Source organism: Rattus norvegicus, chromosome 8, assembly GCF_021556685.1.
Source record: "Rattus norvegicus strain SHRSP/BbbUtx chromosome 8, alternate assembly SHRSP_T2T, whole genome shotgun sequence".
Classification (NCBI taxonomy): Eukaryota; Metazoa; Chordata; class Mammalia; order Rodentia; family Muridae; genus Rattus; species Rattus norvegicus.
Window position 1 is genome coordinate 29160632 of NC_141541.1, and position 144179 is coordinate 29304810.

At 43.2% G+C, this 144179-nt stretch overlaps 1 protein-coding gene across 6 annotated transcripts; it reads right to left on the reverse strand.

Annotated features, from left to right (window-relative positions):
- Positions 1 to 27083: 27083 nt before the first annotated feature.
- Positions 27084 to 115542, reverse strand: Dpy19l1 (dpy-19 like C-mannosyltransferase 1). 6 transcript variants are annotated; one of them, NM_001429803.1, is made up of 23 exons: positions 115087 to 115542; positions 96182 to 96206; positions 95500 to 95587; positions 92826 to 92963; positions 89804 to 89924; positions 89063 to 89156; positions 73216 to 73273; positions 69845 to 69936; positions 66813 to 66912; positions 64163 to 64240; positions 56456 to 56542; positions 54950 to 55009; positions 54436 to 54516; positions 48397 to 48498; positions 46353 to 46424; positions 43901 to 43950; positions 40108 to 40132; positions 38662 to 38781; positions 37017 to 37191; positions 36273 to 36372; positions 35145 to 35270; positions 29476 to 29662; positions 27084 to 28236 (listed from the first exon to the last, which is right to left on the reverse strand). In NM_001429803.1, exons 1-22 carry the CDS (start codon positions 115376 to 115378, stop codon positions 29506 to 29508), a joined length of 2241 nt encoding a protein of 746 aa, NP_001416732.1. In that variant the 5' UTR covers positions 115379 to 115542; the 3' UTR covers positions 27084 to 28236; positions 29476 to 29505. The 6 variants fall into 6 exon arrangements, with proteins under 6 accessions (NP_001416732.1, NP_001178720.1, XP_087417906.1 ...); NM_001191791.2 differs by having other exon boundaries at positions 27084 to 29662; XM_087561780.1 differs by lacking the exon at positions 96182 to 96206 and having other exon boundaries at positions 95500 to 95621; positions 115087 to 115454.
- Between the last annotated feature and the right edge of the window lie 28637 nt (positions 115543 to 144179).

Sequence of the window (144179 nt, forward strand, 5' to 3'; positions counted from 1 at the left end):
TGTCTCCTTCCCTGCGAACAAGTTCTGGAATGTCTCCTGCTGCCCTGGTGTTCAGACTGAGGCACCCTCTTCCTTTGCCCATACTTTCTCACTGGACCTCAAGCCACTCCCTGCCCGTGCCCTCATGTACAATCCACTCTGCAGTTACCCTCTGGTTGGCAGTTTTAGCGGCTCTAGAATCAACTCAAGGAAATGCTTCTGTTAGGACCTGTGAGAATATTTCCAGGGTGGACTGACATAGAAGTCTTTCCCAGAGAGGGCAACACCTTCTGGCAGCCCCTCAGATAAAAAGAGACCCTTAGGCATTGGTTCTCATTACTCCTTGGGCAGGGGCGTTCTAATGAACCTTTCACAAGGGGTTGCCTAAGACCATTGGAAAACATGGATATTTATATTACAATTCACAACAGTAGCAAATTTGAAGTTATGAAGTAGTAGCAAAAAATAGTATGTTGGGGGTCACGACAGCACGAGGAACTGTATTAAAGGGTGGCAGCATCAGGAAGGTTGCAAACCACTGAACTGGGGGAAGCGAGACTGCTTTTGCCTGCTCACCTTTGCTCTCTGCAGCTGGGTGCATCTGCTCTACTACTGTCACCCTTCCCTCCGCACCTGACTTCTTCAACATCCCTACAAGGGATAAAGACCAGCAGAAGTGATGTCGCTGGCTTCAGCAGCAGATTCGGAATGCTGATGTATCCACTCTTACAGACTGGTCATCTACTGGGTTCTCAGTGTCCCTCGAGTGTACAGACAGCACGATTGAGCTATCCAGCCTGCACAGTGTAAACCAATCTAACTATCCTCCTTTGTGATATACATTCATTCTACAGGGTCTGATCTTCTAGACCATTGCTTCACAACCTTCCTAATACAACATTCATTTAATGCAGTTCCTCATGCTTTGGTGACCCACAAACATGAAATTATTTGTTACTACTTTATAACCATAATTTTGCTACTATTATGAATTGGAATGCAAATATCTCTGTTTTCTGATGCTCTTTGGTGACCCAGGTGAAAGAGTCATTTGACCATCCTCAAAAGGGTTCACAGGTTGTGAACCTCTGCTCTAGAGAATCTTAATACCTTCCATATACCACCGCAGTGAAACTGAGTCATCCTTTATCTAGGGCCACTGAAAGGCTCCCTTTAGGAATCACAAATGGCCACGGAGCAGTGAGAAGTCAGCTATGCCTGGTGTGTTGGGGTGGGGAGTGTGCGTCAGTGACTGAGAACATTAAGTCAAAGCCATGTTGTAAAGAGGATTTGAATGCCGCGATAATGATTAGGACAACAGTATCCAGACCATGGAGAGCTACAGAAGATTGGAAGCAAGGGAAAAAATCTTTATTTGGTCTGAATTTTGTGAATTATCACTGTTCTGTTTCCTTCATAGCATTCTTCAGAGTTTATGGTTGTGAACATTGTCCCCATACTTTCCACTGAATTTTAATCAGTCAGACGAGAAGGATCATTCTTGCTTTATACGTCTTTGTTATCCCGTATTTGGCACATGGTAGATTTAATAAAAGGTCCTTGGGTAATTACATATTGTGATTACATGAACAACAATGGTGAGAGTGGGTAAACGTAAACAACGCCCAATCAACCATTAGTGCCATATCATCTGTACCTCATCCCGTCTCTCTGTATGACAGATCCTTCGGAAATAAAAGTAATACAAAGTTAAGGCGCACTGCAGTGAAACGCCTTATCCCTGGCTGACGGCAGCAGCACCTAGACCTTTCAGGCACACTGTCTAATATGGCCTGATACAGGGCAGCATCTAGCAAATGATGAGAGCAGTGGGACCTTCCATCACGCACCCACACCACAACTAATTGACACACAGTTTACAATATTACTGAGTGCATAACTACCATGGTGGGGCATCAAACTCTGTAAGCATAAAAGATAAATGAAATGACCCACCTCTATTCAGGTATGCCTCCTTTAATTAAAATCGATCAGGTTCTAGCATATACACAGTACAGCTTGGAGTTCTTGTGGGACTCTTAACAGGAGCAAGGGCAACCTGTGACTCTCTTGCTTGCTCTTGGGACCATCTTTTGACTTCGGCATTGCCTTGCCCAGCCTTAATATGAGGGGATGTACCATATCTTATTGCGGTTTGATATGCTACATTTGGTTGATATCCCTGGGAGGCCTGCCTTTTCCTGGAGGGAAATGGAGGAGGAGTAGATCTGGTGGGAAGGGACTGAGGGGAGAGGAGGGAGGAGAAACTGCAGTTGGGATGTAACATATGAGAGATGAACGAGTTAAAAAAAGATCTATCAGATTTTTTTAACGGTTTGGGGCAAACAACAAAATATTAGTGGGACCTAATATGAGTACTGGAAGATTTTTCAATTATCCAGCCTTTCAATTCAAAGACCAGAAAACCAATAAAATACAAGAATGATTTTAAAAATGTTATCAGTTTAGTATGTGCCATATGAAACCCCACAGTTAATGCATTTAAACCCTGTCAATACCATTCTAGTCCCAAGAATCACGAATGTCTAAAAGAAGTAGACATCTTGCAAGAGCATCTCTTGTACAGGTACTTTCCATGACCTTGTGTCTCGCCCTGTCCCCGTGGCATAGGATTTTAGAATCACTGTCAGGCACAGGAACAGGCATGGTCTCAGGGAAATACAGAAAAGACGAAGATTTTAGTCCAAATAAGTTAAACACCCGGAATGACTTACATATTTTATTTTTATGGAAAGAGTGATTAAGCCAGAAGTATTGACATTGCTCACGCGACACCCACCAGGTTACTGCTGATGGACAGAGGATGGTTCTCTTTATCTTAGGCTTAAGTCGCAAGACGACAAAGTCTCAGCTAAACATGAGTGACAAATTTACCTTCCTTGGGCTTCTCAAAAGAGCATTAAACCAATAAATTATTCCTTTTTTGCTGAAAGTTGTAATTTATTTTATGTCCCTTGCTTCAGAAGGAATTTATAATAAATAGCCAACCCATAATTAATGTCCCCTGTCCACTTAAAGCATGAGGCCTTTTCAGTATCCCAGAGTCACTCGTTTCAGGAAGTTTTTATTTTTTTAAAATTTTTTATTAGATATATTTCTTTACTTACATTTCAAATATTATTCCCCTTCCCGGTTTCCTGTCCATAAGCCCCCATTCCTTCCCCTCCCCCTCCTCCATATGAGTGTTCCCCCTGTACATCCCCCTTACTGCCTGCCCCCATATTCCCCTGCACTGGGGGTCCAACCTTGGCAGGACCAAGGGCTTCCCCTTCCACTGGTGCCCCAACAAGGCCATTCTCTGCTACATATGCTGTTGGAGCCCTGGGTCAGTCCATGTATAGTCTTTCAGTAGTGGTTTGGTCCCTGGAAGCTCTGGTTGGTTGGCATTGTTGTTTTTATGGGGTTTCAAGCTCCTTCACCTCTTTCAATCCTTCCTCTAATTCCCCCCAAGAGGGTCCTGTTCTCAGTTCAGTGGTTTGCTGCTAGCATTGCCCTCTGTATTGGACATGCTCTGGTTGTGTCTCTCAGGAGAGATCTACATCCGGTCCCTTTCAGCATGCACTTCTTAGCTTCATCAATCTTATCTAGTTTTGGTGGCTGTATATATATGGGCCACATGTGGGGCAGGCTCTGAATGGCCATTCCTTGAGTTGCTGCTCTAAACTTTGCTTCCTCAGGAAGTTTTTAAATGGCAACACAAAAATAACGTTTTGTTTCCTTACACTTGACCTACATTTTCTCCAACAACCTCAGTTTCAAGACTTCTGTTTCCACCTGAGACATTCTAGTGGAATTGGGTGTATCTTCCCAAAGAAATCTGTGAGAAGAGTGGTCAAAATATATAACTAAGATCTTCAAGCTATACCTAACCATTAGTAAGAAAGCCCAGCATCCCTGGGCTACCTAATTAATGAGGGGAGCCCTTATGTTGCCCCAGATTATCACCTTTGGAGAGTTTATAGGCTACAGCATGAACAGAAATCCTAGACAGAGCCCGATAAGCTCTTTGAAGTGAGGAAATACAGCTGAGAACTGGGAAATAGATTTGGGCTTGCAAGACAGAACACCTAAAGGGGGAGAGTACCACAGTCATTCGAAAAGTCTTTGTCTCAGATATTCAACAGAACACAATTAGGTACACACCCAGAGAAAGTAAGAGGGCACCTGGTGAACTTGGAGAGCAGTGTCCAAGGAGATGTGGCTGATGCCTGTGTCTACTAACCAGATTGCACATACAGAGTACTCGGGAGTGCCACCTTGGACCTAGCTAAAAAGAAATCTGAAAAGCAAGACTGAAGGATGAAAAATGTTCCAAAGCAGTTTAACTGCATCCCAGATCCAAGTTTAAAGATACTTATGGGAATAAAAAGAAATAATCGGGATCCAACAAGATAAAATTCACAATGTCTGGCACCAAATCAAAGGTTATTAGATAAGCAAAAAGCAGGGGAATGTGTTTCATAATCAAGAGAATAATCAATGAACGGAAATGGGCACAGACCATAACAAACAGAAGACTGGAAAGTCTTCATTACAGCTACATGCCAATATGTTTAAATAAAAAGAAAATGCAAATACTTCCCATATTCCTTGCAGGGTTCCTCTTTTCCTTGTGCACACACTTCTTAGTCTGGAAAAAGACCCTCCTGGAGCAACTTCTCTTCCTTCTGTGTGTTTGCTGATGACAGTCCATCAACTGTTGTCTATTTCAGTGTCTTATTTTGTCTCTATTTTGGGACATGTCTTTAATGGGCATAGAATCTAGGCTTTTTGTTTGTTTGTTTGTTTCTTTCTTTCTTTCTTTCTTTCTTTCTTTCTTTCAGCATTTCCATGATTTTGCTAACAGTGATACCAGTTTCACTTTTTCTAAGGAGAAATCTGTAATTCTCATTTTGGCCCTTCTGTCTGTAAAGACTCAGTGTTCTTCATTGTTATTTAAATTATTATTGACTTTACACAACTCAGTTGTAATGTGTTATGGTATAATTTGCTGTGTTTTCCTTGTGCTTTGAATGTTGTTCTGCCTCTGAATGTCTTAGACCAGACATTAAATCTTCAGATGTGCTTTCTCTCCTTGTTGTTTCTGCGAAATGCCAGCCACAGGCATTAGCATCCCGAGGCTAGCTGATAACTCTTGTTATTTGGGAGGGGGGCAGGAGAGAGATGTTCTTTTAGCTTCTGTTTTTCATTTTGAAAGAGAAACAGTATTGTTTTTTACTAAGCATTTTCATTGTTACATTTCATTGTGCATGCCACCTAATGCATTTTATTCTATATTAAGAGCTACAGTTTTCATTCTCTAAGGTGACATTTGACTGGTCTCTGTGTGTGTGTGTGTGTGTGTGTGTGTGTGTGTGTGTGTGTGTGTGTGTCTACACAAGACTGTGTGAGTGCGCATTCCTGTGTGAGCACAGATAGAGGTAAGAGCATCAGGTAACTTCCTCTGTCTCCCTTCAACTGGTTCATTTGCGATGGCATCGGTTACTAAACCTGAAGATCACTGGTCCCACTAGACTAGCTAGCCATAAAGCTCTCAGAACCTACCTGCCTTAACACCCTCAATCCTGAGGTTATAGCTAAGGGTTGTTAGGTATGGCTTTTTATGTGAATACTGGAGATTTGAACTCAGGTCCCATGCTTGCGAATGGCGTTCTTACACGCTGAGCAATTTCCTCAGGTCTGCTTTGAAGGCTTTAAAAAGGATCTGCCCTATCTCTACCTATCTTATGAACATATTGGAGTGTAGCTGTAATGAAAACTTTCCAGTCTTCTGTTTGTTATGGTCTGTGCCCATTTCCGTTCATTGATTATTCAAATTTCTTTCCTCATCTGTTGTCCACAACGTCTCAGTTCCTCAGTCAAGCCCTTCATATAAATAACGAGCAACCGCATTGCCCGCTGTGGCTCTTGTCTCCTTCTGACTTCACATCTCCATACCTTATTTGTATATTTGGGACCCAGGCTGATTTTCACGCCTCCCATAGCTTCTCCCTCCCTTCTTGAAGAGAGGTCACATGTTCAGGAGGAATACCAGATAGAAATAAGTCTAGAATGATAAACCCGATCCATTACTTTCGGCCCTGGTGGCAACTTTCATATTATCATTGTTCTAGAAGGTCATGCTGAATATTGGCATACTAAATTTTCTGAGAAGGTCATTATCTAAAATATTTGTCCCAGCCCTTCGTCGACTCTTGGGAATACGGTCTGCATACCATTCACCTCATTCAGTGTCTTCACTTTGTGAGAAGACTGCGTCCAAAGAAGTAATTTGCCCAAGAGTAAATGGGGAGTCACGTGTCTGAGAAGACACCGATAGCTTCTGAAATAGGAAATCCAGCTTTCTTTGCACACATTCCTCTCAAAAAATCTTGGAGTTCTTGAATTTTCTTTATAATTCCCTATCTCTTTGTGATTATCAGCTTTCTGCTGCTATAACAAATATTTGAGATTAAGCAAGTTAGAAAGAGGCACATAGTTTCAGAGCCTGGAGTCCTCATCTGTCCTGTTGTTTAGGACCGTTGATCCTTCGTAGGGCAAGTAGACAACAGCAAAGCCGCTGGGAAGTGGTAGCGGACCGGGTCTAAGGTTCCAATATCCCCTTCAAAGACAATTGGTCCTTCCTCTTAAAGGTTCTACTGTCTTCCAGTAAACACTGGGCTGTGAACCAAAGACCTTAATGCTTGGCCTTTTGGGGACAGTCCAAATCCAAACTACATCACCCTTCAAATCAGCCTCCCAGTCTATCCCTTATCTCTTCTCTCTGGTGTTGGATGTTCGGTTTGCATGGTGGGAATCCTCCAGAAGACCACTCCACGGCTCTCAGCCATGCAAGCCCTGCGCATGCGGACAGGACTCAGAGCGTCAGGTGCGCCGATGCAGCAGAGAGAGCAGGCTTATGCTGAAAACACCATCTGAAGAGATGATGCTTCTCAGAGGTGGCGAGCCTGCTTGGAGCTGGCAGCCATTTTCCTGTCATCACTCAGTCATTTCCCTGCACAGCTCAAAAGGGAGTCTGGCTCTGCTGGGAGTGACATACGCTTCGCTGTGCTGAGCCTCCAGCCCACTCCCCCTGCCAGACCCACTCTGAGAAAAGGCTGAGAGAAAGGGACAGGTGTGGAACTCACACTGTTTTGACAGAGGAGTCATTCACTTACTTTTTCCTCTTCCCCACCCTAAGTTTCCATATGTTTGAGTGAGTCGCTACCATTCTGAGTGAAAAGCCAGGAGAAAAAATTAGCAAGAACTGATTCTAGGTGAGCTGGCAAAGCACTTGGGAGGAAATGCTAAAAAGAAAAACCTCCGGGGAGTTTGCTATGAAAATGATTAGGAATGAGACCTGAACGATGCAGCCCTAATTTGCTCCTTTGTGCTGGGCATCATAAGGAAAGAGAAAGTAGAAAGGCAATTATTTGCTTTAAATGCCTGCTGTGTAAGCTTAGTGGTCAGAGAATTTATCTCATAGAGCTTGGAAGCATCCAGTGAGCAAAACAACCTGGAGAACACATTTAACTGTGAGCGCGACTCCCCCTAGGAAGAGAGAACCCAGATGAGAAGATCAAATCAACGGGAAATAAAGTGTTCCACTCAATGAACAGGGTTTTAGGCTTTGCCCCAAAGCAGCTCTGTTGTGATTTTGTGGACCAGAGGAGGGATGAGACAGAGACCCTAAGGCAGTAGAATAGAGAAGGAGGCTGAAGAAAAGAGATTTCCATGTTGGAAGAGGCAACGGAGTGGCATTTGGATGTCACAGCCCTTCTCTCATCCGGACCCCAGCAGAAGTCCATAGCTTGCTGCTCTTTTACTTGTCGTACAGGCAAATAGGCTGCCTCAGTTCCTGGAGAGGAAGAAGTCACAGAAGAGATGCTGTCGTCGCTAGATTTCTAGAGCCCCTTTTTAATGTTAAGTAAAAGACTAAGCATTGACAGGTAGAGAAATGTCACCCAACCAATGCCCCATTAAGATGTACCCCATACACAGTGCTCTAGAATCATCATTCCTACATGCTAGACACAGAGAAGTTTAGAAATCTTACCACAATGCTGAGTTCCACTCAGGCTTTCCTGGAGAATGGCCAAGGCACAATGCAGTCCCTGCCCTGAGCTCCTCCAAGCTAGTGCCATGGTCTTAATTAGATTGGTTTTGATGAAACTCCTACATTCCCAACACAGCTGCAGCCATCATTACTGGTCTGAAGTGTGCCATTTATTCTATGATGACTGCCCAATCCCTGGCTTGCAGCAGATACTTAACATGGTGATTCTAAATAGGATCCTAGAAATGAAATTCTACAGGTTATGACGTGGAGAATATACCACAACTAGCTCAAAAGTCAGTTACTGTGTTTGCAGTCATTCAGCCAGGACAGGGTGAATTATGATGCATAAAGTGAACGCCAACTTATTTGAGCTTGGTAAGAGGTGGTCAGAAAAGCTAGCCAGTATTGGACGATGGACACACCCAAGAGCTTAGAGAGTACACAGCAGGCATCCAGCTAACTGGGAGGCAGACAGTAAGGACTGGTTCTTTTGTACCTGAGAGGTGAGTGAGAGATAGCTGAGGGATGTCCAGTAGTGGACACAATTAAAGCAGGAAACATGGGAAGAAAAGATAACTTCTTTTTTTAGGATAAGATGGGAAACAGCCCTTCTCTTGGAACTTGAATCTAAGAAACTGCCTACCCTCGATCCATGGAATTTAATCAACCCAAGAGACCCAGTACCTACCATATGAGCAGCCAGACTCTTGGCGCCACACTGTACCAGGTGGCTGTCACTACCACCCTGCAGCTATTTCAACTTTGCTTGAAAACAACTAAAGTTCAAAGTGTAATTTCCTATCAGGCACATTTCAACTGCTCTATAATTGTGTGTGGCAAGGAACTGCCTTACTGTGCAGCGAAGATGTGGGAATGCCCTCTCTGGTAAGGGATGTTGATGGACTGTGCTGCCACCAGCTCCTCTGTCTTCCTAGGGAGACCTGGACTCTGATCTGGAAGACCTCCTCTCTAACCCTGTCTGCCCTGGCTTTCAGTATCTGTAGGCAACCCATCTTGAAACTTCACTGTGGATCCCACTCGTCTGAGTGTTCGGATCTGCTTTCTTGATCACCTCTGGATCCTTGCAGATGGTTTTGGATGTCTATTCACTGTTCTAAGCATTTCTGCTGGCCCATGTTCCTTAGCTCTTCAGTTTGGCCTCCTGCTAGCCAGGCTTCATGGTGGTTCTTTCACTGAAACCTGGGCTTTTCTTCGACAGGAGTCAGACACTCCTCCAGAGAGCTTAAGACAGTCTCTAGCATATGTGAGGTGGTCCTAGGGACTTTGGGTAGTCACAGGGACCCACCAAGGTACATCAAGAGGGAATGACACAGGTTTAACCACTTTAGGGTCCCTGGGCCTATGTTCTTTTCTGTGTGAGATGATCTTGAGGAATCCTCCTGGTTTCTCCAGCTAACTTTTTTCCATAGGCTGGTCCAACCAATGCTGCCCTTGGTGAAGGCATGTAATGTCTTCAGGCTTGTCCATTAATCCTTCCACCTTTGTTACTTCTTGCCTTCATAATCCTCTTAAGGCTCACAGTACCCTCAGCAACACTTTCTGTTGTCCGTTACTCTAACAAACACTGAGACAATCACATTAAAGGAAGAGATTTGGCGGTTTCCGTGCATGGTTCCATTGCTTATGAGCTTATGACAGATCAATGTGTCAGGATGAGAGCAGATTGCTGAGTAACACTGCTCACTCATGGGGAAACGAAACAACAGAAACAGGGATAGGGTTCCACAATACTCTATCAGAGAACACGCCAATTACCTAAAGCCAGACCCACTCCTAAGCTTCTCTCTACCTTCTAGGCTCGTCTCCGCCATCACAGAGCATGGGTTCTCGGGAATGCATTCCACATCTAAATCATACCATCTAGTGTTTGGTACTCTGGAGAAGGCCTGGTTCACCAGAACTGGCTTTACCTGGAAGTTATCCCTGAGGAAACCATGACCCGTTGTGCAGAAAGCTCAGACACCAGAAAGAAAACTGTTCTTGTCCCCAGGGCGCAGCTGTCTGTCTTCTTGAGCTTTGTGACGCCTTTTTGCTGCTTCTGAACAGAGCTGCTCAGAGCCCCTGGCACTGATTGCTGGCAGCATCGTTTGCTGGCTTTCCTCAGCTAGCTTCTTTGAGGCCGCTTTCCACTCAAATACCAATAATAATGGAATTTTGGAATGCCTATACTGTGAGTACTGAGTGCTGTGTGAGATGCCTTCACATTCTTTTTTACAACAACTCTGCAAGGCAGGGAGTATTGGTTCTGTGCTTTCTGAGGGAAATTAGATCCCCAGTCAACTGCAGACTTCAGAGAGCAAATACTCAAGCTAGAACAAGAAGCCATGTGCACCTGGCTCCTGACTGAGGGAGAGCTTGCCATAGGGAAATTGGCTTTCTTTTTCAGAACTCTAGAAATCAGTCTGAATCAAAGATTCTCTCTTTATTTTTATTTTATTTTTAAATTTTATTTTATTTTCCAGAAACTCGGGACTTCTCTGTGTAGCTGTGGTTGTCCTGTAACTCACTCTATGGACCAAACTGGCTACTAACTCATGGAAATCTACCTGCCTCTGCCTCTGCCTCTGCCTCTGCCTCTGCCTCTGCCTCTGCCTCTGCCTCTGCCTCTGCCTCTGCCTCTGCCTCTGCCTCTGCCTCTGCCTCTGCCTCTGCCTCTGCCTCTGCCTCTGCCTCTGCCTCTGCCTCTGCCTCTGCCTCTGCCTCTGCCTCTGCCTCTGCCTCTGCCTCTGCCTCTGCCTCTGCCTCTGCCTCCCAAGTGCTGGGATTAAATGCATACATTACCACCACGTGGCCAAAAGTTCTCTTTCTAATGGTTGGTTTATAGATATCACAACAGGGACGTCATATTACTTTGCAACAACTTCCAATGACCCTGTGTAGACATTACCAAGCTCTAGTCCCTCAATCTTCAGTTTTGAGCCAAGAACAGGATTCTAAATGGGAGAAGAGCAGTCACATTACATAGTATTCTTAATACTTCTCAATTCTTTCTTGCTTAGGGTAATATCCTTATGCTAATTAAGTTTTTAACATAAGCAAGAACCATCTGGAAAGAGGGACCATCACTTGAGAAATAGACTTTATCACATTTGTCTGTTGGCAAGTGTCTGGGGCATTTTCTTGGTTAATGATTGATGTGATGCAGGCCACTGTGGGTGGTGCCATCCCCTAGCAGGTTGTTCTCAGTTGCATAAGAAAGCAAACTGGGCAGGCCATGGAGAGCAAGCCAGTAAGCAGCATTCCTCCCTAGCCTCTGCTTCAGTTCCTGCTTCTAGGTGCTTGCCCTGGTAGAGTTCCTGCCCTAACTTCATGATGAATGATAAGATGAAATAAATCCTTTCCTCCCCAAGTTGTTTCTGGTCAGGGTTTTAATCACAGCAATAGAGAAGCAAACTAGGGAAATTCTCAAGTAAGAATAAGATGGTAATGGGGCTCTCTTAGGGTTTTACTGCTGTGAAGAGACACCATGACAATGCTACTCTTATAAAAAAAATTTAATTGGTGCTGGCTTACAGGTTCAAAGGTTTAATCCATTATCATCATGTCAGAAAGCATAGGAGCAGGCAAGCAGACATTGTGCTGGAGAAGCCAAGAGTCCTATATCTCGATCCACAACAAACAGAAACAGAGAGTGAGCAAATGGACCTGGCAAGCCTCTGAAAACTCAAAGCCACTACCAGTGACACATTTTCTCCAACAAGGCCACACTTACACCAACAAGGCCAATCCTCCTTGATTGAGAGAGAGAGAGAGAGATTTATTCATAAGTTCTATAACACTAGAGAACTCCAACTAATAACAAGGGGTTGGAAATATTCCTCAACAGTTAGCCATTCTTGAGAATGGGATGGGGAAGATAAAGAAAAAGGAAGTGCTTACACCTCTGAATGCTAAAGGCTTCTGGCTTAGGAAATGAGTTCAGCTTGATTTCTCTGTTTACCACAAGGATGTTTTAATAATAGGGAAAGCTTTGTGGACCTGGGACAAGTGAACCAACACTGTCGTCTTCACATCTGCAAAGTAAGTGTCCATTCCTCTAACTGGAAATAAATTCAGTGTGAACATGAAACTAAATGCAGGGCTGCCGAGAAGATATTGACACTATTATGCCCTATCATTCACAAGTAAACTCAGAGAAACCTGGAACTTCTGTCTGGCACCAGTGCGGGGTCTTCCATAGGGAACAGATAGCTGTTCTGTATGGAGATGACAATGTTGTAGAATTTGAGGTTCCTTGTCTCCAGTCTTTGTGAGGTGGAAGAAAAGAAAGGAGACAGCATCTATGTCACCCAAACAAACCTTAGTACACAATAATTTAACCTTCCTAGCCACCTGCTGCTCTGTCATTTTTTTTTTACAGTTTCCCTAGGAGACAAGGAGATTTAGGGACTCAAATTGAGTTGTGCCAACTTACACACCAAGCAATAGAACCTGTGCTTTCAGTAGTGCCAATGAAGTCTCCAGTCAACGTTTGTTCCCTATGTCATGGTGAATGGAGTGTTTTGTCTAGGACCTAGTGACCATATTTCTCATTTTTAACTTCACCACTAACTTCTTGTGTAGGTGGGGGTAAATAATTTCATTTCCTCTTCTAGAAAAGGGTGCGTTGGTTTCAATCTTATCTGAAACTATGGCCTTGCCTTGATATCTCCATAGCCACTGACACTCTTATAAAAAAGACATCGATGTTCTTCATTTACTGTTCCACTTTCCACTGAACTGAACTGAGGGGCCACTAAGGCACTGAGGGAAATGTCATTTGTGCTCTGTATTTGCTGAAGATCGACTCCCTTTCTGACACACCTATTTTGGATAGTTCTTGTCATCTGGATTACCGTCTGAGAGCCTCTAGCCTTCCTCAGCATTGACTATGTAATCATAAAATATGGATGAGCAGAATTCCATCCACTTTTTAATCTTACAGTGGTTTAGTTTGGGACTTTTCAACTTTACAAAGGTGCAAATGGTATATATGCTTTTTGGTAGAAATTACTTTAAATGTTGATTTCTCTTATTTATTTTCTTTTCAGAAGTCGGAGACTAAACTAGAGCCTCATATGGGCCAGAAGGTTTGAATATGCTTGTCCTGGGGAGTGGCACTATTAGGAGGTCTGACCTTGTTGGAGTGGGTGTGGTCTTTTTGGAGGAACTGTGTCACTGTGGGCATGAACTTTAAGACCCTCATCCTAGCTGCCTGGAAGCCAGTCTTCTCCTCATGGCCTTCAAATGAAGATGTAGAACTCTCAGCTCCTCCTGCACCATGCCTGTCTGAATGTTACCATGTTTCCACCTTGATGATAATGGAATGAACCTCTGAACCTGTAGGTTAGCCCCAATGAAATGTTTTCCTTATAAGAATTGTCTTGGTCATGGTGTCTGTTCACAGCAGTAAAATACTAAGACAGAGCTCTATCAAATAAAAATCTTGCATTTTTCCAAGCTCATCTTCTCCAAAGCTCATACAAATACAGAATTCTCTCGAAAGCTACTGGACAGACACAGCAAACCAATGGCTCCAAGTCAGTCATATATCATGAGAGACTCAAATGACACCTGCCACTCGAATGTGTTGCCATCACTTTCAACAGATTAGGTGAATTTAACACATTTTCAAGTTAAGGTATTTTTTTCAAAGCAATGATAGATTTTCCAGTACACAATGCCATTATATGTCTGGGAGCATCTATCTACCAGAAAAAATTACCTCCAGATACTGGTTCAATTTTAAAGAATATAACCCTTAACCCTGAAAACCCTTCATTCCCCTTTCCAGAGCATCTTCCGAGAGATGAATGCCAATCTAACCTCATATACATCATTCGATTGTATTTTGTCACCTTTTACCTTATTTCTATCCCTTTAAACACTAGGGTTGGGGGTGTGGATCAGCTGTAGAAAGTATTCTTAAGATGTTTGTCATGTGTAAGGTCCTGGACATAGTCCCCACTACCACACACATGAATTAACTTTTCATGTTATTGAAATGTTTATAAGTGGATTCATGACATATATATTCTGTCCATTGAACCATTGCCATATAACTATATTTCTTGAGAATTACTGATGCTTCTGAGAGTTCTTTTACAACTGTGTATGGCATTGCTGTGTGCTTACACCTGGTGTCCCTGTCCCTTCCAGTCTTTGCTCCTCCAGGGCATGGAAGAACTTTTCTAGTTTTCTGTTTCTGTAAACTATTATACAGAAAATATCTTACAAGAGTCCCATGGTTTAGAAGTTTTTTCTGGAATCAACAATATTTTTTCTTGAATTGTGTATGTATGTATGTATGTATGTATGTATGTCTGTCTGTCTGTATGTATGTATGTATGTATAGCAATTAGATAAGAAAGGAAGAAGGTATTACTAGGCTACAGAATGAAAATTCTCAAAAATATTGAGTAGTCAATTACTTCAAAGTGGTTTCTTTTTCCAGCAGGAGGAAGTTAGAATTCGTGTGCACTATTCTTGCTTCTCAGACTAACATTTTAACCAACTTTACAGGTTAAAATGATAATATTAGAGAAAACAGATTTTCCCTCTCTCAGCAGGAATCAATTACAAGCCGCTCTGTGGCTGGGGCTGAAGTTCGTGTCCACTTCTGCTTCCCTGTGCAGGGATGTTGTTTGCTTTTAGCCTGTATAAATCTTCTGCATGCCGACATCGTCTGGGAGGTAACATGTGTAGCAATCCTGTTGCTCATGGAAGACACTGCTGGAATCATGGAATCATCACTTTAGTATTAGAAAAGTCTATATCCTCTTTCACATAGAATCCTGAGCTTTGAGGGAAAAAAAATTGATAGATAATGACATGCCATGTAGGGGTGTGTGTGTGTGTGTGTGTGTGTGTGTGTGTGTGTGTGTGTGTGTGTGTGTGTGTGTGTATGTATGTATGTATGTATGTATGTATGTATTTATGTATGTATATCAACTAGATAACAGAATGAGAAGGTGGTTCTCTCTGCACATTGTCCAGTTGTGGATCTCTGTGATAATTACCATCTATTGTAAGAGGAAGCTTCTATGATGAGAGTTCAATGATGATCTGCACTGTGGGCAGAGCAGTATATTATTAGGAATAGTTTTATTGCTATTATCTTTTAGCAGAATAATCGTAGCAAGTTTCCCCCCTGTTCCCATAACCTATCTATTCTCAGGTTCTTGGCCACTTTACCATTGTTAGACATGAGTTCTAGTTCATGGGATGGGTTTTAAATCTAATCAAAATGTAACCGGTTCCTGTTACAATTATTGTTCTGTTGGTGTGAGGAGACACCATTACCAAGGCAAATTTTAAGAGAAAATAATTTAACCAGGGGTTCACCTACAGTTTGAGAGGGTAAGCCCGTAACCATGATGACGGGGAGCAAATCGCCAGGCAGGCACAGCACTGGTGCAGTACCTGAGAGCTTACATTCTGATGAGACACAACAGGCAAAAGAGAGGGGGGTGGGTGGGGCTGATACTGGCTTTTGAAATCTCAAGGCCTGTCCCAGTGAATCATCTCTGCTTACAAGGTCACACCCACTCTAATAAGGCTACAGCTTTGAAGCCTCCTTAACAGTTCCATTCCCTGGTGACTAAGATTCAAATATATAAAAGCCTGCGGGAGCCATTCTCACCCAAACCAACAAGATGTAATCCACTCCTGGCACTGGATGCTTTACTCAGTGTTGTAAGATGTCTAGTTGGGGCATAGACTCTTTTTTTTTTTATCTTTATTAACTTGAGTATTTCTTATTGACATTCGGATTGCTATTCCCCTTCCCGGTTTCCCGGCCAACATCCCCCTAACCCCTCCCCCTCCCCATGCTTCCCCCATTACCAACCTCCCCCCCAACAATCACGTTCACTGGGTGTTCAGTCTTAGCAGGACCCAGGGCTTCCCCTTCCACTGGTGCTCTTACTAGGATATTCATTGCTACCTATGAGGTCAGAGTCCAGGGTCAGTCCATGTATAGTCTTTAGGTAGTGGCTTAGTCCCTGGAAGCTCTGGTTGGTTGGCATTGTTGTACATATGGGGTCTCGAGCCCCTTCAAACTCTTCCAATCCTTTCTCTGATTCCTTCAATGGGGGGTCCTGTTCTCAGTTCAGTGGTTTGCTGCTGGCATTCGCCTCTGTATTTGCTGTATTCTGGCTGTGTCTCTCAGGAGAGATCTATATCCGGTTCCTGTCGGCCTGCACTTTTTTGCTTCATCCATCTTGTCTAGTTTGGTGGCTGTATATGTATGGGCCACATGTGGGGCAGGCTCTGAATGGGTGTTCCTCCTGTCTCTGTTTTAATCTTTGCCTCTCTATTCCCTGCCAAGGGTATTCTTGTTCCCCTTTTAAAGAAGGAGTGAAGCATTCACATTTTGATCATCCGTCTTGAGTTTCATTTGTTCTAGGCATCTAGGGTAATTCAAGCATTTGGGCTAATAGCCACTTATCAATGAGTGCATACCATGTGTGTTTTTCTGTGATTGATTGGGTTACCTCACTCAGGATGATATTTTCCAGTTCCATCCATTTGCCTATGAATTTCATAAAGTCATTGTTTTTGATAGCTGAGTAATATTCCATTGTGTAGATGTACCACAATTTCTGTATCCATTCCTCTGTTGAAGGGCATCTGGGTTCTTTCCAGCTTCTGGCTATTATAAATAAGGCTGCGATGAACATAGTGGAGCACGTGTCTTTTTTATATGTTGGGGCATCTATTGGGTATATACCCAAGAGAGGTATAGCTGGATCCTCAGGCAGTTCAATGTCCAATATTCTGAGGAACCTCCAGACTGATTTCCAGAATGGTTGTACCAGTCTGCAATCCCACCAACAATGGAGGAGTGTTCCTCTTTCTCCACTTCCTCGCCAGCATCTGCTGTCACCTGAGTTTTTGATCTTAGCCATTCTCACTGGTGTGAGGTGAAATCTCAGGGTTGTTTTGATTTGCATTTCCCTTATGACTAAAGATGCTGAACATTTCTTTAGGTGTTTCTCAGCCATTCAACATTCCTCAGCTGTGAATTCTTTGTTTAGCTCTGAACCCCATTTTTAATAGGGTTATTTGTCTCCCTGCGGTCTAACTTCTTGAGTTCTTTGTATATTTTGGATATAAGCCCTCTATCTGTTGTAGGATTGGTAAAGATCTTTTCCCAAGTTGTTAATTATCGTTTTGTCCTAACAACAGTGTCCTTGGGGCATAGACTCTTAATTATATTGTGACCTCATTTAAACTGTACACACACACGCACACACACACACACACACACATACACACACCTCCTACAGTGGCAGCTTTTCTTTTCATTTTTTCTTTCTTTCCTTTTTTTTTTTTTTTAGTATGAAATAGTTTATTCAGGACACGGCAAGGGGAGTTAAGAGGGTAGTAGGGCAGAGAAAGAGAGAGAGATAGAGACAGAGGCAGAGACAGAGAGACAATGACAGAGAGAGAGAGAGAGGGAGAGAGAGAGAGAGAGAGAGAGAGAGAGAGAGAGAGAGAGAGTAGAGGCAGGCAGTGAGCACGTGGAGAAAGGGGAGAGGGGAATGGGGAGAGCAAGGATAAAGGGGAAGAGAGTAAGAGCAAGAGAGAGCAAGAGGGTGGACAGCTTTTCAAGTGGTTATATCAACCACACTCCAGGTCAGGCCCCATGCTCAGGTGTAGTTGGCCAACACAAAACACAATTCCTTGCTTTTTGCTTGCATTTTTGTTTCCTTCAGTACTTTGTTACTGATTTGCGTTCTCTTTTCTCTTTGGTTTTTGCTGTTGTCGCTCCTGTTCTCGCCTTCATTTTTGAGAGAGATAGAAAAAGAATTACAAACTAGATGGCTGAGGAGGCAAAGGAATCTGGGATGAGTCGAGGGAGGGTTGGAGGGACGATTATTACAAATGTATTATATGAAAATAGTCTTAAAAATTAGCAAGAATATAGCTCTGCTTTGCACAGCATCGATCCTGGATTGTTTGGATGTTGTTATGTCTATGGGTTACATGACTTTGCTTTCTAGGAAAGACCCACAGACTTTAGTTTTCTGATAGGTCCTCTGTGCCACGCCCTTTAGTTTTCTGATAGGTCCTCCATGCTTCCGTAATTCTTCCTGATTCTTGATTCTCGTTCCTCCTCTGGTCTACAGTGGTGAATCTCTCCTGTGCATCTTCTGCTCTTTGGAGTCACAGTGAGATACTGATCCCTTCTTTAGTCTGGTGGGGGATGTGAGAATTCCTTGCTTGAGAAAAACCTTCCTTGAGCAGGGACATCGTATCCTATTTGGTCTTCTAACGCTTAAACTGTTGTCTGTGTGTTTTGCAATTAACCCATCTGGAATCGTACTTCCGTGTATGAGAAACGAGGACTTAATTCTATGGATTCACACAGCTTCTTTTGTTAAATACACCATTTGGTCCCAAGCTGTTTCCTGCTGTTAGCCAGCTGTTCGAACTCCTGTGCAGACATGTTCTTCCTCTGCTGATACAGTAGCCTTGCTGTCTGGTGAGAAAGTGCCCTTCTTTCAGGTTCATCACACTTACCCTTGTTCTATTTCACCCCAAAACATTTGCCATTTGTCAAGTCCCATAAGAGAGTCTTATATAGATTTGATTCAATGTATAGGCAGCTTTGAAAAAGGCTGAAACTATTACAAGTTGATTTCTGGCTCCTTGTTTACACCTTTATTCTTGAATGTCATAGTTCCAGTTTTCTTTCACTGCACTGACTCTTCTCTACTTTTATTTTTTGATATATTTATTTTATGTGTATGAGTGTTTTGTCTTCATAAATGTATATCTATGTGCCATCTGTGTACAGGGCCCACAAACACTTTGGGAACCCTGGAACTGAAATTATAGACTGTTGTGAACCACCATATGGCTGCTACGAATCAAACCCTTGGTCCTCTGGAAGAGTAACCAGTTCTCCTAGTCTCTGAGACATCTCTCCAGCCCTGTATAAGCTATTAATGCTCTGGTTACCTAAAAGATTAAGTTTCAGGACCAATGAGATCGCTCAGTTGGTAATTATTTGCCAACAAACCTGATAACCCAAGTTTGATCACCAGGACTCACTTTGTAGGGGGAAACAAACTCCCTAAAAATTGTCTTCTGACCTCCACATACACAACATGGCATATGCATACACACCTTACACACATGCCACCAAAGAAACAGAAATTTTTGAAAACTGTTTTTCTATTTTCTGTCTCTGGAGACGAATTGTAACAACATATCTTGGGGTTTTCATTGCTGTGATGAAATATCATGACCAAGCAACTTGGGTAGAAAATGGTATATTACCGTCCCAGTCACAGTACATCACTGAGGGAACTCAAATAGGCAGGAGCCTGGAGACAAAAACTAATACAGAGGTCATGGATGAGTGCTGGTTACTGGCTTGCTTCTGCTAGCTTGCTCAGTCTGTGTTCTTAAAGCATCCAGGGACACCTTAATAGGGGGTAGTGCCGCCCACAGTGACCTGGGCCCTACCACATCAATCATCAACTAAGAAAATGTAGCACAAGGTTGCCTACAGGAGGAGTTTCTTAATTGAGAGTCCCCTTTCCCAAATAACTCTGCTTGTGGCCAGTTGACATAAAAGTAGCCAGAGACATCACTGTTTTGAAGGTTTCAGCAGAAAAGGCACATGAGACTGGATAATATCGTTGGAGGAAGACTATTTTCCTCCTGAAGAAAAATGTATTCGGTTCCTTTGCTATGACTGACTTACTTGTATTTTCTTTTTCTTCTTGGTTCAGTTTAGAAAACTTGTATTTTTCAAAGAATGCAGCCTTTTTGCTGAAATCCACTGTGCAAGTTGCTTTGGATTTCCCGCTATCCATCAGTTCTCTGCAAATTCTGTCATTTTAGCTTTGTAACTTCCTACCTTTGTCATGATCACAGTTTCCCTAAACAGCCTTGGGGTTGTAGATCTCTTCTATTTGGTTTCTATTTCATCCATTTGTGCTCTTTTCAGCCTTTCCTGGAGGGATTATTTTGCGATTATTTATCTATATTCCTGACAGACATTTGAATTCATCAGTCTTTTTTATTTATTTATTTATTTTTTTGGCTTTGTGCAATGGTCTTAGAAGAAGAGAAAGATAACTGGATTTTTAGAGCCACTTTATACACCTGGAGTTGGTTGTGAGATGATAGCTTTTTTCCCCCCTGTTCCTTCAATTTTTGTCATAGATTCTTTTTTTGGATTACTTAAAATTTTGTTTCTTTATTTTCTATTGACTTCCAATTTAATGGCTTTCAGTCCTCAATTTTGCTTTTGAGAATTAATGTTCGGCCCTTTGTATGACCAGCCCCTTCATTCAACAATGATTGAGCATCTGTGTGGCCAGGGGCTCTAAGTGCTTGAGTTACATTTATGAACACACTAGGCTCGGGAGCCGTGTTTCCCCCATGCATGTTCTGTTGTCAATCCTTGGGAAATATCTCACAGGTAATGTAACAGAGTGCACAGTCTTTAATTGTTGGGTGCCCCTTCTTCTATGTATGAGTACCATGCCAAGAGTGCTTAGTACTCACTTATATTTCTTAACTCATCTTCAATCATATCATATCATATCATATCATATCATATCATATCATATCATACCATATCATACCATACCATACCATATCAACTTCTAAAGAGTTGTGTTAAACATCCCTTGCTGTGATTCTGGATTTATCTTTCTAATTATCATCTAGAAGGCAAATATTTGAAAAACAAGAAACTATGCTCAAATTAAGAAATCTGCTTTGTGACACTTTGTAGCTAGATGGAGAATCCAGGGTGAATTGTTGAATGGTTACTGACTCTTTGCCTAACAGTCTCAAGTAATAACTAACATACTGATCTTGTCTCATCCTGTGAGGAGTGCCCTTCACCTCCTTGTAACCACATCTCCAGGTTTCCTGCTCTTGAGTCAGACGCACATTGCAGCACAGGCTAGCCCATACCTGAGATGTACAGCCCAACTGGGTTCATGGACCTAGGGATGACACACTTGCTTTGGCTACCTTGCTTTCCAGGGTGCCTAGTCAGGCTATACTACCGGGTTACTTCTGTCTGGGAGTTCATCACAAACGTTTTTCTCCTGTGATATTAACTCATCTAAAGATTTTCTGTTTCTCATTACCCTCAACAGTCTACATAAAACTCCATTTCTTTGAGTTTAAAAATGAATTTTATGTCCCCTAGAATTTACCATATTATAAGTAGAAAGTATAGTTTATTCAAAATATTATTAACCTTTGTGACTAGCAGGGTCACTGCTAGAAGGCATGGGAACTCACCATAGGTAGAGAACATTTCTTCTATGAGGATGCAATAGAGTATAGGGAGAATCACTTTAATAAATGTACAGAGCTCATCAGTGATGAGGCAAGGGGGAAGGGACACTTCACTTGGCCAAATGAAAGGCAGTCAGGGAAGGCTTCACAGAGAAAGTGACACTGATCAAGAAAAGTATATTCATACACACACACGCACACACGCACACGCGCGCGCATGCAAAGAGAAGTTGATTTTTCATACATATTAAATGGTTAAAGTAACTTTTAAAACATTTCTTTGAATTTTTAACTTGAATACTAGCTAGGACTTATAAATGAGTGAAATTTAAACTGTTGCTCCTTTCATAGGCTCTGCCATATGCAAAAGGATAGAATTGTACATTGATGCATTTAAACAAGCACAATTGAATTCCATGATGAGTAGAAATACAGCAAGAATTAACAATCATGTTGTCCATACATGTAGATGCTTGTATGCACATGTTTTTGGATACATGCAGAAGTCAGGGGTCAAGCATCAAGGTCAAGTGTCTTTGTAAATTGTTCTTCATCTTACTTTTGGAACTATAATGTTTGAGAACTTCTTATTTGTCTAGACTGAGTAGCAGACCCCAGGGATCCTCCTGTCTCCTTCCTATGGTCTCGGTTTTGTTATCTGGGTGCTGTAGATCCAATTATAGTCCTTACGATTGTTCACCACGTAATGAACTCACTGAGCCAAATGCCCAAACCCATCAATTGCTGTTAATGAAATGGCGTACTGGAGACCTCAGAAAGGGTAGAAACCCAGCAATGAAGCATGGAAAGCGAGTTCTAAACTGATAGCCCATGCTAGGCATGGTGGCCTAGGATGGCTGTTCTTAGTTGTCAGCTTGAATACATCTGGAATTAACTGCAACCCGAAATTGGAGGGCACACCTCTGAAGGATTTGAATGGGAAGGTCTCCTTCCTTCCTTCCTTCCTTCCTTCCTTCCTTCCTTCCTTCCTTCCTTCCTTTTACATTGGAATCAAATCCTTTACTCCTCCCAGTCCCTCCCTCTCATCTCTCTTCCTCCCTTCCCCTTGCCCTCCCTTTCTCCTCAGGAAATGGGAAGCCTCCCATGGATATGAAGCCACTTTAGTATATTGAGTTGTAGTAAGACTAGGCACATCTTCTCCTATTGCAGTTAGTCAAGGCAGCCCAGCTAGGGGAAAGGGATACAAAGGCAGACAATGGAGCCAGATACAGTCCCTGTTGTGGAATCCTACATGAAGATTGAGCTACACAGTGTTACATGTGTGTCAAAGGCCTACGTCTGTCCCATACACGCTCTCTGGCAGTTCAGTCTCTGTGGCCCCTATGGGTCCAGTTTAATCAATTCTATAGGTTTTCTTGTAGTGTCCTTGACCTGGTCCCTTCAATTCTTCCTCCCATTCTTCCCTTAGCTGACTAATGTTTGACTGTGGTTCTCCGCATTTGTTTCCACCAGTTGGCCACAAAGGACGTCATCATTAGAGCACTGCCTGAGGACTCAGAGAATGCTCCCATGCATGGTACCACATCTTTTCAAAGTGCTTCTTATTTCCATGTCTTATTAAAAATAACTTGATAAGGATTAAAGCTATTGGAGTAATTAGTGTAACAACTAAATGAGCTTAATTTTACTAAATTAAACTCTCCCCAGTATTGCATTTGCATACCATGAAATATACCTAAATGCCTTAAAAACTGATAAAATGACATTATATTGTATTTAAAACAGCATGCCTATCCAAACAGAATATCAGGTGCCATGGCTATTTATTTGAAAGTCATTTAACAAACATTGCCCGTTGGAAGCATGGAAGTCCTTGTGCCCACAGATCTCTGGAAAAACCAGGAATGCTAAGCACACAGGATGGGTTGTCTTTCCAATGGGAAAGATGAAAAATTTATTCTTCTCTCCAGAAACCTGAAAATTGAAGATGATATATGTTGAGCCAGGCCATGTCAGGCTCCTACAACCAGGAGCAGAAGTGGGCAGTAATCTAAATGACTGTTAGAGCCAGAGGCTTCCCTAAATTTCCACATCGAGAATCAGAGGTGGCTCATAGCCCAGATGACCAAGTCCAGGCTTGAGCCTCAGGCCCTTAAGCTAGTACAGGTAGTGTATCTTAAGAGCCCATCTTCTTGGAAGAAATGAAACTACCCTGAGTTGAGTTTTAATGTAATTATGCTTCCTTGTGCAACAGAGATTGTATTACACCAGGAAACCCCCCCCCCCAATTATACTGTGCTTAAATACACTGGAGATGAAATGCCTTCTTTTAGACTCCTTGAAGTCTGATCCAGGTTGATAGTCTGTACCAGGTTTTCATTCTGATTTCTTTGTGTGGTTTGCTTCCCTGTATGTCAACTGCAGGGACACTTTCAATTGAGCATATTAGTTTGTGGTTAAAGATAATTGAGTTTAAAAATTTGCTTTGAAAATCAAGCCAGTGTCAGTATCACTATCTAAAGTTCTTCACAATAAAGAGAGGAAGGGAAGGAGGGAGGGAGGGAAACAGTCCTCAGCTGCCGTATTTGGAACTCATGGGAGGAAATCTCTGAGACCTTCCACCTTGGTTTGTGACAATACACTTGTCCAGATGCAGCACTGTGAAGTAAAACACAAGCAAGCTGAAAGGTAGCTTCGTGCTTTTTGTGCTGAGAATAGTCTTAGGAACATCGAAGTAGGCACAGGAATACAGAAGGCAGGAGGAGGACGAGGAGGTGGCTGACGACCTGGGACTGAGTTACAGTGCCCTTCTAATATAGGGAGAAGACTGAAGATTTCTGAGGAAAACAAATAACTAGTAAAGTGAGAAAATAAATCTTTAAAATCCCTACGTGTCATTGAATTCACTATGTTTTCTCATAGGCAAAGTAAGATTACAAAGGCTAGCACCACGGCACGAGACTGTGCAGTCCTCCTCCATCTCTGAAGTGAACACAGCTTCAGAGTATCGAAACGAGGCACAGCTCATAGCAATGTTCTGCTGCAAACTTATCTCAGAGTATCGAAACGAGGCACAGCTCATAGCAATGTTCTGCTGCAAACTTATCTCGTTGTTTTAATTAAATCCAAGTCCCCGTGTGACAGAGGGACAGAGGAAGTTAGCTCTGGACCTAAGGGACCATGTAAGACATCTTGGTATAAGCTGACAGGAATGGAGTGCCCCTATAGGTCAGCGGTCCAGTGAGTGCATTCCCATCCATTGGTGAAGACATTGTCAAGCATGGCGCCCTGGAATCCACACAACCTCGCTGGTAAGAAATGTAGATACTAGGTCAAACAAACTATGTATAAACAAACCTACTTTATTAGCTAATTTCAAAACTAAAAATAAAAATGTTTGAGCTGCTCTCGGAAGGCAAAAACAATTTGGATTATACCCTGTGTGATGGCTGCCGTCACTGGAATCACTGGGATGGTTCTGAGCCTGTGAGAAGACCCATCTTCACTGTGGGTTGGACCCTTCCTGGGGCAGGGGATCACCATGGGCCAGATAGAGTGCAGAAAGGAAGCTAGTGTACCTTGATTCCTTTCTGCTTCTCATCCGTGGGTGCAATGGGACCAGCTAGTTCAGGCTTCCACTGCTGTGACTGTCCTATAATGTGGATCTTTGAGCTAGGAAAAAAATCCTTTTTCTCTTAAGTTGCCCTTGTCAGGCATCACTATAATAACAGCAGAGATGATTGGGGTTGCTGTTACTTTAGTTAAAAAGCATGTTTTCAATCAGTGATGGTCCAAGTGCTGAGAGAAACTCAGTGGCAGAACTGTGCTCTCAACAGGACACCACTCACACCCCTCAAAGGCTTGGGAACCACCATAGAGGGTCCAGGGAGAATCCAAGAGCTGGAGAAAGGGATAGAGTATTATGGAATATTTTCTTCTCTGTGGTCTTGAACTCTCATCAGCTGTGAAAAACTAGCCCATCAACACTGCCTTGGGAAGGGGAGACAATCACAAGGCCCATTTTTCTCACAAGATTATTCAGTTAATGGTTTCTGGCAGGAAGGAAACAATTCTTCAGTGGTCTAGCCATGGTGAAGTTGCCCACGCTCCTGTATGTAATTGTAACAAAACTGAGTCACAAAGACAAAGAAAGGGCAATTCATTGGGAAAGAAAAGGGGGGTTGGAAGAGTTTTGCAGGGCAAATATAATCAAAATATGCAGTATACATGTATGAAAACACTCAAAATGAAAACCCCAATAGCAGAAGTGAGCCATCTCTCCACAGGTCACTGGCCAAAAGGTCTCTGATGTACCAAAAGTCAATACAGGTCGTTGTCCCTGATACTGGCTGCATAGTTTAGCTACATGGTAAGACCCTATTACTGAACATAGTACATCCTTTGGTTGAAAGGCATGCAGAAATCAAGTTGCTACTGAGTTTGAAGCTTCCTCCTGCTGGTGAGATTCTATGGTGCTGGAAGGGGTTCTGCAAGCTGCTAGCAGGGTACTGTCCATGTTCCTGTGTATGATCATGGACACTGCTAACTACAGAACTGACCCGCAGGGCAAGATGCAGCCAGTGGTTCAACAGTGTCGGGACTGGTAAGGATAACTGCTTTGCAATGAGACTGGCAACCTGCTTCATGTGCCTGGTGCTGCAGAGCTAGTCAAAAGCCACAGCTGGGTAGGACTTACGCCCTCACGGGCAAGCCCTTGCTGAAAGAACATGATGTAGCTGTCAATCTGCTTCTGAATATCACTATACCCATAGACCAGTGCTGTTGTCAGCAAAGCTTCCTTTTCTACTGGGCTTACTAAGACTGTAAGAGACAGAAGGAAGGGCACAATGAGGAACACAATCTCCAGGACCTAGCAAGGTTGCACACGCACACACACGCACACACACACACACACACACACACGACTTAACTGAAGAGGATTCTTTGGGAACAGCAAGGGGATCAGTGAGAGTGGGAGGAGACAAGAGAAGGCAATGAATGGGCGAAAGTGACCCAAATATGTTCATGCATGAAAATGTCACAATGAAGCCCACCAGATATAATCACACTAATACAAATCTAAACCTGGGGTCCCCATCTTAGATCAGCCAAGTGAGAAGCTTAGCAAATTTGCAGATTTTCTGGGTACTTCTGATGGCCACTAGCTTGTGAATTAGGACATCAGAGCATTGGTCTCCAAAGATGTCAGAAATCAAAGTGCAGCTTTGTTAGAAAGTCAGTTCTAGGCTGGGTGGTGATGACACATGCCTTTAATCCTGTCAGACTGAGGCAGTCAAATCTCGGAGTTCCAGGCTAGACTGGTCTACAGACAGTGCCAAAGCTATACACAGAAAAACTGCGTTGTAAAACAAACAAATCTAGCAACAATAAAAACAGGACAAAAAAAGGAAGTACGTTAGTTCTATATGGGTGAACACAGCTAAGCTGCCTTCTCTTCAAGTGGCATAAGCAATAATACACAAATATATGAACTATAATTTGGGGGAACTTTTATAACATTGTCTTTTGTGTAATGCATGGGAAAAGCTGCCAGCAACTCTGTAACGATACCAGTCCATATGTCTCTTGAGGGAAAGGACAAAGGAGTGTGGCTTTGACCATAAACACCGTAACGTTTGGGCTGCTTCTGGCCCCCACCATCAGCAACAGGCCCCAGGTTGCCCCTCCCCGTCATCGAGGACTGCAGGTGAAGCAACTGGCTCACGTCAGCGGACTTCGAGGAGAACGTGTGCAGCCACAGTGGGTGCAGAGGACGGGAGCAGGCGGAGAATGCATGTGGCACATCTTTCATGGATTTTTTTTTTATTTAACATATATAGTACATGTAAACAAGGGGCATAAAATTCATAAAAATACAATACTTCTGTGCAGGACTGCTTTTTTCAGACACATCCTCCCGTTTTCTCCTCGTGCTGCTGGCACACACTCTGCCAGGCATTTTAGAGGTTTATGTTTTAATGGACGGATTTCCCAGCTCACTTTTTTAATGTCACAATAATAACTATTCGATTGCCTCCCGTCTTCCCTTCCTTCCTCACACTGAAGCAAAAACTATGCAGAACACTGAGCTTTAATACTGCACTGTCAGCTACATAAAACCTATCACTGCTCCAGGCTGCCAAAGTGTTTACGCCGCAGAGCACTGGCTGCCACCACGTGCTGGAGGCCAGGCACACAGGGGACCCCACGGCCTCAGCTCCAAGCTGCCTTCCTGGCACACAAGCAGAGCTTGCTGGTGGAGTTACATAAGACACACTTACAAAAGGTTTCTGCAGAGAAACTAATTTAGACTACTTTTAATGTTTCCCAGTGTGTGAACTGGCTCTAATAGTATTTTAATATTTTGTTTCTCTGTACAGAATTTCCCATCATCACACGTGAACTTATTGTGAAGGGAATTGTTAGAGGGTAAGGACAGAAAATAACTTTTAAAAGGTGATTAAAAAAAATCCTAACTGCTGTATCCACACAGCAGCCATGTTGGGCTGCAGAATGGCTGTGCAGGAGACAGGGAGAGTGTCCTTCCCACCCACGCCTGTCCCTGTTTCCATTCTTCTGCATTAGCACGTCATCGCTCAAGCACTCCTAAACCATGACCTCCAGCCGCTCCCGTTTTCTGAGTTGGAAAAGCTTATGAAATAAAACTAAACGTCAGATGAGGAAGCTTGGCCAGTCTGCAACAGTGGGAACGGCCGTCCCCGGGCAGCTTCAGGGAGGGGACCCTGGCTGGTGAGGCCGGCTCCTCACTGAGGCCTCGCTCCTCAGTTGCAAGTGCTGTCTGTCTTTGCAGGTGACCAATGCCCCCAGACAAGCTTGTCCTTGGGCTCTGGGAAGAAGGCAGAAAGAGAAGGGCTCTTCCGAGGCTGCCAGGAGTAGGCACCGGAAGCCATCCCTGAGGGTTCAGGTCTCAAGGACAATCCACACTGAGGTTAATCTGCCTGCGGTTGATAAAGAGAAGACTGTATAATTAAATGTGTAGTCAGCCATGGTCACAGTTTGTTTAGAATTTAAAACCTCAAAACCATTTCTTACAACAATGAAGATTATGGTTTTGAAGTATCTCATTTCACACAAATTAACTTTTAAGAAACAAAATTCGTATAAGAAATTTGAAGCATATTTGCGAATTAAAAAACAAAAAAACTCAAAAAACCCAAAAAACAAGGACACGCTGGAGAAGATCGAGCATAAGCACTCCTCACACTGAGATTTTTTTTTTTTTTGAGGCAAAATTATAAGGCTTAAAGCTTTGTCTTATTAAAGACAGGCAATTTTGAAAGCAAAATAAAAAACTGTTCATTTACATTTTGACAGAAGTTACTTGGATTTTATTTTATCTTAATACTGAAAGTAAAATTAGCATAAACTACAGTCCACCATAAGCTATCTCTCTCTATATATATATCAAGCTATAGATGCATCATATTTGGGGTTGTCCAAAATAGTTTTTCCTAAAAGTGTGATTAATCATAAAAATTTTTAAATGAATTAAAGGTATTAAAATATAATATTTGATTAATACTAAAAATGAGAAAAATACTCAATTACTAATTTTTTAACCAAGAATAAGCACTTGCTAGTCAACCTAAAGAGAAGATCACATTTATGTGGAAAAGAAACCAGTCTGTCTGCGGAGAAACACCACCACGTGGCTGGAACCTACAGGAGCTGGCCCTCGCCACCATACCCAGGAGTCTGGGTAACAACAGGCAGGACACCCAGTTCACAAGAGCAACACAGAACAAAAAGAGCACCCGGAAGTGAGGTGAACAGGGCCAGCTATGCCTGGACTGAGAGCTGAGGCATCTGACAAGACCAGGAGTCACAGACTCACTGACGTGGTCAGCGACCAGGAGGTAAACAGGAAGCAGGGTGGTAACGGCCCTAACCAGTCCAGAAGTGACTACAGTTTCATCAAGATCCATGATGTATTTCTACACAGATGGCTTTGTTCACCGTAACACAAATATTTAAACCAAGTACAAGCATATACTCATTTGCATAGCAAATTTTAACAGGTGCATTGAAACAGTAACTAATCGATCTGGTGTAAGTCATTTTTACAATCAGACTGGCAAATTGATCAAATCAAATGTTTGCCATTTGAAAACAGTTACTTTGAGAGACTTTTAAAAGGTTTGCAATCTGAGTTAGTGGCAAAGCAGTAAAGCCATTACTGATGTGGTCTCTGGCAGGTGCCCGTGCAGTCACTGTCTGATAACTTCTAGGACTTTGTAAACACTGTTCTGGAACACTGTGGTAAAGTGAGGCTTGGAATCCTTCACCAAGATGTTACACAGGGGTGTTTTCCCAGCGTTGTCCGGATCCTCCACATCCCAGATTTCAGGCATGCTGCACCCAGGCCTAGAGAAGTGAACACACGTTAAAGTCAATACACACTATCAACTGCAGACAGCTTTATTCAAGTGCAGTGTCTACGCTTCTTGTGTCATCCCACCTTTCCTACTCCCATCAATTGACAAAGTTCCTAACTCACACAACAGTTACCTTTACTTTTGTAATGTGCATAGCTCCTCCTTAGGACAGTGGAGCATAGCGGGAGTATCAGGGAGTAGACATTGGAGCATAGCGGGAGTGTCAGGGAGTAGACAGTGGAGCATAGCGGGAGTGTCAGGGAGTAGACAGTGGAGCATAGCGGGAGTGTCAGGGAGTAGACAGTGGAGCATAGCGGGAGTGTCAGGGAGTAGACAGTGGAGCATAGCGGGAGTGTCAGGAGTAGAAGAAGGGCACGGGATAGGTTTCTCAGGGTCTGGATGAGGTAGCGGAGGCTCTGCTCTGCTCTGCTCTCATCGAGAATTGTGCTGTGAGGGGCTCCACTGTGTAAGGGGAAGACGCCCACAGCACCGCTGGCCCCTCAGAATGTGTACACTGAGGACAATCAGATATTTACAGCACCAGGCTCAGAGTGCAAAAGTATTAGTTTTAACAATTATGAAATTTGCTTAGTTCATGGGGAAGGTACTCATTACACTCTAAAATGAGTCTTACTGTGGTTGTACGGGAGGAACATAGCAGAGAAACTGCCAACATGGCTGCTCCATTGGATGGTTATGATTGTTATTGTAGGTAAAGAAGAAAAAGTATCCAGAGTCCAGAGCAGAGAGAAAGAGAAGCAGACTGGAAATGGCCAGGGCTGTCTGCCAGAGAAGTGAGAAGAGCAGGAGGCAGGAGAGTGACAGAGCTGGGACTGAGGTGGAAGGGCCAGTGCTAGTGACTTGGGAGTGTATAAGGAATCCTTGTGGGAAGGTATGGAGAGGGCCCGAGGCCCAGCATGGACTAGAACATGTAACCACATGTGCACGCCAATGGAGCCACGTGTCCCTTCTAACAGGGCAAGGACAATGACTCCTTATGACACTTGTGGCCGATGGGAACCAGTTTCACAAATTCCTGAGGAATGCTGGCTTTTATCTAACTACCAGAAATCTTCCAATAGTCCAGGTTGAGCATTTCTGGATATATGAGATACCTGAAACCTGACAGAGGTACGCTTACTTCTTAGCTAAATGAATAATTAAACTGCAAATACGGTGTATTTCTGTTTGTTTGTTTTTCTCCAAAATCAGGGTCTCATTGTATGCCCTAGGATAGCCTGAAACACGCAATCTTCCTGCCTCAGGGTTTCAGGGTTTTGGGTTCTAGGTGTGTTCCACAATACCCAGCCAAAAATATATTTGTATAAACAATAATATAAGTAGCCTGGCATGGTGGCACATATCTTTAATCCTTGCACTATGGAGGCAGACCTCTGTGAGTTCAAGGTCAGTCTGGTCTACATACTGAGCTCCAGGACAACCAGAACTACATAGAAGGACCCTGTCTCAATAACTCATCCAAATAATTTTAACATTTTAAACTAAGATCACATTTATGGAGAGAGTTGGTGTATTTCCAGGTGGCTATTCTGCTTTTACTTGTTTTGGAAGAAAATTCTGTACTACTGGCACAGGCTGAAGTAGAAACATCTTAAGTTCAAGACTAGCCTGAGCAAGTTACTGAGATATCTCAACACACACACACACACACACACACACACACACACACACACACACACACACACACACACACACATACACGCACAGAGAGGAAAAAGGTCTGGGCCAATGTGCCTGAATACCATAGATGAGGCCCTCACAGTCAATCTCCACTCAGCATAAAAGAAAGGAAAGGAACAGCTAAAATTACAGAGAATGAACCATGGCTATGTTTCTCTCTCTCTCTCTCTTTCTCTCTCTCTCTCTCTCTCTCTCTCTCTCTCTCTCTCTCTCTCTCTCCCCCTCTCCCTTCTCCCTCTCTCTCCCCCTCCCTCCCTCTCTCCCTCCGTCCCTCCCTTCTCTCTCTCCCCACAAGAAGAAAACACTTATGAGAAGTCCGAGTACCATTTAATCTTATCTTTGTGACTATTCACCACTCAGCAGGTTCATGCCTAGCCTTGAATATCACTTCTCAGAGGCTCTGCTAATAAACATAAGCATCTATCTATGCTGCTAGAGCTTTGATCCATGTTTCCTCTCACACAAAATATAAACAGGGACATTTCTGGGTTGCTTACACAAAACTGGGGACATTGTGGGACTTGTGACAGTACGATTTAGTTACTCTTTGGTCTTAGTACATGAAGCCCTGCTTGCTCCTCTTTGCAGCCGTTGGTTCTGATCTGTGATTACTGAAGACTCTGGTGGATTACACTTCGGTCGTTTCCCACTTTGCTGCCATAGTGCAATACTCTTGGTGCCTGCCTCCCTTTTGAAAGTTAAATGTTCACTGTGTCCAAGGCACAGATTTTCACGTTGCCTCCATCAGACTACTGTCCAGAGAGCTTGCCAGTGATGTCCCCACAGAGGGTTCCAGTGCACTTTCTGAAGAGCCTCATTAACACTGGATGCTACCAAGCTGAAGAACTAGAATAAGGCTGGGCTTCTGGTTTCCACTCTTAACCTTCTCACACACATAAGGCTGAACCGTTATCATACTTGGGGTTGTAGAAAACATGACAGCTAAAAATTCAGTACCTACTCTGGGTTTTCTAGAGCTCAACATGCTAAGGCAAAATGAAGGGGCAAAGAGCTGCCTTAGGGTCCCCGCCTGCCACTGTTACTGGAGTTCTGAAAGTCTCCCCTGACACTGAACCCCATCTTTCAATAGCATTTGTGACACTGGTCACAGTGGTGTGTGTTCATAATCCTAGATCCCCAGAAGGCTGAATCAGAGTATCAGTTAAGGCCAGTTCAGGGTCAGGCTAACAACAGAGCAACACACAGCACTCATTATTAGAAGAAGATGGGTTGGGGAAACGTCAGCAAGAATGTGAATGATTACTTTATTCAAACCCTGATTTGAATTAAAAGAAACTTTATTTGAAACTATAAAGAGGAAAAAGAAAGGAAGGAAAAAAGAAAGACAATATAAAAGGTTATAAAATTTCATCTACAATTACGAAATTAAAAATAGGTGTATTTTAGTTTTGACCACATGGTGATGTACCTGAGGAATGATTAGGGCAGATTATTAGGAGATCATGCATGAATGCATGCTTGGCTGAGCATGCACAGGCAAGCATGTGCAGGCACACACACATGCACACTCTCTCAGCACTAGACGTTCCTTCCTTTCTCTCCTGCTCTCTCTTTGCTTGCCCTGTTCTGACATACTTTTACTTTCCAGTATTTGCAGCAAGATGGAGGTTGTCTCTAGCCAACCTAACTGATGCAGACAGAATAAGAAAAACTCAGTTCTTCTGGTACCTGTAAAAATAGGATAAAAACCTGCCCCCTTCTCTCCGTCCATTCTCCTTTGGCTTCTGTTATAGCTTGTGGGACAGGGAAAGGCACCCTGGTTCCCGGTTGAGGAGGCTTGAACCCCAGAGACCCTGAAGGGACAGTAGGTGTCCCTGACTCCTGGGAAACCAGGCTGGTCCCTAGCCCACAGCCCTCCATAGATTTATGACCATAAGTTGCATAGAGGCACAGCCCAAGCCCCTCCACAGGTAGAGGACATGACCACAGATCCTGAAGGCTCAAGATTAGATCTCCATTATAAAGAGGTACCTAAAGGCTTGGAGGCTTAGCTAATGAGCTTTCCTTCCCAGACACTCCGCCCTGCAAAAAGTATTTAATCTCAGGCCCTCTCCTGTTCCAGTGGCCTCATGCTTCTTAAAAGGGGAAGCCCAAGGAGATAAAGACCCCACTTTCACAGAAGGCTGTCAGAATGCTGAGCTGTTGCAAATGTTCCCCCAGCACTGCCTTTGTGCATGGCCTCATAACACTTAGCACTTGGATTCTGTGTGCTGTACAGACTAGAGGCAATTGGTGAGTATATGAATATTATTATATCCACATCACTACACACATTTAAATTTTTCCTCTATGTGAGGGAATGTCTTGAGTGCATATGTGTATGTACATTACATAAGTGCCTAGTGCCAGTGGAGGCCAGGAGAGTGCAGTAGGTCCTGTGGAACTACAGTTACAGAGTTGGGAGCCAGCTCAAGGGTGCTGGGAAAGGAAGCCAAGTTCTCTGCAGGAGCACCCAGTACACTTAATGCTAAGCCACCTCCTTGACAGTGGGTGTAAGCATTTAAGACATGTTCTATACTATAACAGCACTGACGGTTTCTATAAATGATTAAACTCAAGTTACCTGGAACCTACTCATAGGAAGGGCTTTCAATAATCAGTAACTATCTTAGGTCTTGTAGACAAAGCTATGTAGATACTGTATCATAGAACTGTTTCCATTCACGAAATTTATGTGATCAATTTCTCTTCATGCCCTGTAGTACCACTGTAGTAAACAGCATACAAGGATAGAGCAGTCCCCTGAAGGCTTCAGTTGGACTAAACAGTAGTAAGAGTTCTGATATAAAATATACAACGCCCTCAACTCTTGGTGACATCATCAGGTCCTGTGCTCCCCATGTAGGGAAGCCTTGGTCCCGCCACTGCAGGACATTGTCATCTACTGTCTCACTTGTATTCAGCATTGCTGTGCTCCATTTTGATTGGTCTGTTTTTGAGCCAGAGTCTTGCTATACAGTCCAGGCTGTTCTCAAACTCCACCTGTAACTCAAATTAGTAATCTTCCCCTCAGCATGCTGAGTGCTGGGATTCCAGGTGTGTGCCCAGCCTCTGGTAAGGCCTTAGGTCATGTCCACTTCAGAAGTTATATTTCATTTTGAGATCTTCCTGTCATTGTAGCTACTCTCTGATCAATGAACTTCTTCATAGAAACAAACTTCTCAAATATAAACTTAGGAGGATGTAGGTAAAGCAAGAAAGGAGAGTTTCACTTGAGGTGTTATTACCAGACAACCACATCCAGCCCCAGGACATGTGTCAGCTGTGTATATTCAATCTGGACAATGAAGTCCCTGAGTTGTTGCTGGACCACCGGAGCACAGCCAGACTACATCATTACTTGGTTTCAGAGTCTGAGGTCTTTTGAAAGACAGTGTACTCAATTCTAACTAATGTGTTTGAAAGAAATCAAACACAAATAAGAACAATTTGGAAGATTATCAATCATTCTGAATATAGTCACTTTAAGGATATATATATATATATATTTTAAGGTAATAGTAAATACACACACATACACATCACTATTAAAAAGGATGTTTCTATGATGAATAAAAAGGTCTAATTCAAATTATATACGGGATGTTCATTCATACTTTTGAAAATATTTTATTTTATATCTTATATCATATCATATCTATCATATCATATCATATCATATCATATCATATATACAGAGCACTTACCATGGGTCTAAGCTAACTGCTGACTCTTAAGATTATAAACTATGAGCTGTATGAAGTACTTACTTGGATCTTCTTATGCACCATGACTCTTCCAGAATGTAATAATTCACTTTTAATTTTATCAATTCCTTCTTCACGTCCTCAGGTGCTTTTCGGCTATACATTGAATATACTATTTTTGTTCTGGCTCTTGAAGAAAAAATAAGTAGGCAAAAATGTTCACGATTAAAAGGGGCACAGGCAAGCATGAGATGAGACTAAGCACAGTCCAGGGAAGACAGAGTGGAAAGGCCTTGGAGGAGCTGGAAGGCGCCTACGGAGACCACAACAACAAGGCAGACACTGCCCAAGCTTCTGGGCCCACATTTCCAAACTGAATGTTGCCTTTGCTCCCTTGCTTTTGCTTGCAGCTGTCCTGCAACCCTGTGTGCAGACAGCGATGAGAGCAAACACACTAGCACGGTTGGAAGAGGCAACCGTTCAACCCATACAACTCTCCACTGAGTTCTAGATTTAAGAAAAACTTACGGTATAAAACTGCTTTGGAAAATTGCACTGAAATTGACTTTTTAATGAAAAAGCTTCTTATTTATAAAATGTGCACCCCATTGTTATGCAAAACAAGATACTAACAGAATCATCTGATCATTTGGAAAAGGGCTAGCTTTCCCTCCTCTGGAAGGTATTTCTATAAGAAATCTATCATCTCCTCCAAGACAAGAGAAGGCATAGTTTACTGGAAAAACAGTAAGTCTTACATGACCAGACAAAAGATCTAAGTTCATTATAGCAAACGATATCATAAAAGCAGAGCGGAAATCCCACTGAATGAATCTCTTCCAACTGACTCCTCAGATTTCAGGGAAAATGTCCAGCAAGGGGGAGGCTTAGACTGGTCAATGTTGGACAATCGTGGGAGATAGCGCTATGGAGACTGGGATACCTTGGAAAACTGACAGGATTTCTTTCTGTTTGCCCAATAGAAAGCCATAACCAAAGACAGCAGCATGACTGAACCATGGAGCCTCAACAGCTTGGCTTCTAGCCCAGCTGCTCCTTCCCCATGAATGACTCTGAAATAACCCTGTTGTCCCTATCTTCTCAGAAACGCTCCTTCCTCTTCTGCTGGGCTCCTCACTTGCTGTCTGTCTGTGTGAGACTGTCCTTCCCATTATGCACCTGTGCACTAACCTTAGACCTGCATCTTCATAATGTGGGTGGTTCACCACGGGTCGGAGAGCGGAGAGCTTCACACTTGCCATGGTGGGCATAGCGCCTGCAAACACTGCATCTGGAAGCAATTACATGATCTCAGGAACATGCTGGACAAGCATCTGTAGGGGTTGCCATCAGGACAGCCCAGTCATTTCACAAGTAACAGAGCTGGCTGAAGCCCAGGGAGGCTCACAAGTTAAAGGTTCAGGGGCAGTAGCAGAATGAATCAGGTGGCTGGCTGAGAGACAGTCTGCAGCCAGGTTTGGGGAACAGGGTGGTCAGCGCTGAGGAATGAGTATCACCTTCCTGTCTTTCCTTTTCTAATATCTTGGAGAGTAGTCTCCTGATGACTAAAAGTTTCACAGCACCAACCACTTCCTACTGGGACAGCAAGTTTCCATGGGAACACATGAATTAAAGGGCCATCACTTACAGGTAAAAGGGAATGGAGGGCTAATACTGAAATTCCACCAAGGAAGGAAACATAACGAAATGTTAAATGTAGAACTCACAAATCTGGAAAACGTTTATAAATTTAAATTTATATGAACATAGCAAAATAAATCACTAAGATGTGTATAGCATTCCCTGCCCTACACCATGTAGCCAATAGTGTTGACTCCTCTAAAAGACTTCAGGTTGGATTCTGTGGCAATGTATGCCATGGTGGAAAGAGAATGAAGTTAGATTAAAAACAGGAGGACTTTCTTGTTGTCTTACCTGGTTTTGTGCTGTGTCTGATCCATTCTATGAGCTCTTCTTGTGGTAAGTTGCTGAACTCCCCTACAATGTTCCACTGGGTCTGTAGGTTTGCAGAACCTTGAATAGACATTGCTGCTAATACAGCAAAGACAACAGCACCAGGATGCACTTTGCCAAAGAGCCATCCAAACAGCTGAAATCCAAGAAACAACCCTGGTGACTGTCAGGACAAAGCCCTGTGTACCAGCAAGACAACTCCTGAGGAAGAACCCAGCCTCTGCTGTGGTGCCACATGTGGACTGTCTGAAGTAGAACTTCATTACTATTACTGTGGGAGGTGCCAGAGGCTACAGGACAACTGTGGGGTCAGTTCTCTCTTCCACCTCATCGAACTGTAGGAATTGGACTCGAGGTCACTGAGGGTCCTTAACCCACTGAGCCATCTTGCTGGCCCAGTGAATAATACTTCAGCAGTGATATTCAGTATCAAAACTATCGTAGCTAAGAGACACGGCTTCAGAAGTACTGCAAGAAGAGCCAGGCCACCTGCCTGATTTACAAGGCCCAACCTAGAATAAAACCGAGAACCCATTTATAAAACTCGTTGGTTCAGAATAGGTTAGGGACCCAGCTCAGTTACAGCACTTGCCTGTGGGCCTGGGTTTGATCTCCAGGACCACAGCAGGAGCAAACTTAACCCAATGCAGAGTCCTTCTGAGTTTGCAACACAGTACAGACACTGTTACCTGCCCTATTAGTGGGGTGGGAGTCAAGACAGAGGACTTCCACCAGCTCTGTTTGCTGTCCCAGCCCAGCCTGGAGGAGGAGAATGAGAGAGCTGGGTAGGTCCTCTCTAACAGCTTGTGCATGGTGACAGCAGCTACACACGAACAGTCCACACGGCACAGAACCGCCCCTCTGTGCTTTCCCTCAGGCATCCCTGCCTCACTTCTGGGGAACACACACACACACACACACACACACACACTCCTAGAATTAAGAGTAAACACTTGTTACAGTTGATAGAGGCGATGCTGTTCCTTTGCTGACCACCTGATGAATCAGTCACACTACAGAGAAGCAAAACTTTCTGAATATAATTACATGATGAGAGTGACTCGTCAAGGATGACTAAAGAATAAATCAGGGAAGCAGGTACAAATGCACATACAAGGAAAATCATCTCGAAGCGTGGCTGGGTGGTGGTGGCATATACCTTTAAACCCAGCACTCAAGAGGCAGAGGCAAGCAAAAATCTCTGAGTTCAAGGCCAGCCTGGTCTGCAAAGCAAGTTCCAGGACAGCCAGGGATATAGAAGAACTTTTTCTTGAAAAACTAAAATCTACCTAATAAAATAATAATAATAATAATAAGGCAAATATGTGATATACAGATAAGAAATTCCTCTGCAGTTGAGCTGTCCTCTCTGTCAGCACATGCGCTGACCGCTGACAAACCCTGTCTGCAGTGGCATCTGCTGTTTGCCAGGATAACTTTACAAGGTAGAAGAGCAGACGGTGATCAGCCTGGACCATTAGGCTTTAGGAAGCTGTGGACAGAAGCAAAGAACTTCAGGGGTAGGGAATCACAGCCTGTCGGCCAATACTACTGTAAGATCCCTTGGTAGCCAAGGCTGGGCTAGAACTCCCTGTCACCAAGTTACCTGTCTGGAGCAGATCAAGGACGCCATAACACACATGTGTGGTGTGAGGAAGAGCTTCAGTCTCATGATCAGAATACCGAGGGCTGTGTATGCAAACAGCTGCAGAGCGTGGTAAACCAACTGATGGGAGGAAAGAAAAGTGTTCATCTCTACCATTTGTGAAGGGAAGACATTGTTAATCTGGGCAGAAACAGTTTCTTAAATGTTCTTTCTATGGAATATTTATATTAACTCTCAGAGCATTTCAAACAAGGCATTCTCAACACAATCATTCCCTATAATTTCCCTTAACTCCAGCGTCTTGGAACCACACCCCAAACTCTTTACATCCTCTTAACTTTGTGTCCTCCTTTAAAACAACAATAATTTGCACTATGTATACATACACACATCTTCCCTTTCCCTCTCTTCTCCTCCCCCCCCCCAACCCCCAACTTTCTCATGGGGTTGAGATCATCCACTGGAGCATTTTGGACCTAGCAGGGGCCATGTCTTTAAGACAAATGATTCTCCCTCCTGCAGAAGCCATCAACAGTCAATAGCTCCCCAGTTTGGGGTAAAGGTTCATAAGCAAAGGCCCCTCCCACGCTGGAATATGGACTGGCTTGATGGTGTACAGGTCTTGTGCAGGCAGCCCTTGCAGTGAGTTCACGAGTTTAGCAGCCCTGTGTGCAGAAGCTGCTGCAGTTGTCCCTGACTCGGCTTCGTAGCAAAAGGGATCATAGAGAAACCACATGTGTGGCTGAGCACTCCACTCGCTTATTCTCTGCACTTTGGTGAGACCTGAGAACTCCTGTCTATAGGCAGGGAGAAACTGCTAACATGCACTGTCAGGCTGCACCATTTCGTCAGTGCCACACAGGCAAACATATGTGCAACTGCAGGCAGAGTCAATCTTGTAGGCACAGCGTGATTTCAGGGTCTACCTTAAGTCTACTGTTTTTGCCATCAGACCAAGGCTCAGAAGTGGGCAGGGGAATGGAGGCCTCTGCCTCCACACCACAGTGCTCCACCCTGGGCTGTGTGAAGCTGCTGGTCTCTGAAAGGTGGGAACAGCAGCCATCACACCTCTGGAGCTTCTGGACAAGATGTGGAAAACATGGCATTCTGCCACACAAGGACACCTCGCACACCTGGCTCACGGGCTCCAGGAACTAACAACGTCACTGTAGGGACTCACTCACTGACCACAATGTTTATCAGCAAATGAGTCAGTCAATCGGCTGGCTCCTTCCCACAAAAAAGTACATATCTAAGGATTTTGAAGATAAATTAATGACAAGAACCAATAAATCTAGATACCAGAACTACAAAGCAAAGAATGAAAATACACACACAATATACAACACACACACACACATATATATATATATATACATATACATATATATATATATACATATATATATATATATGTATGTATGTCTTGGTAACGTTAAATATTACCTCTCCATGATCAACTTGGTGTTTTCTGAAATGAAAAGAAAATGTACTTACTACAGAGGTACTCCATTTACTTTTTCTTTTATCTACAAATAAGAGCTTTTACAACTTGTTTTAGTATTGCTCTCGAGGCACAGATACATAAATCAAAACTAAAACCTTTATCCGAGTGCTAGTATACAACCATTCAAGAGAGCACATTTTTAAAATGGCAATGTGCATCTTACTATGTATGTATTTACTATGCCAATAATCACACAGTGTACACAGCGGATGACTTAAGGCATGACATGAAGAACTCTGAAGCCTACAGAGCCCATGTGCCGACTTCCTCCCCTGGTGCATGAACCCTGAGCTCTCTGTACTACTGCAGCAACAGAGATGGCAGGGACACAGAAGTCACATGCACAGTCTTCTCAGCACCAGACTTAACATTCAAACAGGCACAACACCTGCCCTCAGCTTTGCTGGAATAGTCTTTCTGGGCACTGTGCTTAGAGACTGACGAGTCCTGCCCTCAGCTTTCCCTGCTGAGCATCAATTGCCACAGCCTCGGAAAGAGCATTTAGAGAAAAGACCAGCCAGCCATTTACTCCTTTGCTTCAAAGTCTAAAATGGACAAGGTTCCTCTGTAACTAATACAGACTCTCAATCCATCAGCTTCAATGTTCCTCCTTCAGTGACCCCATTTCTCACCCTGGACAGCTACCTTCTCCCTTGTTCTCCCGACTGCATGACCTGGTCACAAGCTGACTGACCCCTAAAGCCACCAGAGAGGCTTGTCTCCTACCCAGTGTCTACTCCATGGCTACACCCATCCCACTGCCCTTTTTAGAGGAGATAGAATTCACATGTTTTTCTAGGGTATCACCTTACTTGCCCTTTTCTACTAAAATGCGATGTGCAAGAGTCTAGAGTATGATCTATTCAAGTTCACCGACAACTGAACACCCAGGAGATAGAGAGGTAACAAGATAGAAAAACACGCTTCTCCTCTCAGGGTTTATATATAATTCAGAGGGAAAGAAGCATTCGTCCCCAGTGACAGATGTCCTGTCTCCCTGCAGAGAACAAGAAATAGTGTAACATGTATGATCATGAGTGCCTAGAAAGGCTGGTGACCACTGAGTGGTATCTGAGTAGGTCAGAGAGGAGACTGGAAGACCCTGTGGGCAAAGAGCAGACAGTGTAAGGAGGCTCTGCTGAGTCAGCCATGAAGATTGTACCTGGAGAGGAGAAAAGGCAGAGAGACACTAAGGGAGGGTCATAGATGGGAGGTAAGGGTCAGAGGGTGCAAGGTCCAGGAGACCAGGATGAAGGCTGGGACATTTAAGTGATTTGAAGGAGTGGAGAGAACAAGCATGTGGTGTGTTCTGCCTTCTGCTGGAAATGCTTGCATCTGGAGACAAGGTCAGAGGCAGAAGTAATTAGGAAGTGGCAGGAGGTGGTAATCCACAGAGGCAGCGCTGACAGGACAGAGTAAGAGCTGGCAGGGGTAGTCGAAGTTTGGATAGCATTCTAAATATGACAATAGCAAGACTTGCATCCTGTTAGGTTATAGATCTAAGAGCAGGACTTAAGACTACGGCTTCTGAGATAAGCCATGGGGAAAGTAGAGGTGTCAGATAGGAAAAATGGATCTGGAAGCTTTCTGACAAAGGGTGCACTAAGAGCTTCAGAGTTGTTCCCAAGATTTGAACAAAGATGAATATATGTATCGGGGTGATCCTTGTTCCCCAATCTGGGCAGAACATAATCTGATTTGGGAATCTGATCTCAAAAGAATGTGTATATATTGCTTCTATCAAATACGCTAGTCAAGCATGAAGAAGGTAGGGCGTCCCCTCTTCATTCCAAGCAAAAGCTCAGGTTCATTTCCTAAGCACAAGCAGTGCTAAAATGCAGCAATCATTTGCCATCCCCATGGACAGACGGCAAGGAAGTCCAACCCCAGCACCCCGGCCAGCAAGACTGCATTCAGGATGACCTCGGAGAGATGCAGTTTCTACAGGAGGCCAGGACTACCATCCTTGACCTCCAGGTCCATGAATAAAGTGGTTAATGGTGATCACATCCAAATGGAAACGGACCTCTTTCTCATCCTGTCTGTTTTATAATGACCTTTTCTTATGCTAAATGAAAGATCAGCAAGGCAGTCCATTTCCACAGGAGCGCTGAACCCCAGTGACCCTGGTTTGCTGAATTCCCTCTGTAGTTAAGTTATTCCTCAGTTCTATTTTCCCATGAAAAGTTTTCAGCTCCTTTTCCAGAATTGTTCACTACAGTTCTAACTTTGAAGCTGCTTCTCCAAACTCCTTCAACAAAACAAAACAAAACAAAACAAAACAAACCAAACCACTGCTCAAATGAGGAGAAGTTTCGGCGTCATACGGCAAAGGCACTTCCCCTCCCTGCCTATCGTCACACATACAAGCAGGCGCAGCTATAGCCAACGGCTGATAAACGATATGCAAGATTTTTCCACTATGGTAGCTGTGAAGGTCAAGGGACGGTGTAAAGGTGAGCACATTCAAGTTATAAAAGAACATGCATATGAGCACATAACTTATAGTGGACATATATATGTATTACTTAGCTTTTCAAAAAAAAATCCAATGATATATGCTCAAACTATTCCCATAAAGATGGTAAAACATTCTCCTTTATACCAGGGCCATAGCTTTATTCTTTACTAACACATATATACTTGACCACATTAACTTTCCATATACACACAATACCATGCTAAGCACCCTTGACCTCCATCTCATTTGTGTGAACATTTCCACAGGATGGAGCTGCAGTGTGAAGGGGGGCCCGCTGTGTGTTTCTTGCCAGCTGGGCAAGCCCTGGTCATTGCCAATTCTTACTAATCTGGTAAATAGAAAGACTTTAGTTTTATCTAAAATGTCTTCGTCACAAGACTGTAGGCCTTTCTGAGCCCCTATGAGTCATGCGTAAATACCCTTTCAACGACTACTCTTCCCTATTGGCTATGTGAAGGGTTGGGCTGAAAGGGAGTGCAGTGCATGGACAAGGGTTCAACTCCTGCAAACCCAGACACAGGGACAGCTTACCATCATTAACTGACGAGAAGGCCCTAGGCATGAGTGTGACGGAGAGGGAAAATACAAACGTGCTCTTCTTTTGGTTCCCTTTCCTAGGTCCTGCGCTCATTTCCCAGTGTGTATGGAGACGCTCCCATTACTTTTTCTGGGTCTTTGTATGCTTGTTACCAGTTATCAGTCCTGAGTCATATACCACAGATATTTTCTGCAATTATTCTTTTCCGTTCAATAATGCTTCTAGCATCTTTTATCAGACTGAAGTTCTTCTGTTTGATGTTGTCAACCTTCCCAGCATCTAAGTTTTACATCCTTTAGAAAAGGCTTTCATTTCTTTAATTACAAGTACATTCTCTTTGCCAATCTGTAGGTATGGTTGGTTACCTATGATTTAAATATTGCTTCTTAGAGTAGAGCAGAAAATAAGGAATGGATCTAGTTTTATATTTCTCTGTTTATTTCTCAAATGGTCTCCAAACAGAACAACTGATTTTCTCTGCTGAACTGGCATTTCTGTGTCCCTCCAGGAAGGAAGGCGAAGGGGGCTTGGTCAGACTTCTCTGCCTGAGTTCTGATAAATGAATGCAGAGCCGAGACTCCTCCACAGGGAGGGAATGGTGACAGCTGAGAGCATCCTTCTGAAGTGCTGAGCATACAATATGCAAGCACAGAAGTGCACAGTAGAGCAAATATTCAATGCATGGAAGTAAGAACAGTAGGAGCACACTTACCTTACATCTGTCTCTTGGTTAGCTATGACACCCCGCATATCATTAATAATCTGCAAATGGATTTTTAAAGACTTTAGAAAAGTTGTTATAAAAAAATAAATGTTAAAACCCTTAATATAATTCCGATGCATACCCTGGTGGTCCCTAGTTCCAATGGGGCCATTTGAACTAGCGCTAATTCATCTGAGATTAGTATCCTTTCCAGCGGCTCCCTGCTAGCCACAAATTCTCTGGTCCCAGCAAAATCATGGTTCTAGAAGTTCAGCAGTGGCTGGCCTATCTCGGCTCCCAACCACGGACTCTGCCCACACTCCCAGCAACTGCTCCCTGGTAGTTAAAGAATAAACTCCCAACTACCCAGTAAAGTCAAGACCCAACAATCAGATTTACATGTTAAATTCTCAATCCACAATACATCCACACAATAAACTCATGCCAATTAATAAAGATATAACCGCCCACCTAGACAAGATACAATTGACCTAGTGCACCTGCATCTGGATCATCCTGCCTGTTGTCTCCATCTTGATCCCCAACTTCTCTCCCTCCTCTCTCCTTCCTAGACTTTTTCCCCACCTACCCTTCCTCCTCATTCAGTGATAGGCTTTGCCTTATCCTGGACCTGCCTTGCTGTATAATGATATCACCCTATGATATGAGAACACTCAGGAAATAATAATTTCAATGTTATTTTATACTAGCACAGTCCTTGATTTTGTCTAATAGTCACCAATCCTATTACGAAAATTCCAATACCCCTTTTAGGATGTGACTGACAGGCCCAGAGGATGAAATGCTGTCTCTGGGAAGATAGGGGTGAGGGTTAAGAAGCACTGATGGTACTGATACTCATTCCTGCTCCTCCCCCACATGAGGTGATAGCAAGGCCTCCCTTAATCAGGCACACAGAACTACCCACATGGCTCAGAGACAGCAACCTGTTAACATCCTGTCTCCAGCAGGAACATCCCTACAGCATCTTGTGCATGCCTTAGTTTATCCCCTAGAAGAAACTACCGGGCTGCTGCCTCAGTCTCTAACACCTTTCTCATTGATCTATGCATTTCTGGTCCAATGTTCTATCTCCAGAAATTACCACTGACCAGATTTCTCAGGCACCAAAGGTAGGCATATTTTCCAAATGGTAGGCTTTTCGTATTTGAAAACAATTACCCAGCTTCGATTTGAATCCTTTGTTCTTTACACAGTGGAGCTTCACTCATCTGATGCAATGATATTTCATCACATCTTGCCATCAAAACTGCAGTCTCGTTTGTTTTATTGCACATAGTCTCACCTCACTGTGCAGCTCTAGCTGGCCTACAACTTGTATGTAGACCAGGACAGCCTCAAACTCACAGACATCCATCTGCATCTGCCTCCAGGTAGGCATCACGTGCCGACCACTGTAGTCTTTAAATAGGTTCTTAATGGTCAATATCTGACAATGTTTGAGGATTATTAAATATGAACAAAGTGCAAAACTGCAAAGCGAGCTCAGAGCCTGCCACGTAGTGAAACTGAGTAATCTGACAGAAGCTGAAGCAGGTGGAGAGTTGGTGCTGCCAGGCCTGCTGTAGGAGGAGGGAGCTAAGCCGGAGTCTAGTATGACAGCGGGCACGAAGGGAGCTGCTAACAACATCTGATCTTGCAAGGCACTATCTGTCTGCCTCATAGGACACTGACTAACACATCAAATTACACCATGGGGAAATACTCTGGAGTGCAGAGTCCAGTACAAACCCAATGTGAAGAGTAATTACAGTACAGGAGATCCCACAGATAGATTCACTGTGCTAATGCAAATCACTAGAGATCATTGTCAGGCTTTGTCCTATCCTCTTCGATTGAACGTTAATCTCATCTTTTAAGTCCTACACAGTTACAGCCATCACAAACTACTTGAAAACAGTCTCACTCCTGCTTTTCTTCATAGAAGAGTGATGTTTCTCAGGCCCAGTTTACACCAGGGCTTAGAATTTCGTTATCAAAGTAAACATGGAGTCTAAGCAAGTTATCCAGTTCACCAACACACTTGAATTCCCAATTCTTTTTGATAAATAATAAACCCCATTCAGTTGTAACTGGAAACTGCTCATATATCATATAAAAGAGCAAAAGTGTTAAATATTTTTGGAAATATTACTTAGTATTAAAATCTAGCCAATGGACATGGGTAAATAAATTTGTATTTGGGTCAATTGTGACATCCAGAAAGGTCTTCCAAAATGCATGATCAGATTCTTTCCTGGGTCTATTTTAGGCGGACAGAGATCTAAGTATTCGTATCAAAGGCCATCAGTAAGACAATACTAAATGTTTCAATAAACCAGGACAAACTATCAGATTATCTTATAGCCAGATAACTGTAACTACCATACAAAGCCAATTACGATTACAATTACAAATACAGTGTATACGATTACAACAGGCTTCTGAGTGGCAAGCGCACCTTCCTACCAATGGCAGCGACGATGGCGAGAACGACCGGGAGCAGCAGTGTCTTCGTGTATCTCAGTGGAGTCTACAATGGAGCAGAATTGTTAGAGGGAAATGTTTTAGCCAAACAAAACTTTTTTTCAAATGGTGAGGCAGGTGAATTTCTAAAGGCATAAGTAGAGAACATTCATACAAACCTTCACCAACCAAGAGTCCAACCTGTGCACTGATTCCTGGTATTGAAATTAAAGCACGTTTCCATAGAAACACATTTCACCAGTGCTAGGTTGAAAACACTAAAAATGCAGTTTCCAAAACTCCTGTGAAAGGCACCTCGATTCTTCTCTTTATACACTATTTGCCTGTCTGGAGATCTCTCATTGCTCATCCCAAGTAGGCAGTGTTTATTTATTTACATGGACAAGCTACCTCCCACATTTTATGCATATTCTTATCTAGTGCATTTCTCTTTCTTACACACAAATACATGCTGAATAATGGCCAATGCTTATGAAGGTAATAAAACTAGATTTTACACTTTAACAACAGAAACATTTATAGCCATGTATTTAGTAGCACAGTCCTGTGTAGCTCTCAGTTATCAGCCACTCCAGCTACCGCTGGCATACAGCTCTTATACCTCTGTGTGCTAATCACAGGTAAGATCACCTGTGTTCACTCTGTTATATATACTGAGCATCTTTCCGGGTCAGTTTGGAAGTATGTTGTGGAATAACTAACATTTAAGGTTTGTCTTTGTTCCTACTACACACAGACAATACCATATACGCCATGCGCTCCCTCAAAAGCCGGATCCTCAGCGGCCTCAGCAGCACAGACCCTGACTCAGATGCACAAGCGTAGCATACTGCAAACAGCCTTATGTGGAATGAAGCCATGCTATGCCTCAATACGCGAACTCTTTCACTAGACCTGCAGCGGCCACTCTCGGGTTAGAGCAGCACGCACGATGTTCTCCGTAGTCTCCAGCCCCTCCTACATCTGTTCTCTGTTATGTTTACCTTCTATTTTCTTTACCAGTTTCCCAAAGAAACCTTGCTTTCTATAAATTGGTATTTTAAGATCTTACAAGAGATACCCATACCCTTCCTTTGATTTTTCCTACCATTTGTATAGCTTTTATCAGCTTTCATATATCAATGTCATAACCAGGATAAATAAAGACCAACGTGCAATTAGAGTCATCAAGGCATACTTGACTAAGCACACCAGAGTCTACACTGAAGGCTGCTAGCCTGGCACTCAGGACAGAGAATTAACTATCACAGTGGTATTGCAGGGGTAATGAACGTGTCAATAAAGTAGTGGCCAGTTTAGTACATTCCTACACATATGGGCGTCAAGGAAATGTATCAGGTATAGACAGCAATAAAGGAATGCAAATGGTGGTGCTTCCAAGACTAATAAGGACACGCTTGCTGAAACAAACTAGCTTATTCAAGTATTGCAAAAGGTATCTCACGTGTGAGACTAAAGCATTTTACTATGTGAACTCTCACTCTGTCTTCACAATACCTGTTTGTAGTATACGAAGAACCTGTAGGCTATAGCATAAAGAATAAGCCGTGCTCCTCCAAAACCACTAACCAACATTGCAGGATTCTGTTCCACAACCCTCTACCCACTCGCTAGCATTCCTCTAATCATCAAATACCTGAATCAAGTCTTCAAAAGAGAAATGTTAGTACGGAAACTTGTGTTCAATGATATTTAAACACGATGAGATCATTCAAATCCCCATACATGAGTGGAGGGGAAGATCCAGAGGGCCCAAGCGAACTAAGAAGTGTAGCCCTGAAAAGAGGCCATCGGCAATTCGGGGTTCACTCGTTCAAGCACTGTGGGTCTGAATCAGGTTTCCAAATGGCCGCCATGGAAAGGGGCACAAATAAACATACAAACGGGAGGTGCTTTCATTGAGCTGCGAGGCATTCTTCTTCTGAGACAGCCGCACACTGAGACCCTGAAACAGTAGCCCCCGTATGAAAATGGAAAGGGCCAAAGCCAAGGGAAGAAAGCTGGACATTATGTCTTACCTCCTTCTCCATGAAGTCAAACTCTGCTGCACAAGTATACAGTAAAGTATCAAAATCCTTGTAACTGAAGAATTTTGATGTTAATAAGTTGCCAATATGAGCCTAGAAAGGAATACAGTCAGGAATCATTATACTAAGCTAAATATTATAATTTTGCATTTTAATCTTAACAATACCTAAAATAATTTTTGCCGCATGAAAAAGTCCATTGTTCCAATTCTAGGCTTTCGTTAAGATAAGTTCTGTTCCTGCAACCTCACAGTTGTGTCTAGTTCTTCCAGCACATGTCGGCTCCCAAAGCTTCTTACCCAGGTCCATTACCGCCCACTCAGCGATGCCCAAGGCTTTTATCCTGCAGGTTTCCTGCTCACTACAGCTGATGGAAGAGCCCCCAACTTGCCCTCTACCAGGAGGTTGAAAGTTCTGGCAGGAACTTATACAGATTCCTGTCCACCACACTGGAAACCGAGCCTGGAGCACAGAGGGAAGGCTGAGAAGGGCTTTAGAGAACTGTTTGAAGGTAGCTGACATGGGAGGAAGTAGTATAAAAGGCGCCTTCTTCTATCAATCAACATGGGCTTGTGTGCAGTCCTCCCCACAAAAGATAAAGAGCAAGCAACCACCTTCATTTTGTGAACAAGAAAAGGAAGGCTCACAGACATAAGGCATTCACCAAACTTCCAAATTCATTATTATCTAAAACAGCAAAGATTAGAAAGCCTAAGGCCACCACACAACAGGCAGTCGCAGCGAGAGCAGAGCATATGATGAAGGGGATGTGGTGATATAGGAGATGTCAGAGAGAAAGGACGACTGTAGATCCACGAGAAAAAGAGACAGACAGACAGACAGACAGACAGAGAGAGAGAAAGAGAGAGAGAGAGGCAGGCGCTGGTAGAGCCATGAAGCCAGAAGGGAGGTTACAAAACAGCATACAGAAACAAATCCCAGAGAGAATGAAGGAAGCATCCTAGCAAAAGGGAAGTGCCACCTGCACAAAGAGCTTAAACCATCCGACTTCAGCACAGTTGCTCAGACTGGCTGAGGGGAACAAATACTCCACTATGCTGTCTCCAAAAGATAAATGCACACGAAGGCAGAAGTGAAAATGAACAATGGAAGTTTGAGACAGAAAACCTAGGACAGCAACTGCAACATCTCATAAAAGTAAGTTCCAGGGCCAGTGAGATTCAGGTAAGGGTCCTTGCCATGCAAACCAATGAAGTCTGTGGTCCCAGAATCCAGAAAGAGAGAACTCCAACCCCCCTCACATACATCACACACACACACACACACACACACACACACACACACACACACACCCCCGCACGCACTACAAAAAAACCTACATGGAGATTCACAGAAACTTGTGAATGGCAGAGTCAAATGACGCCTGCCTGTATGCGGACTGGCATGGATTGAGAGGGTATGACAACTGCAGGAGAAAGAGGTGAGCTGACGGCATTCACTAGAAGTGATAAGCACTCCTCCAGGAGCAGAAGATAAAAGACAGCACAAATCACAGGATGTAAGTAATATGTCCATAAAGAAGGACTATCAGCTTCACAGGAAGAGCAGACACACTCTCTTTAAGCAAAGTAAAAAAAAAATTCTAAGTGTATGTGTATAAACATACACACACACACACTCCAAGTCATAACAGTATCTTAAAGTTTCATATAATTTTTTTCTAATCATAAATGCAGTAAAACTACAAAATAACTATGAATGGCTTTAGGAATCCTTTTGCTAGAAAATAAATAAGCCAAAATTTAATAAACTTTAGATCATGTAGAAAGTCACAAAATGCCAAATTAGAAAGTATATGAAGAGCACTATTTACAGGAACAATTAAGACAAACTTCCTAGAACATAAGAGTGGTAACATCAAAAGGGCCGAGCATCTTCCTACATGCTTGATCTTGCCAATGGACCCCACAGAAGCTAATCTCCACAGAAGAGTGTGGTTAAAATTGGCTTGGAGAGGAGGAGGTGAGGGGAGAGGTGGTCAGAGCATACAAGACAGGCTGCTTTTAATGGTTGCATAATGTACATGATGCTGTACACAGTAGACATACAATGTTACCTGCCAAGTTAGAGATGTTGGAAAGTAGTAGTTTTAATAACAAAGGACCATTTCCCACCTACGGTATACGTAAAACTTGCACATGCAAGTTCAGCTAGCTGGGTTCAGTGATACTCGTCTAAAGCACACTCCCTTGACGGCACACACAAAAGGGGCAAAGTGGGCCTGAAGGCACGAGCCACAGCTCCAGTCAGATGACCACGTTCCTAAGGCAATCTGTCAAGTTGGCAGGGAAAACCTCCACAGAGAGAAGATCCTGAGTGCTGTAGGCTTCACTGCTGCTCTCTGGCTACAATTAAGGGGGAAATGCCAGCCTACCCAAATGTTCTCTGAAAATAAGAGAGTGAACCTGTCTTCAAAGCCATGGGAAGCTACCAGTATCCTGAAACTCAAATCAGACTAAATCATTACAAGTGAAAAAGAACCTTATACTTTTCATGATTAAAGGCAAATATGCTTAAACTACTAGCCAGCCAAACCCAGCTCTACCAAGAAAGAATAACACAACGAACAAGTGAGGTTTGCTTGGGAAGATGTACAACCCTGGGTCAGTTAGGAAGCCAGTGAATGTGGGGACGTCTGGATCCGGAAGAGTCAGACATTCCCTCCCCCAAGGCAGCTATAAAACTGGACAAAAGTGTCACAAACAGCCAGGTCACAGTCTTCTAACCTAGCAGCCATCAAGTTTCATTTGCTGATTAAAAACTAACTTTCCTTGAAGAAATGGGGATCTGTGGCACTCTTGCCTAGGCTGCTCCACCCACCATCAACACCACCTTGGATTCTCTAGTTTGCTGAGTCAATGGCATGGTCTCTTTGAGGACACTGGGACCTGTTTTGAAACATTAGAAACACCATAATCAGCACCAGCAGGAAATGAAAGAGGGAGGCTATCCTGCCAGAGCCTAAAGTGCCATCCCAGTGGCGTGAGCAGGTGTAAACGCTATCTCGAGAACCTAGAGATGACACAACCATCTAGGGATGGAGACATTCCCACACCCCTGGAGAACATATACAAGAGAGTTCCAAGAGAGTTCATGCTTTCTACAAACCCACAGTAGATAGAGAAGAAGGTGATATGAACAGGGAATAGGCAAAGGGCACAGAAGGCAAAAATGACTGGAAACTTTATCAATATTTAATGAAGAATGTTGATTGCCTTCTTAGAAATAACAAAGGCTAGGTTTTTGGAAGCTACAACCAACAGACAATTCTGTAACTGGCAAATTGAGAAAAAAAAATAACAACAACCAAAACCAAACAGAGGAACAAAACTAAAACTGGATAAACCTATTGCTAAGAGCCCTGGCTATGTAAAGTTAGAAAATGGGGTCCTATAGGTTAAAAGGAAACAAGCCTCCTCAAACACAAGAAGAAAGGTGATAAAAGGGGTGAAAATGTTGACGCGCACAAAAGGCGATGACCCCCTTTGTTCTTCCTCTCTATTACAGACAGCGCAGTAATCCAAACTCACGCAGCTGGCAATAAGACACGGGGTCAGTGTGTGACAACAGTGCAAAGGAGAGGAAGAGAGAGATTCTAAAGTGAGGGCTTTATAGATAAAACCTGAATAAGCCAGCATTAACCTCCGTTGATTATTTAAAATTATGATATGCATTGCAGTCTCTAGAACACCATTAAAATGAACTAACGAAGAATCATTCACAGCTCAATGCACTGCAGCGCTATCCACCAACCTGAGCCAACCTAGCAAACCAAGGACTCACAAGTGGATCCATGGAGAAAAGAATGGAGAGAGAGTGTGTGTGTGTGTGTGTGTGTGTGTGTACACACAATAACAATAAATCACAATACTAACCATGACCACAACAACTAAAGCTTATGGAACACGGACTGCATACTATCCTGAGAAAGCTCCTTTAATTCAGGTAAATTGTGTGAGATTTCACAGGTCAAATATGGCCATTCAAACCTAAGGAACCATAAAACTGCTGAAAAGAACATGTTGGGAGGTACAAGTGGGCTTTAGTTTGCTTGTTTGGTTGGTTATTTGTTTTTGTTTTTGAAAGCTTTAGAATTCATTACTGGCGAAATGAGTCCTACTTAAAACTTGCAAAGTAGAAATACGTGAATCCGCACACCTGCTAGCTCACCAGAGAGAACGGATAGATGTGTGGACACAGGCGCGGGCACAGGTGCGGGCACAGGCTCCGGCTCCTCCAAAAGGATAATGAGTAGAGGAGGAGGAAAGACACAGCCCCTCCAGGCCTGGGTGCCTGGCATGTGCTTCCTTAGCAAGAGCACATCAGGATACAGCAGCCCTTGCTGTAGCTTCCCTGTTGCAGTTCTAGCGATGTTCGCCAAGCTCAGGTCACCTCGTGTGTAAATATTCACTGACCATATACTAAGACATTAGGCCACAACAGAAATGTTTCCAATGTCTTCAGTCTGAATCTGCCCTAATTACTTTGTCCTCCAACAGAAAGGACCAAAGTCTGCCTGAGCCTGGAGCCTTTTTACTGCCTTCCTTCCCATCCTCTGCATCCAAACTGACTCCATCAGTCCTCTCCTCTCATCTGCAGAGATGCTCCTGATTCTCCTCCTGTGTGCTCCCAAATGTACCACTCTTTTGTCACAGCCTTCATTACCTTTCTTATTAATATAATTGCTGGAGGCCCCCAAGTGAGAATATGCTCATCACAACATCAAAAATAAAGGAAGCAAAGTGAAGTTAGGGAATGGCTCAAGGAGAGAGGTACATTAGCACTCACTGCCAGAGCATGAGACTAGCATGCCTGAAAGCCCAGCATTGTCAAGGGTGAGACCAGAGGGGCTTGCTGTCAGCAGCCTAACTACAGGTTCAGTGGGGGACACTGTCTCAAGAGTAAGGTAGAAAGTGATAGAACAGAATACCTCATGTCCAGCTCTACTCAGCCACAGCCACCCACACAAGCACCATGAACACATATGTTTCTATACACACACAAATAAATAAAGCAACTATCCATAAGAATCCTAAATAAAACAGAAACTGTAGTCCATTAGTGGTGCACCGAAGAGATACTGGCCCACAAAAGATGTCACATTGCAACAGGCCCCTTCTTCCTGTCCTAGCCTACGGCTACTGCAGTAAAATGTCTCACAGGAGCTGTCTAAAATGGCGGCTCCTGTCAAAATGGTGGCACCACAACATCTCAGCCAGCCCTCACAGGAGTGCAAGAGCTGTCCCCCATGGTGCACTGCCTTTCCTGCCTCAGGGAGAGCTGCTCCTCAGGACCTGTCCACACTAGTGACACCTTTGCTGCCTCAGCCTACTGCCAGCATCAGGAATTGTTCAATGGTGGTGACTCCTCCTTTCCTGCCTCAGCCTAGAGTTAAGTGAAACACCACTGCAGGAGCTGTCCCACAGAGCTGTCCACAGCGGCAGCGCCTCCTCTCCAGCTTCCCCACCTTCCCCTAGCAGCCCAGAGCTGTAAGGTTCCTGGGCTTCAGAGTCCCAGGATAACCTTACATCTGAGCACACAGAAATGTTATCATTTCATTCTCTGTCCTAACCAAACATATCAAAATCTCTTAAGTCCGACACAGCTCTTACTAGGAATAATGGCATATAAACAAACGCCCCACACACACTGATCACAGAGAAGATGGAAGGGCAGGTCTCTGGCCATGACTTTGAAGATACTGTTCTATTAGTTTTAAAGGGAGACTGTAAAGAAGTCAGAAACTGGTTAATCTCCAGAGTTTTTCTTTACATTTTCTACATCTTTGTAACATAGACATGGACTAAAGGGGGACTGTCTTAATTCTAGAGGTTAAAAACTACACACAATCACACTGTTTTTGATTTTCTGTCATTGAAGAGAGAAAATAATATATACTTCACACCTTGAGATCTAGCTTAAGTAATGGTACTCTAATAATCCCATAATCTATTCTCTGCCCACTGGATCCTGTTCAAGTCTTTCAATTTTAAGCAAAAGTCCACTTACATCATCTGCAATGCCAAAGATCCTGGAAGTCAGACTCTTGAGTGTGACCGTCCCAAACAACCAGCAACACCCTTGGATAACCTACAGAAGAGAACGTAAACGGAATTCATTTCCTTCTTCCTCTGTAAGCCTGGGGAACTGAGCAGAACAAATGCTTTATTCCCATGCAAACAATATCTCACTCTCCAAGGGAAAATGCCTGTTGCTCTGAAACTAAGGGCTACTATAACAAAAAATAAAAACTGAAAACATAAGACATTTCCAGAAAAATGTATTTATGCTTATCAGCGATATAAACAAGAACTGCTCGACTTCTATGGTGGGGTTGGTCACACCAGTTTGTTCCTCAGAAGAAACGTGGATTAATAAATAAAACTTCAGAGGACTACTAAACCCAGAGGGCTCTTTATATATTGGGCCCTTGCATCCTGTGCATAATTCCTATAAAAGTAAAGCATAAAACAAACCAGTGTTAGATTTTGGAGAAGAAAAAAGTGCACAGGTTTCTGCTTACCCACAAGCTGAGTTCAGACACATTCATTTTTAGGAACTGTGGTTTCATTGCCAGCATGCCCTAAATAGGAACAGAAATAAATATCAGAAGCTCAAGTAATAATATTCTCCATAATTAAGGCTTTGAAGAATATAAAACTCACCGTGTGATAGACTTCCTTATTGGTTATCTGACATTTCGACACATATATAAGACACATCCTAGTGACTCGTGCATCTCATCTCCTCAGACCCTGTCCCCTCTCTTTACCAATTTCTTTCCCACAGCCATGCCTTTTGCTTTGTTTTGTAGAGTTTTCACAGTTATCATCCCCTGTCCACATATGCAGTTAGTTAGTGATTTCAAAGCATCCCTTTAGAAAATTAACGTTAGAAATCCTACTTTCAATGAGCTTGTAAAATGAAAAGAAAATCAGCATATACAAAAGCTGTAGCTCTCTATTTTATATATGGTTTACCTATAAAATTTCAAAATTTTAAGGTTCCCTTTAAGCTAAAAGTTCCTGACTTACCTGATGAACGATACATGAGATTTACTATAACAACAAAATATTTCTGTGTTGTCATCCAGGTACATGAACCCTACACTGTATGACCTGAGAGAAAAACACACTTCAAACCTGGCAAACATACATTAGAGAATCTGCCAATCTTAGTCCTGGGCACGATGACAGCGACTTCAAGTTAGGGTTGAAAACAGCATCAGCACATGTCCATGACTGCGGCCAAACATGCTTCAGCTGAAGAGGACAGGCAGCGCCTCAGGCGGGAAAAGCGCATTTCTTGGAAATGGTATTTAAAGTAGCAACTTGTGAGACAGGAGCTTAAGACTCCGAATTTATTAATGGGTTCTAGCAATCAAGTGAATGAAGGACACTTCTCAAAAGGCAGGAAGCGCTCCGATGGGGAGCGCCATGCTCGTCTCAGGCACATGGGCCACAGGTGGAGGGAAGAACTTCTGTTTGTTCAACAATGTACCACTAATGCCTGGGAATCAAAGTCATTTTCTAAAGTGCACAAGAGTCTAAATTTAACAAGTCTTTTATAGTTAAACTGGAAAAATGAAAAGAAAAATTAAGAAGCACAGAAACCTTTGACTAGGAGCCCATGAACAAAGCAGGCACTAGAGAAGCTGAGGGAGAAAGAGAGCTGCACGGGCAGCCACGGTGAGGGAGGCTGGGAACTTTCTCACAGTGACTTCACTGAGTCTTATTTTCTCTGCTTTCCAAGTGAGAACTTCATCACTCTGTCAGGTAGACATAAAGTTGATAGATACTTCATATGACCCTGCTGCTCATGAATCCCAAGCCACTTATAAAGAAAGTGAAACTATTTGTTTCTAAAGCAGCCAAAGACAGATTAACTAAAACTAGTGAGCTATCAAGGAAAAGAATGGAGGTAAAGCTGGGATGGAGTGCTGAGGGTAGATGGGAAATCCGTGATCACACTTCACTGCATACATGTATAAAATTATATTGTTTTAAAAAGCAGCCAAAGGAATACTTACCCAAATAATTACCAAAGAGGATGCATAGTAAGATGTAAGTAACATCGAGTTCCCAAACATCAACACAAAACAAAGCACAAGGGAAATCTGCAAATCCAAAAGAAATACAATTAGTGAGCACAGACCCAAAGAAAGAATGGGGCTTTCAGTTTCACGTTGTTTGCTGCCATGATGGAAGGAGTTTGAAGCTCTCAAAATGGGCTGCCAGGCAAACCCAGCTCGCTCTACCTCCCATGCCCACACTCCAAGATGGGCATCACCAGCCATTTTTTGGACACCCTCCCAGACACCAACACTAGGAAATCAGTTATATTTCTCTCCTAAGTCCCAAGTGGCCACTCACCCATAGAATCTTCTTCTGCTTTGGCTATTAACACGCTGAGAGAAGCTTCCCATATCAATCCAAACCAACCTAATTCACTAAGACCTGAGAAAGCATTTGCCACTGCACACACGAGCTGCAGCTAATGTATACTCCCCTTAGTACTGCCCAACACCTGACATCTGCCTTCTGCGTCTACTGTTTCCCTCATCAGTGGCGCAAACGGCAAGGACCTTTTGGATGCATCTTATGAACCTGCCAGTGCATCCCTATAGGTAACCCTAACCCTCACCCTCACCCTCACCCTCACCCTAACCCTCACCCTCACCCTCACCCTCACCCTCACCCTAACCCTAACCCTCACCCTCACCCTAACCCTCACCCTAACCCTCACCCTCACCCTCACCCTAACCCTCACCCTACCCTAACCCTCACCCTCACCCTCACCCTCACCCTCACCCTCACCCTCACCCTCACCCTAACCCTCACCCTAACCCTACCTCAAGAAAACCTGATGGGCCAAGATGCAGCCATTTCAAATCAAAAGACGAAATACTGACAAATTGTTATACAAAAGGATTGCACCCATTCTTTCCCCTAATCTGAGAGGGCGATGCTGCTGACACACACTGCGTGCTACTTCTTTAAAGTACTACTCCATTACGCCAGGGGAAATACTGAGTGTATGAGCCAGAGCCTTCCACAGGTGTGTGGTGTGAATTGAACTGCTTACGTCTACTGTGCTCCTTCATTGGATAGTGGTTTCCCGCATGCTCTTCTTATGTGTCACAGGGAAACGCTCCACATGGAACAAACACAGACAAGCAGTCCCCAGTTCATTCTCCATCTTTGTTCCGTCTCTGTGCTTACTGCCTACATCTTATGCCCGTCGTATTTATCATTTATCTCCTGTAGGTCTTCAAGACTCATCTTTATCATTTTAAAGATCCTTAAACATGAAAGCTGATCCTTTATTCTAAAAGTTTTGTTTTCCTTTGATATATGTCCATTTGTGTGTGAAATTCATCTCAAAAATATATCTACAACTTGAGAATAAAAGGAAATTTAAGATCATTTCAATTGATAGAGAAAAGTACTTGGCAAAATTCGACATCATCCAACTAGACACACTGAACAAACTGGGGCAGGATGGATCCCCTTCACGTGCTAGATGGCAGGCATGAAGAAGTCACAGCACACTCGCTCTCAGGGAGAGACTAAAATCGCTCCCTCAAAGAAGTTGTCACTTAGAGAGGCACGAAAGAAAACATCAGAAGCAAGCTGGAAATGGAAGGGTAAGATCTGCCACAGATACAATTTTGAATGAAAAAAAGCCTAAAGGAGGAATAGCAAGTGTTAAAAACAGAGGACAGTAACAGGATACAAAACACACAAAATCCAACCAAGTATCCACATACCAACAAGAAACAATCTGACAGAAGAATCTAGAAAACAAATCATTTTGCCAACAGCATCAGAAAGAATAAAAATACTCAGTGGTCAGCTTAGTTGTGGAGGCACAGGATTTATAGAGAAAACACATACACACACACACACACACACACACACACACAGAGTTCCACTGCAGGCAATTAAAGCATGACCAATGAGAGGCCGGCTCATATTTACCGTGTGAGGACGTGAACACCCAGACACCCAGACATCTGCAAATCTGCTTCAGTAACTACAAAAACCCACATCTTTACAGGAATAGAGATCCATGCAGAATGTACCGGGAAATAAGGTGACTGCAACAGTGAAGGGAACAGGGTACAGAGTCAGACTGGGGTTTCCGAGCTTGATGTTACCCAAAGTACAGGGAATGCTGTACAGCAGGCATACAGTCAAAGTCGACCAATGGCATTGACCCTGCTTAGGCACGAGCCCTGCAATGACTGGACCAATGATGTTTTACAAGAATTCCAACATCAGTCAATGGAGACAACCCTCTGAAGACAGTGCTTAGGACAGTAGATAGCCCTGTAGGCAGGGGTCACTGTCTTCTGCCATGCACAAAGCTAGCTCCAAGAAGAACGATGCCTAACAGAAAGCTGGGATGCTAAACCTCTCAGAGCTTCCTCTAATTGGATTTCACAATATTTTCCTGGGCAGGATACTATGAGCAGAGAGTACATGAAGAAATGGTTGGACTGGAATCTAAAACTTAATGGTCATAAGGGACAAAGGATGGCAGAATCAAATATTCATAATCATCATATATACATAACTCCTAAAATTCAATACAAATATCTTCATTCAAAAATGAACTAATAACTTGAAATGATATCTCTTCAAATATACAGAAATTACTAAGAACCATGTGACAAAAATGCTTACCATAATCAAAAAGTGAAAATTAAGAGACTCTATAAGGAGAGTACCACATGAGAGCTTGGAAGTGTCACTGTGTGCCAGGCAGAGAAGTGAGGTCCCGGGGAAAACTGACTCAGAACAAGGAAACAGATGGGTGCAGCTCAACTCACTGGAGCACAGTGACATGGAGACACCCAGACAGGGAGGCGAGACCTGCACTGCAACAGAGTAATGGCTGCTCAGGTGGGCGCTGAGAAGACGGGCGCTTAAGCTTTGGTCTTTTTTTTTTTTAACTCTGAGAGCAAAGACCACTAAGGAAAATCCTCTATGACTCTAGCAAGAGGAGAAAGTAGTATTGCTGTGAAATATGCCAAAATCTCCCCTCCTAGGAGAAAATCACAGCAGCTTGCAACATGCTCATCTACAATACAGAGCAGTGGAAATGCTTTAACGCTCTTCATGGACAAGATGACTGTCATTCTAATTCAGACAATGGCATTGCAATAAAACTATTGCTAGTATCCACCATAAACATAGATGCAGTAAAACAAAAAACAAACAAACAAAAAACCCCTCAATTCAATGATCCATGAGCAAACCAAACTGGACGATGAGTAAGAAGAAGCGGATGGATGCAGCCTGGAGCACGGCCATCCACCCCCTGAAGCATAAAGGAGGGAAGAAAAGTTATCTGACCAAGTTCAACATGGAGTCATGGCGTAGAGAGGAAAATCTGCGGCAAACCGAGAATAACAAAGAAACACCTTCCACGTGACAAAGATTTATAGAGGTCCATGTTACCCCACACCAGAGTTAAGATAATGAATCTTTCCTGCCAAGATCAGGAGTTGGGTTCTACGTTTCCTCCTGTGACTTCTCAAAAAGCCCAGAGCCCACAGTGAGGAAAGATTTGAAGACTACTAGGAAGAAATTAAATCTCTTTGCAGGCGGCACGACAATTTGTGAAGAATATCTCCAACAGCCAACACAGCAAGAGTTAATAAGGAGCTGCAGTGAGGTGAGATGTGGGTCATTGTCCAAAGGCCTGTTATAGCAGCAGCAGAGTCTGAAATCAGTAACTCACTGCCACTTAAGCCAGCACCTGAATGATTATATATAAATCCAACAAAACATATACAAGATCTCTAGACCGTTTACCTGCATGTGTGCGTACACACACACACACACACACACACACACACACACACACGTGAAAAGTACTGGGTTGGAGCAATGGCTTTGTGGTCAAGAGTTCTTGCTATGACGTTTGCTAAGGATGTAGCCTTGGTTCCCAGCAGCCCCATGGCAATCACAACCTTCTATACTCTGGTTCTAAGGAACCGCTGCCCTCTTCAGCCCTCTGCAGGCACCAGTCACACATGTAAGCATGACATACACACAGACAAAACATATACAGATCTATACAGAAAAAATTCCAACTCTGAGAAAGTCACTGCCAAAATCAGGACAAGCCACAGACGGAGGAAAGATGGCTGTAAATGTACATCCGAGCTGGGCGGAAGCTTGGGGGAGCAGGTGACGCATGCAGGGGGCTCTGGGTTCAATCCCAGTATCCAGCTAAGAAAGAAGAGAAAGGTGCCATCGGTTAAACAACTACTAAAATACATAAATGTATAAAATAATACAAAGAGTTATTAAAACTCAGCAATAAGAATGTGAACAGCAAATTAAACAACAGCAAAGACCTGAACAAACACACACCAAGTCAGAAATGGGATGAATGACCCTTCCTTTCCAACGGCTGACCCTGGGTGAGGAGGAGGCTGGAGAAGCAGCTGGCCCCTTCCATTCTTTCTTCTTTCTCTCACATCCCACTTTCTTTCTTCCCTGTCCATCTCTCTTACCGTGGGAATGCAAAATGGTACAGCTACTATTGAAAACAGTTTGGCAATTTTCTGAACACAAGATAAACAGCTGCCCTATGATTCAGCAATAACTTTCCTTGGTATTTCTCCAAATGAATTTAAAATTTAAATCTATGAAGAAGCCTGCAAGCAAATGTCGCTGCAGCAGCTTTGCTCACAGCTATACAAACTTGGACCTAACCAAGATGTCCCTCGGTAAGTAAGTGGATAAACCATGGCATAGCCAAAAGAAAGGGGGAAAAGGTCGAAATGTTGTTCAGTTATGAAAAAATGAGCTATCAAGGCAGAGAAGACTAAAGCTAACTCAATTCAGTAAGTGGAAAAAATGAATCTATCTGCAAAAGGTTAGGAGTTATCTAACTCCAAACGCATGGCCTTCTGCAGAGGACAAAACAATACAAAGATGGAGTTACTAGGCACACGGGGAGGCAGGCTGGATGGCTTCCAGGACTGAACCCATTCATAGGATGTGTCGCCTATCAGATCCTGTACAATACACCATGCCAAGAGTGCGCCCCGATGCAGCCTCAACAGCAGGCATGTATCACCCGTCAGTGCAGGTGCAACTTACCACCTGTCAGTGCAGGTGCAACTTACCACCCGTCAGTGCAGGTGTAACTTACCACCCGTCAGTGCAGGTGCAACATACCACCCGTCAGTGCAGGTGCAACTTACCACCCGTCAGTGCAGGTGCAACTTACCACCCGTCAGTGCAGGTGCAACTTATCACCTGTCAGTGCAGGTGCAACTTACCACCCGTCAGTGCAGGTGCAACTTATCACCTGTCAGTGCAGGTGTAACTTATCACCTGTCAGTGCAGGTGTAACTTATCACCTGTCAGTGCAGGTGTAACTTATCACCTGTCAGTGCAGGTGTATCAGCTACGACAGCAGTGCCATGCTGGTCCAGAACAACCACTTTAAGGGTGTCATACAGAGGGGAATTTCTGCCCAACTGTGCTGTAAACCTAAATAAATCTGCTCTAAAAAACACAATCTCTTAATTAAAACAAGGAAAAATTGCAATGAGATGTCCTATTGCCATTAGATTGTCTGCAATTACTCTTTAGAGACAAAATAAATGCTACTTATTGCAGAGAATGTGAAATGGCACCATCACTACAGAAAAATAGTGTCACCATTTCTCTAAATAAATAAATAAAAATAAAAATAGGTTTGCCCCTTGATCAATTCCAGTCTGAAAACCGGCAAAGACATCTTCATATTCACAGGGGCGTTCGGCTGTAGCTAACGACCAGAAACAACCCAAGTACTTCAAAGTAAAAAAATGATTAACCAGTTTAGGGAGAAAAATTAAACCATATTTAAGACAATAAATGTTAAAAATGAATAAATAAGTCAAATGCTTATGTTTTTACTTCAGAACAACTTCCGATATGTAACTAAAAAGGTAAAACAATAAAACTGAAAGAGTAATAAGCCAAAAAAAACCTGTTTAACCTCAGAATTCACAAAGAGAAGTAGAAACATAGCAGCTGTTAGGAATTGGGCTCATTTACTGTGACATCACCATAGAACAGACTGAAGACGGGGTAGCATGGACCACGTAGTCAGAGGAAGGAAGGCTTTCACGAGAGACTCGTTTCTTCTAAAGAGTCAAAGCTCAGAGGGAGCTGGAGAGCAAGGCAGCACACAGAACAGGGCTGGACCTGGTGTGATACACACAACAAAGCCAACACAGTGCACTGCACCACTTGGAACCAGAAATCCCACCTCTTGCTAACCAAAGACAAAGTTCGCCAAGATATCTGAGCAGGAGGCCTCACAAATGAAACTCACCAAGATGCACAGATTCGTGGGAAAAAAGAGAAAAATGTAAATTATCATTGCATTACACTATTTTCTATAACCAGACAACATATTTAAAGAAAATGGAGTGTCATGAGCCATAATGCACTGCTCTATTAAATACTATCACCATTTGAGAAACTAACTTAATAGTTACCAAGCTGAACATATTAATACTTTGGCATAGAACAGCACTAGGTAAAGACTCCCGAGACATGCCTAAACACTGTCCCAGAAGATCCGAGTAAAATTACACGTCATTACTTGTTAATGAAGAGACAGAAGTGGAAGCAAAAACTTCAATGGTCTTCAACAATGAAACAGAAACAATAGTTTTGTTTGTGCCACAGAAAATACATAGGAGTGAATATTGCAAATCCCAGAAACCTGAGAGAAAGTTTCAGTCTCAGAAAAAAGTTATCTACATCAGCCTGAAAAATTAGGTTTCTAGTTCATGAGCATGTGGACGACTTCAAAATATTGACATCGCTGACGGGAAGGAAACCACTCATTGACAGCTCAGTGAGGACAGTGGTCACCTCGAGGAGAGGTGAGAGTGGCCTATGCTTTGCTAGGACAGCAGACTCATGCTCGTTAATATTATAACTTTATTCATAAGCTTCCTGTAACAAACCAAACCAACATCCCTAAGTGTGCACTGGAAGAAAAGCCGGTTATAGTCCAGTGCCATAACATTGAGATCACCAGAGAAGAAAACACTGACTTTACTTTTACTGATGTAAAAGGCAGCGTGACAGAGAGAAGACAAATGCTTTCAAAGTACAAACATGCAACCAGCATAAACCAACCAGCCTTGGAGGCTTCATCCAGCTGTTCCAACCTAGACTGCTGTCCTCTGTCTGTCACTTGCTTGGCCTCCACCCTCTGTCTTGCTTGTCCTTACCTGGGCTGAGCACTTCCTCCTCAAGGCCTCCACTGTGGCTGGCTTTGTGCTCTCAATATGCCCTGCTCTCTGTTAGACTACCACTCTTAAATTTTTAACCGCTTTCTAACATGCGTTATGTTCCCAGTTTTCCCACTGGCTTAGGTCAGAAGCATGAACACTGCAGTTCTAGCCATGTGTATGTCTCACAAGCCCAGTGAGTGGACATCCCACTTCATTTTAACAGAAGCTCTGTGTATGGACAGTGCTCCACTCCATGTTCCCTGTGCCCAGCGTGGTACAAAAGATAATGAGATCCAAATGAAAACTTTCTTGGTAGTCTATTAAGAATAAGGGCAACAGTATCAGTGTTTGAATGACAGTGATTCATTAAAGAAACACATTAAAACTAGTTTCATAAATAAACAAATCAGATCTCAATCAGGAGTTTATTAAGGTCAGACTAAGTAGAAAACAAACAAGAGAACTCATTACCATATGTGTGTAAATGATCTTCTGTAACTTATATGTATCAATGTATCCCACGACATACACTGCAAATAATGATGCAATCTGAAATCAAAAAGAAATTATGTTAAAATAACACACACACATATAAAACAAATACCCACACAAATAAAGACAAGACTACCTTATTGTTTATCCTTACAGGGGATGGAGTGGTTTCGTTTTCCCTCTGCCTGCACCTTATTACTGAATATAACCATTAACTGATCTTGCACTTACACAGCACTCCAATTGCACACGGTGGGAAGTGTCTGCTCTGTGGATTGCCCAAAACAGCACTCATCGTGATATCAGCCTAACTCTACTGTCAACACATATAATTAAAAAGTCCTCCAGCCAATCAGACACTTGAGAATATAATCATAACATGACCACTAGGACATAATTACCGAAGACACAGTAAACTAAAAAGTAATTAGGTAAAGTAGCTTTATGTAAAAACACATTAAGTCTCCCAGCTTGTCACCTCCGTTAGTATCATGTATGATTCAGATAAATCATCAAAGTTCAAGTTTTGAATTTGAAACAATACTACAAGTAACTTTTTTCAATTTGAAGAAAATTCTGTTATTTATAAAGAATTCTAAAATTCTCAGAATTATCACAATTCAAAAATTTCTAAATTTATATGAACTCATTGATTAAATGATACTCTTGCTCATGTAGGGGGGTTTCATGGCAGTGTCTCTTTACTCTTTACACACACACACACACACTTAAATTAAATTTTATACCTCTTCACAAGCAAACATGAAAAAACTGTTAACAGATAAATATGATGTAAATAATATGTAAATACAACCTATCCAACCATTAAGTTCTGTTTTGGTTTTGCTTTCTTATTTCCAAGTCTCTATACAAATGTTTCTACTACTACTGATGATGGTGATGGTGATGATGGTGATGATGATAAAAGCATGAAAACCCATGGGGATTAACATGAGAGGATATGTGGGCAGGTGAGTGCTGTTCTGTGTGAGCCCCCCTAGGGGCAGGGTAGACCCTTCTGTATATCCCTCACCTTCCCACTCTACACAGACTATCCTACTACCTGGAAGCAACTTAAAGCCCCCTTCACTCCTGGAGCAGAGCAGCACACTTACGAGGCACAATCTTGGGACTCCAAGGATAACTCAGCCGATGAAATGAATTTAAATGGAATTTAAAGGAGACAAAGTCTCAAAGATAAGATCAGAGAAAATGTTTTTTTTAAAAATCAAACAAAAAACCCTAACCTTTTTGTTTCTTAAATACTAAAACAGCAACTAGCAGAGCCTGGTGGATGGAGAAGCTTCCAGCTCAGCTCGGCTCAGCTCAGCTCAGCTCAGCAGCATGGAGAAGTTGACCTAGCACATCATCACTTGGAGGCCACCAAGATCCTGCCTCAAAAAATAAAACAAAGCAAAGTAGCTAACCTCACTGACATCTGGCTGGGTGCTGGCTCTGAGACTGAGACCTAAACACACTAATGTGACACTAACCAACCAAGGAAAGTGCACACTTTTGTTCCCTGAGCTTCAGAAGAGATTAATCTGGAAGAAAGAAAAGTTAAGGTGTTGTTCTCTTTTTCTTACTGTCTTTCTGGGTTGTTCGTTTGTTTTGTCTAAGAAGGTGGTAAATATTTAAATTTAAATCCAGATCATCTACCTTTATTTCTGAGGCAAGGTATCTGAGTATTTAAAAGCATCTCTCCACCAGTGTTACATAAATGTGGAAAGAATAATTTCATTAATTTCATTAAACCAGAATCACCTGAGCCCACAAAAGCTTCCTCTCTCAGAGGGCTACCTTGCTTTATAAACCTGGAAGAGAGAAGTGGGAATCCTTGCCAAGATGATAAATAACCGGCAATTAGGGAAGCTACGCCAAGCATGCCCTCCTGCCTGTGCACAGACAGACAGAACCAACTGCACTCAGAGGGGCAGGGTGCAGAGCACACCAGGGTGGGGTCAGTGAGCACCAAGCACATGAGTTGGGAGGAAAGTGTGGAAGGGAGAAACTGAAGGGAAGGGAGTGAGGGGGATGGCTCTGACGCAAATAAGTGCTATGTATGTATGAATACTGGCAAAATATTTACACATCTAATCCTAGTGGAAACACACGGAACTAAGATGTCCTTTGGATTAACCACGGGTTTTCTTTCCAGCACACTAACAATTACAGAATAACAGATAAGCATACCTACATGCCTGAGTTCTAGTAGTAAGTAAAAACATACAGTAATAATGAATCTTACAAAGGTCTACTCTGAATTTTCTTTATAAGAATGACCTAGACAACCTTAGACCTTAAGACTCCTGAAACAAGAAGAATCAGTCTGCTCCAAGGATGATGACAGGTGATCCAATCCAAGCAGTCAGCCCTATAGTCGTGTGCAAACAGTTGACACTTAACAGACAGCAGGCTGCATTTATAAATATAGAAGCACTGAATGTGAAAGGTGCACTGGGAGGTTGGATGGAAGAGTGGGGGATGGTGTTAATGCAGTCCTCATATATAAAATCCTCAAAAAATAAAAATAAAAAAATAAATCTTGGTTATAATTTCATACAAATGAGCTCACATAATCAGAAGCCCTAAGTTCAAATACTTAAGTTTAAAAATGTGTCCCCCTTACCTGAGTAAGAAGCACAAACTGGGCGAACTGCCAAGGAAGCATGAAGAATACATTGGAAATGCAGAGTGCAATCAAACTCCCTCTGTAAAGTTGTGTAGTCCTTGGAAAGACAAATATCAGGAGGTTTAACTACAAAACAGTCCAGCATGGCTCCCAACTGCTGCCTATTAGAATCACAAACATGATCTGGGGTTCACATAAACTGTGTACAAGATGAACCAATGGGTTAGAAATTATACCTTTGGATTCTCAATTACAATCATTTTCTATAAAAAGTAAATACCTATTATTACTTCAAAACCACAAAGCCCTGCCAAATAGAGGGAGGGAGGCCAGATGAGTACAGTTATTATTTTTTTTGCATTGTATTTTTGTGAATTACAATCAAACTTCTTTAAATGTTGAGTCAGCAGACTCATGAGTTGGAGAAGAGAGTGTCTAGGAGAAATGACACGTGGTCTATCCTGTGAGCCACGCAGGGTGTGGGGATGGGGTATAGAATGAGACAGCAGTACCAGGAAGCAGCATGACAGCCAGTCTTCTGCAGGTGCCCCTTGGAAAAGAGAAGTAGAGGCAAGGGAAGGAGCTGTCTTAGAGCCACCATTAGGAGTGCCATGTTAGGACCAACCAGTACTTTACCAGACTTTCAGGAACAGCCTTTACTCCCACGGGTGAGCCAGTGCCAAGTCCCCAAGTGTGCCACCATCAGCCTGCCATCATCCTCACGAGTGTGCAGCGTGCAGGCTAGCATACTGGGGTGGGGAGCCGGCATGGCAGTGAAGGGTACCTTCATAGCTGTCTTCCTAGACTACTACTTCTCCAAGGAACTGGACAAAGCCTGCTTTGTTGCTCTAATCTAATCCAGGAATTCTTAAGCACCAGGCAATCTTAAAAATCAAGTAAGCGGATAAAAGCTAGCACTTGCAATGAAGTAGACAACATCGGGTTGCACCCTGGGAAACGATACCATATGGCTGCCTGTTCACATGTATGTGTGGGACCACAGTGAATACTTACTTCTCATACCACTCTAAAACAAAGCATTTTCTACTAGTTTTGAATATGAGGCTCCATTTTCATTTAATAGTTAACAAGGGAAATTATGGATTTGGCGATAGAATGTAATACTAATCTGGCAGCTAGATTCAGAATGCACTCAGAGAACATAAAAACCAAAAGAAACCAAAGGAATTCCAGCTGGTGATGATCAATACACCACCAGCCCTGGACAGAAGAAACGAAAAAACAAACATTCCTAAGACCAACCAAGAAAAAAACACACTGTGGTGGAGGAGAAAGGCGATTTCTATAAAACCTGGATGTGCAAAGCCACTTAAAATGCTAAACTGCACAAAACAATTCGCTAAAATAAAACCTATTGCTAAACTCATTTCGAAAGTACTCCTGTCCTTAAGGAGACAGAAACAATAGGAGGTGGGGAGCACACACCACAGAAGAATCTTGAGGAAGACCTTAGAAAGTGACCCAGAGACAAGCAGGCCACAGCTACAGGATCAGCACCCAGAGAAGTATCTGAAGCCTTGTGATGTCACAGGACATGGCAAAGAGGAAGGCATGTCCAGGTGGAATTAAGATTTCTAATCGCCCAGCCTAAGGCAAAGGAGAGGGCCCTGGCTATGCAGGTGAACCCAGGTAATTACAAGGTTCTTGGAAGTAGAAAAACGGCAGCAGAGCAGGGCAGTGTGAATGTGGGGAAAGGCACAGTTCTCCACTGCTGGCTTTCATGTGGAACAGAAACCAACACACAAAGGATCAGGGAAACTGGTTCTCTCAGAGGCCCAGGCAGAGTGCAGCCTTGCCAGAACCTGCAGCTTAGGACCTCAGACCCACACGCACGTAAGGTTGAAAGGATCGATCCATTCTGATTCATTCTCAGCTGCCACAGAGCCACGGCCCAGAACAGGGAAGGAGGGAGAAGAATGGGAGGCTCCTCCTCATCAGATTTAGTGGGAGTGGACAGGAAGTGACCCAGACGCTCCTGAGCAGTCTAGTGTCTCTATAGATGGAATGGGAAAGCCAAGCATGAGAGCCATGTGGACGTGAAATAGTCCCGCCGGTGAGCAAAGGGTGGGCTTGTAACGAAGCACTTTTTCCAGAGTGCACACAGCCCTTTCTTTCAGTGCCAGAGCCTAGACTGCAGGTGCTAAACAACACAAGGGCTCAGGGGAGGGCTGCAGTGGAGCTTTGAGGACTTAAAAAGCTCACAGGATAAAAGGCACCACAAACCTGACCTGTAGAAGGTCTGACTGGTGAGGCTGCATGACATGAGACAGGAAGCTGTGGACAGGCCCTCTGCCTTCTAACTGCCCAGAGGGTTAGCATCGCAGCCTGCCCCACTGTTCTCCAGCGTTCACCAGACCACGCAGTGGGGTTCTCAGACCAAGAAGGCTGGGGATTTTTCCAGGTTTTGACCCACAGGCCCTAGTCCACGTTGGCGCTGTGGATCAAGGCAGTGCCTGTCTCAACTGAGACTGTGTCTACTGAAACACCAGCTGCTCTTGCTCTTTCTCAGTAAGACGTAAACTTAATTCAATCCTGGATTTCTCACAGAAACTGGAGGCAGTTGCTCTCTATAGCTGCTATCTGATACTCAGACACTAGACAGCCGTCAGGACACAGAGTCCGTGTGTTAGTTCTCCCAACTGGGATTCTCTGAATCTGCTCCTGCAGGATGGGGCTCAGGATGGCCAGCTTCCTCCGTCGTTTGACAGCTAACACGATAGAAGAGAAAGCCCAGGGAATGTGGAGAGTAAAAGCAAAAATGGATTTACCTGAGCAGTCACCACAGAAGGAAAAAGGACCAGAGGGCAGGTGAATAAAAGGTCTTTCAAGTTACATTTAAAAAAATACTTTAAGATTATCTTTATTAATTCAACATAACAAGATCACCTTAATATACTATGTCAATTTTTATTAAGGAAACTTAATATATTCTTTTAAAAAAGTACAAAACTCTAATTTGATGTTTACGGGAAAACAAAACCCCATCAAGAGAAATTAGTTAACGTTACCTGAGAATATGAGTCACAAGCAACATCTGAAGTACAAGGAATGGGTATGAGAAGCTTTCTCGGAGAGGCGGCGTCCACATCACTCGGGTACACTGGAAAGCAAACAGGCCACAGGATGCACTTACTCAAGGTTCTGACGAGCACAGGTGCAGTGCACACCAGTGCTGGGCTCTCTGTGATTACAAATGCTGGGAAGTGATGCTGGGACAGAGGCACCGGGGTCAAGGCACATGTGAAGTACATGCATGCACACACGGCTTACTCCGCATCTGAGCATCAATTAACCTTTGTTGTTGATCCTTCATCGTGGGTATTGTGACTGGTGCTGTAGCAAACCCAGGGAGTGCGAGTAAATTTGGGGAGTGCGAGTAAATTTTGATAAAAGTTGTATTTCCTTTGGAGATACGCCTGAGAATAGAAGGGCTACAGGATGGGTGTTTGTTACAACAGTCCATGATGGATCTCAAAACACCTAAAAAAGTGTGACTGTTCTAGCATGAAGATGTGCTCACTGCTGGGGGAGATCAAGTGCTTACAGATCAAAGTATGATCTCCAAATACCATTTTCCCTAACGGGATACAAGATTCTGTGAAGACAGTTGGTTCGGGATCTTGGGACAAGGTGATCCTGTGGCATCATTTAGTACCAGAAAGAAAATCTTCTCAGACTGAAAGAACAGATGAAAAGGAATGAAATGCTACCCCATCCTTTTCAGAGATCTCTCTCTGCAGTGAGCAGCAGGGAATGTAGATGCAGGGTGACTGCTCAGCCCTGGACAAAACCTTCATCCCACACCAGCTAGGGCTCAGAACATCTTGGAAGACATGATGGAAAGAGCTTAGGAGCAGTGAGACCAGGAGAAAAGTTGTCTCCTGTGTATAATTTGCCACTGCAGCTATGGCTGCCTGCACTCGGCCTGAGCAAACCTGGGGAGTCCACAGGTGATTGTGAACCCCGGAGGGGAGCTGCTGGGGTTCTCCTCCACTGTACCAGTGGCTACTGAGAGTCCTGGGGAAGTCCCCACCAAACTGCCTTAGGAATAATTGATGTTCACACCCACAGATCTAGGCTGTTCTCAGTCTGACTGTGGGGGGTAATGGTTAACTCAGACTCTTAATTGTTTAAAGTGCTCAGAGTAAGAGACGAGAGTGCTCAGCTATTTACTATTTACCAGGCACCTAAACCAACTGGTCCCACCCAAAGGCCCAGGGATCATCACCTAAGAGGAGCATAAGGTGAGGTTGGATGCGGGAGGAGCTGTGACCCAGTCTTCTGCACATGACTTCGCTACTGCACACATGGATTCACAGCAGGTATGGCTACCTGCACAACCCAGGTAGATCCAAGCATGGGAGCCATGTGGACGTGAAATAGTCCCACCGGTGAGCAGAGGGTGGGCTTGTAACGAAGCACTTTTTCCAGAGTGCACACAGCCCTTTCTTTCAGTGCCAGAGCCTAGACTGCAGGTGCTAAACAACACAAGGGCTCAGGGGGAGGCTGCAGGAGGAGCTACCAAGGCCCCACACCCAGCTGAGGAGCCCTTGCTAGTTTATGGCTGTGGGGGAGGGAGAGTTGCTTTTCTTGGGTGGCAGGTGCTAGGCTGCCAGTGTCCCAGCAGGCTGCCCCACACCCGTGCACCTGTCCGCAACTCTGATTGGATTCAGTGAACTAAAATAATAATAATTAAAAAGAGAACATGAAGTTGGGAGGGAGACTGCTGAGAGGTTCTGAGGGGAGCAATGCCCCTTGCCTTATGAACAGAACAGTTCTTCCATCAAGGCAAACATTTCTTTGTACTATCACCTGTGGGAAAAATTTTTACAGTACATCAAGTATTACCTTAGATCCACTACCAAGACAACTAGCTCATGAAAACAGAACTTAAAGCAACTGACAAGCTACATCTGTATTTTGGCATGTGAATAAATATCTCTTCGAAGGAAGTTAAGTGCTGGGGCAGGAGACGGCTCAGCAGGTACAGGCGCCCGAAGCCGCCGAGTCTACACCCCATCCACAGAGCACACATCTAAAGGCTGCCCAGTGCCGTCACGTGAATGCCGTCACGTGAATACTATGCTGTATGCACAATACAATTTGTTTCACAATGCAATGTTCTACAAACATTACTAGGTACCTTTTCCAAAGAAAATGGTATCTAACTAAACATGTTTTGAATAAACTGGTAAAAAATGTCAAGAGGAAAAAAAAAAACAACCTAAAAAAATCAACTAATCTTTTTAGAATTGAAGATTTTAAGAAACAATGTTCCTACTACTTGGGATGAATGTAAGGAAACTGTAAGGAAGAGAACTAATAACCCAGGACACCATGAGGGGCACAACGGCCCTCTGTGCTCAACAACAGTGCCTTTCTCCTGGACCTCCACATTCAATAATAGCCTAAGCCCCAGCATCCTCCTCTTACCATACAATGCTCCTTTCTCCATTAGTCAGCAGTCATTTACCATTCCACACACCATTCTCAGAACCAGCTTTAAAACATCCCATGATCCAGGCTATTACAATGTGCGGAATCCAGTCAGGAAAAAGGCAAAGCCCTCCTTCTCACCACTGGCCCAAACCCAAACTGTAGCAGTGCACGGTTGCTGCTGCGGTCACACTCAAACACTCTAAGTCAAGGCCGCTCTGTGTCTCGTTCCTCAGGCTTCAAACCTGTGTGTGTTCAAAGACTAGAGATACTCCAGGCAGGAAGAGAAAAGATGGAGCTATCTTACACGTCATTTTCTTTCCCCTGCAAACATTTCCATGAGAAGTCTAGACAGACATGTCACTAGAAAGGTCATTGAAAGTACGATTAACTCAGGAGAAGGAATGAAATGAAAATATGGATTTATTAGAATTTTATCTGAAAACTATTAATGATTAATAAAACTACCAATCGAGCTAACAAGCATATGGGATCATCTGATTTATGTAATAACTCTATGAGATAAATAACATCATGACCCCATTTAAAAGCAGAGGAATGCACAGACAGATTAACTGACTTGCCTAGGTGACACAGATAATAAATGGAAAAGCTAGGGTTTGAACCCAGGCAGCATAGATCCAGAGACAATGCACTTGACAATGGTGCTATCTTTGCACAGCCTTGGATAGTTACACATTTATAGGTTTGGCAAATATCTGCGTAGGATATTTAAAAGTACACTGCCCTAACATAAGAATCACTGGCTTTAAAATCAGACTACTTGCTCAAATCAGTAAGACTCTGTCACCTAAGAGACCACTAACACTAAAATTTGGGTCAAAATAACTGGATCGAATGTTTAAGAAACACCATTACAGATTAAATGTAAGAAAATGAATCAGAAGCAGCTGGTATTCCAGTAGTGATTCTGACTACTTACCTCTCCATGATTGAAAAAGAAGCACAGCACTGTGACCAGGCCTCCCAATCGGCTGCCACTGCAAAAGAGGGTAGGAAAATGTAACTCACTACCTGTCAGAAAGGTAGGTCAATTCTTATCTGAACCTTAAAACAAAGTACCACGATAACCTGCCACCGACACAGACGGCTTTGTCACAAAAGACCTCACCTGAGCTTGTTTATAAAATGCTTGACTTCTTCCAAACTATCACTGGTCAAAAGAACTTACACCTGACTGAGATGAGAAATGCCCATGACCCAATTCTTGAGACACAGACAGGAGGAACAGGAGTTCAAGGCCAGACTTAGCTACACAAGAATATCTGGTGTCAGAAAAACAAAAACAACAACTTTTATTACCACCCACAAAATATGCATACTCCAGGGTTTAGGGGATGGGGGACTGAGAGACATCATTTAAGAAAGTCAGTGGCATTTTGCATGGGTCTCCTTCTAAACCATTCTCTATAATCATACACTTTCTAGTCTAACTGTGCCATTCACATCTACTTGATATTTGCTCTTTTCTACTTTATTATTATTATTTTTAATCAATATTTGTTACCAAAGACATCTTTAACTATTGCACAGTCTCCGAACACAGCAATTCCTACATTTCTTCTTAATGGATGTGCAGATATTTTCAGCCTCTTGCTAGGTCGCATGTTTACATCTTGGGAATGCACACGCTCCTGTGTCTCTTCCCCCAGGAGACCAGAGTGACCCATGTTGCTAAGCACCTGGTCACTCACTCCAGAAGCAGAGCCCACACTGTCATCTGAACTTATATTTCCCTCCCTGTTTGTATGGAAGACTACTGTACTGTTCTCATGAAATGCACATATTTCTTCCATGAGCTGCCTATAACGGCCCATAAGTATTCATGTTCTGACTGTGTGCTTCTCTGCTTAAAGACTGTGGGGATCAAATGGCTGGCTGTCTTATGTGTCGAAAAGTACACTGACGTAATTCATAGTGTAATTCAGTTAGAACTTGAAAAATATTATGTGGGTAAGTATGTTAATAATTTTATTTGTTCTTCATGGCCTGCCCTGTCTATGAAGGTTCTTTCCATTTAAAAATTTATAGATAGCTACCTAAAATTTCCTCAAGTACCACGTGTTCCCACTTAGATCTTTTATCTGGAGAGCTCTAATCTATTCTCTTCAAAGTCACCATTCATGCCAAAATACCAAGCAAGAAATCCTTCCTTTCTCAGAGAAATACAACCCAGGCTGTCTCAAACAGTAATTTCCTACAATCTACAACCTTTTCCATTCCATCAATTGATTTAATTCTGTAATTCTTTCTGTCACATGGTACCATTTTTATCCTGTAAGATTTTGGTTACTTTACTACGCCTCAGGAGAACTCCCCACGCCTAGCCACTCATAGAGACAGTTTTCTGTGATCCTCAGCAACTCATTCTGCAGAGTATGATCTAACAGCCCCCTTTTCAAAACAAATGTTGTTTTTCATCAGAATGGCACTGAGCTTATATACAATTTGTGATAGACTGTTCTGCCTGTTAAATCACTAAAGATGCCACTCACCGTTAATTTAATTTTAATTATATCATGCCAAAAAAAGTTTTGTGAACATCAAATCAGTCAAGTACTAAAGATAATCCTTCTATAAACACAGAGAATGTGGTGAAATCTGACCATGCTGGTTGTTTTCACACATTCAGAATGTGCCAGGTCACATAAGCCAAGGAAAACATGCCAAAGATTTGATGTAGACAGCCAAAATGCTCAATTATAAAAAATACACAGTAGTCTGACTGTACAGAGAGTATGTTATTTCTTATGTTCCTATAGCAATGGGCTCTGGAGACAACTCATTCTCTGATTATAGTAAAACACATAAAACAAAAAGAAACATTTAAGAATTTTAAAAATTCCCTTTTTAAGACTTCCTTTGAGCAAATCAGAAGCCAAGCTAAACTTTTCTAACTTTAGTTTTTCTTAATGAAAAAGCAGAGGGAGACAAAACACGAAAGAAGTGCAAAGGCTGACCAATCTCAGGCTGGTACTGCCATAGCTGTTTACCCTTCCCAGCTGCTACCAGCCCGAGGCTGGAGGCTCGGGGACTGTGCGCTCTCCAAAAGACACATCTCTCTCACTGAACTGCACAGCACAGGTTCCAGTCCCACACCTTCTGTCTTCTGTGCCTAGCTACCCGGGGAGGCAGGTTTTTCTGACCCACTTCCACAATGTGCCAAGCTGGGTGGTGGAGTAGCACTGGTTTGTCTATAAGGAACAATTTGAGTTGCAATCACTATTTAATGATGTGACTTGCAAAAACAAAAATCAAAATTAGTGTCCCTAATACTAAGCTATGATTCTGATCTGCCACAAAAATGTTACTTTGCTAACCAGTAAAGATGTGGTAATTAAGATATTTAAAATTATTTAATTTTCCCCATTACAGTTGAGGTCTCGGTTTTCCTCTTTTGCAATATCTATCACTAACCATCAAGAGCATGAAAACCACCACTGTGCAAATTTATAAAATGTGCTAAGCTTCCTGAACATCCGTCATCTCCACTCAATAGACTTCACTCACCTTTTCTTATGTGTTCTATGTGTTGTGTGTGTGTGTGTGTGTGTGTGTGTGTGTGTGTGATTAGTGGTCGACATTGGGTATATTCTTTTGTGACTCTCCACCTTCCTGTTTTGAGACAGGACCTCTCAGTGACCCTGGAGCTTAGCAGACTAGCTGGTCAGTGAGCCCCAGGCATCCATGTCCACCTCCCGAGCACTGGGGATTACGGATATGTGCTGCTGTACTGCATGGCTTTTTACAGAGCCTGAGTTCAGGTCATTGTGCTTGTGCAAGTAAGCACTTTATGGACTGAGAAGTCTACCTGGCCTCTTTAATTACCCTTTGAGCCTCAATGATTTTAGATAGAAAATTAAGGCAGGGCATTAAAGCTTAAAATTTAAAATATCCATTAAAATAACTCCTACTTCTGAAATTGAATAATTCTATAATCTTTCTTACTCTTTGATTTCTAAAAACTGAAATTGATTCTCAAATTTTAATGGATTTTATTAATCCTATGATTAACAAATGTTAATTTGTTCTCTGTAGTACTACATACAAAATATAGTATTTGGAGAAAAGAAAAGCACATTCAGGGTTTCAAAGCTATAGTAAATAACACGTGGAATAAGTTTTCTTATATAAACACTTAGTACATAGGAAAGAAACAACTATGGAAGCTAAATGGAGAATCTTCAGTCCAAGTGTGGGAACTAAGTCTCTGACTTCTTGCTGGCCTAGTGAAGAAAACAGCAGCTAGGCTTGAGTTGAAAGCCTTCTCCCTACAGCGATGGAACTCAATGGAATGATAAATACAGAGAAGAGCTGGCCGGGGAGAGGGCTCTTGCCTCTCAAGCATGGTAATCTGAGTTCAAACTTTTGAACTCACACAAAGGTAAGAGCAGAGAAGCAACTCAATGGGTTTCCTCCTTTCTCGAACCATGGCGTTACATGTGCACATGTGTGCACAATAATAATGATTTTAAAAGGAGAAGAAAGTAAAGACAGGGAAGGAAATAACAACTAAATAGGGTTTTAAAAAGTATTCTCTGCTTGGCCCTGTCCAGGTCTCCAGCTTATCTTATAACTAGTTAATGTCGCTGCTTTAACTGTGTCTGCAGGCATTTAACCAAACCTCCCTATCACCTGACAGGAACCACACACTTAGTACCAGACCAAGCCTTGCATGGCAGACCCTCAGGGATGGCAGCTGACATAGACAAGTGCATGTTTGGCACCCACCCAGCAGCCTGCGGTGCTCACTGGCTTGCCATGCTTGCTGTCAAACATGCCAATGTTGTCCCTAGCCACTTGCCCAGACATAGGTGCCAATTCATGGTCAACAGTTGTAGTCAGTGGAGTCTCTGCACACTAGAGGCCTTTCCACTATGCCCTCCAGCCAGGGGAGCTCTCACTGTGATACCCAGCAGCCTCTTCCCAGGGGCTTCCTCCAGCAACTGCTGGAACCACCATGTCTTTGGTGTGGTTGCTTCCCTGGAAACTCTCCAGCTTTGCCTGCTAATGTCTGCAGTCTACACACTTCCTTTATAGCTCTCCTACACACTAGGCCAGGCTGCCATCCTCTTCCACCAGGCAGAGGGCTACAGCCTCATAGCCTCCTTTTCCCAGGCCTGTCACCTTTCTCTACACATAAAAATGTGGCTCAGGTGGCCACTGTCCACAAAACTCTTCATAAATGAACTGCACAAGCCACCTCTGTGTTCCCAAAACTTGTCTACCATTCTATGTCTCAATGCCAATCTAAACATCAGCACATGTTCAAATATCTGCATTTGTCTGCCATGTCTCAGGCAGCCTCAATGCCCACATGGAGTACAGTGTCTGTAAGAGTGTGGTGAGGGCAAGGCTGATGCATTAGCTGGGCAGCCAGTGTTCTGAGGCTTCGTGTGTGGAATGACAGTGATGGAGAGGAACGTGCATGGACTTGAGATGCTCTGACCCATTCGGATTAGAGCCAAGGGCAGAGGAAAGAAAGCCAGGAATAGGCATAGGCATTACTATGAATGAAGTGTCATTTGCTAAGACAGGGAAAGTCATACCAGGGAAAGAATTTGGAGAAAAGATGCTAGTATTTTCTAACAACAACGTTCATCACTTTATACATACCAAAGTGAAATACTTATCGTTAAATATTCATATACAACTGTTAAACCACATTGGTTGGATGAAAGATGTGACAGCAGGCCAAGTTACTAGAACATTCAGCAAAGTACGTAACTGGCCAAGGTTCAGACTGTGCAACACAGCCTATTTAAGACACACTTTACCAACTCCTGTGTGGGCGAACAGTGAGTGCCTGCATTAAGGTAAGGTGAGAAGTAGAAAATACCACATACAACTGCACAACAGGACAGGTATAGAGTAGAGACAGTTGGCAGGTAGGAAGCAGTGCGGCACTGAGACACTGATATAAGGAGCATTTCATTCTACCACAGAGCCTCAAAAGAACAGCTCATCAGGACCTGGAGCCGGATCACGGAGACACGGAGACACGAGACTATAATGACTGCTCCCTTCAGAAGTAAGGGGGAGATGGGTACAGATAAGTCTTCCAAGCCCTGGGGCCTTTTCGAACACATCTAGAAATAAAATCGTGTTGAAAACGTTTCTCTGCTACCAAGAGAGCCACTCTGACCTTCAGTGACCAAGGAGGCTGGAAGGAGAGAAGGGCAAAAGACACACACGCTACGCTCTGAAGCCTGCCGGGGACATGTGCTGACGGAAGGGCACTTTTTGCTGACTAACTCCATCTACAAAAACCAAAGAAACAGTGGAGAGTTGAGACGACACAAGAAAGAGGAGGAGCACATCAGAGACAGATCACAGTGGCCTCAGGAACCCTAGTCAGCAGATATGAAATGGACAGAAATACATGAGAAAAAAAAAGACATCAGTTCTAAGAAAGCTAGCTCAGCACACGGCGTGAAGGCAAAAGGAGGACCAGGAGAGCATGCGCTGCCTGGGCAGTGCGCACACTCAGTGTCATTGTTTTGTGTGGACGGCAGCACTATACAGGTATCCTGTCCACAGACCACACTCACGAGGAAGGAAAACGGTTACGATTCTCCTTGCTGCTTGCTCTCCACATGCAGACACTGCTGAGGCACAAAGAGAGGTGCAGACAGAAGGAGTCTGGGTCTCCTCTACAGACAGCTCTCCAGACTCATGGTGTCTGCTGGTCTGAAAGTCCCACTCCCTTAACAGAACCATCTTCTCCGGCTCTAAAAGCTCTCTACATCCAAACTGTAACTGCTGCACTAAGGATCACCAGGCTCCAGCTGCGCTAAGGATCACCAGGCTCCTGCTGCACTCTACTTAGAAAATGAGGAACTACAATTCAAGGGGAAATCAACCATAAGAAACAACACACATGCATACACACACGCATGCACAGTCAGAAGAAAATTGTAAATCCAGATTCTTTAAAAAGTTGAAAGTTTACTAAGGAACAGAAAGTATAACCGATAGAATGGGAGATAAAAGCAATCCTAAAATTTTATTTTGAAAAAATTCTTATATTCAAACAAACTCACTTTAAAAGCAAGAGGGAAAACAACAAACCAGACAAAGTGTTCATGCAGACTAAGGAGAGTCATTGTCCAAGATGCAGGGCCCAGAGTGCCACATACAGAAAAAACTGTCATCTGCTACACTGAGACTTTTAAAGATGGATACAAAGGGAACAAATTGGGAGGGGGGGTCAGAAGGAACTGATAGCATGCATCCCTGCTGTGCAGCAATTTTGGTCAAGATAAAAACCTCCACCTTGGACACAGAATATCAAAAGGAAGTAAAATACTCCATCCTGTAGAGAAGCTCATTAAGCCCAGAAAGTAAACTGAAAGACTTCAGGAAGTCCCTGAAACTCATCAAATTCACCAGGTGCCCCCCCCTCCCCAAATATATATAACTGAGAGGCAAGTTGAGATCCCCTGAAAAGGCAGTTCAGATAAGCTGCCTGGGAGAAACAGAGCAGCTGAGCTACCTGGAAAGGATATTCTCTAGTATGCTGTGCTGTGTGCAGGCTGTGCAGTGTGCTCCAAGTTATGAGCTGTCACCCATGCTTGAGGGAGCCATGGCAAAGCAGCTGTCTTTGCGTCATTTCTACTCCTTTAAGTACCCCTCACCCTTATTCCTGTAAGTAACTGCAATCAAACTCAGTGGTTTAGCAAGCTGATTTCGGTGGAATCTTTAGGTGTTAGTCTGCCAGTTCCCTATCCAAGGTGAGTACATTGTCTACATCTTCCCTGAAACAGTATTACACAACAAAGCTGAGAAAAAAGCAAAACAAGCCTTCAATGTCTAAGGAAAGACAGAATCTGGAACAAGGCAAACAGCAACAGAGTATAAATAAATAAATAAATAAATAAATAAATAAATACATTAAGAAATATGAAAATCTACAAGACATTTATTTTTAAATGATCTCTAGAATTTCTTGTTTGGAGAATGTGATTCTCCAAAATAAAGGATATATAAGAGGAGGCCACTACAGAATTCCAACTGAGGACAAATGCAAAGGTGACAGCTCTCAGGACGGTGGAGCCCGTGGGTAGCCCAGGCTGTGACACACAGATGAGGGGAGGTGGTCTAGAGATGGCCCACCTAGTGCAAGCACACAGAGGGTCTCTAGGAGAGAAACACAGAGGTGCCGGGTGCTGAAATAAAGGGTAAAAATATATGAACTTAAGAGTTCGGTTGTAAAATTGGAGGATTGATCAGAATATAGAAAACCAGAGAGATCAAAATAATAAGCAATATTTTACACAATGAGTTTCACTTTTAGATTTTGGCGGCATTCAAAGATGCCACCTCACATGTTTATGCAAATACTCTAAGATATAAAAGCCAAATCTAAAATCTCTCTGGTCGGGTCAGGGACACTCAGTGTGCAATGACTACCACATCAGGTACACATCCCTCAGCACCGGGTTGTTAGGAGATAGAGGGTCGTTAGGAGATAGAGGGTCGTTAGGAGATACGGGGTCATTAGGAGATACGGGGTCGTTAGGAGATACAGGGATGTTAGGAGATACAGGGATGTTAGGAGATACAGGGATGTTAGGAGATACAGGGATGTTAGGAGATACGGGGGTGTTAGGAGATACAGGGTGTTAGGAGATACAGGGATGTTAGGAGATACAGGGTGTTAGGAGATACGGGGATGTTAGGAGATACGGGGATGTTAGGAGATACGGGGATGTTAGGAGATACGGGGATGTTAGGAGATACAGGGTGTTAGGAGATACAGGGATGTTAGGAGATACGGGGATGTTAGGAGATACGGGGATGTTAGGAGATACGGGGATGTTAGGAGATACGGGGTTGTTAGGAGATACGGGGATGTTAGGAGATACGGGGTTGTTAGGAGATACGGGGATGTTAGGAGATACGGGGACGTTAGGAGATACAGGGATGTTAGGAGATACAGGGTGTTAGGAGATACGGGGATGTTAGGAGATACGGGGTCGTTAGGAGATACGGGGATGTTAGGAGATACGGGGTTGTTAGGAGATACAGGGTGTTAGGAAATACGGGGATGTTAGGAGATACAGGGATGTTAGGAGATACAGGGTGTTAGGAGATACGGGGATGTTAGGAGATACGGGGATGTTAGGAGATACGAGGATGTTAGGAGATACGGGGTTGTTAGGAGATACGGGGTTGTTAGGAGATACGGGGATGTTAGGAGATACGGGGATGTTAGGAGATACGGGGTGTTAGGAGATACAGGGTGTTAGGAGATACGGGGTCGTTAGGAGATACGGGGATGTTAGGAGATACGGGGGTGTTAGGAGATACAGGGATGTTAGGAGATACAGGGATGTTAGGAGATACGGGGGTGTTAGGAGATACAGGGATGTTAGGAGATACGGGGTGTTAGGAGATACAGGGTGTTAGGAGATACGGGGATGTTAGGAGATACAGGGATGTTAGGAGATACGGGGGTGTTAGGAGATACAGGGATGTTAGGAGATACGGGGTGTTAGGAGATACGGGGATGTTAGGAGATACGGGGGTGTTAGGAGATACGGGGATGTTAGGAGATACGGGGGTGTTAGGAGATACAGGGATGTTAGGAGATACAGGGATGTTAGGAGATACAGGGATGTTAGGAGATACAGGGTGTTAGGAGATACGGGGGTGTTAGGAGATACGGGGATGTTAGGAGATAAGGGGGTGTTAGGAGATACAGGGTGTTAGGAGATACAGGGTGTTAGGAGATACGGGGATGTTAGGAGATACGGGGTTGTTAGGAGATACGGGGATGTTAGGAGATACGGGGATGTTAGGAGATAAGGGGATGTTAGGAGATACGGGGGTGTTAGGAGATACGGGGTGTTAGGAGATACGGGGTCGTTAGGAGATACGGGGATGTTAGGAGATACGGGGGTGTTAGGAGATACAGGGATGTTAGGAGATACGGGGATGTTAGGAGATACAGGGATGTTAGGAGATACGGGGATGTTAGGAGATACAGGATGTTAGGAGATACGGGGATGTTAGGAGATAAGGGGATGTTAGGAGATACGGGGATGTTAGGAGATACAGGGTGTTAGGAGATACAGGGTGTTAGGAGATACGGGGTCGTTAGGAGATACGGGGATGTTAGGAGATACGGGGGTGTTAGGAGATACAGGGTGTTAGGAGATACAGGGATGTTAGGAGATACGGGGGTGTTAGGAGATACAGGGATGTTAGGAGATACGGGATGTTAGGAGATACGGGGTGTTAGGAGATACAGGGTGTTAGGAGATACGGGGATGTTAGGAGATACAGGGATGTTAGGAGATACGGGGTGTTAGGAGATACGGGGATGTTAGGAGATACGGGGGTGTTAGGAGATATGGGGATGTTAGGAGATACGGGGGTGTTAGGAGATACAGGGATGTTAGGAGATACGGGGATGTTAGGAGATACAGGGATGTTAGGAGATACGGGGTGTTAGGAGATACAGGGTGTTAGGAGATACGGGGGTGTTAGGAGATACGGGGATGTTAGGAGATAAGGGGGTGTTAGGAGATACAGGGTGTTAGGAGATACAGGGTGTTAGGAGATATGGGGATGTTAGGAGATACGGGGTTGTTAGGAGATACGGGGATGTTAGGAGATACGGGGATGTTAGGAGATACAGGATGTTAGGAGATACGGGGATGTTAGGAGATAAGGGGATGTTAGGAGATACAGGGTGTTAGGAGATACAGAGTGTTAGGAGATACGGGGTCGTTAGGAGATACGGGGATGTTAGGAGATACGGGGGTGTTAGGAGATACAGGGTGTTAGGAGATACAGGGATGTTAGGAGATACGGGGGTGTTAGGAGATACAGGGATGTTAGGAGATACGGGATGTTAGGAGATACGGGGTGTTAGGAGATACAGGGTGTTAGGAGATACGGGGATGTTAGGAGATACAGGGATGTTAGGAGATACGGGGTGTTAGGAGATACGGGGATGTTAGGAGATACGGGGGTGTTAGGAGATATGGGGATGTTAGGAGATACGGGGGTGTTAGGAGATACAGGGATGTTAGGAGATACGGGGATGTTAGGAGATACAGGGATGTTAGGAGATACGGGGTGTTAGGAGATACAGGGTGTTAGGAGATACGGGGGTGTTAGGAGATACGGGGATGTTAGGAGATAAGGGGGTGTTAGGAGATACAGGGTGTTAGGAGATACAGGGTGTTAGGAGATATGGGGATGTTAGGAGATACGGGGTTGTTAGGAGATACGGGGATGTTAGGAGATACGGGGATGTTAGGAGATAAGGGGATGTTAGGAGATACGGGGGTGTTAGGAGATACAGGGTGTTAGGAGATACGGGGTCATTAGGAGATACGGGGATGTTAGGAGATACAGGATGTTAGGAGATACGGGGATGTTAGGAGATAAGGGGATGTTAGGAGATACGGGGGTGTTAGGAGATACAGGGTGTTAGGAGATACGGGGTCATTAGGAGATACGGGGATGTTAGGAGATACACGATGTTAGGAGATACGGGGTGTTAGGAGATACAGGGTGTTAGGAGATACGGGGTCGTTAGGAGATACGTGGTGTTAGGAGATACGGGGACGCCCGCTGCTCTGACAGGCAAGTGACTGAGAAGCTCAGGCACAGGAGAGTCCCAGATGGCACTGAACAGATATTCCAGTCAGATGGTATTGAACAATATTCCTATCACCACCCCCCCAAAAAAACTTTAAAGTTTTTGTTACTTTTAGTCTAAAAGCCACTACAAGAAAAGCTATCTGTGAAATAGACTGCGGCAAACACTGCCACGTCATCTAAACCTCCAGAGTCGTGGCTGGGTGATAAAGACTGGAGACTGAACCTGGGCTGGGCACATCACAGGGACCGTAAGGTCACAAATGTACTGCAGCCAGCATGGCTGCTTCTCTTCCAGTTTGTGCTGTAGTTAGAAAGTCAATACAATGACACCAAGAAAAGAAGTCAACCAGAGAAAGGCTCCCATGATCACAAGCCCTGCGTGGCACTGAGAACAGAGCAGACGAGAGGCGGACGAACCGGATAAATGGCAGTACTCAAAGGGTGGGCCTGTAGGTATCACGTGGGGAAGGAAGGCCAGTCTTCCTAACAACACCTCAGGCCTAGGACTGTGGAGATGTAGGAAAGAACTGTGAGGCGGGAGGGCACACAAAGTCTGGACCCTTCTGAACGCCACTCAGCCTTACCTTACCTTAGGTGAAACTTTTTAAAAATAAAATAGCACTCTCCTTGAAAATAGAATAAACAGTTCTTTTGCCTTCATTACTCAGCATATGTAAATAATAAATTAAATAAAGCTATGGATAATTTAATTCCTATAGAAGAAACATTTAAAATTCAGAGTACACACTCTGAAGCTCTGTCTACATTCAAATTCCAATAAAGTAATTATTTAATATTATCTAAACCTCAGCTTCATCTAAAAACCAGCTTGGTGGCCCTAGACAGTTTAGGAATGGGAGCTGGTCACAAGGAGTTGAAGGCAGAGTTGAGGGTTTAGGAGTTTTTATTCTCAACCTCCGAGATCCAGGAATGGGAAAGTGGTCAAAGCGCAAGTTGACAGCAGTGACTCAATCTTCCCTACAGGACACTGCTTCCATTAAATGACAAGAAGTCCTGAGTTTAGGAAGCTTCCAGACACCTAGCAGAGAAAGAAGGTTCACGAGAACGGCAATCAGAGAGCAGCAGGCCCGCACTGCTCTCCACACTCCGCCCTACATGACTGCACCCCATACTGCAACACCGTAGACTTAGCCAGCAACACAAGCACATTTCCTCCAGTTTAACCAGCAGGACATCAAACTTGCACCCGCAGCCATCCAGCCAAAGTGAACAACAAGACTTGTCAAAGAAGCCTCTGTGTTGATGGTGTTGAGATTGTGAGCAGAGAAACTGGGCTCGTTTTTCTAGTTATCCTCAGAGACACCTTTGAGTAAGGTGGCAAGCTAACAAAATTACTTGAGGCTTACTAAAAATGACAGGATATACTGGACTTCAAATTGCAGGGAGGAATCTACACAGAATGGGGAGGGAGGGAGAGAGAGAGTGAGGAGAGACTGACTAAGGGCTTGTTTGTTCCAAGCAGCTTCTAACCAAGTGATGCTCAAGGCTTAGTGGCCTTGGGGGCATCCAAATGCCACTGCACAAAGAGGCCATAAGAGGGGAAAGTAGAGGGCGAGTAACCAGAAGCAGAAATGCCAGGAACCTTAGAGACAAGGCTAACTGTGGAATGATGGATAGCCCCTGTTGTCATACCCTAGAACCTGGGGTCAGGAGACAGGATGGAATGTAGTTTCTAGGATGCTGTTCTTCTGCCTTCCCAGATCTCTGCAGTTTAAAGGGTAATTCCTAGCTTGGCTTATTGGCATCTGTGGGGACAGGCAACATGACCTCTAGTTTGTGGTCACACAAGCAGCAAAGACAGCTGGAAAATGAGTGTGTACTGGTAACGCAGGCAACGGGTGGGCATCGAGCTCGGGCAGCACATAAGAGGCCAAAGGCCGGGAAGGAGGCGGTGCTGAAATAAGCTGGAGGCCTTGACCCTAGGAGAAGGTGTTCTGATGCTCTGAACCTAAGCTGCTCCCTTGCCACCAGCGTAAATGTAATGTAGACCTCGAAAGACGGCAACTGCAGACAGAGAAAGCATCACAGAATAACCCAGCACACATGGGCGTGGAATAACCGAAGTTGTACTGATACTCCTGGAGATGGTACAGGCTAGCATTTGCTGTACAACATCTTCAGGAATGCCTTTGTGTGTGCGTGTGCGTGTGTGCGCGTGTGCGTGTGCATGTGTGTGTGTGCATGTACGTGTGTGCGTGTGCATGTGTGTGTGTGCGCGTGTGTGTGTTTGTGTGTGCGTGTACCTGCATTAAAGGACAGCGGACAATCTCTGAGGTGGGATAGCCTTGGGTAAGTCTTCAGGTGCTATCTATAATTTTTGTTTGATATTTGAGAAAAGGTCTCTCGCCAGCCTAGAAATTGGCTAAGTGTGCTAGGTTGGCTGGCCAAGGAGCACAGGACCCACCCGTGTCAGCCTTCCCAGGGTTAGGGTGTGCCACCATGCCTGGCTTTTTGTGGCTGTTGCTGTAGCTGCTGCTGTGTGTCATGCGGTATAGCACTTTGGGTGAGAGTGTCCCCTATATGCTCAGACAATTCAGACCTTGGCCGCAAGTGGCAGTGATGCCTGGAGAGATCCAATAACCTGTTGGAGAGTAGAGATGGACTTTGAAAATCTATAGTGCGCCTCCCTTCCAGTTTGCTCTCTTAGCTGCCTGCTTCTTCTGCAATGCCTGCCACCTGCTGGGATGCCTCCATGCCGGAACAGACGGTACACCAGTAAGTGCTTTCTCCATGGCATATTGTCTCAGCCACAGAGAAGCAACCAATACATGAGGGTTTAGGTGAAACGTCTGTCTCCATGCTTGAAAAGCAAGTTTCCCCAGCCCCTAAAATACTCTTTCCATGAGGACAACTGGAGTGCCAACCTATAAAACTGATTTCAAAGCTCCTAGCAGGTGGTATACTCTAGTATCCTACAGTGCTGAGTGTCCATTGAATGCCTCTGGGGACAGATGACACTTAGGGATCTTCTAAGAGTCACTCAACCTGAATCATGACCCACCGTCTGTTAACCTGCTAACTTCCTCACTCACTTGAGAGTAAGTCTGAAACAGCCTTGCACTAAGGCCTATCTAGCCCACACACAGCTGCAGCTTTGGTTGACCCTGGGGAACATGGACACTCGGATCAAACTGTCAGCTTGCTGTCTGCTCCAGCTTCTACCTCACGGTGGGATGCACCTCCTGGATAGTTCCACCTATCTAAACCCTCTTACTCTTCAGAGCTGGGCTAGTCAGAACAAGCTTGTCCCTCCTCAGGGTTCCAGACTCCCTCCCTTTCTTGCTGCCTCTGTCTCCCACTGATACGCATTAGGCCACCATGCTCGCCTCTCTGCCTGCTCCAATCCTGTCATGGCCCACTCTCTTAAGAACATGTATCTTAGGTGTTGACTGAACACACACTGCCTATACGGAGAAGTGTTTATTTACCAGGAAAGGTATGGCTGAAGTTTAAGAAAGCTGCACATGGCAGTGCCACTGAGACCCCTTCAACAGTACCAGAACCCTCTATTCTCTGCAGATATCACCCCATTAGCCCTTGATACAAAGTTACAACAAACACGGTAAGAAATCACTGTGAGTGTTCCTCTAGTCAAGGGTGAGAGTCTTTCAACAATAAAAGCAGAGCTATCTGTGACACCTAACAGTAACCATATTTGCTTTATCTTAAATTGTCTCCTAAATACAGTAAAGTGTCTGTATTTTAAATCTATATAAATATATACTTATGTGTCTATAAATATATTTATTTACATATTTATGTTTATTTTATAAATAATAGATGCTTATATCTATAAGTACATATAAAATATTTATATAATATTTCTGGTTATATTTTTACATTTATATAATGTATATAATTATACAGATGTAATTATATTATATAATACAATTTATTTACAGATATATATTTAATGTTTATTTATAAATATATTTATAAAACTATAAATTGCAAATATATTTCAATATGACCTAGTTGCTTCTCCATTTGATAAGCACTTATCAAGTAACTACTGTGACCTCAAACTCCGACCTAAAAACATAGGTCTTCAAGCCGTTAAACTGAAAATGCAAAGAAGATAACAGGACCCTACAGGAGCCCAACTCCTTTCCATTAACTCCAGTGGAAAACCACATTCATATGCACTCAGTCCTACACTAGTCAGTCAGCAAGCAGTAGACAGAAATGTCTCAGATCTTCTCAAGGTCATACAAGCTCAAGCGGCTGAGGAGATAGATGGCTCAGGCATTAAGTGCTTGCTCTGCAAACGTGAGGACCTCTGCCCAATCCATTACAACCCATGAGGAAAGGTGGGTAATCCTAGCTCTCAGGAAAAGGAGACAGACTGATTCCCAGGGTTCATCAGTTAGCTAGCATAGCCTACTTGAGGAATCACCAGCAAAAGACCTAGTCTCAAATGTTTGGCAGTACCTAAGACATTCAACATGGTCCTCTGACCTCCAAACTCTTGCACTCACATAGGCACACATGCATGTACACACAAGTGAAATACAATAGTTCAGAGAAGCATACACATATTGCAATTTATCATCAAAGTGCAAAGGAAAATACAAACGTAAGACCTTTAAAGACTATCATTACTTCCACTGCAAGAACTCTGCTTAACTATGAAGACAGGCGGACTGCGTGGAGTACACTTACCCTTGAACACTAGCAAAGCAGTGGACATCACTATCATCTGATAAAAGTGACACTTTTCTATTTCATAAAAATTATGCATATTGCAGATGGTCACAGGCCTGTGAACCATTAGCACTTACCACATACGCCTACCATATCCTATTTAAGTCTCTAAAACATGGTTCTCAGCCTGAGAGATATGCCCCTTTGGGGGTCGTTTCTTACCAGATATTTATATTATAACTCACAACAGTAGCAAAATTATAGTTTTCAAGTAATAGTGATGTAATTTTATGATTTGGGGATGACTACAATAAGAGGAACTGTATTAAAGGGTCACAACATGAGGAAGGTTGAGAATCACTGCTCTAAAACAATCTGAAATGTGTTTACATAAGTATTTCAAAAACACTATTAAAATTGAGCAATAAGTTATCAATAATTACTAATAACATTGTATTTTGCAAATACGTTCTAAGATATCTTACCTTAAATATGTGCCATATATGAAGAATAGTGCCATCATTAATCCATTTAACATAAAAATTACAGCAACATAAAAGCAAGCAGGATCGCCCAGTCCTTTAAAAATAAACAAAGCATATGTTCTAGCCACAAATTATGTTATGAGTCTGGCAATTTACATGAAACTGTGCTCACTGTGAAACGGTTGCCAGATAAATGGTTTCCTTGGTTCCCATATGAAAACAGGACAGGCATGCAGAACAGTGATGAGAACAGCACTACTCAGCTATGCCGGTCTGCAGACAGGGCTGCAAGCCTGCTGATACACCTTAGGGAGGTAACGGGGGTAGGCTGGGCTACAGCAGAGTAAGGCAGACGCAACAGCCCTGCCTCTGGGAAGAGCGCTTCAGCAGCCACAGCCATCGGCCGGAGTGAAGCTACCCTGGGAAGAGCACAGCTACTTTGTGCCAGGTACCTTGCTATAAAAAAGCTCAAAATCCCTGGAAAGGTGGCATCTAAACATTCCTGAATATTCTCTGAATACCTGAACTATTCCACCCAAAGATCAAAACATGACCAAAATAGCTTCCTGTTCAGTTCACTTTTCCCAGCCATGTGAAGACCATGGAAGCAAACCAGCCTGCTCTAATTGTCGACTTGCAGAATCCAAGAACACAATAAAATGTCTGCTACTTATATCACTGAGATTGCAGTAAGCCGACTGCAGGCCAACAGACGACCAGACGACATGAAAAGGAGCTCACCCTCACAGCTTTCGATTGGACTGAGTCCTTCTCCTCGGGTGACTGTCCAGCATATCTTGGTTTGAATACCAATCAAATCCATTATTTTGGTATAAATCCGGTACCAGCTGGCTAAAATCACCTTTTAAAAAAAATAAAGACATCATAAGAAATAATTTCCAAGTCAGGCAGTAGTGGCATACTCCTTTAATCCCAGCACTCGGGAGGCAGAGGCAGGAAGATGTTTCTGAGTTTAACGATAGCCTGGTCTACAGAGTGAGTTCCAGGAAAGCCAGGGATTCCCCAGAGAAATCCTGTCTTGATTTAAAAAAAAAAACAAACAGAACAAAAAACAAACAAAATGAAAGGGAATAAGTTTTCATTACTAGATATATTTTGAGTTTTTCATAATTGTCAAACTGTCTTTTCATGCTCCTGCTGTTTGGCTCCTTCTATATCTAGTTAAGCAAGGTTCAGCCTCCCCCACAAGGACTGTAATTAAAGAGGCCCAGCCTCTCCCACAGACTCTTCGGGTAGTCAAGTCTTTTACTGGTGATGCACAGGTAAGAAAAAAAACTAAATAAAAAAATCTTCAAGATTAACACTTTTTAAAAAATATAAAATTCTACCAGGAAATATAAAAAACTTAAACAAATTATGTGTATGTCTAATTTTTCAAGATGTAAAATCAAAGAGCACTACTGACTGCTCTTCCAGAGGTCCTAAGTTCAAATCTCAGCAACCACATGGTGGCTCACAACCATCTGTAATGGGATCTGACGCCCTCTTCCGGTGTGTCTGAAGACAGTGACAGCGTACTTATATATAATAAATAAATCTTTTTAAAAAAAGATAAAACAATCCCAGCCAAAATCCCACTATCTTTGATTAATTTAGAGAAATAGAAGAATAAAGGGGGAATGTCCTGGTGAATATAAAGGTCTCTCACGGAAAGTAACTAAAATAGCAGACACTGGCAGACGCATTCCCACACTGATCAATGTCATACGTGAGGCAGCAGACAGAAGCTGATCCGCCTTCCAGGCAGAGGCGCTCCCAGCCCAGCCACTGACCACTCTACAGAACTGCTCTGGGCTGAAGAAAGTAATGTGCTCAAGGTCACACGAGGGAAACTGCAGCCTGTGATAAGCTAATCAATAGAAGTGATGTGTATTCAGGGGCCTTTGCCAAAGGAAGCATAACTGTGCTAAGTAAGCTATCCCAGCCCAGAGAAGCCATGGGATTCACTGGGGCTGGTCTTTTGAAGAGACAGCTCAACCCTGCTTCACCTCCTTCTGCCTCCACCACCCTCTTGCAGGTACAGCCCAAGGGTACTCCCTCATACTCTGGCTACAAGCAAATCTGCATTCAGAGCCCACTTTCAGGACCTCAATAAGGCAATACTGAGCATAAAATCCAAACGCAGGTGACAGTCATTGATAAGTCCACTGACTGTGCATTTAGAAGAGAAAGCTACTTCAAGTCAGTGTGAGAAGACGGGCCTGTCCTCAGCAGTTACGAAGACGAGTATAAAGAATATCCTTTTCTACAAATGCATCAACACAAATTCCAAATGAGTTAAAAATATAAACATACGTATATAACTATAAGAATAAATATTTTACATGCATATTTAAAAGTAATAAGTTAAAAGATTCATGGGCATAAAATGTTGCATAGAAAATATATATCTATAGCTAAAAAGATAAATATTTCATTAATGTCATAATCATAACATCTTATGTATAAAAAATGAGTCTTTAAGAAACCCAATAGAAACAGATACAAGGAGGCATAAACAGGAATTCTTTTTCAAAGTAGAGATGGATATTTATATAGCACTGAAATGCATTCATATACATGAATTAAATAAAATGCACCAACTACTTATAATTTCCTTGTCTATCAAAATCAGCAAGGATGCAAATCAACATTTCCCAAACTGCTGTTGGCAGGGATTCAATCAGTATAACCTATATGGAAGGCTTTTGGCAATATGCCCCCAAATCATTACAATGCACATTCTGCTGAACTGACGGGCTATATTCACAAATTTATAGCTTTGAAAATGAGTAAGTATTTTACTGGTGGTTTCTATCAATTTGACACAAAGCTAGACATTTCAAGAAGAGGGAATCTTATTTGAGAAAACACTGACAATAGATTGACCTGTGAGCAAGTCTGTGGAACCTTTTCTTTGATTAATGATTGATGTGAGAAGGCCCCGCTCATGTGGGTCATTCCACTCATGGGCAGGTTGTGGGGAGCAAGCCAGAAAGCAACATTCTTCATGATCTCTTCTCCAGTTCCTGCCCTGCTTCCAAGTTCCTGCCTTGAATTCCCAGTTTGGTTTTTCTCAATGGACTGGGAATATTAGATAAACTACATAAACCCTTTCCTCCCTAAGTTCCCTTTGGTCGTAGTGCTCTACTAAAGCAGGAAAACCTAAATAAGGCAGATATGTATAATAAAGAGTCAGAGTCACGCAAGTTTGCTGCCACTTTGCTTAGAATATTCACAAGTGTGAAAAGTTCAGAGGTCCGTAAAAGATCATGCATACCACCGTTACAAAAGGCACACCAGCAGCCATGGTGACACAGAGAACCCTGTCTTGAAATAAAAGTGATGGAGAGGGTGGCTACAAACATCCCCCAAAGACAAAATGCACACGTAAAGACACTGCACACCCTGCAATCCCATGTGTGTAACGTCTACCTGCATATGGTCACAGGAAATACTCGAGAGCAGTACTTTGTGGGACAACACTGAACTATGGAGGGCATTCATACTGATTGATCAATAATCACTGATCCAGAAGTGAAGTCCTCTCAGTAGAGAAAGACTGACTCATGGTAATCAGACCTTAAGAGTTAGACTCCCGGGGTTGGGGATTTAGCTCAGTGGTAGAGCCCTTGCCTAGGAAGTGCAAGGCCCTGGGTTCGGTCCCCAGCTCCGAAAAAAAGAAAAAAAAAATAAGTAAGAGTTAGACTCCCATGTAATTTTTAGAAGGCACTTTTCATGAAGCATCACAGCGGTAACTCACCTCGGGGTAAAGGTTGAACCTTTTTAAGGTGTTGATAACTAGGGGGTACTCAGTTAGCCTGTCGTTCATTATCATCCATACCCCACTCAAAAACGACGGCGCCTCCACGATGGTCTTGAAGTAAGAATAATACAGCCCCTGAAAGAAGGACACACTCCAGTTACAATAAAAAGTACACAGTTACTCATCTTCTTAGATTACAAATATTTAAAAGAGTACTGGTTTTGAAAAAGTGAGCAGTCAAGCAGGTAATAGCTACAATTAATTTCACAGGTTTCTGATCATTTATAAATTCTTAGGCGACAAAAAAGTACATTTTATAAGAATTTCATCATAATTAAAATAATCAAATGCAAAATAGCTTCAAAAACCGTATCAGAATTTAAATATGTATAAATGCAATTCAGCATATGCCATGTATGCAGAGTGTATTCAATACCCAAAGTTGAATAGATAAAGTCAGCCTTGTTTCCTCCACGTTCACATTTAAAACTCTAAATGCGTTTTTTAAGAAGACTGCACATTATACACATTCCTATTAAACAATAATTTTACAGATCATTTTCTCCCACAGCAACACAGCGCAAGAGCTGACACTGGGGACCGGGAGGGTGCATTTCGAGAGAAGTAGGAAAGTTTACTCTGACATGCTCCTTTGAAAGGGGTTGTAGCAAAGCTGAAACGACATGAAACAAAAAAAATATGAGGCAGGGCTGAGGATGGGGCTGGCCTGGCAGAGAACTCGCCAGCACGCAGGGGGCTCTGAGTTGATGCCCACTATTACACACCCAACGCCATGAGCCCTGTGCTTAAGGAACTGAAGGCAGGAAGAACAAGCTGTTCAAGATGTCCATGAAGGACAAAAGGACCAAGAGGACAGAAGCGGACACTGAAGAGCAGTGCATCAGTAAACCACGGACACCCAGACAGGCAGAAAACAACAGTCGGCCTCATGGAGACTGCCTGGTCTGCCCCTTCTAGACTCTGGGACTGTCCGAAGCCAGATCCCCACTGTTTTCCTTCAACCTGGGTAGATACTGCTATGGCAGAAGCCTCAAACTACTGTACTTCCTGTCTCTTTCACTTTAGAAACATATTAACATGTTATTTAATCACAAAACACACAACCTAAACATTTATGTAACAAAAATGTTTAAGGGCATTAATTATCAAATTGGAAGAGAATACTAAGTGACCCTACTGGATGATCTATGTGGAACACAGCATCGCATTGCATCGAGGCAGACTTCCAGAAAACTCTAAAACTCGTTTAATAATTATATTTCTAGTACTGAGCTTGACATTTTTATTCTATTAAATAAATAATTTGAAATTAATATTCTCAGATTAAAACAAATTTAACACCAAGTAAAAAAGATCCAATCCTAAATTTTTATTTAAAATTCTTAATATAAACTTATGACTTACTGGTCTTTTTGATTTAAAAAGAAGCAGTTTCCTAATTCTGCTCACTGAAAGGCCAAGTCTCCATGGCCCCTTACAGTAGCAGCGAGGACCTGCGGCACAGAAGTCCTGGTCAGCACATGCCATCTACAGCTGAAAAGAGCCCAAGCTCCCTGGAAAACTGCCTGCTGCCAGCTGGGTAGGATATGTCATACAGCACCCAAAGTAAAGAAGCCCTGAACACCAAAGAAACACGAGTGAGGTCACACCGAGGCCAGCACAGCCAAGTGCAGAGACTGGCCAGTTCCAGACACCAGGGGTTACACAGTACGTGCCAATCAGTCTACTGATTCTAACTAGAAGATGTGAGAGAATCAATTCATTTTTATGAGAAAAAGAATGGATCATTTTCTTGTCTTTCTTCTAACTAGTAAGCCTAGAAAAAAACTGGAGCAATGTTGCAGGAAAATCCTTTCCAGGGTTACAAGTCAGCAAGTGCAGAAAAATAATGACAGTGTCTATACTAACAAGATGGGCTCTAAGACAACTCATCCAGACCACTCCTTAAGCTACTCCCCAGACTGAACATCTGAGAAGTCAACCAGTGCCCTGTGTGAACCTTGAGATGCTACAATTAAAAGGGTCCAGCATCAGCTGTGAAGTAGTCCTTCGAGAAAGTAGTCATATTTTCCATTGGTCTTCAGAAAACACAGGATAAGAGAACATGAGTTACAGCCATAGACAAGACTATATAGCATATATAGCATACATGTATACTACATGTATGTTGAGGAACTGGCATATGTATATATAAATATATATAAAGAGGGAGTTACAGATTGTAAGGCCCAGCAATCCAGCAGTAAACCTGAGTGCAGTCTGCAACTTCAGTTAGGACAGCAGCTGCTTCCAAGCACCGATCAGCTCATTCAAACATTTTCATCTGATGGTGCTAAGGAATTGCTAGGGACAAAAAGTCCTTTGAGTAACTTCAAATGTAGTTGCACAAAAGTTAAGTCTAATTTCCTTTAAACAGAGATGGGTAAGGAAATGTGGATGACTGTGTGCTGTCTGTTGTTGAAGCTACAAGATAAGGAGGCAGAACTGTCTACTCCTTTTATTTAGGAATGTCTTGTTGAAAATTTTCATGCCAAAAAAGCTTTAAAGTATTTAGAGTCCCAAAATACTACAACGAACTACTACACACACACACACACACACACACACACACACACACACACACACACGCACACACACACACAGAACTAACCATTTCAGTGCGGAAAGCCATCTCCCTTTCCAGCGTCGAGAGGTGAGAAAAATGCCGATCATTTTCAAAGAGCTGCGTTATGTGGCTCCTGGAAACATTAACACAAGGCAGCAGTGCAGAGGCTATGAGAGCTACTTTAAAGGCAAAGGAAAATCCTACAGATTGCAGACAGTTTGCAACAAGACTGAAAAACAATTGTATCTATATTTGTTTTCTATCAGGTTTTAACAATTCTACTGAAAGTCCTCGCCATAAGAAAACACATTCCAATTAGATTTTAACATTAAAATAAACCATAACGATATTTTAAGTGATGTACTATAAAAATATAGAACGCACTGAATGTGCCATTGGGTACCATTCAGAAACTGCCTGGTTCACAAAATTCATACATCTCTCCACCCAGAAGATTAAAAACATCAATCTAACATTCAAGATGTATACCATATTAATGTTAAGCAAATTAGAGTATCAAATATAGCCTCTTTAATAATAGATACTTTATATAACAGCTTTATTATTCTAATTCTATCAATGAACCAAATCTTTCAGAAGACCATAGTACAGATAAGATACATCCATCCTTCTGCTATAGAAGCCATCCCTTTAAATACATGGGCCATATCTTCAGTAAGTTATGAACATTTACATAATACATATCATTGAAGAAAAACAATCTTACCAGTGCAATAGGGCTGCAAAGGAAGCTGAAAGAAAAAGAAATTTATATTACTATTTCAGCATGAAGAAAACTCTCTCCTTACAGATAAGCATTTCCAATGAGATCCTGCACATTCGGGGCAGAGGGCTGTAGACCTCATCAACATACTGGAGATAAACGTGCAAAGCCTAAGCTGAGGAAAGGCTGGACCAGGCTTAGCATCTAGGAGGCACTACGGACTCTTCAAAAGCACAGCACGGAGAGAGCAGCTTACATTCCAGCTACAGTCCTCATCCCTCCCTCACACACTCCACACAGCAGAGAGGCCCTATGGTTGCCAATACCGTACAGGAGCCGCTAGGTCAAAAGCACCTCAAAGAGACCCCACAGGAGCAAAGTCCACCGCTAAAGTACCTTAGAACGAAGAGCCGCATTACCGTGGGCTACAAGTGAGACATGGAAATAAACACACAAAGTACCACCGCCTTTGCAAACTACCTTAGTGCCTGGATTTCCACAGCAAGTCGCACTCCCGTAAAAGTGGAAGGAGAAAAGGACACAGACAGACAGACTCAGGGTAAGGCCAACGGTAACACAGATCACATCGCAGAACGCTTCAGGTTCTGCCCAAGTACAAAGATCACTGGAGACACATGTGACTATAGACTGTGTTCATAAACATAGTATACACACTCAGTTACTCAAATCACTTCTCAATTACCCTTGAGAAAAGGGAGAAACTCTTATCCTGTAGGCTTGTGACAAGAAGTGTTTTAAATATCATTTTTTTCACATTTTGAAATATCTGTACAATGGCATAGCTGGGGATGACACCAATGTCTGAATACAAATCAACTATGTCTCTGAACTACTGTACCGTCAGAGGTGTTGTTGTAAAAAATAATAAAAATAAAAAAATAAAAATGAAACGGTAAATGTTTTTCTCTGGGTGTTTTACCCTGCTTGGGTTCCACACCTCAGTGCCCCAGATATCTGCTGGATATCTTGGCGGAAACACAGCCCAGCCACACACTTTCTTACACTGAGACTCTTACATATAAAAACACACCACACAATAATCTTAGATCCAATTGGTAAGATATAATTGCCCACTTAAACATACAAAGCCCGGTACCATCTATCCCTTTCTAATAGATTTGTTGGGCGCCATATGTTGTTGTAAAAAAAATAATAAAAATAAAAAAATAAAAATGAAACGGTAAATGTTTTTCTCTGGGTGTTTTACCCTGCTTGGGTTCCACACCTCAGTGCCCCAGATATCTGCTGGATATCTTGGCGGAAACACAGCCCAGCCACACACTTTCTTACACTGAGACTCTTACATATAAAAACACACCACACAATAATCTTAGATCCAATTGGTAAGATATAATTGCCCACTTAAACATACAAAGCCCGGTACCATCTATCCCTACAACATATGGCGCCCAACAAATCTATTAGAACTCAACTAACCTGAGATAATAGTTAGACAAGCTACTTCTTAATTACAGGTATTATTAAAAGGTGATTGAGTTTGTTTTTAGAAAGAAGAGAGTAAAGAGAATACCTGAATCAGGTGGGGATTTTCATCCACGATTCAGAGCTTGGATAGGGAAAAATTGATCATTTACTCCAAGTAGAGAGTTGTGATGAAATGTCTGTGACACCAAGGAGAGTGAATGCAGGCATATATTTTAGAAGTTATTGAAGTTAAAGAAAAATCTGTGACTCTGGGTAGGGAGCTTAACAGATGGATATATTTTGGGTTAAATTCCCAATAGATGGATATATTTTGGGTTAAATTCCCAACAGATGGATATATTTTGGGTTAAATTCCCAACAGATGGATATATTTTGGGATAATTTCCCGATATTACAGAGTACAAAGGCTATCAGGCTCATTGTTTAGCTTACTTCCTTTCTAAAGAAATTGTTTAATATTCATGATGGGTGTGACTTTGAGTTTTATGATTATATTATTACTCTGGGAGAGAGTGCAAGATACAAGCTTTTCTGGTTTCAGACTAAGGAACACAGTATTTTGGGAGAAAGATTTTGTCTTTGTGCTTTTAAAAAATGTGATTAGGCTCTGGAAACCTCACAGAGTCATACTGATCAGATTTGATAGAGGTAGACCGCCTGAAAAATTTATTCAAGAGAATCAAACAAAAAGATATCTTGATTCTAAACTTTTGTCTTGAGAGTTGTATTTTACAGAGCATGCCTACCTACTTGGAATCCTGGTCTCAAGGACTTTCAGCTGGGTCCAGTCACACATCAGCTACAGCATTTGCTTCATTCTTCCTACCCCCTACCCCCAAGGATATCTCAACGCCCATGTACAGCTTGAAGAAGTTATGGAGGAGTCGTCGCCCCAATTCTCTGGACTTTGGGGGGGCTAAAAATGGTTATTCTAAAGTTGTTTTTATGAGGAATTGAAAATTGGTTGTAATTTAACGGGGAGGAATTAGCTAGATTGAATTGTACAGTCATAATCTCATTTGGTAACTAAGCTGAAATCATATCTTTGCTTTGGTATAGAATTTATTTGTCAAAAGAGTTTAAAAGTACAAGGTTTAGAGCCAGTCTTTCTATTGTTGTCGTTACAAACTTCTGAGTTGATTACACCTGTGAGTTAAGATCCAAATAGCAAAGTCATGGCCCTGATTTTTTGAGAGAACTTTCAAGATTTTATTAAGATATAAAGACAACAAAACAGATTGTCTTATATAGATAGGTGGTTTTCAAAAACGTCAGAAATCCACAAAATTTGAGATTTAAGGTTATTTATCTTTTGTTGAGACATATCTGTTCCTAACAGTTCCCCTTCGGTGGATTTAACGAAGAATGTGAACATCTCTACCTCCAGGTGATGCAATACTTTGTGGCTAGGCAGTCACTGGACAAAACTGCCTGCTTCATCTGCAGACTAATACTGTACAGAAAAGGATAAATTATGCAGAATGGTTGACTGATAAACTCTGCCAAGACAGGGTGATCAGCCCTTCAAAATCTGCATTTCAAGAGTCTGTCAGTTGATTTTGGGCCAGAAGGCTGAAGACTTGTGCTCACATGTTGCTAACAGGGGACTGTGCTAGTGGAGATTTGTCTCTACAACCTCTCAGTTCTGGAAGCCGTGTTAGGCTTCCTATGTGTATAGATATTTGGTCATTCCCAGATTTCTGACGGGGTTGAAGACTGATTATAGTCTCATAGCCTATCAGGCTGTATAAATCTGAATATACATATTTTATTGGATAGTTATCAGATAGTATACAAGCTTGCCAAGATATAATATAGATAACATGGTTAATGAACAGAATTGATGGACTGGGTGATCAGCATATTGTTGGTTTTATAAATTGCAGAATGGTAATAATGCTTAGTTCACCTATGTATAGGGGAAAGGTTTTTTAACTGGACAAAAAGGGGGAAATGTCGTGGTTTGCCTTGAAATTTTCTCTGAATTTGTTAAATAAAGGCAAGAGCGTGAGATTTGGACAGAGGGAAAAGTCAGGAGCAAGAGGGGGATTAGATTCAGAGAATAGGGTTAGAGAGGACAGTTGGCGACAGTTGAGCCAGTGGAACCTGAGCAGGAGGGGGAGAGGATGGAACAGTTGAGGAGAAGGGAACGGTTTAGAGACAGGATGGGGAACTGAGAAGAGTTAGAAGAGACAGGAGATGGAGAGAGGGGAGAAGCTAGGAGTCGTTGTAAGAGAAGGAGAAACTAAAGCATGAAAAGAGTTGATATATTTGGGAGAGTGAGTAAAGAAAAGAGAGAGAGAGAGGAGAAGCAAGGAGTCGTTGTGGGAGAAGGAGAAGCTGGAGACTTGGTAAATAAAAGGTGCAAGGGATAGATGGTACCGGGCTTTGTATGTTTAAGTGGGCAATTATATCTTACCAATTGGATCTAAGATTATTGTGTGGTGTGTTTTTATATGTAAGAGTCTCAGTGTAAGAAAGTGTGTGGCTGGGCTGTGTTTCTGCCAAGATATCCAGCAGATATCTGGGGCACTGAGGTGTGGAACCCAAGCAGGGTAAAACACCCAGAGAAAAACATTTACCGTTTCATTTTTATTTTTTTATTTTTATTTTTTTTACAACAACACAGAGGTGCGGATTTTTAGGCCGCATGCATTTTTGCCGGGTTCATCCTGAGGTGAGGTGTGATAGTTAACACCTGTGCGCACAGACGTTAGAGCTTTGGGATTTCAGGTTAGGAGTATTCGCCCTACTTCTATTTTAATTTTTCTAATGTCCGTGACATGTTTTCTATGCTAACCCGCATCACTGCTGATGTACAAATCTGTGCAGAGTGATTGGAGATGCATCTGCTTGGCTTATTTCTTCCAATTCACTGAGTATAGTATTTTCAGCTTATTTTAAATTCTCCATTTTAGATAATATCATTAGCAAATGTTAATTTTTTTCTGTTTTATAATTTTACCATTAGCATCTTCCACTTGGCCAATATCATCTAGAATACACCCCCCCAAAAAAACCTTGCTAAGCTTGACTTCTCTTACTTGAACAAGTTTCATCTTGTATTCTGTAGTGAAAATAAGGATTTGTCAAGGTCACCTTCCTTTTGTGCACTTTTTCATTAATTTATTTAATTTATTCACTTAAAACCCCAATCACAGCCCCCCTCCTCCTCCCAGTCCCACTCTTAGAAATTCCTCCCCTCACTACTCCTTCCCTTCTCATCAGAGAAGGGAAAACAGCCTTGGGTACCACCCACCCTGGAACATCTACCCCAGCTTGACTAAGCACATCCCCTCCCACTGAGGCCCAACTAGGCAATCCAGTTAGGGGAAGGGGATCCAATGGCAGGGAACAGAGACCAAGACAATCCCTGCTCCTATTGTTAGGGGACCCAACCCCAAATCCTTCAACACAAAATTTGTCTTGCCTACAAAATATTCAAGAGAAAAGTTAGAGACTGAGAGAACAGCCATCAATGACTGCCCCAACTTAAGACCCATCTCACGGGATAGAGCCAACCCCTGGTGACTATTAACAATACTTTGCTATTGCAGACAGGAACCTAGCATAACTGTCTCCTGAGAGATTTACTCAGCAATGGATAAAAACAGATGCAGAGACAAACAGCCACATATCAGGCAGAGCTCAGGAAATCTTGTGAAAGAGCTGGAGACAGGATTAAATGAGCCAGAGGGGTCAAGGACACCGTGAGATCTACAGAGCCCATGGTAGCTCACAGAGATTGAACCATCAACCAAAGATGTGTAGGGTGACTCGCCTAGTAGCCCACATATTTTAGCAGATGTGCACCTTTTGCATTCTTAAAATACCACAATCTGTTGGAAGAAGATGGAAGATGCCAGATGTCTTTAGTGCCTTTTTTTTTTTTTTTTTTAAGAATCTTTTTTGGAGCTGGGGACCGAACCCAGGGCCTCAAGCGCTTTACCACTGAGCTAAATCCCCATCTTTAGTGCCTTTAATTGGTTCCATTAGCACCGATTTGAACAATGGGAAGTCTTGGCACTTTTCAATCTCTTCCATTCAAGTTAGTGGTAACATCAAACATTTACTACACACCTACCAGCTCTTTGGATGACCTTTTTGATTACCTGCAGGAAATCAATAAATACCCAGAGCTTCCCTGTGGTGTGGGCATAAGTAAGTCCTCAATTAGTAAGTAAGAACTGGAGCACACTACAGTTGAGTAGCTTGCTGGATGATACACAACAGGTAGGCAAACTAATGGGCTAGGTTTAAGACTTCCAACCTACAATCCACAAACTGTACGGCCTCTACATTAGAGAACAGAAAGGAAGACGGTGCCAAATTCTCAACCATCTTGTCCACAAAGAATTCCTAGTCTCAGTCCCTCACTAATTTAAATAGAAAAGAACAAAACTGTTGCAATGAATCCCTCAATATAGGAAATATACTTTATAGACGCTACTAATTATGAGAGCCTGGGGAAGGCTCAGGCCAGAAAATGTTGACCACACAAACTTGATAAGCAACTCAGCATCCAAGTGAAAAGCTGGGTGTGGTAACCAATGGCATTTGCAAACCCAGCCTTGGAGAGACAGAAGGGAGCATTCTGTAGGCTCATGGGCCAGCCAGTTTAGTCTAATCTTCAAGCCCCAGGCCACATAGAGACTCTTGTCTCAATATAACAAAGTGCACAGCTCCTAAAGAATAATACCCATGGTTCATCTGGTTTCTACAGGCACAAGCACATTAATACAGGCATGCACACAGAGGTGCATACACAGAGGTACACACATGTGCGTGCATACACACATACACACACACACAGAGACACACGCACACACATACACACACAGAGAGAAAGACAGACAGACAGACATATGCACACACACACAGGTTCACATGTGAATTAAATTTTTTATATTAAAGTCTGAAGATACTTTATTTGAAATGACACATAGTATGCCATTTGAAGTTCCGGGAAGATACTGCTTTATGAACATGTGATTTAGGAATAAAGACAAAGGGACAGAAACTTCTAAAAGCATTTCCACTTTTCTGGGCTTCATAAAAGAATATTCTAAATTAATTTCTCTAAATCAATGTGAGTAATTACTAGCCTCTTTTTATTTGGTCTGTGTATGTGGGGAGCCTCTAACAATATAGGTAAGCTACTCTCCACTTAAATAAGCATGCTTTTTCCATGTTCTCAGTAGCTGAGTTTTTATTACTGAAAATAAAACTTCTAAGAAATCTGCAAAAAAAAAAAAAAACTTAAAGGAGGTCAAGGAAAGGTAACTGCAGGATCCTGCCCCTTACTATGACGGTGTTGAAAGCCCTGTTACTTTGACTAGGAGCATCCATAGTGCCCACATGAAAGCTCAATCAGGCACTGGGCTCTTACAACTCCTAACTATGCTACCCTGATCAATTTCAATCTTGGGGAATTTGAGGTGAAAAATACAACAAAACTTTTAAGTAAACAAAGTTCCTGAATTAACTCCAGTTAGCCTGCATTCACGCGCGCGCGCTCACACACACACACACACACACACACACACACACACACACACACACACACATGGTTCAAATGAGTTAGAAATTACTGTGTATAACCAAGTTTGATTGGAAGGTATAAACTAAACCTACCCTGTAAAATTGACCCTTTTGTTAAGATGCACACCTAGATGTAATCTTTTTCCATTTACTTCCTGAAAGTTAGAGCCAATTACAGGACCCATAGTCGAAAGGTAGATAGCCCACTGGAACCTGACTGCTCCCACAGGGGCTACGAACCTAAGGGCTCAGCCTTCACGACCCATTTTCCTCTACTTGGACCCACCTTCTAAGAAATCTACAACCTCCCCAAAGAGAGCCACCAATAGGGGAAAAAGTAGTTCAACACATATGCTTATGGGATATACTTAACAGTCAAATGATAGCAAAGTAACTGACATCACAGAACAACTGGGGCAAAGGTTAGGGACTCTGTACAAGATTTACTGTGAGAACAGAAGGGTCCCTTAGTAAGTCTCCTGAATGCCAACAGGCATTTATTACCCAGGAGCAAGGTGACAGTGCAGAATCTCAGGCCATACCCTTGCCTCCTAACCAACAATCAACATTTCAGAAGCCTGAGGAAGACATAGACAGCTCAGTGACATTCCCTAACAGACCTCCACATGGGAGGAGCACACCACCACTGCATTCTTGGGTCCTGCTCTTGATTCAACAGGTACAGGGGCTTGAGCAATATATTATTAGTAAACCTCAAGTGGTTCACATAGTCCACACTTTGGGACATGGTACAGTTATGATAGCAAGTCCAGTGAGAAGAGCAGGCTGACAATTCCTTCAGGCAAGCTATGGAGTCCTGGAGGGTAGTGACAGAGAGGGATAAGGAAAAGGAAGGTCCAAATTCAAAAGGTCACAAATGAGGGTTCAGAAAGGGAAAGAGTTTAAATTCATAAACTCACTTTAAAGCCCTTCCTAAGCAGAAATGCTTTCCAGGTTTTATAAGACATCACTGACTTAGTCTCATCTGCAGAGTACAAAATGGGGGACCAGGGGCTTATCTCAGCCTCCAGTGCTTAACGTAGGTAGGGCCCAGAACTCTTACCACCAGCACTGCATTTCCTGTTTCGAAAACTTCAAAGCCTTGATAGGTTTGATCTCTTCCATTTTTTCCCTCTTTGGGGTTGGGGAAAACATTCTATTTTTAATAGGAAAAAGAAGGCACAAGCTCACTTTACTAATAGAGACATTAAGTCTCAAAATGAGAAGCAAAGCTGCATTTAAAATTCACAGCCTGATTGAAAGAAACCATTTCTGGTAAGATCTAGAACTCACAGTGGTAAGGGATGATGACCAACAGTTGGCTAAGAAAAACTTCGGAACTCCTGATTATAATGATCATATGTAATGTCTGCATCAATATTTACATAAGAGATCCAGGAGTCCGTATAAAGAACTAGTGGTTTTTATTTCCCCACCGGGCCTAAGGTCTCATGCAGCAAGGACACAACAAACCACAGAAGAGAGCTCAGACTCCCTGACTCCAAGTGCAGATGTGAAAATATTGAGCACATTAGCCAAGAGAGTAAAGTAAATGTCTAAGAAATGTCTTAGAAATCAAACCAAGTCAAAGAAACAATGAAGTGACTAAGTGACGATAGGAAAATAACAGAGCACAGCAGTCTGCACACCACACCGCAGACAGAAGGCTGGACTTTACAGAAAAGCACACAAAGCCAGCCTTCACATTTCAAATATGAATGTGTGTACAAACACTAGAGTAGGCAATGCATGATTACACTAGGCACGTTTTAAAGGCAGTGAATTCTATCCTCCTTTTAAAGTCTTAGCCTTATACAAATATTTCTAAACCAAACAGTAATACGAATTGATAATTTCTATATGTTAACTTCCTCTTCACTAGCAAAACACAATGCATGGTACTGTTTTAAGAATAAGTATACAACCAAAATAATATCCTTCTGAATATGTAGAGGAAACTTCCAAAACCTGATAAATCCAGGAGGAAAGTATAGAAAGCAAGTCTCTTTAAGATAGGACAAGTTACAAGGACAAATACAGGTACACACACACCCCTTCTCGGTTCACATAAAGTTATCTGTATGCATCTGACTTTAGAGCGTGGTGCATGAACAGAGGATCCAAGTTGCTGCTGATCTGAACGCTTCCTCCCTAAGGACTAGCTTTCGAGATATCAAAAAGCACCATGCAAGTTCCCAAGGGAGGAAAACAGCCAATGCTCTATTCAACTGTAACACCTCTGAACCAAAACAACGATGCCATGGCACAATGTCCCTAAGTGTAACAGCAGCACGCATATCTTGGTGGTAAACAACAGCTGATTGTTAGGGCCCAATCAACAAGGGGGAAGTCAAATCGGGTACTGGGAACCTAGCCAATTTCCCAGAGCTAGGGAAGTCACAAATCTTGAAGGAGAACCTATAGCTACTATTAATAAATCAGCATAAACCCTAACTATATTCTAAATATTTATTATTCTTATACCCATCCAATAATGCAGTCCTTACCACTCATCAAAGAAATGTTTCTTTGCAACAGATTGAAACCATTACAGAAAATCACAGCCAGTGACTGCAGATGCAGATAACAAGGACCATGTGGCTGGTGTCCAGCACCAACTGACACATGCATCTAAAATCCAGTTCCCTCACCTAAAGATCAGGGATCACAGGGGAAGACGGGACAGAAAGACCTAAGTCTTTAGTAATTTTCACAGAGCTTATTCCCTGGTAAAGCATTCTAATGTTAGGATAATGAAACCCCTTTGAATTGCAAACTGCCCGTGGGTATCAGAAGGCCTAGCTTATCATTTAACTTAAGTGAGTCAGAAACATGACTTATTCTCCATCATTTTTACAGCACTGTCAGACAACCAACTCTCCTCCCTTAAATGCAGAATTTACTCATTTTTCTAAATTAAATAGGAAATCAAAAGCAAACCAAAAGGATGAGTTGGGGTGGACAGACCTGCAGATACAGAAACCTCTGCTCTCTAACGAGTCAATGGGTCCCAGGGAATCTGAGATCCTATTCCCACCAATGGGCCTTTGGTTGTTGTCTATGCTGCAGATCTGAGACCTACAATTGACCAATACGACCGACCGACAAGGAATTGGCTGCAAGGCCAACCTCATCCAGGGAACTCAAGAACGACGCCCACAGGGGTAAAGTTCTCAACAATAACACTACTTGGGAGATTTTTGTAGACATCAAGAATGAGTGAGGAACAAAAAAAAAATCAAGATCTTCTAAAATCAAATTTTAACTAGTAGAACAAGAGGCGTGGTAAGGATTGAGTAGACAGCCATGATTGATTACTAAGCCTATGCAGAGCAAGAATGAGGGTAGGGCAGTCACATAATTATTTAATTATTATAAAATTACAAATCAAACATCACTTTTTATGAATTTCAAAAATCTTCCCAAATTAGAAATTCACGTAGGCTGCAAACTCTAAAAGTGACTGGTCAACTTGCACATGCGCTGTGCTCTAAGATCTGCTGAAACTGCAGTTGGTGAGCATTTAAACCACCTCCCTCCTTATCAGGCTGTGAGCCAAATACAAATCTTGCCAATGCTTTGGGGGCAGTTGTGTCAACAGATAGCTCTACATTAAGTTACAATTATAAATTGAGGTCCAAATACTCCTCTTGTGATGGCTCTCGTGCTACAAAACACACCTGACAAGCAGCCAATTCAGAAGAAGTCAAACAGGGGGAAAGACACAAACAAAGATGGACAACTTACCTGTTCCCTAAAGGGCCTGGTTTAGGTCTCAACCTCAAACAGAAGGCTGAGATGCCTATAAACTTATCAAAGTGGACTGTCCCAGGTTCTCCCGGCATCCCTCAGTCCCCACCCGTGGCAGGCTCCTCCAGGCTGGCACACCCTGAACTCTACAGCCCAGCTCTTCTTCCTTATATAACCCAGCCATTTTGGTTATTCACCTCTTTTTATCTTTTGGTCCCTTGGCCTCTTGGCCACTGCTCCTGGACCCTCTCCCTCGGTCTTCCTTCTCCCTCTGCACTCTCTTCAGATGGCCAGGTCCAGTCTCCTGGTCACGTCCACTCTGGAGTCTCCCGATGTCCCTGCCTCTGCCTGTATTTTCCCTTATGTCGGTAATAAAAATCTCAACCCCTTAGGAACAGTCATGTCCTCCTTTTATTTCTTTTTTTCACTTAATCATAATAGTGGTAAGAAAAGAAGTATTATTAAAGCACATTCCACAACTGTTGTAGAATGATGCATTCTCAAAATTAATTGTACTTTTAAAATATACTCTTCTGAAATGGTTCTTGACTGAATTATAAAAGATCACCCAAAGGAAACTGGCTTCTTCTTCAGGAGATTAAAGGTGTGTATCTAGAAGTGGATGAGACATTTACTAGGTCTGATCACTGGTAAATACTGGAATGAAGGAAAGTGACGGATTATCTCCTAGAAATGTCCTAATGGCAAATCACAGTTAATGGCAAAAGATGATCCAAAAAATAAATAAATTGAGAAACAAATACATAAATAATATAGCTTTGTAGTTTATGCAATGCAAATGTCATTAATTAAACTTACAAAAGACATTAATATATCTTTACACTCATAAGAGGTAGTAATACAATATAATATGATAAGGTTAAAATGCCCAGCTGTTCAGCAGCAACTGAGATAAACAGATAGAGAGATGATATAGTCAGACCGACAGATAGAGACAGACAGACAGAGAGACATAGATCGACAGAGACAGTGAGTTAGACAGACAGAAAGAAAGATGGAGATAGACAGAGAGAAAAGACAGATTAAATTTCAGTCTCTTTCAGTATCAATGTACTGTTATTGACAAAAAGAAATCACAAATAAAGAATACAGCCTTATACTTAAAAGACGTGAACTAAGTTCACTGCATGAAGTTTTAGTGCTTGGGAGCGCCTGATGTTCAGAGACTTCATGTTTAGAGCATCTTATTAATAACAAGGCATATTTAGGTGATTCTAAATATTCTTAAGAGTTAACCAGAGTCTATTTTAGAAAGGGAGAAATTGGTTTCAAACCCCCAAATTCCCATCCTTTCCCTGGCTTTGATGGGATTCCGGTAATTAACACAAGCACACCCTCACAGCTGCCTGCTTGGCTGGGTACAAGTTCTAGCCTGGAAATCAGCACAGGAGGGGGGCAGTGTTCCCTGGGCTTCACATTTCAGCTCTCCTCCTACAGCCCAACTACTAAGCTGCTTTCTTCCCATTCTTCATTCTGGTATCTCTCTACATATAATTCCTTTTCTTTACTTCTTCTGAAGAAAGAAACAAGGCAGAAGTCTGTCCTTGCACAAACTGCCGAGCTGTCCAGAACAGGCTGGGGGACTTCATGTGGTCTACCTGCTGCACGCTCACCAAAGGAAACACCACATAGCAATTAAACACATGCACTCAGAAGACACCAGGCTTGAGTTCAAATCTTGACCTTAAAAATTCCAGGAGCAACCTTGCATAAGGCACTAAGCACCTATGTGCTTTGGATCCCCTTTTGATTAAATATGACAGTCATAACACCATGGTCAGCCCCAAGTCTACTGTTAATGAGCCCATCTGCAGCAATGCACCCAACATAGTGTACGATGTTTGTGGTGTACGATGTTTGTGGTGTACGATGTTTGTGGTGTACGATGTTTGTGGTGTACGAAGCCAATTAACCTGACTGAACAGCACCTCTTCGCTGGAAACTTACCACTGTCTATTCCGGTCAGAACCTCTGTCCTATCACCACCTGACATTTCCAACTGAAGGTCCCATAAGCACCTGAAGAACAGTGTCTGGGGTACAGTCCTTGCTCTTCTCCATGAAACCTGTCCTGCTCCACAGCTACAGTCTTCCCTGTCTCCCCTAAAAAACACTCCCTCCTTTTTCCACACGCCAAGATCTATTCATCTCCAAGTTCTACCATTTCATCTCCAAAACCCATCTGTAGGCTATCCTTCCTACCATCTCCACAGCCATGCCCTCTATGCAGGACAACTCCTGTGGGCCCTGGCAGAGCCCCACCTGAGGGTGGTGCTAGAGGCCTCCACTGTCTTTGCGTTGTCTCAGCCTATTTTTCTAGCACAGAGTTCTCAAAATTAAAATGTAAACATGACCCTGTCTTGTTCAACACTCCTTAGGGGCTTCCCACTGCTACAGGAATAAACCCAGCTCCATTCTAGATCTGGTACACGGGCTGCCTTTCCTCCTTGAGAGGGTAACTGAGACCTGTCCCTCCCTTCCTACACGTCCTTGGGAGAGAGACGCACCCTGTCATCCTCTATACAGTTCCCACCAGCTTAGCCTTGAGACTGGTCCCACTGCTTCTTCACCACCTGGCAAAGGTCAAACACACAGCACCTTACACAGCTTTTCTTGGTTTTATTAACATGGACATTCCCTGGCTTTGGGATCTCATCTGTTCACTTTGCTTCACTTTCTCCAATGCAGAAGCCCTTCCTTTCCTCCAATGCCCTTCCTACGAAGTGAAACCACCAAGTCACACAGTCTTCTTACTTTCAGAATCTAAGTTCCATAGGAGTAGGCTTCTAGTTTCCTTGGCTATCTTTTCCCAGAATGCACCTGGCACATGGGGATTATAAAGAAACCACGCATACTATTTGGCATGCACTATCTCACTTATTCTTTTACTCTAATCAAAGTATTTACTATCCCCATCTTAAAAATAAACAATGATGGAAAACATTGGGGAAGAGTTCAAACAGCTTCTGAGTGTAGGAAAAGGCTTGCAATGTAGGTCAGCTCTGAAATACCAGGTGGCTTACACATACCACATCACATCACACAATACATCACACCATACACCACATCACACCACACCTCTGCTGGCTCATCCCAGGTCCCAGTGCCCAGCTAGACTCAACTCCCTGCCTCTATAGGCTTCCTCCCTATCCCTGGCTAGTCACAGGCTCTCGTAAGCCATGACTTTTGAAAGAGTAGTTTCGGTATGGTGGCTGCCTTCCCAGTTACACTGGCCAGTATCTGGTTGCCACCACTGGAGAAGTGCCACTAGGTAGCACCTGGGACGCTGTTAAACCCTGTGCAAGGCACACGACAGTGTCCCAGAACACAGAATAGTCCCACCCAAAACATCATGAAGCTCAAGGGGGTTGCAGCTGCCATAGGAACCAGGCCAGAAGTATAAAAGTGACATAACCTTTCTCTTAGTCACTGTTACTGCTGTGAGGAGACACCATGACCGTGACCATGACAATTCCTACAAAGGAAAGCATTCATCTGGAGCTGGCCTACAGCTTGAAAGGTGAGTCCATTATCACCATGACAAGAAGCATGGTAGCCCACAGATAGACAAGGTGCTGGAGAGAAAGCTGAGAGTTCTACATCTGGATCCACCATAGCAAGAAGAGATACTGGGCCTGATTTGAACTTTTGAAACCCCAAATCCCACCCTCAAGGTCATATTTCCTCCAATAAGGCCACACCTACTTCAACAAGGCCACTCCTCCTAATCCCTCTCAAGTAGTACCACTCCCTAATGATTCATGCCTCTTCCATGCATTTTCATTTAAATATGTGAGACCATGGGGGCCATTTTTACTCAAAGCACCCATTACAGCTTAACAATTTTTACAAACGGCATCTTACATTACAGTCCTGGACTGCTAGCTATTATGTGTATGTGTTCAGTACACATTTTTCTCACTTTCACCCTGAAACAGAGCCCTCTCCAACTACCAGAACTTTTCCTCTTTCTTTAATAAGGTGAAGGATACAGGTAGGTGTAAGAAAGATGAGGCTCCATCAGACAAGTGGCAACCGATAGCCCCCACTTTGAGGAAACAATGAAGATTATGGGAACTATAGCAACTGGACAGTTCTTGCATCTATTTCAACAAAGTGGGTAGAGCAGAGCAGAAAGCTCAGTGGGTAAAGGTGCCCTGCATGGAGCCAGAGAACCTGAGTCCTAGCCCAAACATCTACGCAGCAGGAAAGAACTGATACGATACCTGCATTTTATCCTGACATGCAAGCACTGCAATACACACACACACACACACACACATATATACACACATACACACACATACACATATACACATACACACACACATATATACACATACACACAGGCATACATACATATACATACATGTATACACACACATGAACATGCACATGTATGCACACACACAAACACATACACATGCACAAATATACACATACATACATGCATACATACATACACATACACACTTGCATATGCACACGCACGTGTAGGGGTGCACACACACACAATAAATAAGTGAAAAATAAAGAAAAGTTGGGGTCTACAGTGTCAGTAAATCTCAGCCATGAAAATTCCATTTCCTGGGGGTACTCATCTGCTTCCAAAAGGTCAGAGGTACAGGACTTACTTAACATGTATGAAGATGCCCAAAGTCAATCCCCAGCACCAAAAGCAAATAAGCATTTAAAACCCATCAGTGCACTCCCCCATTGCCATATTCACACTCCTAGATACACAATTAAGTGCTCTGATACGTGGGTCATTTTAAGGGTTCAGAGAGCCCCGGTGTAGCGCTCAGGTTAAGAACTGCTGGTCTCATCCAGATCTCTCATCTTACACACCCCTAAACCGAATGTTTAAAAAGCTAAATTCTTGGCTGAGAAGCCCAACAAGTTTGAAGCTAGCCCGGAAAGAGAGACATGAGGCTGTAGGGAAGCCCTAGTTTCATTTCTCTCGCTATTGTGAAATATCCTGACCGAAAGCAGCACAGGAGAGGGAACGCAGGCCCTCAGAACACAGGACAGTCCCACCCAAACATCGTGAAGCTCAAGGGGGCTGCAGTTGCCACAGGAACCAGGCCGGAAGTGACACATATAACCTTCTGTCTTAGTCACTGTTACTTGGCTTAAAACCCCAGGGAAGGCAGCTCAGAGCCTAAAGCACCACATTCAGAGAGGAGCTGGGAGTCAGAAGCATGTGGATTCATCTCCGCTTGCTTGTTCTCACCGGCTTCCTCTCTCTCACGGCCTACAGAGTAGAGTGGAACAGCAAACAATAGTCTGGGTCTTCTCCCATCAGTCCACAGTAAAGACAACCTCCTACTGGCCGAGCGCAGATATATAATTCCTACCACTCTCTTCCCAGGTAATTTAAAGCAGTGTCAAATTGACAGTTAAAATTAGCCAGCTCAGAGGGAAAGAAAAGGAACTTTCTGAAAGGGAGTCTGAGCTGGAACTTTGCTGGTGACTGTCCATCCTCCACCCGGGCCTTGACCCCAGGCCCAGGAGGTGGCTCCACAGACTGTTTCAGTAGCCTGCAAGGTCACTACAAGCAGGAGACCAGAGTGTGGGAAGGTTGGGTGGGCTCCCACAAGCACAGCAGCACCCCGCCTGACAGGGACAGTTCTCCAAGCCTTGCTCTTTCCTCTCCAGTACTACATTCCCACTGTTCATGGCCTTGCCAGCAATTAGGTTTCTAAACCCTGCCCTTACCTCTGAAGACAGCTCAATTATTCTAGCCTGAGCCCAGAAATCCATACGGACATGTGCTAGGATGGCCTTTCTATGGTTGGAACAGGCTGCAGGCAATGTGTATTGTTTACTGTGGTCAGGAAAGTTTGAAAAAACGTTTTCAAGGTTCTTCCTCCACCACTGCCTTCTGTTGCTGGAAGCAAGTGATTTAAAACTTCTAAAAATAAACATTTTGAACCTCTTTAATCGTCACCATTAAATAAGTAGTAATGTCACATGTAAGAAAAGCATATGTACTTACTAAAACAGGCAATGCTCATCACTGCAGAGCAATGGGAAGAGCCACCTTGATGGGTGACTTATCAGGACCAGCACACAGGAAGAAAACCTCTAACCAGTTCTAACATGTGCTGCTACAATGGCTCTTCAAGTCAGGAAGTTTATTATAAAGTACAAATAAAGCCATTTTGGGATAGCTTAAAATGTAGTTTTTAGAGTTGAGCAGCTACAAGTAATCCCAGCAACAAGTGGGTGGCAACGCCTCTCAACGTGGAGGACCAAAAGTTGTTTTAAAGGTCCACCCTGAAGTGCAACTCCTCCACACTGGGACGACGAAATCAGAGGAAACGAAGCAGCCTACAAACACAAGGGAATTGCTAGAACCACTTCAGGATCAGCGGCTTTCTGAGCTTTGACAACATGGTGGCACAAAGGATATCACTGTGGATACCGGTCTTGAGAGTACAGGGCCAGAGCTGAACCAAGGACACCAGGTCTGATCATTCAGCAGAGCCTTCTCTCCATGTTTTGTGTAGTCTCACAGCAGATGGTCAAGCAAGAAGACAAAGACTGTGGTATTCCTCCTAACGCCACACCCCTGTGACCTCTATCCAGGGTACACCTAAGACTATGATCTGCCACATTCACTCTACTTCCACTTGCAATGTCAAAAAGAGCAGATCAAGAGAAAAGCTACCCTGCTGCATTGAACAAAACAGTATTTCTGCAAGGGCACTACTAAATCCAAATATAAGACATCCAGTATAAGAAACCCCAAAGGACTGTACCATAAAACATGAAAAAGGTTGTATCCTTTAAAATCTATTATTATCTCTCCCTAAAATACTCAGGGTCATCCCTTACTTTACTACGGTTGATGTTTATACTAGCCATTCACGAAAACTGGAGATGTATTCTGTCGTGGGACCAGAAATCAGGGTTATGTGTTTGCTTTTACATAGGAACTGATGCTGTTGAGTGCTTTGGGCACAAACACGCATCACCCACAGGGTTTTTAGCTTTGCTCCTCCAGACATCCCTAGGTAAAGTAGGGCATGAGATAACTCCACATAACACAGGAGGAAAGGCCCTCAAAGTGAGACTTTAACCAAAATCAAGCACTCTGCACCAGGTCTGGGTGCCTTCGATCTCATCCACTGTACCACGCTGCCTCCCCAAGGTGAATTTAACCTGTACACTTGCCAGTTTCTCAAGCTATCCGCTGGAAGAAGGCATGATGAAAATTATGAATCTGCCAAATCTTGGCCCAAATATTAAAAAAAAAATTCTAGTAACAAGGCCAGCCTTCGTGAACCCACATACTGCCATGACTGGCTTTCAGTAACTATGTGGCTGCTGTAGAGGTTGTCCCCACAAGAAGGCTGATTTTGCTATAGTCTGTCTAAACCGCAAACTTCAAGCACCCCATGCTCTCAGAGGTCATTAAGCATTGGTGAAAAGATAGTAAGAAAATATCACTACATAATTCAACAGCTAAATCCCATAGTGAAAAAATATTACAGAATCTTTATGACGGGCTTGGAAAAATTAGGCCTATTAATCCAAACTTCTATAAACTTGCCTTATCCAACAAAGTTAATCGAGAACGAACCCAGAAGACGGTCCACACGTGATTGCTTCAACTTTATTTCTTTTAGGCTCACAGTTACATTTGGTGCATGGAAGAAGGTAGAGAGATGCCATCAGGCAAGGTTAAAGCTTAGGCATCCAAAACACGACAAAGCCTGCAAAGTGACAGAACCACGAAGTGCCACCCTCAGTGTTTGCGGCCAAGAAGGGAAAAGGCACGCTAAAATTTAATTATAAGTTTGGCAACTTTCTAAGACAGGAAACCTGAGTATTGCGAGCTCCAGGAATCGCTCACATCACCAAGCAAACCATTCTCCGAAGTAGCGGCTGAGGCAGGGGCAAAGAGTGGACTGTCGCTGCAGGCACAAGAGGGTCTCCTCCGCGCGGAGCAGCCCGCCCGCGGCCAGCCGAGCAGCTGTTGATCTCGGGGCCATGTTTTTAAAAGCCCGGGCGGCCAGCGGGGAGGAGGATGAGTGGAGCTGAGCCCCCGGAAGAAGCGAGGAGGAGTAGGGAGGAGGCAGGAGCGTCCCGGGAAAAGTCGGAGAGAGCTGTTAACAGGCTCACCTAGCAGCAGCGTGCTCCAGGTCCGGCCGCGCCCGCGCCGCAGGCCCAGCGCCCAGTGCAGCCCGGCCGCCAGGCGGCCCGCGAGGCCGTCCGGGGCGGGCGCAGCGGTCTCTGCGCGGGGCCCCTTCCTGCTTGCCGTGCTCCTGCGCCCCGGCGACGGCGGCGCGCGCTCCGGTCCCAGCTCCCTAGCGGCCACCTCGGATGCCCCGTTCAGTGGCGGCGGCGACGAGCGGGCCGGCCGGGGCGGCCTGGGAGCCGCGTCCCGGTGCTTGCTCCGCGCCTGCAGGACCATCTTGGCATAGTCGCGCCCGCTAGCTGCGCGCGCCCGGACCGCGGCCGGGATCCGCGGACTGGCGGTCGCTCACTCTGGCCGGCGAGGGCGGGCCGGGAGGCGGGAACAGCGCGGGCCGGGCGGCCGCTGCCTACTGCGGGGCGGCCGGGAGGCGGCGCCGGACTCCCGCGCCTCCGCCGTTGCCGCTCTCGGGTTGCCAGGGCAACAACGGAACGCCGCGGGGCGGAGGCGGGGACACACTTGAGAGTCTCGAGGCCCCGCCCCTCCAGCGCGCGTGCCCAGGCGCGCTCCAGCGGCCAAGCGCGCACGCGCGGCCTGCAAGCGGGGCGGGACCGGCGGCCTGGGGAGCGGCGTGGACGACCTCCCGGAAGCGGCCGTGCGCCCTCGGGAACGGGCGGTCGGGTTATGAGGTGGCCGTGGCGCGGGCTCGCGCGGAGCGGGAACCGGGTGGCCACGGGACGGCCCCGTGCGTGCGCCCCGGGGCTCTGTGCATTAGGCTTGTGCAGAAAACTAACGGGGTAAAGTGTGACCTCGCCACTCTAGACCAGCCAGCCAGCTTTCTGGTTCAAGGATGAGAAACAGGGACTGGACCGAGTATTCAAATGAGTGGCCGGTAGGTTGGAGCGGGAATGTAAACTGAAAGCCTGGGTGGGAACCCAAACTCAAGTCATAAATGAGAAGGGCCTGCCAGGGAAGGTTATCCACATGTTACTTTTACCTGATGTATCCTGAAAGTATGGAAAATGCTAAAAGATGCGACACTTGAAAACGAATTTTCTCATAGCAGAATGTAGGACTTAATGAAGAAGCCCAGGAAAAGAGAAGGAAAAGAAAGAAAGAATAGAATATATTCCAAGTTAACCTTCCTTGCCTCCAGCCCATCGCTATTTGCACAAAGCCGTGGAGAATTGCAGCAGACTTATTTCTTGGCTCCTGTCCAAATGAGCTTGTTCCAAGAAGTCTGGATGTTGGAAATCAAGGCACATCGTTCCACTTTTCTCCACTGTAATTACAGGGGTTTCAGGAGGCTCTGGCTTCTCTTGCTCACGACTTTATTAATATGAGCATTCATTAACTCAGGCACAAAGAACGGATTTTGTGAAAGGACTTACCGCTATATTGCGCTTTGTAAGTTTCCTGAGCTTGAATACTAAGTTATGTATTAAAAACAAGACACTTCTATAAAAAAGTGATTGACGGTTCCATACAGATGCTTGTACTGTGAAACAAGGTATCGGGTTGATACAGTGTTATATATGGGGTTGATACTAAATTTACAACCCACCAGATTGAAAGAAATTTACTTCCGTATCTGCCAAAGACATCAACCGTAATCTCATCACTAACATGCTTATTAATTAGAAGACACATGGGACTACAGTATTCGATTGCTTGTCCCTCAGATGTGGAGCGTCAAGGACTGCTTCCCAGTCAGTTTTTCCTGGGGAGTGCCAGCCACATTCCAGGGCAGGCCTCAGGCCCACCAGTATTTGGCCAATACACACAAAAAAGGAGAACTCTGTGTTTATGTTTTCGTGGAGTTTCTGTTTTACTTTGACATCTTATTGTTGTACTGAACTTTTGCTTGTTCTAGATTTCATCTTTGTGCTTTTGAGTGGTATTTTTTAAGAGAATTGAGGTGGGTAGGAAGATGAATGGTAGGGAGGTTCTGGGAGAAATTAGGGAGGGGAAATGATCAAAATATACTGTATGAAAAAATTAAAGTGTGTAAAAAGCGAAAAGAAAAAGTTTCCTCATGCTTCAAATTCTGTGAGGGAATTTGTGGTGGGGGAACGGGGGTGGAGGTGGGGAGGAACCACACGACATTTCTTTTGGTACAATTGTCAGATAATTGTATTGTTCAGTAAATGAATGGATGGGTGGTGTGTTTATAAAAAGATAAAGAGAGGGAGGATATGTTTTGGTGGATGTGGTAAGGTGTTGGGAAGAGGGTGCCTCGGCAGGGCCATACCGAGGCCTCCCTTTCCCAAGAAGGACCAGCCACACAAAGATATAGTATAGAATAGAGGCAGGGGAGGGGGGAGGGAGGGAGGGAGGAAAAGAGAGAGAGAGAGACAGAGAGAGAGAGAGAGAGAGAGAGAGAGAGAGAGAGAGAGAGAGCAGCTATGAGCTGCATGGAGAGATGGAGGGGGTGGAGCAAGGGGACAGAGCAGGAGCAGGAGGGAGAGCAAGAGAGTGAGAGAGGAGGGGGCAAGCAGCCTCTTTTATAGTGAGTCAGGCATACCTGCCTGTTGCCAGGTAACTGTGGGGTGGAGCTTAGACAAAATGCTAACAGGAAACAGCATAATCAAACAGTCACCCACAGTCACCCGTAACATGATGCCCCTAGCTCTTTCACGTTCTCCACATGGCCTGAGTTTCTGGAAGAAACCAAATCTCTCTTTCTTGTACTCATCTTTAACTGCAGCTTTGACCCAAGCTCAGAACATGGCTGAAAATGAGCACGGTTGACCTAGAAAAGGACTACTTAGGGGTGGGGTGGACCCAGTAGATCTTAGTTCCTCTCCTGTGATGCAATCCACAGAGAACAAACAGGCGAAGTGTGCGCTGTTGAGGGGGCGTTGCTTGGTTTGGGCTTTTTTTTTTTTTTTTTTTTTTTTAACTGATGATCTTGACAGGCATAGCTGCAATTGCAACACTTCAGGGTGAGGTAAAGCAAAAGGATATCACATTTGGGGACAGCCTGTGCTACACAGCAATATCTTATCCAAAAGCAAAAAATAGGGGGGGGGGTTGAAATCCCTGCTGCCCTGGTGCCTAGCATGATTCTCCCTGGGAATCTGAAAATGAAGTCTTTAGAGAATATGCCAGACTTGATTTAATCTTTAAAAACCTAAAAGAGCCAGAATACAGTTTATTCAGCTCTGTGTTCTTAGGCCAGTACCTGCACATACAGGTTGATATGAAGTAAAAAAACTGACAAACTAAAAGCTACATTTTATTAATAAAAAAAAAAAAGCAAACAAAAAACAAAACAAAACAAAAAAAAAACGAAACATGTTGAGCTGCAGAGATGGATCAGTGGTTAAGAGCACTGACTGCTCCTCCACAGTCCTGAGTTCAATTCCCAGCAACATGGTGGCTCACAACCATCTGTAATGGGATCTGATGCCTTCTTATGGTGTGTCTGGGGACAGTAACCATGTACTCATACAAATGAAATAAATAAATCTTAAAAGCAAAAAAATCGTGCATACTCACATGCATCACTACAAGGTTATAGTGAATTTAAATTAAGTATTGGCCATGAGCTCCTTCACTATGCTCTCTCTGCTTTTATGGTATACCAGAAAGATAATTCCTACTGTGACCCTTATAGAATACTAGTCTGAGAAACAATCTAAGCCAGGAACCAGAAAGAACTACTACTCAAGAAAGGTTCCAAGGCTGATCCCTGAACAAAACACCAATCCTCTTCTCACTATAAAACTATACTTTGCCCACTGAAATACAAGCTTTGTGTTGAAGTCACTTTGTGTGCAACTTTAAGGATAAGTGGCAGAGGATATAATAGAATGAAGATTAAAATTATAAAATCCTACATCAAGGCAAGTAATCCAGAAAGGCAAAACTTAGTAATATCAAATGAGTAATGAAGAAAGTAAGCAGAATCACGGGAGGCCATGCTAGGAGTTGGCCTCCTCTGTGTTACCATTTAAAGTTCTATTTTGGATCTTCCAAATGCCTTTTCTGTCCCCCACCCCACTGTTTTCCTATTCATAGGTAACAGACAAATGTGGAATCTCTGGTGCTAATTTTTATTCTCTGGAGCTAGATCATTTGAGCTCTATTTTAAAGAAGTGCCCTACAGTTAGTTCCAGATTCTGGTTTCCTGGCCCAACAGCTGCTTCTACCATGACAGGAACCAGAATAGTCCTGTCACTTCACTGAAACTTAAATTGGTACAAAAGATCTATCTATCTGTGTAGCAACTGGCTTCCAGCAAAGCTCCAGCATTAGCCTGTCATTGTTTTAACGTATCTCTTAAGTGGGGAGAAAATATATAAACTGCTACTTTGTTGCTTTTTATATTTTTTTATCTTGTGTCTTTCTTTATTCTGACCTTGTAACTTAAAGTATTCAGACCCCCGTGAGCCCCATGAGTGTTCCCCAGAGAGTTTATTATTAGGCTTAGTTATAGTACTCAGCCCGTCACTCTGGCAGAAGTGCATGTCTTTAAACTAAAGTATAATTCCAATTATCGAAGGCTTACTAAGTCCCAAATGCCTTAGCATATATTAGAGACATTAATAATTCATATGTCAAATCTCTTATCGTGGAAGAGCATAGGTCTAATTGGTGAGGCAAAATAAATGAAAGCAAAATACGCTCACATAACAAAATATATTATTTAGAACATAAGGACTAAATTCAAAAGACGTGATGGCTGGCATGATGGACGGGTTTTCAGAGGGAAGTAAAATGTAGACTAGGCATAGATTTTTTTGTGTGTAAATAGAAAGAAGGAATGCGGAGGAGTCACAGTAAGCAGGGAAAAGCAAATGTCTGAAGCCTGTATTTTGCAGATAGCATGTTTTAATAAGATCATCTGAAATCCTATTTGGAATGAAAGAAGGTGTAGAGGGATTTTAATCCAGCCAGGATACAGACAGGCTCTTGGTACACATCTTTAATCCCTAACAATGAAGGCAAGGTCAGTTTGTAGAAGGAAGCAGCCACATTTGAAAGTGATGTCTAATTGAGGGGCAGACAAAGTGATGAATCAGAGAAAGATTTGGCAGAATGAGTGAGAGATAGGGTACACCCAACTCACATGGGAATAGCAAGGGCAGAGAGACCACTTTAGAGCAGCAAGAGAGAAAAAAAATGGGTGGTAGGTGGTGGGTAGGTATGGTAGTTTTGCCAGGCCGGTCTTACAGACACAGGATGCAAAGAGAGAAAGCTAGACACAGATAAGGCAGAATGAGCCAGAGAACGAGGAGGAACCAGAACATTAGAACATAGCGCCGAAGTTAGTACGAGGCCAGGAGGAGCAATTTAGTCAGAAGCCAAGAGAAACTGGACCGAATCAGTCAACTGGGAAAATTAGATTGGACAGAGGTTAGAAACCTAGGCCTAGGTGCAGTTAGAAGAGAGAAGGAAACACTTTGGATTCAGCCTAAGCCATGTATTTGCACAGCTTGGGTACAGCTCTCATGACTTCTGAGGAAATAAGAGCAAAATTTGCAGACGGGACTGAATGTGAGTTACCTTATGAACGGGCTATGAAAAGTTCAGAATGCATAGCCCATGATATGACTTTCAGTGTGCTCCCACATCTGCCTGGGTCAGACAGCACCCAAAGGGCAGAGACCCATCCATATTGATAGTGGTCTTGGGACTAATGGAAGACAAGAATCCACCACCAGCTCCTTTGGATCAGAACTTGCTAGCATTTAGCATGCTTCCGTTAGCTCCTTACCAGAATCCCAAGCCTTCCTCTCACTTACCCCCAGACAAAGAGGAAAACTGGGACTCATTCTCACAAAATATATGGTCAGTCTTCTGTCACCAGTACACAGGCCTGTATCAGGTTGACCCTCTGTCCCTCAAAGGGTCACAGGTTAAGGGCTTGATTTCTCATATTGGTACTATTGGAAGTAGGGCTTGACTAAGGGGACATTGGCACTATAGAATTTAGTGTTCACTGACTGGGGTTTGGTCCAGTGTTATTGGTATTAATTTCTTCCTCTTTGTAATAGGAATGTCTATCCAGTGCTATTGTATGTTGGAAGTGTGTAACTTATTTTTTAAAAAGCTTACAGTTCACAGCTAAGAGTTTCCCTTAGATCTCAAAGGTGACTTTTTTTGGATTTTGAACAATACTGGATATTTTAATACTTTGGTGAAGGGCTACATACATTTTGCTTTGTGAGATGAACATGAAACTTTCAGGGACAGTTATATAATGTTATAATTCAGATTTTTAAATATCCCCACAAAAATTATGTGCATAATCCCTGCTAGTGACACTATTGAGGGAAAGTAAAGTCTTTAGGAAATGGGTCTGGTTATAGAAAATAAGTATTTAGGGGCAAAGTAGGACAGTATTTGGGAGACAGCAGAACCCCTACCCCCTCCTCTGTTTTCTGACGGACACGAAGTGGGCTGGTTCCTTTGCCCATGTGCTTCTACCAAGGTTTTCTCACCTTTAAGCAACTGAGCTAAAACTGGGCTGAAACTGTAAGCTAAAATAAAGTTCTCTTCTTTTAAGTTATCTTGTGTATTTCATCACAGCAATAGAAAATTGTACCAGGAAGAATATTGGGGAGGCTTCATGCAGCCATTCCGTGTCTCCTTTACTCAGCCTTGTGTTAGTCTTCCCAAGATCTCCAGTCTGTCCCCATCACATACAGTGCTTATCCATGATCTCCACCTAAAGCCTTCTATGGTGGGCTCATACATCCAACCACTGTACTTTCTTAGAGCTTCTTTCTGCCCCCATCTAAACCCTATATCTGTAGCACTTGTCCTTCATAATAGTCCTTCATTCCTCATTCATCATTTACTGTATCAAACCCTACCCTGTCTTCACAGTTCTGAGAAACAGGCTTCTCGTTTCCTTCTATTTCCTTCTCCATCCCTAATCCATCTTATCTACCCAGGTGTATGCTCTCTTCGTTTATCTCTTCACCACCCCCATCTGCCTTTGCCTTTGTATTGTACAATCCACGTTATCCAATCTGGTGCTTCCCGTCTCTTATTATGAATCATTGATAGGGCCACCATTGAACTCTGGCAGAATCCGACCTCCCTTCCCTGCCTGAATCAATCTCACCCACATAGCAAAATTTCACTGTTCAGCTCTGAGATTCGCAGCCATCTTGCTAAGAATTCCTAGGGAAATACCACAACCTAGAAGGTTAGGAAGCCCTATGGATCCTGAGTTCTATCACCAACAAGACCACCCTATTCTCCATTGCAGATGGAGGAAACATCTACTAATGTCTTATACTGGCACATGTCACCAACCCTCTCATTCCTAGAAGAGAGTTTCTCCTGCCCCATCAAGTCACTGAATACTTCTAGAAGGAGCTGTCATATCTTTCAGTGACTTACCTTTGGTTTCTTTCCCTTTCACAAAAGAGAGAAAGGCTCCTTCACATACCCAACATCTCTTCTGGTTGACAGGCTACACCATCCTATTATCTTGGTGTCTCACTCTATCCTTATTAACTATTTGCGTGGTTCATTCTTGATTCTTCTTGGTGATTTCAACAGTCACAAGTATGGTCAATTATCTGTTTTAAGTAGTGTCTCCCTTCAGAGCAGTATTTTAATAGTACCATCCTTCCGTCATCCATAGATATTCTCAGCAGAGTTCTTCTACCTGCTGTCCCTGGGTCCTTATCTTCCTCCTAGGCTCACAGAACCCTGGCATTTGCATATAATGTTCTACAGCTTTCCTCCTGCCACAGTCCTAATAACCTCCACATTATCAGCTTCATGGGTACACTAGATTTTTTTTTGTCTGCTTTTATTCTGTTCTCCTTTGAAAGTACCTCTTGTTTACAAGTACTCATGTTCCCCAGGATTTGAAAGCTTCCTCTTTTCTTTTTATTCCATTTTCCCCAGGCAATGTTCTGATGCTGGATTAGCAACATATGTTGAGAGTGAAGTGTGCTGCAGAGGGCAGCTGTTTGCTTCATGGCAGCCAGGTCATGGGAGAGAGAAGAACCACTCAGGCCTCCAGCCCGTGGGATCATGCTAACATATTCAGGATGTGTTTTTCCTCAAATAATCTTCCTGTATACACTGGCACAAAACACCCAGACATGTACCTCAGCCTCTTAGTGGATCCTAAATTTATTCACATTGACAATAAAGCTTAATAATCTTCTTCTTTGCTACACATATCTAAACCTGGGCCCTCAGTTCCCCTCCCTGGCATTCAGAGCCAAATACATCGCTGCCCACTAATACTTGTACTAGAATTTCCCCTGGTGCCTCAAATGCCCAAATCTCAACTCATGTTTTCTCTAGTGCCCTCATCTGATCAACTAAGCATTCTCCCAATACAAGAAGTCATTCTCCCTCCTTGTAATTCCTCAAACTTGATCAATCTATAATCCTAGGTATTTGGCTTATCAGCTCCTGTCATTTCTCTCCTGTAATCCATCAAAGCATCCAAACTTGCCCAAAGTGGTCTCCACATCATCTCTGAGTACCCATCAACCTTCCACATCACGATTCCTAGCAAGCAAGTTACTTCCTGGGCACAAAGTATACACTTTTGCTCTATTGTGTCCTTCCACTTAAATATACAGGCCAACAGTAATGCAACCAGCCAATCACGGACTGCAATGACTCAAACCATAAGCCGAAATGAATTTTTCTCTTGATAATCAAGGGCATTTGTTGTAATAAAAAGCTTATCAGTAATGCACAACGCATATCTGTTTCGTAAGCAAATCCAGGTCTTGTTTGGTTAAACTCTGAGACACATATCTAAACCTGATATGTGAGTAGGCCACAGACTGAGGAAAGTTCTCCCACCCAAAGCATTCACTGTTCATTTCAAACAGTCATTATTCTTAAATAATCTTACAGATATATTTTTAAATCAAGGTGCTTAGAGGTTTAGTTACTTTGCTTATTAAACAAGTGTCCAGATGACCTGACAAGGGACATTGTTTTTCTGTCAAGTAACTAAAGATGAAGGGCAGCTGCAGATGGACCCAATCAGTGTATATACCACTCAGGGAGGGAACACTTTGCTTTGCCTGCCATGAAGCTCTGACTAAGTTTTGTAGCAAACAACAGGTAAGGGGAGGATAGTGGGGAAGAGAACTGGTCTTTTCAGAAGAGAACTCACTGCATCCGTTCTACCTACTGACTTCTGTCCCTGACCTGTGGCCATCGTGCATTGAAGAATCAATACTACTTCAGAAGAGCCAAAGTGGAGTCATGTGCTACTGGCCTTGACCTTGCTTGTGGAGCAGTGAAAACCATAGTAGGTTCCCAGCAACCTTGGGAGGAATACTTTGTGTGACCTCTGAGCAGTCTTGAGAGGAACAGAACCCCCAATTCTACTGCTGTGAGTTAAGATGAAAATTCAGACGGGTGTGTGGGGGGGAGCAGTTTGTTCTGACAGTACAGTCAACAAAAGAAGCAGTCTCACTAAGCATGAGATTTTATCCTTGGTCCTGTAACTGCACATGCTACTGGCTTCCAGCCAGTCTTGAGGGTTATATGGGGGTGTTGGTGGGATGTCTGAGGACGAACACAGTAACTTAATGATACTTATAGGCCAGTGTCCTCCCTGACTCCGAACTTTCTTCAGTTCTCACTTGCTTCAAATGTGAAAGTCAGAGAAAATCAAGTTGAGCCTCTGGATTCTCCTGATTGGATGCCACAGTGGTCCAGTGTTGTGTCTTTACTCACAGCTGAATCTAAAACAATGTTACGGGCAAGCTGACACACACACACACACACACACACACACACACACACATACACACACACACATACACACACACACACACTGATCCGTGGTTCCCTTGAAACTCACACAGACCCAAGTTTGTTCTCTTTTCCTCTCTCCCCTGATGAAATAAACACAACCGGGTCTCTAAGAAGTTACCCATAGAGCACTTTCAGTATTTGCTTCAAAGCTGAACCTTTGATATTATTTTCTCCATGGGAGTCCGGTATACATGGAGAGACTCACTCAAGTATCCACTGTAAAAGAAGACCAGTCCTGGGGCGCACCCCAGTCACAGTCAGTGCAGACTCGCCCACTTCGGTGAAGCCCAGTCCGTCTGCAGAGGCTACATGGGGAGATGATGAAACTATTCCAAGAGCAAGAGGTCCAGTCTGCACGTCAGTTTGCCTCACTGAACACTATAGGGGAGCTGATGATTCCTTCCGCTGGCCATGTTTGCCAGCTGTGTGTGCTCTCAAAGCCCTGACTCGATAAGATCACTGGGAGAAAGAAGCCAGTGAGGTAAGAAGAACAGAGGACCCTGACTAGGACAACAAAGGCAGAGGGCACAGGCAGATAGAGAGGAGGAAGGGTCCCAACAAGCCAAGGAGCAGTTCACTGGAAACCGGAACAGAGGTGACACAGCTAGTGCCTCAAAGAAACCACCCTGCAGCCCCGTGACAAGCTGCCTGTTGAAATCAGGCTTTCTCACCTGTTTGTTCCAACTACAGTACAGTACCCATCACAGTAAAGGCACGTTTGCTCTTCCCACCCAAAACAGACTGAGCAGACAGCAGGGGGAGGGGAAAAGCTCACTGTTCCAAATGGTAACGCTCAAAGGCCAGCCATTCCCAGTGCAGGCATTCTTGTAGTCCTTGCCAAACACGAGCGTGTGTAATTCTCACGGCATTCTGCAAGGTGCATGTTGCCATGCCCAGTAATGTAGCATAAGGACACAGGGACTCTGAGTAACTCATTTGCGGTTACACAGCAGGTCAAGAGAAGACTCGAACAGGTTTGTACTACTCCGTCCTTATAGTACTAGAATTGCCGTTGAGGTACAGTATTCATGGAAGGCAGGCACTGTGATCTGTGATGTCTCTTAAAAACTCAAAATTGCTTCTTTGGAAAGGTGGCCGTCATTCCAATCGTAGGCTTTCAGAAGTTATGTACAGAGCAACAGAGTGTGGCATTTGGCAGGGATTAACTTGACTCCCCTTTAATTTATATATTTATAACTAAGCCCCTGGCAGACTGACATTCTATTGTTAGTAACAAATGACTTTTCCACTGCTCACAGCCCATGGAAGCACGCCAGTGTGTTGTGACACCCTCATGGCTAGGAAGCCACTGGCTCTGAAAATAAATGTGAATGGGGAGATATTTATATAACCAAGTTGGAAAGGTAGTTGGAAGGCAGAACAAGACATCAGCGGTGCGTGTCAGTCTTCCAGCCTTCCTGGAAACAGATTTTAAACAAAAAGTAGTTGAGGGTAAAGCCAAGGCCTGTGGTGCCGATGTGGATGCTGGGGAGGAGGGATAGGGGTTGCTAGGATGCCTGCAGAGATAAGCTTGGGGTATCTGGGGAGGACCCCAGGCTTCAGGATAAGGCCCAGATTTATTGTTGCTAAAGAGGTCAATTCTCCTCGACTGGGAATGTTCTTTGAAAGGTCACGTGACTCTTCATGAGGGAAGAAATCAGGGCTTCTCCAGGGACTCATGTGAGTGCTTCCTGAATACATTTGGTCCTCGGATGTACCACAGCAGTCACATGACTTTAGTGGCGTCATTTGGTGATACCCTGAAGGGAAGAAGGAAGGTCACAAATCTTGCCTTCCTATCCAGTCTCCAAAGCTTTGATAAAGTGGAATGGAGATTGGTCAGTCGCCCTGGGAAACCGAGATGGGCGCAAGTCGCCCTGGGAAGAGGGAACTCTGACTGCTCAGCTCTCAGTGCTTGTTTCCTCTGGTCTTCAGATTTCTTTCAGAAATCCACCCAAAATTATGGGTTTTTTTTTTTCATTTCAAGTGATAATGTCTGTGTGGAAATGCTAGGGCTTCAGCATTCAGTTCACATTCTTATATATCCACTTTCCCCCGGTCCTTTCTTACGTAGAATGCACTTGAAGATATTTCATTAAAAAGAAGAAATTATATGGGAGAAGTTTGTTTTCAAACATCAATGTAGCTCCTTTGGTTAGACTCCAAATGCTCACAATGAGCATAAGAGATACAAGTTCAACCAGCACATTAATTAATCATCTCAGCATTCTCAAGGCCTTGTTGGTTGGGAAATTCAATAGTTAAAAAAACAAACAAACAAACAACATTGATTTGTAACTTCAGGTCCCACTAGGGAATGGGCAGCACACTTGATTTTGAGGGTAAATAAGAAGAAAGCCTTGTCCTGCCCTAAAGTTTAGCTCAGCAACAAATTGTTGAAGACAGCAACCACCACAAATCCTAAGTGTCTGATGGACAGCACTGTTGTACTGGGGGAGCATTGAGTTTGGGCAAGCACTGGGCTCCAACTCAGAAAAGAGAAGTGGTGAGGCCAGCATGAGAGCAGGAGGGCGGGGTGCAGCGGGCTGTGAGAAGAGTGGGGAGAAAGAGGGAGGAGAAAGGAAGGACGGGGGTAGAATGTCCCTGACTTGATGAACTGTATGACAATTGAAAAGAGTATAGAACAACATGTTTACCTGTCTTATACAAATGCAATGGTTTCTGGTAACTATCCCAATGGCAACTAGCTTACTACCATTCTTGACTGAGCATAGCCTGCCCACCACTGAGATTGGGTGACAGATCTAAGAGCTTGATTTGGATCAAGGGCAAAGTCAGGCAAAAGCAAAGCTACTGACTGGCAATATTTCTGCCTCATTCAAGATGGCTTTATTGTGACAGTAAAGGGGGAAATACTATTTTTACGATCTGGATGATTATCTGTTCGCTAGTGCACTGTGAATGAGGAAGCTGTGAGTTTCGGGCTCAAAGCGATAGATAGGGCATAATACCAGTTGCGACTTAGTCTTCCTCCATCTTCTGTGTGGGCAGCATGGCAGTGTTCACCAGGCGAATCCCTCTGCCTCATCGGCTCAGCTATACCTCCACCCTCCACAGATCTATCACAAGTTGTCTGTTTGACTTAACGTAGGAGAAACTTAGATCCACTGGACTCTCTAACAGCCTATGTATCCTTTGATTATGAGGTTGTTTGGCTTGTCTCCTGGGTTCCTGGCAGCACTTCTCTCTGGCCCCCAGAAATGCATGCTGGAAGAAGCATGGAGACCAGCCTCCTAATCAAAGAGCAGCTAATCACAAATGAAATTGACAATTCCACCTGAGACAAGCACTTTTGGATCCCGTTGGTCACCATGCTAGAAAGTCCACAAAGAGAGACACTCCCTGTGGTAAGGAGAGGTGCTAGAGACCTTCAATGTACCAACCCCAGATGTGTTCTTCTTCCCAGCCCAAGCTCTGGACATTACAAATGGAAAAGTCCCCAAGAGAAGCCTAGTTCTAGACACTCATCAGCAAAACACCAAAACCTCCTGGCTAACTGTGCCAATTCACAAAGCAGTGTAAGTTCATAAATTCTTGCTTTTAAACCCGAGTCATTCTCTATGCTGTTGGCCTCTATGCTGTTGGCTATAAGAAAGTGACTTCCAGGATCACTCAGGAATTTTTTTTTTTTTTAGCTGCTGGACTAAAATCAATTCATCCACTCACTGCAGAATTAGCCAGATGACTTCTGAGCCTTGGGAAGCATAGGAGGTTAAGGTATTATGCAAGCCTTCTGTCAGCCTAGCTCTCTCCTCCTTCAGTTGGCATCCAGGGGCAGCTCCTTCCCACCAGGATCATGCAGCGCAAACACACTGTTCTCCAGGAGCAGGCTTCAGGGCACTCTGGCTTTTCCTGGAATCTGACTGTGCGCAGGTGGCTCTGGCTTCTTTGAAAGGTGGCACGGAGCCTACCTACCGCCTGCTGTGATTTTCTTGCCTCCTCTCATAACTTGGTAGTCTGTTTGGGGTTGAGCACAGACAGCACTGCAGAGGGAGTCGTTCCCACCTGCCTACTCTGTTGCTTGCAAGGAAAGTGTGTGTACTGGGTGCGGGCTGGTGGTGTGGTCTAGCTTCTTTCCTGAGTTAACCATGCGCTATTAAGATCCTGAACTGTCATCTGCTTCCTGTGCTGTTTCTACTGCAGCTCTCTAAGGCTGCACTCCAGGGGATGGGAACACAGAATCCTGTTGAAAGGCTCCCCCTAGCGTACTGCAGCAAAGCACAGCGGCACTGTGCTCAAGGCCTAATGAACACATTCATTCAGAGACACATCCATAGATACATATAATATATCTTCTTTTGGTACTCACACAGTGCGTGAGCTAAGCCAATAATTATGTGTTAAGTTTTTAAGATGTCATTTTTTTCATTGTTTTTCTTTCATGAGCTCTATGGCCAGTTAAAAATGATCACTACTAAGTTTCTATTTGCTTTCTGAGTTTGTTTTACTCAAGATATTCTCCTATAGTACAGAAAAGAAGAAGTGGGGAGGGAGTAGAGAGTGGGGAAGGAGAGGAGGAAGGTGATAAGGAGAGGTAGAGGAGAGGAGAAGGGGGAAAGGAAACAGGAGAAACGTTTGGGAGTAGGGAAAGCTTCCCAGATGGTAAACCTAGGTTATTATCTTGCTTATAGACTAAAAAAATTCGGTTGCAGCTAATTAGGCAGTATACAGTCGTGAAGCTGACAGAGATGTGCATCGAGTACATTTTGCTAAGTCATCAAGGACAACAATTCACTAAGCAGTTTATAAGCACTTTATAAAGGGATACTATCCTTTTAGGATGCTTAAAGCTCTGTAAAGCCCTAGGGCAGAAGAAAACCATTTCAAAAGCTTGGTTGACTTTGCTTAGCCCCTCTCCCTGATTTTGTTTATATAAGAAAGTATCAGAGCTCCTGGAGCGACGTGTGGAAATCCTCTGAGGGACGAAGTGACTAGATGCCTGGTGAGTTTTCTCTGTCTCCGTGTCATGTCAGAAGCCCACAGTGGAGTACCAACATGCTTGCCCGTGGAAAGCCAGGGTCCTCCGGAACACTTTATAGGAAGAGCACCTTCCTAATACTCTCCTTAGAGATCCACTAGTTTCTAAGGGGCCTACGTATCCTGGGGACATGGGACGTACCTTGTGGCCTAACTGGTAACCCTGGAGTGTCACAATGGACACTTAGCCCTGAATAATCACTGTACCAACCCTGACTAGGTGATACCGGATGCCACCATGATCAAGTGAGGGCATTCCCTCCTCAGAAGAACTCTCTCTTAGTCCCAAGAGCAATGATATGATGCTGGTTGGTTTTTGCCAACATAACAGAAACTGGAACCATCTGGGAAGAGGGAACCTCAATCAAGGAATTATCGCCATCTATTTGCCACACGGGCGTCTATGTGGACATTTTCTTTATTAAAGATGGCTGCGGAGGTCCAGCTCACTGCAGGCAGTGACACCCCTAGACAGCTAAAAGAAAGCAAGTGGAGCAAGCCACAGAGAGCAAGCCAGTAAGCAGGTTTCCCTGTGGTCTCTGCTTCAGTTCCTGCCTCCACGTTCCTGCCCCAAGCTCCTACTCTGGGTTCCACGGATGATGGCCCTGGAAGTGTAAGCTAAAATAGACTATTTCTTCCTCAAGTTGCTTTTGGTTTTAATATATATCACAGCGATAGAAAGCAAATCAAGACAAATAAATCCTGGCTTTCCTATTATGTACTTGCTGGTCCTGAAAGTGCTTCTTCTGCAGGGCCACTCTAACATCTTCATCCATCATGACTTTATTCAGAATCTGCTCTATGCCCAGCGAGGTGCCAAGGACAGACACTGTGGGGATAAATAAAGGAAGCAGAGGGATGACCTGATAAAGAATTTGAAGCTAACCAGGGAGATAAACGTACATGGGAAAATTAGAAGCTAGCTACAAGGACATCCGTAACCACACACCTTCCCTTCTCAGCATTGTTCGCTCACCCAGCCACATAGGTCACTTGCCACACGGCAAGTGTGTGTTTTGGCACATGTGCTAGCCATTTTCATAGACTGGGAGATCTTCCTAGACCTCACCAATGCTCTCTATGACCCTGCCTTTTGCTTTAGTCAGATCTCTCCGACTAAGGTGCCACCTCAGAGGTGGTCCGTGTCTTCAAACAGACCCTTCTCTTACTCCATGTCCTTGCCTTACTTGATTTCACTTTCATGTACCTCGTGACCATGTGTGCAACTCTCCACTTTATTTTATTGTGCTTTGACCAAACTTGCTGGACCAAAAACCTAATGGGGACAGGGATCATGCACACTTCACTTGCTGCAGTTTGGAATGGTACCCTCTGCAATGCAATTGCTATTTCCTGGAAATAGCAATTTCCAAGGAAACAGGGTCTGCAACTCATGGCACTTTATATATGCTAAATAGGATGGTGATAAAAAACAATGGAATTTTCTACCTGCACATTTGAATTGCTGTTAGTTGCAGAGTCTCGTGTGTGGGTCTGAATTTACAAGTATCGTTTGCAGTGTGTGTTTGTGGGTATATCTGTATGGAGTGTTTGTGTTGCTGTCTGTGAATCAGCTCATCGTGGTACAGAGAAAGAACTCAGCCCTTATAGCCAGGTGACTCTCAATGCTCGGCCATTTGCTAATTATGATGACAATAAGTGTTTCTATCTTCTCTGAGTCTGGGTTTCATCATTTGTAATTTGGGAATAAGTGTACTTCATAGGTTTGTCATGAATCAGACGGTCTGGCTAAAACCCCTTACTAACAAAAGCTATTGTAAAGAAAAACTGATTTAGTAAGCATGTCCACCCCTCCCTTCTGCCTCTCCATTTTCATCTTCCTCTTGATAAAGGGTCTCACGCTCTATAGCCCAGGTTGCCTCAAACTCAAATCCTCCATCCTCAGTCTTCTAGCTGTAATTACTTGCAACAATTATTTAATTTAAAATTTTTAAATTAATTTAACACAAAAATTTTTAACTTCTTAAATTTAACACTAATTAAAAGTTTTAACTTACATATAATGTTGTTCACTCATTTTGAGTAAAAATACATTTACAAATCTACCCAACTGTGTAGAACTCTTTCCAAATGTTCTAAGTGCCCTATTTACTGTAATTCTTGCCCTCTGAACTCCTGTCATCCACTGACCTCATCATCCTTCCTATAATCTTCCCCAAGGTTTCGTGTTAGTAGATTCCCCACACACAGCTTTTGAGTCTCCCCCTTTAAACTTGGCCTAATAGGTTTGATGTGTGTTGGGCAGATCGACACCTTGCTGTGTTCTTTGACTTTCTTCTTCACTGTGTATCCATTCCCTGGTTAAAGTTCATCTCAGTAGCTTCCAGTTGTGGTGCAGATAAGCTGTCCGGTTCACCTGCAGAATGCTTCCCTGTCTGTGCATGTTTTCATTTATTTGGATGAGTACCTTCCATGAGATAACTGGTCAGAGCTGTGTTCGAGAGATGGTTACAGTGTGCTGCTGAACACTTTCCTCAATTACTAAGCCGGCTCTGAGTTCTACCTAGCATTCTATAGTGTTACATGTTTATATAAACTTTAGCATTCAAAATTACAGTTATGAATAACTTGGATTTGATTTGTATTGCCCTGATGACTGATGAGGCCAACTGTCTTTTCACATGTTTGCTACTGCATTTATATACAGATGCACGTGCACACATGGTGGCAGTAGCTATTTAAGTTTATGACATGTCTTAGAATCCTGTTGTTTCCAGTTTTGTTTAGATGGTGAGCACTTTACATATTCTGGCTACAAGTATTTTGGTATCTGCGTATTCTAAAAAAATTTTGTAGTAGTTCGACTTATCTTTGTTCTTTTGACATTAATTTTGCTGGGAAAATTCTCACTCTCTGACTAAATCCAATTTAAGAATTTTTCATGAATGCATCAGGTCTGGGGGTCATATATAAGGATTCTTTTAGCAGACCATGTGAAGCAATAATTTTCCTCATATGTTTGCTTACAAAACATCTAGCTTTAGACTTTAGCCCTATGATTCATCTTGACTCAAGTTGTTGAGATCCTCCTTTCTCCACTAAATTTCATGGACTATATAGTGTAGTATAGGGAAAACTGACATATTTTATACATCATATACATCATTATATGCATCTATATACATCATATAATCTATGAATATAATATATTTATTTATTAGGCTTTCTTTGACATTTATCATCATCATCATCATTATTATTATTATTATTATTATTTGATGATGATGATGATAATGATGACACAAGGTCTTATCATGTCCAAGCTGGCATCAAACTCATGAGGTAATAGAGAATGGCCTTGAACTGTCCTAATCATCCTGTCTCCATCCCTTCCCATCCTCCTATAAAGTCGTGGAATTACAAACATCTATTACTATAGCCCAACTGAGTCTTTAAACATCAGGACATAGGATTTTTAGCATCTAGAGCCTATGACAATATTTACTTTTAATAGGTTGTTTGGTAGTACTATTAGAAATAACATACTTGTAAAATCTTAATGTCATTTCTCTTTGGGAGTATGTGGAAATAAAACTAATTTTTATTGACATTTCGATCACTTTTAATTTTTTAGAATCTTTTCTTTGGATTTTACAGTATTATCTATGTAATCACATTGTCAGAGAAGAGTTTGAGGCGCTGAAGAAATGGCTCAGCACTTAGAAGCACTTGCTGCTTTTCCAGAGGTCTGGAGCGTGGTTGACAGCTCACAAGTGGCTCACAAATGACCGTGACTCCAGTTCTAGGGAATCCTCTGGCCTCCGCAGGCAGATGCACACAGTTGGCACACAATACACACAGACACACAGGAATATAGAAATAGCTGGGTTTTTTTTAAATAGGGTGTGTGTCTTCTTTTCTGATCTGCTTCTCTTTTCTTTTTCTTGCCTTACCACACTGGCCCGAGCTTTCAGAACAATACTATAGAAAAACGAGACGAGTAAATGATCTTGACGTGTTTCCCGTTTTTAAAAATAAAGTGTTCAGTCTTTTCACATTCAATATCAGTTAGTTAACAGTTGTCTATCAGTTAATAAATTTCCTTCTCTGAAGTTTCCTAAATCACAAAGAGATATTTAAAAGTTCAAATATTATAAATAGACTTAATTTTTTCCTCGATGGCCTACTAATATGATACAATACATTAATTGATTAATGTTGAATGAGTTCTGAATTCTTCCTTGAAATAAACTATTTATTCATGGTGAGTTAGCCTCTTAAACTTTTTGCTTCTGTTCTTTTCCTCTCTATTCATGAAAACATTGGCATGAACTACAGTGTGGATCATGAGAATTCTCCAACTAGGCCTAGTTATTAAAGGGTTGGTCCATAGCCTGAGATCCTATTGGGAAACAGTGTAACCTTTAGGAAGTAGGCCTAGTGAAAAGAAGTTAGGTCATTACAGCCATGTTCTTGAACAGGGTTTAGAAATCTCTCTCTCTCTCTCTCTCTCTCTCTCTCTCTCTCTCTCTCTCTCTCTCTCTCTCTTCTCTCCCCTCTAATTGTCACCTGTCATGATGTAAATGGTTTTCTTGTATCACATGCTCTTGCCATAGTGTACTATATATACTGTATAGGAATTTCATCTAACAACATGGCTGCTCTGGCAAGGGATCACATCCAAAGACATAGATCTGTGTGATCCAGCTGGAATGCGGAGATGTCATACACCTTTAATCCCTCTGGCTGAAATACAGACATGCCCTTAGTATACACCCTTAAGGTAAAATTAGTTTGTAGAAGGAAGCAGCCAAGCTCGAAAGTGGTGTCTAATTGAGGGGCAAAGTGATGAATCAGAGAGAGATTTAAAAGAATGAATCAGAGATAGGATTGCCCACCTTTCATGAGAACAGCACAGGAAAGAGAAAAGCTATCTAAGAGCTATCAGGGAGAGAGAGAGGAGAGAGAGAGAGAGAGAGAGAGAGAGAGAGAGAGAGAGAGAGAGAGAGTCAGTCAGTAGGGAGTAAGGGTAATGAGTGCAGTGCAGTGGAGTTGAGTTCATGAAGTTCAGTGCAAGTCAGCAGAGGCAGTGAAAGCCAGAACATGAGTAGGAGCCAGATTATAACAAATTACCTGAGTTAGTTTGAGGCCAAGCAGGGCAATTCAGTGAGAAGGTGAGAGAAGCCGGATTGAATCAGTCAACATGGAGAGAAGTTTGAGCCAAAACGGCTGAGTTGGAAAAAAACAGTCAGAGTTCATAAAGAACTAGAAAAGGTGAGCTTATTCAGCAGTAAAACTCTGAGACAATAATTAATAATTACATCAGGCAAATAAAAGTTACTTTTACGATATACTGCCATAAGCCCAATGCCATAGGGCTAAATGACCATGGACTGAAAACTCTAAAACTATTAGCCCAAATAAACGCTTCCCTGCTTTGCAAGAACATTTTATGATGGTGACAGGTGTGGATTAGTATTAGTGTAACCACAGGCTCCTTTTCTAGTTTCTAAAAAATAATGTCTGCAGAAATATTATTGGCAACAAATGGCTAAGATAGTGAGTTGAGTAAGGGTCACTGGAACCTTCTGCCTCTCTATTTTCGCTCACTGAGGTAAGCAACTTGCTTACTTCTGAAACGTGCTCCCATCATGTTTCCCAACATTACCCAAACGCAATGGAGTCGACACAGCCTGAGCCCTCCGAACCAGAAGGAAAAACAAACGCTCCCTCTTTGTAAGTTATTAGGAGTACCAGGTGCTGCATTGATAAAGTAAGGCAATCGAACAGTCACTCCTTCTGCTTTAGACTCTTGACAGTAGCCTTCTGGCACAGAGCAGGATGATGATAATATTTATTTTTAATGTCTTCCTTGTTTTCAAATGGTCCAGCAGATTCTTGGCTTGAGAAACATTTTCCATGCCTTATTAAAAATATTGAATGAGAATCACATCACTCATCTCTAAGAACCATGCAACACTCAACCCTCCATGCCTACCAACCCTTCAGTAACTTAAGCATCAGAGAGCTGCCAAGAGTTCTCACACTGAGTCTGTTCTTCTCAGGCAGGTGAAGGAAGGTTGGAGGAGTCTTTGGACTGAGGGTATAGTCCTAACTCACCATGAACATAAAATAGGGAATCAAATCCTACCGTGATGGCTGCACCATTGCTAGCCCAAGTCTCACTCTCCCCCGTCTATTAAAACGTCACTTGAGAATGGGGCTTTCTCTGGTTCTCCGACTCCATTAACCATCAAATACATGGCTAAGCTGTGTGTCTCACTGACAGCACCTCCTGTTCTGTCATTTTCATCCCTCTGTGGTGTCATAGCCTTAAAAACAGCGAGGCCTTTGCATTCAGGTGGTGTGTGAGAGCAATCAGGGGGCTTTCGTCTTACATTCTTAGGCTTTTACCTGAGGAGTGTTAGAAAACATATCCAAAGACGTTCAGACACATGTCTCATTAGTCACTCACCAGAGGGTCCTCTAAGAAACAACCCTCCCCAGACACCGATGCCACACTCGCAGTATTCTCGAGAATAATCGCTAGCCCCTGGGTCTCACCTGGACCTCACACTATTGTTGTGGAGTTGGTGTAGCGCTTGTATTATGTTAATTGGGTTAATCCCAAAATTGCTTGGAAGAGGATCCACACTGCATTCTCAGCACCTCTATGATGGTTTACAATTATCCATACCTCCACTTCCAGGAGGTGCAACATCTTTTTCTGACTTCCGCAGGCACCAAGCATACACGTGCAGGAAAAACACTCACATATAAAATAAAATGAATAATTTTTTCTCTTAAGTTAAGTGGAAGGCAGGAAGGTAGAAGACACCCAGAGGTCCACCACCCTGCAGTACTGCTTTGAGGATGAGAAGGGAGAGAAGGAGAAGCAGAATGGTTTATGCACTCTGGAGAGAGGCTGAACTGGAGACACCAGGGGGGGTAAGGGTCAGCCTGACCTGAGTAGCCTGCCTGCCATCTGAGGTCCTGGTCTGTGCTGTCGCTGAGGGCATGTCTGAGTCTATGGCTCTGCAGTAACAGAGGTCTGTGTGGATGTCTATGGCCCATGATACCACCAAAGTCATGTAGACATCCCTGATCTGGGCTGCCACCTGGGGCCATGTTGAGGTCCAAGGCCTGGGCGGAGCTGATGCCATCCCTCACCTGTTAGGGTGCTTGCACAACAGCTGGGAGAGCTGGCCCTCCCCTGCCACTCAATGGCTATAGCATGGGAGAGTGACCCTCTCACCTGAGCGGCACAGCAGAGTTGGCCCTGGTGGCATGGGAATGAACTGAGATGGTCCTCATGGTGTGGGCTGCTGAGGGCAGAAAATCTGGTCCTGCCCCTCCGCTCGGCAAATAGGCAGAGCTGACTAATTTAGCCACCACCTAGGTGCAGAGTTTTGAGATGGCTTGTCCCATATATATGTCATCTGTGAACTGCTGGAACACCTGAAGGGGCTGATTCTACATAACTAAAGCTTCAGGATCTCCACAACCTAGGGTAGCAACAGGATATCTGAGAAGAGTCCCAGTGCGGATCCAGTATTGATAGTGTAGCAGGAGCCAGAGGCCTCAACGCAGACCAAAGACTGGCTGTGATGAATATTTGCAAGGAAAGTTGTTTGGGCCGACAGGTGTATTGTGTGACACACACAGCATCCACAGCAAGATCTCCTTCTGGCTTTTGTGTTTTCTTTTGGGGGGGTTTGCAAGGACAGAGGGGGAATATGGAGGGGTGGAGAGATGAATGGGGTTGGGATGCATAATGTGAAACTCACAAAGAATCAATAAAAAGATTTTTAAAACCACACAAAGCAATGAGTTTTATTGTGAGTTTTCTTATGTACTTTGTTCTTATCGGTTCTCCTTCCTCACCTTACATGTCCCATGTCCCTCTTGCTGCCCCTCCCCCTAAATCAACTCCCTTCCCCTGCATTCACATCTCAGGTATCCTGTTCCTCGCCCTGCCTCCCACAGGTCTTCCCCCTCGCAATCTTCTCTCCAATTTCATGACATGTACTGTCACACACATACAATACACAATACACTAATTAAAATCTGGGCTCTGCCCATGAGAGGAGCATCCTGCTTGTCTGAGACTAGACCATCCCACGCTAACACACTGATTTCTGGTTCCATCCATTTTTCCTGAAAACGTCATGAATTCCACTTTCTTGCACAGCTGGACAAAATTCTATAACTTCCCAGACAACATTTTCTTTTGTTGGTTTCCTTATAGGTGGCTTCAGTTTCTTAGCCATAGAGATCACACGGCAGTAGACACGGGTGTGTAAGGCTCTCTATGATAGGGCTTACAGTGCTTGGTGTGCACGCCCAGGAGATGTAGAGCTGGCACATGGTAGCTTACTTTTAGTTTGCTGTTGTGTAGTAATACTTATTTCCCACGTGGCTGAACCAGTTTAAATTCTCACCGGTAGTAGTGGGGAAGATTGAGCGAGGAAACTCTGGAAAGGGAGAGGTGAGGGCCAGAAAAGCCAGTGTAGTGCTAACCACTGCAATCACACAGATGGAGAAAGAATATTCATGGTTTTGAGTTCTAGTAAAAGGTATAAAAATGGTATCTTAGTATTTCTCATAAATCCATGACAAATGTCATACCATTCACAGCCAGAAGATGGCACTAGTGAGATATAAAAGGCTATTTTGTGTACTACAAATCCTTTTAAGGTATCTCTTTCTATTCTTAAAGAGATAAAGCTAACTTTTATAATGTAGTAAATCATCTAAATATAGAGAGTAAACCACAGCTATCATTTGGATTATTACTTGTCTGTTTTTCATAATATGTGAAGACAGTACAGCCGATGTAATTTCATCACCAGTAGTTAACTTGCCCTCGAAGTGTTGTGCGCTATGCCTCAACTGTTTGAATGCTCAGCTTCTGTTGATCTCAAAGAACTTTTTTTCACTTAGAAAGGGCATCTCTTACGTGTAAGGTGTCCCCTCCTGACAAGGGATCCTGTGCCTCAGAAAGATTTCCCTCAGGTGAGGTCCTGCACCAGCAAGGGTGTAAAATGAGCAATGCCCAAGTGGCATTATATCTGGGTAGCAGAGAAATTCATGGGTGACAGCTCTTACGCCAGAGGAGAAGGAAGGGTTGGATGGTAGAAAACTCAGGCTATGAATCAAAATGATAATATGTACACCAACATATATATATATTTTTTTTCTTTACCCATTCTTCTCTTACCCCTTCTTCTGAATACCAAAGTTGCTCCTTGACAGCCATTTTGAACAGTGTACTAATGCAATAAACATTTAGTGCAGCAAGTGTCTCTGTGACGTGCTGGTTTAAAGACCCTTGCTAAGTACTCAGGAGTTAGTAGAGGCATACAATGTATCTAGTTTTAGTTTCCTGAAGACCCTCCGCAGTAATGCTTACAACAATGTATCTAGTTTTAGTTTCCTGAAGACCCTCCGCAGTAATGCTTACAACAATGTATCTAGTTTTGGTTTCCTGAAGACCCTCCCCAGTAATGCTTACAACAATGTATCTAGTTTTGGTTTCCTGAAGACCCTCCGCAGTAATGCTTACAACAATGTATCTAGTTTTGGTTTCCTGAAGACCCTCCGCAGTAATGCTTACAACAATGTATCTAGTTTTAGTTTCCTGAAGACCCTCCGCAGTAATGCTTACAACAATGTATCTAGTTTTAGTTTCCTGAAGACCCTCCGCAGTAATGCTTACAACAGCTGTACACGGTCAGGTTCCACCCACAGTTCTTGAGATGGAATCTTAGTGTGATTAAGTTTGCCTTTCCCCAATGGTTAGGGAAAAGAAGCACATTTTCGTGTTTACTGCTGATTAATAGCTTATCTTTTGAGAACTTTGCGTTCATTTCATTAGATCATTTCCTGGTTTCCTGATTAGCTTCTCAAATCCCTTTTGCACCCTAGACATTAATTCTAAGGCAGGGGGACATCTGGTAAGAGCGGTCTCCTTCCCTTGGCTGTCCACTCACTTGATTCTCCTTTACAGTATGGAAGCTTTTTTATTGTCACAAAGTCTCATTTTTCAGTAATTTCTTTTAAAAAAAAAACACAAAATCTCATCCAAAACCTTCTCTGTTGAACGTAGATCTTGAAGTGTTCTTCCTGTTCTCATCATGAGCTTGCAGGCTTATGTTAAGGTCTTTGGTCTATCTAGAGTTAACTTGGGTGAAAAAAAAAACTGAGATTAAAACTGAGATCTGGTTTCATTCTTCTACATGAAAATATCCTGCTCCTCCAGCTCCATTTGTTGATGAGGCTTTCTTTCTCTGATGCAATTTTAAACTTGTTTTAGAATATCATTGTAATATTTCTGTCTTCCCTTTCCTACCTCCTTCAAATTTATGGTTGGTTTTTTTTTCATCAGTTGTTTTTCAAGCATAAGTGTATATACAGACACATTCCTAAATATAACCTATGAAATCTGTATAATGTCACTTGTATGTATGTTTTCAGGGCTGACGTTCAAGCACTGGGCAACCAACTGGTGTGCTTTTCCCAGGGGAAGACTACCTGTCCTGTTCCTAACTTTTCTCCAGCTCCTGTAGTGCTTTGTGTAGGGCCGAGGCCCCTGGGATTTCCCCTGTTCACTTTGGCATGTCCACTGGTATTGTATTTGTTCAGGTCAAGGTTGGATAATAATGCTAGTGAGATTTCACAGGTGCAGGCTTTGCCGTTACTAAGCAACATGATCACACAGCAAACTCCCTGACCCTCGGCTCTTAAGATCATCCCACCTCTGATAGAGCAATTTAAAAAGTAATAGTTTTTTCTTTATCCCAGTTAGCTCCCAAATAAATGAGATGGGGGACTATTTGTATTTATTTAATTAGTTTTACAGCACAATAGCTTAGTGGTTAATAAGCTATTCTAATCCTCTGAGATATCTAGCTACCTCCCAGCAAAAAGCCCTGATAGATTTGCATTTTAGTATTGATCTGACTCTCTCTGCCTCAGGTGCATTCCTAATATATCTCCTCTATCTTTTGCGCATGGCGAATCTCCCTTCTCCTCTCCCCATCCCCTTGCTGGGATCAAAAGTCCAGCTTTATTCTTTCTTCTGCTCAGCCATTGGCTGGCAGCTTTTATTGACAAACCAGAGAATAAGTGGGGAAGAATATTTACACAATGTTGAGATTCTAAGAATAAGCATTACAATGCCATGCACGATCGAAATCAGATATTGGGACAGGGAAATCAGCATTTGAATAATACAGAGATAATCTTTACACAGTGCACAAGAGACTATCTCTACATACCTTTCTTGTGATGTTCCCTGAGTCATAATTAGAGGAGTGATTTGTATCCATTCTGATTAGTTGTGGTTTTTCTGTCAGTTTTTCTTTATTGCAAAGAGAAGTTTCCTTCCTGGGTGAGGGGTAAAGACTACACTTACTTGTGGGCATAGGACAAATGTTTCTGGATTATTAGGAATTGTGTTGTTTGGTAAAATGGTGGTCGTAGACACTCCTCTGATAACCATGGTATCACTAGCACTGAGTAGAGAGCTAGTGTTCCAGAACCAGGTATGTTTTCTCTTTTGTTGAGAAGGTCTTAGGTACAATTATAGAGCTGTTGGTTACTCCCAAGATATGTGTGTCACTACTTGCACTCTTGGAGTTCCTGTGCCATACTGGTTGTTGATGTGTTTAGGCATCATAATGGAGTAGGACTACTGGTTGCCTCCCTCCTCAGCTAAGAGGCATTCAGGTCGGTTCCAGCTCAGGGACTTCTGGGTCCTGTATCTCAAGTGCATGGTCACCAGAGGAAGGGGCATGGGACTGGTGAAGTGGAGCATGCTCAAAGACCAGAAATCTTGGAATTTAAGATCAGCAGGAGTAAAGCTAACTTCCTCCCTATTTCTATGCTTACTTCAGGTAACCATGACCTCCAACTAGGTGATCACAGGAAGTCAGGCATGTAGCATAGCACATGAAACTCTTCCCCATGCAAATAGAGCGTCGTCAGCACCTGAGCTTCAACCAATAAAATGCATTTACCGTCAAAATCCCATCCCACTCCCCAAAGTTCAGATAGTCCCTGTTCACATAGAGTAAAGGCACACAAAATATTTCCCCAAGGATTGTCTGAGACTGGCTATTGGGGGAAGGGTCTCTCACCACAAGTACACATCTTTGGACCAGCCTTTGCACCGGTCACCTGACCAGGCTTCCATTGCTGTGCAGACTCGTCACGTCAGAGCACTGGTCCCCAACATCACTGCTGCTGCTACCGCTGCAGCCGCCACAGGACCCTGGCTACTTACCCCTCAATGGCTGCTTAATCCACCTCATTACTTTTCTAAGTGCTGTAACATTTTCGGCATTCCCAGCTGGACCAGAGCCGGGTTCATCACGGACTCCACTTCACACTCCTCATTCTGGCTGCAGCGATGTCTGATGACCCAGAGTGATGGGCTGACTGCATACCCTACCTATTCTACACTTCGCCCTACCCTTTCCAAACCAGTGCACCAGCAGAAGCCCCTGGGCACCCCACAGGACAGGAGGAACGAGGAACTACAACTTACCTTCTACCTCCGGGGTAATCAAGGGCAACAGCAATAGGCTCCATGTTTTCAAATCTCTCGGACAGCCCTGGCTAACAATTCAAAGAGGACTTCTCATGTCTGGGACCGGAGATGTTGTTAGGTGATCTTTGACTCTTGGGAGGAGCACTATCGGAAAGAGAAAAAAGTTCATTAAAGCTATATATCTATGTTTATATACATGATTATGCATATTACAGTTTTTTGGGGGGAGGGAGCTAATAATATAATTCCCTGTGGACAGTCAAGCATCCTTATCGTTACTTTATCTTGCTTCTTTCAGATTTATCTCCTACCTGCTTCCTAACGAGTCCTCTCTTCCCCACTTCCCTTATCAGATCACTTATAACCAGCCACTCCCCTCTCTTTTTCTTCCCAAACACCTACTTTGGCAATAGTCTTGTTTTACTTCCCTGGGTTTTGTGGTTCTTACAGGCTGTGTCATCACATCTGAAGATTTGGGGATAGGCACCTCAAATCAAACAGGACACATGGGGTTTCCCTTTCTGGGTCTAGGTGACCTCCTTCAATATGATCTTTCCTAGTTCCTTTCATTTACCTATATAATTTCATTTTTCCTTACAGCTGAAAAGTATTCCACAGTGTATACATACCACACTCTTATTAACCACTCCTCTGTTGTATGACATTTACATTGTTTCCATTTCCTTGCTGTTGTGAATAGAACACAGCTGAGCAAGTGTCCGTGACATAAGACGCTGAGTTCTTGGGCACATAGATATATTTTTAACTTTGTGAGAATTCTCCAAATGGATTTGTCAGTGGCTGTACCAATTTGCAATAACACTAACTGTGAGACTCTCATCATTTGTTGTCAGTTGTTTTGTTGATCTTTGCCCTCGTGACTCGGGTAAAATGAAATATCAAAGTTGTTTTGATTTCCATTTCTCCAATTGCTAGGATTGACAATTTTTTGGGAAAGATATTTCTCAGTCACACTTTTCTTCCTATGAGAATTATCTATTCAGGACCCAGACTCATTTTTCTAATGAGTCATTTCTCTCTCTCTCTCTCTCTCTCTCTCTCTCTCTCTCTCTCTCTCTCTCTCTCTCCCTCCGTCCCCCCCTCTCAAGTTGTTTGTATATTCTGAATATTAATCTTCTGTCAGGTATGTAGTGGACAAAGATTCTCTCCTCTCCCACTCTATGCAGAAATGTTTGTTTTTATGGTCTCTTCTTGTCAATTGTTAACCTCAATTCTTGGGTAAATGGAATCCTGTTTATAAAGTTATTTTCTATACCTGTATTATGTAGGATACTGCCTATGTTTTCTTCTAGTAATTTCAAAGTTTTGGGGTTTCAGCATTAAGTATTTGATCCATTTGGAGTTAATTTCATATATAAGGTGATAAATATGGGTCAAATTTTATTCTTCTTTATGTGGACACCCAGTTTCCCCATCATCATTTGTTGAAGATTATGTTCTCTCCAGTATATGTTTTTGGTGTCTTTGCAAAATATTAGGTAGGTAAAGTTATGTGCACTCATGTTTGGATCTTCAACTATTTTCCTTTGGTCTACACTCTGTTTTTGTGCCAGTACCATTCTGTTTTTAATATTATGGGTCATCTCAAGATCTGGGAATATAATGCCTGCAGCATGTTTTTGTCTCTTCAGAATTACTTTGTCTATCTAGGGTCTGTGTTGACATTTTAGAATTTTTACTTTTAATTTCTGTGAAGAATGAGATGGGAATTTTAATTGTGGTTGCATTGAATCTATAAATAGTTTCTGATAAAACAATCATTTTTTCCCAATATTAATTCAA

What these genes read in the sequence shown, in the direction of transcription:
- Dpy19l1 (XM_087561780.1), bottom strand. Translation starts at nt 115,378, where the DNA reads ATGGTCCTGCAGGCGCGGAGCAAGCACCGGGACGCGGCTCCCAGGCCG. An exon ending in GGTTCAACCTTTACCCCGAG is followed by an intron (nt 89,925 to 92,825) that starts GTGAGTTACCGC and finishes TTTTTTTAAAAG; the next exon opens with GTGATTTTAGCCAGCTGGTA. An exon ending in CTTGTGACTCATATTCTCAG is followed by an intron (nt 66,913 to 69,844) that starts GTAACGTTAACT and finishes TGTCTTTCCAAG; the next exon opens with GACTACACAACTTTACAGAG.